This window comes from Tiliqua scincoides, chromosome 9 (assembly GCF_035046505.1).
Source record: "Tiliqua scincoides isolate rTilSci1 chromosome 9, rTilSci1.hap2, whole genome shotgun sequence".
NCBI classification, from domain to species: Eukaryota; Metazoa; Chordata; class Lepidosauria; order Squamata; family Scincidae; genus Tiliqua; species Tiliqua scincoides.
Window position 1 is genome coordinate 46,854,366 of NC_089829.1, and position 143,639 is coordinate 46,998,004.

General features: G+C 44.0%; 4 protein-coding genes across 9 annotated transcripts; 1 reads left to right on the top strand and 3 right to left on the bottom strand.

Annotated features, from left to right (window-relative positions):
* Positions 1–3,759: 3,759 nt before the first annotated feature.
* PRMT7 (protein arginine methyltransferase 7) lies at positions 3,760–45,022 on the bottom strand. 4 transcript variants are annotated; one of them, XM_066637577.1, is made up of 18 exons: positions 44,934–45,022; positions 42,795–42,962; positions 41,796–41,832; positions 38,536–38,685; positions 35,392–35,500; positions 34,547–34,659; positions 33,107–33,348; positions 31,705–31,885; positions 30,592–30,719; positions 28,383–28,521; positions 27,937–28,020; positions 25,682–25,729; positions 22,369–22,458; positions 21,047–21,208; positions 15,627–15,701; positions 13,490–13,650; positions 8,465–8,561; positions 3,760–3,987 (listed from the first exon to the last, which is right to left on the bottom strand). In XM_066637577.1, the coding sequence occupies exons 2-18, from the start codon at positions 42,887–42,889 to the stop codon at positions 3,820–3,822; spliced, it is 2,079 nt and encodes a 692-aa protein (XP_066493674.1). In that variant the 5' UTR covers positions 42,890–42,962; positions 44,934–45,022; the 3' UTR covers positions 3,760–3,819. The 4 variants fall into 4 exon arrangements, with proteins under 4 accessions (XP_066493674.1, XP_066493675.1, XP_066493673.1 ...); XM_066637578.1 differs by lacking the exon at positions 44,934–45,022 and adding an exon at positions 43,530–43,606; XM_066637576.1 differs by lacking the exons at positions 42,795–42,962; positions 44,934–45,022 and adding an exon at positions 43,530–44,041.
* A 222-nt stretch (positions 45,023–45,244) lies between these two features.
* On the top strand, positions 45,245–54,306 carry SLC7A6OS (solute carrier family 7 member 6 opposite strand). Of its 2 annotated transcripts, none has more exons than XM_066637541.1 (5): positions 45,245–45,460; positions 46,367–46,735; positions 51,978–52,181; positions 53,433–53,550; positions 53,822–54,306. In XM_066637541.1, exons 1-5 carry the CDS (start codon positions 45,287–45,289, stop codon positions 53,944–53,946), a joined length of 990 nt encoding a protein of 329 aa, XP_066493638.1. In that variant the 5' UTR covers positions 45,245–45,286; the 3' UTR covers positions 53,947–54,306. The 2 variants fall into 2 exon arrangements, with proteins under 2 accessions (XP_066493638.1, XP_066493639.1); XM_066637542.1 differs by lacking the exon at positions 45,245–45,460 and adding an exon at positions 45,504–45,626.
* A 1,606-nt stretch (positions 54,307–55,912) lies between these two features.
* On the bottom strand, positions 55,913–99,674 carry SLC7A6 (solute carrier family 7 member 6). The gene is made up of 10 exons (XM_066637090.1): positions 99,598–99,674; positions 83,358–83,926; positions 76,802–76,927; positions 73,140–73,284; positions 71,451–71,574; positions 63,172–63,275; positions 61,900–61,996; positions 61,146–61,295; positions 60,720–60,903; positions 55,913–58,330 (listed from the first exon to the last, which is right to left on the bottom strand). The coding sequence occupies exons 2-10, from the start codon at positions 83,887–83,889 to the stop codon at positions 58,239–58,241; spliced, it is 1,554 nt and encodes a 517-aa protein (XP_066493187.1). The 5' UTR covers positions 83,890–83,926; positions 99,598–99,674; the 3' UTR covers positions 55,913–58,238.
* Positions 99,675–111,737: 12,063 nt separating this feature from the next.
* Positions 111,738–140,479, bottom strand: LOC136660371 (receptor-interacting serine/threonine-protein kinase 2-like). 2 transcript variants are annotated; one of them, XM_066637504.1, is made up of 12 exons: positions 140,273–140,479; positions 130,203–130,377; positions 129,486–129,639; positions 129,003–129,158; positions 124,492–124,640; positions 120,763–120,812; positions 119,975–120,136; positions 118,849–118,934; positions 118,025–118,093; positions 115,647–115,791; positions 113,850–114,053; positions 111,738–112,974 (listed from the first exon to the last, which is right to left on the bottom strand). In XM_066637504.1, the coding sequence occupies exons 2-12, from the start codon at positions 130,352–130,354 to the stop codon at positions 112,676–112,678; spliced, it is 1,626 nt and encodes a 541-aa protein (XP_066493601.1). In that variant the 5' UTR covers positions 130,355–130,377; positions 140,273–140,479; the 3' UTR covers positions 111,738–112,675. The 2 variants fall into 2 exon arrangements, with proteins under 2 accessions (XP_066493601.1, XP_066493602.1); XM_066637505.1 differs by lacking the exon at positions 140,273–140,479 and adding an exon at positions 132,095–132,147.
* Between the last annotated feature and the right edge of the window lie 3,160 nt (positions 140,480–143,639).

Genomic DNA, 143,639 nt, shown 5'->3' on the forward strand with positions numbered 1-143,639 from the left:
ATAATATTGATAAAATCTGAAGTTGCAGATCTCTTGACTAAGGTATGCAACTTGTCCCTCAAAACGGCTACGGTGCCAGAAGATTGGAGGATAGCAAATGTCACGCCTATTTTTAAAAAGGGAAAGAGGGGGGACCCGGGAAACTATAGGCCGGTCAGCCTAACATCCATACTGGGTAAGATGGTGGAATGCCTCATCAAAGATAGGATCTCAAAACACATAGATGAACAGGCCTTGCTGAGGGAGAGTCAGCATGGCTTCTGTAAGGGTAAGTCTTGCCTCACAAACCTTACAGAATTCTTTGAAAAGGTCAATAGGCATGTGGATTTGGGAGAACCCGTGGACATTATATATCTGGACTTTCAGAAGGCGTTTGACACGGTCCCTCACCAAAGGCTACTGAAAAAACTCCACAGTCAGGGAATTAGAGGACAGGTCCTCTCGTGGATTGAGAACTGGTTGGAGGCCAGGAGGCAGAGAGTGAGTGTCAATGGGCAATTTTCACAATGGAGAGAGGTGAAAAGCGGTGTGCCCCAAGGATCTGTCCTGGGACCGGTGCTTTTCAACCTCTTCATAAATGACCTGGAGACAGGTTTGAGCAGTGAAGTGGCTCAGTTTGCAGATGACACCAAACTTTTCCGAGTGGTGAAGACCAGAAGTGATTGTGAGGAGCTCCAGAAGGATCTCTCCAGACTGGCAGAATGGGCAGCAAAATGGCAGATGCGCTTCAATGTCAGTAAGTGTAAAGTCATGCACATTGGGGCAAAAAATCACAACTTTAGATATAGGCTGATGGGTTCTGAGCAGTTTGTGACAGATCAGGAGAGAGATCTTGGGGTGGTGGTGGACAGGTCGATGAAAGTGTCGACCCAATGTGCGGCGGCAGTGAAGAAGGCCAATTCTATGCTTGGGATCATTAGGAAGGGTATTGAGAACAAAACGGCTAGTATTATAATGCCGTTGTACAAATCTATGGTAAGGCCACACCTGAATATTGTGAATATTGTGAATACTGTGTCCAGTTCTGGTTGCCGCATCTCAAAAAAGACATAGTGGAAATGGAAAAGGTGCAAAAGAGAGCGACTAAGATGATTACGGAGCTGGGGCACCTTCCTTATGAGGAAAGGCTACGGCGTTTGGGCCTAATCAGCCTAGAAAAGAGACGCCTGAGGGGGGACATGATTGAGACGTACAAAATTATGCAGGGGATGGACAGAGTGGATAGGGAGATGCTCTTTACACTCTTACATAATACCAGAACCAGAGGACATCCACTAAAATTGAGTGTTGGGTGGGTTAGGACAGACAAAAGAAAATATTTCTTTACTCAGCGTGTGGTCGGACTGTGGAACTCCTTGCCACAGGATGTGGTGCTGGCGTCTAGCCTAGACGCCTTTAAAAGGGGATTGGACAAGTTTCTGGAGGAAAAATCCATTACGGGGTACAAGCCATGATGCGTATGCGCAACCTCCTGATTTTAGAAATGGGTTGTCAGAATGCCAGATGCAAGGGAGGTCACCAGGATGAGGTCTCTTGTTATATGGTGTGCTTCCTGGGGCATTTGGTGGGCTGCTGTGAGATACAGGAAGCCGGACTAGATGGGCCTATGGCCTGATCCAGTGGGGCTGTTCTTATGTTCTTAATTTAAACATAGAATTTTTCCTCTTTTTTAGAAACCACATATACTTCCCTCTCCATGCTTCTTGTCAATTTTTTTGTCATGTAATGATTTAATTGTATTAATTTTATTAATTCAAGATTAACTGTGATGTAGTAATTTAATGTAAGTAAAAAACTGGTAGTGTGCCCTGACAATTTTAGTGCCTTGTCAGTGTGCTGTGAGCTGAAAAAGGTTGAAAATGGCTGCTCTAGAGGGTGCGATTGGAATTATAATGGTATTGGTAAAAGAATAGGCAACACAGAAGTAGTAAAAGAATAGGCAACACACAACCTCTAGTGGTTGTAAAGGGAAGTGCCAAGCGGTTGGCAAAGGAATACCCCACTGATGTTTCACCTCAGATTCAGGCTGCAGCCACAGTTACTAAAACTTGTATCTGAATTGTCACCTTTTCCTGGATGCCCAGGAACATTCTCCCCCTCTCTGTGCTGCTACGTCACTGTTTAGCTCTTGCTGAAAACAAGCCGTTCCAAAGAAAGGAAGAAAACATGCATTTTGCAAAGCCAAATCTGAAATGTCATTGTTAGGATGTTCTTAGCTCTATTCTCAGGCACGGCACATTCAAGGATGGCCACTCAAAGCCACAAGGAGCTGTCTGAGCAACTGATTTAAGGATCTTTAAGAGACATGGCTACTGTTTCTGTTAATCTATTAGTCACAATTCTTCTTACTTATCAGGGCCAGAGCAAGGTTTTGGAGAACCCCAGAGCAAAGCCCTCCATGGGCCCTCTCCAATGGCAGGTAGTCCCCAGGCCTCAGGCTCCCAGCCCAGCATATAGGGTAGCAGTGGGGAGGGAAACCTTGTTTTCTCAATGCTTCCAGTTTTTGGTTTTTAATTTCTTTTTTATTACACTGTTAAGGGCCTCAGGTCACTTAGAAAAAAAGTGAGATACCAATCTTAGATAAATACACTAAGCCCCCAAGATAGCCACCAGTTCAGTTTCAGAAATTTGTTCAGAAGTTGGAACATTCATAGACTGAAACAGTTGACTCTTGCTGGCCCAGCAATTTCCCACACTGGGGCTGTGGGTCAGGCAGGCAGGCCATTTAACTGAATACAAAGTACAACCAACGGCTGACCCAGCCATGTTTGCAGCAAAACCTTCCATGAACAAAAATTAAGCCATAAAGCAGGTCTGTGTTACCTTCAATAGCAGACAGTCAATGTCCCACCTTTCTGTTTAATACTAAGATTTTAATGTAATTACGAAGTTCAATGCTCATCAACAGGAGGTTGTGGGGGAGTATTGTGGGAACAGACTTACTGCACATGTGAAAGCACCATCATTACCCAGTTATCGTGAGTTATGGGGCAGGGAGAATAATGGATGTATCTTATATTAAAAAAGCATAGTTGAAAACTGCTCTGTAAGCAAAAATAAAAACAAATCATAAGCTTCAAAGAGTTCCACAGATATACTTCATTTTTCAGATCTGAAGTGGCAGAAACAGCCATGACCCCAGGTCCGGGTGCACACACACACACGCCAGTTCCTAAGCTCCACAGCTTCAAAGCAAACAGCATACCCCTAAGCTCTCATTGCTCTCAAATGATGTGTCTGGCAAGAGACATAAAAACATTAATCAAGCGATAGATGCAAATGCTGCATCAATAACTTGACATAAGCCACCCTAATTTAGTAATGATGGCTTGTAAAAGCAAACTTGGCTATCCTAGCAAGGGAATCAAAGAAAATATCAGGGTTCTAATACTTCTGTCCAATTTTCTCTTGTAGTGCCACATGTTAATACATCCTTTTATTTATTTCTATTTTTATGGAGCATCATTCAGTTCTTGCATTACTAAGCAATGACATACTGATTCAGTTTCATCAGTGCGATTATTTCTGCTCACAGCACTACTGCCTCAAGTTTCACGCTGCCTTGAGATTTTGTTTATACAGTATACTTATAATACTGCCTCTTTCACATGGAACTCAAAGCAGCATCCCTAGGTTTCCTCAGTAGTGCGCTGTGCAGGATCAGCTTAGCTTCGGCAAGGTGGCTGCTCTGCTCCATGCCTTCAGACCATGCCCAAGGATCCATAATAGGTTTTGTGCCCAAAACAAAGAGAACAGGACTCTCTCTCAATACATTTATTTTGCCTAGCCAAAAAAGAAAATTACTGGAAGGATGCTGTGTTAATTTATGAATTTAAAATCCATGGCAACATCTCCAGACTTTGGGCTGAAGCTTATGGTGTATGCAACAGCAGAGGGGCTGTTAGTTAGAGGTTCAGACTTGGGTTCAGTAATGGAGCTGAAAAAGTATACAGCCTGTTTGCAGTGAGGGGTCCATTGACAATAGCCCTGCAATAAAGAACCAGATGAAAGCATCAGCATCAGAAGTAAAATTGGCTTTTGAACACAAGAAAGAGCACAACAATGACCAAATCTATGCATTATGTGGAGGTCAGGGGTAAAGTTCTGGGCTGCCCACTTCAAATTGCAGGGTTGGAAACCAGATTTTAGAATGCTGCCCCATGAAAAAAAATCCCTTCATTGCATATAGTCATAAACAAGAAATAAAATAAACAAACAGAAAAAGAAAAAAACGGATCTCTGGTGATTTAAAGGCTGCAATCCTATACAAAATGCCTCAGAACCGAGTCACTGAACTCTGATGGCCTTACTGCCAAGTACAATTGCTTGGGATCTGGCTGCAACTACACAGAATGCAGAAGGGACTTGGTCCTGGCTTAACAGTAAAAAGGTGGCAGAGCAGCTTTTAAACTGATCCCTGGGGGAAGGCCGACAGGAGCCGAGGGGCATCTGGTTCGGGACTCCTCATCCCTATGGGACGAGGATGGGGCGCTTAGAGAACAGGTAAAGGCATTCCCAAGAAATTGGGAATGGTAGCGTGATGGGATGTGACAGACGGTTTGGCACAGTGAGAGGATGTGGGGACAAAGGAGCTAATAAGCAGCCCATCCTGGGGCATTCCATGTACGAATGCTTTTGTGCAAATGCCCAAAGTCTCTGAGCAAAGATGGGAGAACTGGAATGTCTGGTGACAAGGGAAAACACTGACATAGTGGGCATAACGGAAACCTGGTGGAATGGAGAGAATCAGTGGGATAACGCAATCCCGGGCTATAAACTCTACAGGAGGGACAGGCAGGGGCATGTTGGAGGTGGGGTGGCCATTTATGTTAAGGAAGGGATAGAATCCAGCAAAGTAGAGATTGAAGACGGGTCAGACTCCACCACAGAATCTCTGTGGGTTAAATTACCAGGCCCGTGGAGCGATGTAATACTGGGGGTGTACTATCGTCCTCCAGATCGGAAATTGGAAGGGGACCTTGAAATGAGGAAACAAATCAGGGAGGTGACAAGGAGGGACAGGGTTGTAATCATGGGGGACTTCAATTATCCTCATATTGACTGGGTCAATTTGTGTTCTGGTCACGAAAAGGAGACCAGATTCCTTGACATGTTAAATGACTGTGCCTTAAAGCAGCTAGTCATAGCCCACCAGAGGACAGGTGACTGGATTTAATATTGTGCGGTACGCAGGACCTGGTTAGAGATGTAAACGTTACTGAGCCATTGGGGAACAGTGATCATGCTGCCATCCGTTTTGACGTGCACGTTGGGGGAAGAATACCAGGCAAATCTCTCACAAAAACCCTTGACTTCCGACAAGCGGACTTCCCTCAAATGAGGAGGCTGGTTAGAAGGCGGTTGAAAGGGAAGGTAAAAAGAGTCCAAACTCTCCAGAGTACATGGAGGCTGCTCAAATCAACAGTAATAGAGGTCCAGCGGAAGCGTATACCACAAAGGAAGAAGGGCTCGACTAAGTCAAGAGGGTGCCCGCATGGCTAACCAGCCAAGTTAGAGAGGCTGTGAAGGGCAAGGAAGCTTCCTTCCGTAAATGGAAGTCTTGCCCTAATGAGGAGAATAAAAAGGAACATAAACTGTGGCAAAAGAAATGTAAGAAGGTGATACTGGAGGCCAAGTGAGACTATGAGGAATGCATGGCCAGCAACATTAAGGGGAATAATAAAAGCTTCTTCAAATATGTTAGAAGCAGGAAACCCGCCAGAGAAGCGGTTGGCCCTCTGGATGGTGAGAGAGGGAAAGGGGAGATAAAAGGAGACTTAGAGATGGCAGAGAAATTAAATGAGTTCTTTGCATCTGTCTTCATGGCAGAAGACCTCGGGCAGATACCGCTGCCCGAACGGTCCCTCCTGACCGACGAGTTAAGTCAGATAGAGGTTAAAAGAGAAGATGTTTCAGACCTCATTGATAAATTAAAGATCAATAAGTCACCGGGCCCTGATGGCATCCACCCAAGAGTTGTTAAGGAATTGAAGAATGAAGTTGCTGAAATCTTGACTAAAATATGCAACTTGTCTCTCAAAACAGCCACAGTACCAGAGTATTGGAGGATAGCAAATGTCATGCCGATCTTTAAAAAGGGAAAGAGGGGGAAACTATAGGCTGGTCAGCCTAACATCTAAACCGGGTAAGATGGTGGAATGCCTCAGCAAAGAATGAATCTCAAAACACATAGATGAACAAGCCTTGCGAGGGAGAATCAGCATGGCTTCTGTAAGGGTAGGTCTTGCCTCATGAACCTTTTAGAATTCTTTGAAAAGGTCAACAGGCATGTGGATGCAGGAGAACCGGTAGACATCATATATCTGGACTTTCAGAAGGCGTTCGACACGGTCCCTCACCAAAGGCTACTGAAAAAACTCCACAGGGAATTAGAGGGCAGGTCCTCTTCTGGACTGAGACCTGGTTGAAGACCAGGAAACAGAGAGTGGTGTAGTGGTGTCAACAGGCAATTTTCACAATGGAGAGAGGTGAAAAGCAATGTGCCCCAAGGATCTGTCCTGGGACCGGTGCTCTTCAACCTCTTCATAAATGACCTGGAGACAGGGGTGAGCAGTGAGGTGGCAAAGTTTGCAGACGACACCAAACTTTTCCGAGTGGTGAACACCAGAAGCGATTGTGAGGAGCTCCAGAAGGATCTCTCTAAACTGGCAGAATGGGCAGCAAAATGGCAGATGCATAAGAACATAAGAACATCCCCACTGGATCAGGCCATAGGCCCATCTAGTCCAGCTTCCTGTATCCCACAGCGGCCCACCAAATGCCCCAGGGAGCACACCAGATAACAAGAGACCTCATCCTGGTGCCCTCCCTTGCATCTGGCATTCTGACATAACCCATTTCTAAAATCAGGAGGTTGCGCATACACATCATGGCTTGTACCCCGTAATGGATTTTTCCTCCAGAAACTTGTCCAATCCCCTTTTAAAGGCGTCTAGGTTAGAAACACCATGCGTTTCAATGTAAGTAAGTGTAAAGTCATGCACATTGGGGCAAAAAATCAAAACTTCACATATAGGCTGATGGGTTCTGAGCTGTCTGTGAGAGATAAGGAGAGAGATCTTGGGGTGGTGGTGGACAGGTCGATGAAAGTGTTGACTCAATGTGCGGCGGCAGTAAAGAAGGCCAATTCTATGCTTGGGATCATTAGAAAAGGTATTGAGAACAAAACGGCTCATATTATAATGCCGTTGTACAAACTGATGGTAAGGCCACACCTGGAGTATTGTGTCCAGTTCTGGTTGCCACATCTCAAAAAGGACATAACGGAAATGGAAAAGGTGCAAAAGAGGGCAACTAAGAGGATTGCTGGGCTGGGGCATCTTCCTTATGAGGAAAGGCTACGGCGTTTGGGCCTCTTCAGCCTAGAAAAGAGGCGCTTGAGGGGGGACATGATTGAGACATACAAAATTATGCATGGGAAGGATAAAGTGGATAGAGGGATGCTCTTTACACTCTCACATAAATACCAGAACAAGGGGACATCCACTAAAATTGAGTGTTGGGAGAGTTAGGACAGACAAAAGAAAATATTTCTTTACTCAGCGTGTGGTTGGTCTGTGAAACTCCTTGCCACAGGATGTGGTGACAGCATCTGGCCTGGATGCCTTTAAAAGGGGATTGGACAAGTTTCTGGAAGAAAAATCCATTATGGGGTACAAGCCATGATGTGTATGTGCAACCTGGGTTATGTCAGAATGTCAGATGCAAGGGAGGCACCAGGATGCAGGTCTCTTGTTATCTGGTGTGCTCCCTGGGGCATTTGGTGGGCCACTATGAGATACAGGAAGTTGGACTAGATGGGCCTATGGCCCGATCCAGTGGGGCTGTTCTTATGTTAACAAAGTCTTATGCAAAGTATGTCAAAGCATAATGAACAAGTTGCTCCCTTGTTCAACACCCAAGTTGAACCCCAACTTCTAGCTTACATCTTTCTAATGAAGTTGTTCATCCCAACTAAGATGGCCCTATGATTTGATACGATTTCCTCCAAGCTTATTTTCTTTAATAATAACGGAACACTATTTGCACAGCACTTTCTGAATATGCAAAATGGTTGACATGCATTCTCTTGGCAAGGTTCCCACAACAACCCTCTAAGAATTATTAATGCCATATTGCAGACAGAAGGACTAAGTCTGAGAGGAAGTGGTTTGCCTAAGGCCATTGAGTGAGTTCATGGCAGAATCAAACCAGGGAAGTCTAAAGTCATGCAGCTCAGTTTCTTAGACATTAAGCTGCAATGGTTCCCAGTTGTAAATGACATTTTCTTTAACGTAACATCTGTTTATTGCACTGTCTTACGTAATATCAAAGCTGTTACGTCTACTCTCACGGGCCCAAACTGTCTGATAGACCTGAACAGCCTGGCTGGATATTTCTCTGCCGCAAGGTTACATTCTTCCTTTCCTTTTGAAGCACGGAGGAAACAGAACTAAGCAAATACCTTTTCATCTGAAATCTGCACAAGACCTGTGCTAACCGAGAGGCCAGGAATCAGATGATATTCCATCCACAGAACAGCACCATGACTCTTTCCCGCCCTGGAAGACAAGAGATTCAGGTATTGATTTCTTCAAACCGTGAAGACTGCCAGCCGACAAGACTGTGCATTAAGTAGTGTGCAAATTCCTTTTGAAGTATGAGTAATATTCTTCCCCGATCGGCAGTCTGGGCTGGACAGACAATAGGGAAAGAATGCTACTCTGGAACAGCCAAAAACCACAGGGTAGGGGGTGGGGGGGAGGATCAAGCCATCATTCAATAGGTGAATGCAATAGTGGAACTTCTGGCAGGGATCCAGGCAATGCATACAGGGCACATAGGACAGTAGCTGAAGTCACTCACTGAAGATATGTAGCAGGATTGAAAAGCATCCATATTGAATGTTACAGGCACAGAAAGTTGTTGACTGCAGGCTTCAGCTGTAAGCATCTGGCTTCTTACACACAACATCTTTTTTAAAAAATGTTTTAGGTTTCAGAGTTGTGTGACTAAATTTTAGAAGGTGTTGGTCAAAAACTCCAAGATGACATATTCTGGAAGAGCCTTCCAGCAGTCATGAAAACAAAAGAACAGTCAAGAGAACCTCAGCTTCTTTTCCTCTCTGTGATCAGGGTCTCCAAAGCAGCGAGGAATGCAATTTTCAAATTCTGCAAGCAGAAATCCCAATAATACATCTTGGGCAAGGTGCCCAGTTTTCAGAGGCTTTTTAATAGAAAAGACTGAATGGCATGGGAGGAAGTGGATAGATTGCGAATGCCTTGGGGCAGAGGAGGGGCAAGAAGGCAAATAGATCCTCAAAGGCAGGGAGACATGAAATGAAAGGTCACGGGAGGGATCCAAAGGAATGAGTTCTACTTCTCTAAACATGAAAGTCAACTTCTCTATCATGCTTTAAGTTACACCCTACAGCCATGAAAGCAAGTAACATGATTTTTTTCATCATTATGCTTCTTCTAGTTAGTACTTTAGAAACTAGCTATTACTAGATTATGTGTTTAATAAATAAATTAGAGCCATTTCAGGAGGGGGAATTATATCAATGGAAAGGGAGAGGAAGGTTTAATCCTTTCCTCGTCCATAGTGCTCAGTTCTAAATCTCCCTCACAACCTGAAATGTTATTTGACTGCACTTTAAATCCAATTAGGAGAAAGTTGCTGAATAAACTGTAGGCAGGGATGTAGTTAAAACTCCCCATTGCTTTCCTTAAGGAAGAACAACAAAAATGCCAGGATTCCTAACACATGCCATTAACTGCACAGGAAATGTTTGTTACTTCAAAGTTTGTATTATCAAGTTTCCACAGAAAACAGGCATTCTTCATACACTCATGGCTCAGGAGCAGGGTTTCCAGATACAATGGAGGACAGAGTGCCTATACCTTTAACCACTGCAGAGAAGAGGGAATTTTGGCAGGTGCAACTTTTAAAAACCTTCCGTGTTGAGCTGCACCTGCTAAAATTTCCTCTTCTGCGCAGTGGTTAAAGGTATAGGCCAGTGTTTCTCAAACTGTGGGTCAGGACCCACTAGGTAGGTCACCATTAATTTCAATTTTTTATTTTTAATATATTAGACTTAATGCTACCAAGGTATGTAACTGCATTTAAAGAAATGTCACAAATCTGTATGTTTAACAGGCTACTATGAAGATGCTTCTAACAATGATAGTAAATGGGACTCACTCCTGGGTACGTGTGGGTAGAATTGCAGCCCAGGATTGTTAGAAATTTTCCTGCTTGATGATGTCACTTCTGGCCGTGACATCACTTCTGGTGAGTCCTGACAGATTCTCATTCTAAAAAGTGGGTCCCAGTGCTAAAAGAGTGAGAACCACTGGTATAGGCATTCAGTCCTCCATTTTATCTGGTCACCCTGCTCAGAAGTAGCACCAGCCACATTTGATTTAAATCAAGAGGCAAGATGGGGTCAACACTGAGACTGAGAGGCAGGACAACAGTTTGAGGAACTCTGCATGGTAATGCTAACACCATCTGAGCAAAGCAGCACCTAAAACGTCTAACCATCTCATGTGTGCTTTCCAAAAGTGTGCCTATGGGCCTGCAAAAACCAGCCTGGCTACGTTCCATGAAAGTGGGAGGAACATAGGCATTGAAGCAAACGTCTGCTGTTTTGTTTTAGCTAACAGCTCTTATGGTGAAACCTGATTGCTGGCACAAGCTATATGATACTATCTCAAACATCAACATTTGATGTTTAAAAAAGAATCATTCTACAGACAAATATTGATCTTTACTGCACAGAATGTTCCAATATTTCACAGCTGGTGAAGCGATAACACCATAATTCGGTAGAGTGATAACACCATACACTGCATGCTGGACCAGAAAGAAATGATCAATCAAGAACAGATGGTTGTATTTAGAAAGAACGTCACTACAGACTGATTCAGATTCGATCGTGACAATGCAATTCATAATGTATGCCTTAACAGCCCAGTGAGCTGACACATATATGAAAAATGTTTGTTAAATACAAGCGGCAAAGATATCCTGTTCTCCAGACTCTCTTCCTTCAGCTCCAAAACTCATACCGTCACCTTGAAATAATGGAATCTATTATTGACTGTTTAATTATATATTTATATCACAACCATTCATGTACACAGTAGTTTAATTAAGAGAGAATATGGGTCCCTGCCCAAGGACCTTTCCGGGGACATAAGCTAAACAACATAGGAAGAGAAGGAGAGGGGAGGCAAAGACAGACAGGGAAGTGTTTGTCATGGGTACAGGACAGCTGTTCCCAAACTGTAATTGAAAGTTGGGACCACTATAAGGGTGCAATCCTAACCAACTGCCCAGCACTGGCATAGCTGAGCCAGTGCGTCATGTGCTGCATCCTGCAGTTGGGGGGCAACCACGAAGGCCTCCTCAAGATAAGGCAATGTTTGTTCCCTTACCTCGGAGTTGCACTGTCCTTACCTTGCTGCTGGAATGTTGGCTTAGGATTGCGCCCTCAGTATTTGACACAAGGGGAGGCAAGGGACAGCAGCAATGGCACCTCCACAATCGTGTCGCCACCGCAAAAAAGGGTTTTCACATACCTGGGGGTAGCACAGTATCTCCAGAGGGTGCAAGGTCCTGCGGCCCCCCTCTATGGATATTCCTGCGCCTCAGAACTGCTCCCTTGGACTACAAACACGTCAGAGAGCCATTCTGAGGTGTGGGGAGGCCTGCAGGGGGAGGCGCAGGCCCTCCAATCCCTCCAGAGGGCTGATGCAACCCCCAAGTACAAGAAAACCCCCTTTTTCATGGCAGCAGAATCCAAGATACTGCTACTGCTGTCACTATATGTTGACATCCCCCTTAAGGGGGTAGCAACTGGATCCAGCTGGGCTGGGGCATCGTGATGCTCAATTTAGGAACCTCTGGTATAGGGTGTAGTCATGCACCCTCTTCTGAAAACACCCTCCCTTTTTCCTGAGAGTGCCCTGCATACATCAGCCTGTCACACCCTTCATTCTGTCAAAAGCTCTGGTCATATATCAAAGGTAATCTCCTCCCTTAAATGTACAAACTAAATCCCCTACATACCTATTCTGTCCTAGAGTCTGAAGGAAGTAGGTATCTCAAAGCAGCTAGTTCATGCCTGCACAAAAGCACCACACTCTGCTTGTGCAAAAGTACTGGTGTGGCCATCTGTAAGTCAGGGAGCCAGTGTATTCCCAGGACCTGTGTTCCCATGACCTGTGTTCCCTTCAGGAAATGGCAAAGTTCTGCAGTGGCTGCAAGGGGCAGATCTGAAGTGCCCAGCTATGATGCCACCATCACTGCCAAGCTCTGGAGCACTGACAGAAGTTCCACAGGACCTCCATTGCAACTACACATCTGTTTACAGGGAACATTGTCCATTTACTGTCCAGTATCATTCAGAATCAGTACCCCTGGCCACAACCTTCCTGGATCCCTGCTGGGTTCAGCTCACACCTAGTTCTTGATCCAATCAGCTCTTCTGACTTGGAAGTGGAACATTTGAGGGTCCATTAATTGCAAACGGACCTATTAGAACTTGGGGGTTGGGGCTAGTTTCTCCAAAATGGAGGAAAAGGGATTGCTGATCAGATGGGTTACTGTGTGAGATGCTAACTAAGTGAGAAGGAATGCTGGTGCTGTCCAGCGTGGACACAGTTAATACCCTGGGAGTATTAACACAGCACTACCCTGGGGGTTCACTATAGGTATTTTACCAAGTAACACAAACAAAAATCAACAACAAAGAAGCCACAGGTCCATGACCCAAGGAGCTGACAGTATAGCATTCTCCTAGAGGAAGAAATAACTAACAGAAGAGGAATATGCACCAGACCAGGTCCACATCCATAGACTTCATGGAAGATGTGGACTTGCTGGAGGGATTAGAATGAAGAGGGAGAAGAAAGTTGGGTTGTGTAGGTTCTGGATTCAGCTCAGCTGCAGAGGGAATGGAATTGTGATGCATGAACTTGTGGGCTTGATGCTATTTTGCATTATAACCCAGCTAACAAACTTGTAAGTCTATTCTACCAATACTAGGTAATGACAGGTGGCATCTATACAGCAGAACATTTTGTAGACATCACCTTGTTGCAATCCTCTTTAACCACCTGCCCAATTGCCACTTGAATTCCTGTCTAGATGAGTGATAGCCGAGGGCCTTTATACATTTTTTGTCACGCTGTTAACAGTGGCACTTTGAGCAGCGCATGAGGTGCTGGTGAGGTCCTCAGAAGTCAGCAAGATCCTGCTGGTTGTTTGTTGTTTTTTTTAATGCCAACAATGGTGTAAAACAAAATCAGTCTTACTAACCTTATACTGCAGGTGGCAGGGGGAGGAGGTTGAGGCAGAGAGAGAATGGCAGGACTTAAAGTCAAGAGCTCCCACAGTTCCTCAGCAAATACATGACCATTTTCAGGCTCGCTGCCACAGTCCAATGAAAACAATTCACATATTTTCTCTTTAAGATGCTCACCTCTGCAGATTTAGGATCCCTTCTTTCCTGATGGTGTGCTCTGGCACAGTTTGTCGGAAGTCAAATGTCAAGACTTCCACCGGCTCAGATATTGATTTGCAAGGATATTCCCACAGTGGATGAGGTTCTGCTTCCCTTGCCTCCCTGAAGTCCAAGGAGTACTATGGAAGGAAAGAAAATGCAAGAAGCAAGGCCTTGTAACTCCTAAGTATTTATGTTATTAAGGTTCTTATGTTCATAAGTGGGACAGAGCAGACTATTACCACTGCCCTGTACAGACTCATTCTTGTTGACCCATCTCGAGTCAATGAATGAGAGGACAGATCTAAGCCCTTCTCTCTCTCTCTCTCCTCAAGGTAAGGGAATATTTGTTCCCTCACCTCGGGGCTACATTGCAGCTGCATTGGCACTGGAAAACTGAATAGGATTGGGCCCTTTCTCTGCTGTTATCACTCTGCCAAGATTCTCAGGTTGCATGCATGGTTTCAGGCTTCTGTGATTGTCAGAAAAGATTTGGTTCTCAATTAGATGGATATATTCTACCCCTTTGTAACTATGTTCAAACATGTACTCTCTTCATTGCAATTTCCGCTACAGCTTTGCAGCTGCTAACGTGACTCATTAAACTTGCCATCCCAGACGTTTCTAAGTGGTACTTTCAAATAACTACACATTTTGGCAATTAAGTTAATTGGTCCTGCGGGCTGAGGACTTGCAAGCATCCCTTAATACTATAAGAAGAATGTAGTTCAGAAGTTCTTATGAGGCAGTCATTTGGTTAACGTCATTGCGCCGTTGCTTGTCTGCTCATTTTTGCCTATTGTAAGATTTTGTTGCTGCTGCTTGTCTACTGTTTACTGATGATCTTACTAAATAGGCTCACTGTTTATGCTACAGTTGTGTCTTGTAAGACTGTACAGCCTGCGATTTCCAGTGCTTGGTTTTGTACTATTTTTCTGCAGATTATGATAGAGTTTTATGAGCATTTTAGTATTTTCATTAATTGAAGCAGGTTTTAATATTGCATATCCCTCAGATTCCCTAGGACAGAGAGGTTACTCAAATATTATTCATAACAGAATAAAATAAAGCACATGGCTTGGAAATCTCCAAATTTCTTCTAATAGCAGCTGCTTAGACTGTGGGGGCATTAAGAAAAATATAAAGTGACTGCTGGTAAGATTTTGAGCCATTTGTGCAGCCAACTGGAAGGAAAAGTAATCCAATCAAAGCTGGAATAAGAAGCTGCATCTTCTGGGTGTTTTAAGTTGGTACTATTACAGCCAAATCCAAAGCTTAAATCTAGGGAAAAGGATTCTTACAGAAATTAAACTACAGCGAGAGGTGTTTCAAAATGGTGTTAGAAGTAAGCCCATTGTAATCCTATCTTACTCACTGGAAACAAACACCGCTAACTATACCTTGCAATTGGGAGAGCATCAAATCTCGATATCAGAGCAGCCCATAGGTCAGCTTTGGCTCACTCCAATATTTACAGCCTCTCGTTTCACCTCACTGGCCAGACTCACTGGCCATTTGTCCTTGTCAGTGCCCCTTCCAGTGCTAAACGAGAGAGTGATCAGAGACTTCTACTTGTTTCCTCATTCTATGCATGGGACCCCATTTCTGACCCAGAAGACGTCTGTGAAATGAATGGATTCCCTCAGAAGCTTCTGGAGAAGCCTCTGGGGCATCCTCTCACTTCGTGCTTGGAAAGATGCCTGCACTGCCTTTAGCCTGGCCAGCACTACCCCAAGGTGAATTTGCTTAGAGAACAGCACTACACAAGTCAGAGGCATCACAGGCATCTCTTGCAGCTGGCCCCAGTACCACCACAACCCCACAGACTAAAAGGCATGCCAAAGATGCTGGTAGTACAGGAGCCTATAGGGTCTCCTTGTTTCCAGGTTCTTCAGTTGGGGGGGGAAGGCAAAGGTCACATCATGACTGAGAACAGAGAGAGGAAGTCTTGCAGTCTAGGCCCAAAGATCCAGCCCCCCACTTGAAAATTGGCCATTCCACCTACATACTACTTAATTCACATGCTAGCTAAAATAATATATCTGCCCCATTTCCTCCCCACACAGTGCTTTAGTTCCGTCAGCATTTCACAGACACATAGGGAGGGCAGTCTTGCCTTTATCATTTGGTCCATAATACGAACATCAAACTCTTCACAGAAACCACAGGGGCTGCGGATTCGCCACAAGTCCTAAAAGAGAAGCCCGGTTTGGGGGGGGGAAGCATGTTAAAATTCATTCTAACAGAGTATGTCATGATGAAACATCACTCTTATTTAAGAAACGAGAGGTGCCTTTTCAGAATTAGGCTGAAATCAGAATTCTGCAAAACCATTACAATATAGAAAAGCCCTGCTGGTTTGGACTAAAAGAGTCCCCATCTAGCCCAATATTCTGTTTCCCAGAGTTTACCGTCTGCTGCCTCTCAAAAGCAGAAGAGAGAGGCAGGTTGCTCTGCTGTCTGCTCTCCCACACCTGAGCCCGGAAGTAGCGAATTGCCATCATGACTGGCAGCCACTGATCTGTCCTCTATGGTTTTGTCCAATCTCCTTTGAAAGCCATTTAAACCCAAGGCAGTAAATGTCATGAGTTAATCAGGCACTCTGTGAGAAAGTTCTTTCTTTTGCCTGTCCTGAGCTTAATGCCAACTGGCTTCACTGTGTGACCATGAGGTTCAATATTATAAGTCACCACACCTCAAGAAGGATATTGTAGAGGTGCAAAGCAGGGCAACTATAATGATCAGAGGGTTGGAGCACTTTCCTTACAAGGTAAGGCTACAGCATTTGGGGTTTTTCAGTCTGAGAAAAAAGCAATTAAGGGCAGGACATGATTGAATCCTTGAAAATTAAGCATGGTGAAATTTTTCTTCCTCTCTCGTATTACTAGAAACAGAGGCCATCCAATGAAACTGTCTGGCAAGGATGGATACAAGATGGTACTTCTTCAGAGAGCACATAATTAGTCTTTGGTTGCCACAAGATGTGGTGGTGGCCACTAGCTTGCATGGCTTTCAAAAGGGGATCAGACTAAGTCATGGAGGACAAGTCTATCAATGGCTACTAGTTGCGTTGACCATGCACTCATTCCCAGTTCAGTGGCAGAACGTCCTTGAACACCAGCTGCAGGGAACAATGACAGAAGAGAGGCATGCCTCTCTTTCCTGCTTGTGGACTTGCCACACAGGCAGTCACTGTGAAAAACAGCATGCTGGACAAGATGAGCCTCCTTTGGCCCGATCTGGAAAGGCTTTCCTTATGTTCTAATGAGACAGCAATACCCGAGTGTGTTTTGCTTTAAAAGTAAGGAAGTATATTTGGAAAGACTAATACTGCAGAACTTTGTTCTTCCTGGGACAATAGTTCAGTTCCTTTCTAGAGAGGTGACTGTGTTAGTTTGTTGCAGCAAAAACACCCAAGAGCCTTATAACACCTAAAAGACTAAGAGCCCAATCCTGTACAACTTTCCTGCACTGGTGCAGCCGCAATGCAGCCCAAAGGTTCCCATAGCTTGATGAGGCCTCTGTGACTGCCTTCCCACCACAGGATGCAGTGTGCACCCCATTGGCATGGCTGCACCAGAACTGGAAAACTGGATAGGATTGGGCCCTAACTCAGCCTCAGCTTTTGTGGACCAATGAGTTGGACTGCAGTCCAACAAAAAGAAGACTCCTTGGAGGCCAGGAAGCAGAGAGTGGGTGTCAATGGGCAATTTTCACAATGGAGAGAGGTGAAAAGCGGTGTGCCCCAAGGATCTGTCCTGGGACCGGTGCTTTTCAACCTCTTCATAAATGACCTGGAGACAGGGTTGAGCAGTGAAGTGGCTAAGTTTGCAGACGACACCAAACTTTTCCGAGTGGTAAAGACCAGAAGTGATTGTGAGGAGCTCCAGAAGGATCTCTCCAGACTGGCAGAATGGGCAGCAAAATGGCAGATGCGCTTCAATGTCAGTAAGTGTAAAGTCATGCACATTGGGGCAAAAAATCAAAACTTTAGATATAGGCTGATGGGTTCTGAGCTGTCTGTGACAGATCAGGAGAGAGATCTTGGGGTGGTGGTGGACAGGTCGATGAAAGTGTCGACCCAATGTGCGGCGGCAGTAAAGAAGGCCAATTCTATGCTTGGGATCATTAGGAAGGGTATTGAGAACAAAACGGCTAATATTATAATGCCGTTGTACAAATCGATGGTAAGGCCACACCTGGAGTATTGTGTCCAGTTCTGGTCGCCGCATCTCAAAAAAGACATAGTGGAAATGGAAAAGGTGCAAAAGAGAGCGACTAAGATGATTATGGGGCTGGGGCACCTTCCTTATGAGGAAAGGCTACGGCGTTTGGGCCTCTTCAGCCTAGAAAAGAGACGCTTGAGGGGGGACATGATTGAGACATACAAAATTATGCAGGGGATGGACAGAGTGGATAGGGAGATGCTCTTTACACTCTCACATAATACCAGAACCAGGGGACATCCACTAAAATTGAGTGTTGGGCGGGTTAGGACAGACAAAAGAAAATATTTCTTTACTCAGCGCGTGGTCAGTCTGTGGAACTCCTTGCCACAGGATGTGGTGCTGGCGTCTAGCCTAGACGCCTTTAAAAGGGGATTGGACGAGTTTCTGGAGGAAAAATCCATTATGGGGTACAAGCCATGATGTGTATGCGCAACCTCCTGATTTTAGGAATGGGTTAAGTCAGAATGCCAGATGTAGGGGAGAGCACCAGGACGAGGTCTCTTGTTATCTGGTGTGCTCCCTGGGGCATTTGGTGGGCCGCTGTGAGATACAGGAAGCTGGACTAGATGGGCCTATGGCCTGATCCAGTGGGGCTGTTCTTATGTTCTTATGTTCTTATGTCCTCAGCAGTGCCAGTCTTGTAACGTGGACTGGCATTTGGTAGGAACTATTTGGCACATGACTGGCTGCTAACAGAACCAACTGTGAAAAAGACAATTACGCCAGTTATCTTTTGGAAAGGTGCATTTAACTCCAACTAAACACTCTGCATGTTCTTTGTCAGGCAGGATCTACAGTACTCAGTTACTCATCATAATGAAGCTGGTACCTGGAGGTCAACTAGGAGCAGCAAAATGTTCAATGCAAAAGACCATTTTGGAAGCCTGTCATAAGCCGGGGGGGGGGGGGGCTGTGCCAATCATCTAACTGTAGATAATCAATGTTACTTGCATGAAATGTGGAGGCCAAGTCTCGTCTTGACAGCTGAGCCTTCTGGCTTGCTGTAGAGACCCAGTTATGATAGCTCTGTGAATGTGCAAACACCTGGATTCAGCTCCTGAAGACAAAACTGTGACTTGGAATGGCACTGTGTTCTTCCCACCAGGAAGGCTAGAGGCATTTCTAAGGAAGGTTAAAACGACCAAGAATTTCACAGAATCTGGGAGTAGGAAGTAGAACAATTCTACCAACTAATTATTATTCACAAGCAACAAAACAATCTGTGGATGCCTGATTACATGGGGTAATTACATATTTATTAAAAATTACCACATTTCCCAATTCTGAAAACTCAGGATGAGTGGAAAACAACCCCAAATAAGCATTTGTATGTGAAGATAAACCCCTTTCAGCCTCTAAAGCAAATTCCAAGAGTAAAAAGTGTTGTCAATTACTAAATATAGAAAATTAAATGATAACCGTGGGTCCCGTCCAGGGACCTGTTGTAAACTCTGGTCATTTTACTGTACCATATCATTTTATACAACAGAATTTGTTGCCAGGAAAATTTTGATAACTCCCAGATGTTGCCTCTGTCCTCAAAACCACTGCAGTGTCCCATTCGTCCCTTTTCAACTAGGGAGAGCAATGTCACTGTGATGGACAACTGCTGGCAATGAGGGTGCGTGGTGGTTAGTACTGGCATCTGAGTTTTTAAGAAAGGGCTTTTTTGGTGATGGTGCCTAAACTGAACTTCCATCCCACAAGCACTTGTGTGGCTTTTCCAACTCCAACTAAAGCCATTTAAAAGCCATTTAAGCCATGTTATTTTGTCAGGCTGTTGGCGGGGAATGGCCAACACCTTCCTTGGTCTGTTTGCTATCTCTTTGGTTTTCACTGCTCTGTGCTCACTAGTTGCTAACTGTGATTCATGTCATTTTGCATACTGATGATTTTATACTTTATTGCAATGTCTTTATTTTGTGCCATATGGCACTTTGGAGGCCTTTCTGGTGGAATAAAAATAATATAAATAAAGCCAGAACAGGCCAGAGAGCCAGGATGGTGTGGTGGTTCAGAAGTTAGTCCTGGAAGATCCAGGTTCCAATCCCCACTCAGCCATGAAGCTTCCTGGGTGAACTTGGGAACTGTCACTCAACCTAACTTACCTCATAGGGGAGGGACAAAAGGAGAGAAGGAACTATGTACACCACCCTCAGCTCCTTGGAGGAAGGGAGGTACATGAAAATGGCTCTCTCACAGCTTTGGCTGTACAGCCGCTCAGAAACTAACCTATTGTACAGCAAAATGCTCATGCTGAAACAGATAGTATGGTGAGTGGTGAAGACCAAAAGTGATTGTGAGGAGCTCCAGAAGGATCTCTCCAGATTGGCAGAATGGGCAGCAAAATGGCAGGTGCGCTTCAATGTCAGTAAGTGTAAGGTCATGCACATTGGGGCAAAAAATCAAAACTTCACATATAGGCTGATGGGTTCTGAGCTGCCTGTGACAGATCAGGAGAGAGATCTTGGGGTGGTGGTGGACAGGTCGATGAAAGTGTCCACCCAATGTGCAGTGGCAGTGAAGAAGGCCATGCTATTCTTGGGATCATTAGGAAGGGTATTGAGAACAAAACAGGTAATATTATAATACCGTTGTACAAATTGATGGTAAGGCCACACCTGGAATATTGTGTCCAGTTCTGGTCACCACATCTCAAAAAGGACATAGTGGAAATGGAAAAGGTGCAAAAGAGAGCGACTAAGATTATTACGGGGCTGGGGCACCTTCCTTATGAGGAAAGGCTACGGCGTTTGGGCCTCTTCAGCCTAGAAAAGAGATACCTGAGAGGGGACATGATTGAGACAAACAAAATTATGCAGGGGATGGACAGACTGGATAGAGAGATGCTCTTTACATTCTCACATAACACCAGAAACAGGGGACATCCACCAAAATTGAGTGTTGGGAGAGTTAGAACAGACAAGAGAAAATATTTCTTTACTCGGCATGTGGTTGGTCTGTGGAACTCCTTGCCACAGGATGTGGTGATGGCGTCTGGCCTGGATGCCTTTAAAAAGGGGATTGGACACGTTTCTGGAGGAAAAATCCATTACGGGTTACAAGCCATGATGTGTATGTGCAACCTCCTGATTTCAGAAATGGGCTATGTCAGAATGCCAGATGCAAGGGAGGGCACCAGGATGAGGTCTCTTGTTATCTGGTGTGCTCCCTGGGGGATTTGGTGTGCTGTGAGAAACAGGAAGCTGGACTAGATAGGCCTATGACCTGATCCAGTGGGGCTGTTCTTATGTTCAGACATGCTGCTTAACACTCTCATACATACACAGACACACAGCATCTTTACCTTGAACTCCACCACCATTATGTAAAGCGAAGCGCACTGAGGCAGGATGGTTGCATCGCTTGTGAGGAAGCCTGCCACTGCTGTTCGGGCATACCAGAAATATAAGTTATGCCACGGCAGTAAGCTTGTAGAGAAAAAAGGTTCTCCAATTAAAACAGATACCTTAAGGGCAGAAAAGAAACAAGATATGAGCACGGATGCTCTCGCAATCACAGGGATCATATCTAAGCACAACTCCTTGGAGGTCAAGTCTTTCATAATGAGCGTGTGCTACCTCCAGTTTGGAGGAAGCATGCAAGTAAGATACTTGCAATATGCAAGTAAGATGAAGCTGGTTCCTGGGTGTCAACTACCAGCAGCAAAATGTTCAATGCAGAGGACTGTTTTGGAAGCCTGACATAAGCCAGGGGGCCGTACCAGTAATCTAACTGTAGATAATCGATGCTACAGGCATGAAATATCACCACACTGCACAATACTACCACCCATCACCACACTGCACAATGCTTTTCAATGGAGCCAAGTTCACACACTCAGCAGTAAGTCTTCTAGTGCCAAATGACTGAAAAAGGAAAGATCCAGGGATGTACCTGTATGTGAACCAGACCTCAGTCACCATTTATCTCATGGTTTCCATTTGGCAACAGTCAGGCATGCCAGTGCACACTTAAACAACACCGTAAGTTAGTGTACAAGAGGGAGCTATGCCTCTTCTCTCAGACAATGTGTGGGGTTGTTCAGGCAGTACCAGATGATGGCATAGTGTTATGTAGATGAGCATCCAGAAACCTGGGGCTTATATCCACCTCCACCCACAGAGCAGTCCTCCTTTCACAGAGCAATTCTCTGCTATCTTAGTCCGAGGGCACACCGTAGTTTGCCATTTTGTCCAAACTGGCAAGTTACACCTTGTTCTTGCCCAACAAAATAAGGGTGAAATCCAGGCTTTTTGATCCTGGTTTTCAAGGAATGTGAAAATCATTAGTGATCCAGATGAAAGGGCAAATTATGGTTTGCCTCATATCAGGACAGTGATAGGGAATTTCCATGCATGAGAGGAAGAGGAGGAGAAGGAATTGCTGTACAAAAACCTCAGACGGTGCCCAAACCACTCCACTCTTGTAGACAAGTCTAAAGAAGCTGTAACATGTAAATATAGAATGCAACAGTGCCAGCCAAATTTGTTGGGAAAGGAACCATCTCACATACTCTGATGACAAAGTGTAAGATGTGTTACACACTCTGTAAGATGTGTGCATGGGTGTATGCACATACATGTTTATACATGGAGAGGGATTAGGTACAAAGAGTAGCTCCTTTACCTTTCTGTTGTCCAGGTCAGAAGAAAGCAGCAATTCTGGGTGCTTCTCTATTATTTTAATTTTATCTTCTAGATGATTAGCTTCACAGATCTTTAAATTTTTTAAAGAAAAAAAGCAGTCAGGACAATGTTAAAAATCAAAACGACATCAAGAATAACAAACTGTAAATTAAAAACTTTTGTTCTTGCACAGAAAGAGATTAAAGAAAGAGGGTTCAGCTTCCAAAGAGGAAGGACACCCTTTGTTTTAGCACAACAAAAGAAAAAATATAACAAGCAAAGGAATTACTAATCCCCAAAGGACCATAAACAAGTTTAAATCGGAGATGCCCCCCAAATGGAGTACTTAAGTGGCCTGTAAGGACAATGTCTTAATTTTCAAAATGATGGTGCACATAAGCTTTCCCAGAGGAAGCAACTACTTGGTGAGGATTAACATTCTGTGATATACTTTGTGACCAGAACAAATGAATTGCAACCAGTAGCAGCCTCTACTTCTAAAACAAACCTTGTCATAAGAACAGCCCCACTGGATCAGGCCATAGGCCCATCTAGTCCAGCTTCCGGTATCTCACAGCGGCCCACCAAATGCCCCAGGGAGCACACCAGATAACAAGAGACCTCATCCTGGTGCCCTCCCCTGCATCTGGCATTCTGACATAGCCCATTTCTAAAATCAGGAGGTTGCGCATACGCATCATGGCTTGTACCCCATAATGGATTTTTCCTCCAGAAACTTGTCCAATCCCCTTTTAAAGGCATCCAGGCCAGACGCTGTCACCACATCCTGTGGCAAGGAGTTCCACAGACCAACCACACGCTGAGTAAAGAAATATTTTCTTTTGTCTGTCCTAACCCGCCCAACACTCAATTTTAGTGGATGTCCCCTGGTTCTGGTGTTATGTGAGATTGTAAAGAGCATCTCTCTATCCACTTTATCCTTCCCGTGCATAATTTTGTAAGTCTCAGTCATGTTCCCCCTCAGGCATCTCTTTCATAGGCTGAAGAGGCCCAAACGCCGTAGCCTTTCCTCATAAGGAAGGTGCCCCAGCCCAGCAATCATCTTAGTTGCTCTCTTTTGCACCTTTTCCATTTCCACCATATCCTTTTTGAGATGTGGCGACCAGAACTGGACGCATCTCTGTTCCAGAATCGTTTAAACATCCCCAGACTTTAAAAAGGGAGCTGCATTTTGCATGGAAGAGAGTAGGTTTGGTAATCCTGTACTGATGCCCACAGTTTCCAGCTGCCATTTTGCGGTATCTGCCCGAGGTCTTCTGCCGTGAAGACAGATGCAAAGAACTCATTTAATTTCTCTGCCATCTCTAAGTCTCCTTTTATCTCCCCCTTTCCCTCCCTCACCATCCAGAGGGCCAACCGCTTCTTTGGCGGGTTTCCTGCTTCTAATATTTTTGAAGAAGCTTTTATTATTCCCCTTAATGTTGCTGGCCATGCGTTCCTCATAGTCTCGCTTGGCCTCCAGTATCACCTTCTTACATTTCTTTTGCCACACAAAAGAAATGTAACTTCTCATGAGAAGAAGAAATATAACTTGTCATGAGACAAGTTAATATAACAAGATAAAAATATAAAATATAAAATAAAATATAAAAATATAAAATATAACAAGAAATATAACTTGTCATGAGAACACAAGTTATACCTTCTGCATTTATGGAAGAATGTCTCATATGACACCTGAGAGAAAACCAAGATAATGGACACAGTAGCAGGAAATAACATCCATGGGAAAGGATGAATGGAGAACTGAAGGACCACAGCTTGGGTGGTAGTAGCACCCAAATTTCCCCTCACCATGTCCAAGCTCAATGGCATGAATTCAAGTTTTGTTATTGGAAATGTCAACGCATTTGGGAAGATGGAAAGCTCACCTTCAGGGTGTTCAATGACACTATGACACTCCAGCCAAGATGTCTATTTTCAATTTTCCATCCCTTGAATTGATATATTTACAACCTACTCTGGGATCCTTCCCAGGGGAGCTGCCTTACCTTGCTATCCTTCAAACGGCAAATGACTGAGGGCCCAATCCTACCCAACTTTCCAATGCTTGCGTAGCTGCATTGCAGCCTGGAGGTAACGCAACAAATGCTCCCTTACTTTGAGGAGACCTCCCTCACTACCCTCCCACCACAGGATGCAGCACACACCCCATTGGCATGGCTACACCAGGGTTGGAAAGTTGGATAGGATTGGTCCTGAGGTTGCACTACCCTAATCAGCTCCTTACTTTTTTAAAAAGCCTGAATTCTTTGTATTCTGTAGCTGTAGTTAGGAGAGCCACTGCAGAACCAGTCAAACTTTTTTAAAAATGTAAATGTATTATTTTTGAATAAAGCACCAAGAAAATTAGTTGACTTGCAGCCCAATCCTATCCAATTTTTTAGTACCGATGCAGCCATACAGTGGGGTGTGCACTGCATCCTGTGGTGGAGAGGCAGTCAGAGGCCTCCCTCAAGGTATGGGGAACATTTGTTCCCTTACCTCGGGGCTGCATTGCGGCTGCAACAATGCTGAAAAATTGGATTGGGCCCTAAATCTACTACACTCTGGACTCATGACTCATTCTCCTTTCATTTCTCCACTTAGACTTCTAGAACAATTTTGGTAGATACCATCAATTTCCTCTCACGGACTCAACCAACATCTCTGAAACATACAGCTTGTTCAGACACACAGGGCACAGATTTCTTGGATTCAGTTTTTCAAATCTTGATACAAGAAAACCTTCTATTCAAGTAGTCTTTAAAAGAGGGTGTGCACGTTTCAATTTTCTTTTACTGACTTTCCAAAGCGAGAAAGTCAGAATAAAATCAGATGTTAACAGAGAGACACTAAAATATGAATACTTAACATTTATATAGTGCTTTACGTGCAAGCGAAATGCTTCCTGTGTATTATGTTGAGAGACTCCTAACAATAACCCTGTAAGGTGAGTGACCTTTATTATGCCCATACTACAGATGGGGAAGACCAAGACAGAGAGGAATTGGCTTGTCCAAGGTCATCTACTGAGTTTATGGCAGAGGAAAATCTGAACTGGGGAAGTCCTGAGTCACAGCTTAGTCCTTTTCAAATAATAGACCATGCATATAACATTTCAACACAGTCCTTAGCATGGTCATGCTACATGAGATTTTAGGACCTGTACACAGACATTTTTCAAATAGGTCACTGAGCCCTGATAAGAAAGCTGCAGGCTCCAGCTGGAGTTCCCTTGAATTACCATGTTTGGGTCACAGTGACCGTGACATCAATGTATATACATCATTCCAAGAGAAGTAATTACTCACTTTCTTCATGAGTGAGAAAGAAACTGCAGAGCTCTCCAGTGTAAACACCTAGACAAAGAAGAACAGACCATGCTGGTTTCATTACTCCAGATAAGTTTAGACTAGCGAGCTTGTATGGGAACTGGGAAGAGTACATCTATTGCTCCAAGCAAGGGAGCACCACACTGGTGATTCATTATGGAGACCCCTGAGGGACACTCCATTCTTGGTTGCACTCCCTTCTCAGCCTGCTGCAACACTACTGGCTTACATAAGAACAGCCCCACTGGATCAGGCCATAGGCCCATCTAGTCCAGCTTCCTGTATCTCACAGCGGCCCACCAAATGCCCCAGGGAGCACACCAGATAATAAGAGACCTCATCCTGGTGCCCTCCCTTGCATCTGGCATTCTGACATAGCCATTTCTAAGATCAGGAGGTTGCACATACATATCATGGCTTGTAACCCGTAATGGATTTTTCCTCCGAAACTTGTCCAATCCCCTTTTTAAAGGCGTCCAGGCCAGACGCCATCACCACATCCTGCGGCAAGGAGTTCCACAGACCAACCACACGCTGAGTAGAAGTCTGTGGTCCTGCTCCACTGTACAAGGAACCAAAAAAGGTCTAAAAGCAGGACTGGCTATGTCAGATGTATTCCCCCACACAGGGTGGTGTACACCAAGCACCTGTTTGTCACAAGGTCACCAACCCGGCCTGCCCCTCTACGAGCCTCTGAGAAGAAAGGGTAATGAAAGTCTCACTGTCAGTCAACTACATCACAAAATGAAAAACATTATGTAACAGCACAATCCCACGCACGTCTATTCAGAAGTAAACTCCCCAAAGTTCAACGGGACTTGCTCCTGGTTAACTGTGTATAGGACTGCAGCCTGACATTAGCAGGGCTCATGCAAGACCAAGCAGCTGAGGTGGTGCACCAAATACCACCACCCCTTAGTCATGTTTCTTCTGCCTCTCCCTGGATTTGAAAAGGAAGAAGGGAAAAGAGCAGAGGAGTGTGTAGAGTAGAGATGCTCCAATCCACCACGCTTCTTCTCTTTCCTCTGTACTGTTGTTCCTTTTCAAATTCAAGAAGAAGGAAGAGGAGTGGTACAACTGGGTACTCAGATGGAGACAGGCACCTCCTGCTAATCCACCCCAATGCAGCCAGATCTCCTCCACAGGACACATGATAGAACAATTAAGTTCATAAAATGTCAAGAGTCCGTATCAACATATAGAAAAATTCATGATTTTTACCTAGAATTTGGCAGAAACCATGTTATTAATCAGTTTCAACCAGTAAAGAACCTAAACCATTATAATAGACTGATATAATGTCTTTAGTACACACGTCACCTTCCAGAGTAACAGGGCCTGGCCTTAAGAAACTTACAAACTAAACTGCAGGAACAGGGCAAAAGACAAAAGTAATATGAGAGAGGCAACACAAAGAATGAATGCAGTTATCAAAGCTCATGCTTCATTAGTATTGGGAATGAAGACTAAGGGTTAAGCCCAAAGCATCACAGAATGAAGAGGAATTATATTATTATTATTATTATTATTATTATTATTATTATTATTATTAATAATAATAATAATAATAATAATAATAATAATAATAATAATAATAATAATAATAATAATAATAATGCAGGTATTTATATACCGCCTTTCTTGGTCTTTATTCAAGACTTTATTCAAGGCAGTTTACATAGGCAGGCTATTTAAATTCTCATAGGGATTTTTACAATTGAAAGAAGGTTCTATCTTTCAAGAACCACAACGTTCAGATGTTTCTTTCTGATCTGGTTTCACATTCTGGCCTCCATCCTCCCACGCTCAGAGCAGATGGAATCACTCGGCTCAGCTTGTCAGCTGCTGCAAGGTCGCACGGTGCCGGTGGCCTCGAACTGGCGACCTTGTGGATGTTATCTTCAGGCAAATGGAGGCTCTACCCTCTAGACCATATCTCCTGCCCTGAATTTGAGAAATTTTTTTCTCCTGACTTGGAGAAAAAACACACCACATAAGGCAAGATGGCACCATGTATGTTGTCCTAGGTGTAAGAGACAGCAGGGGAACAGGAGAGTTGCAGAAGGCTATGGGTGCCGCTTGGGTAGCCTACACAATGACCTTAAAGAAAGCACTAAAAATAAACACAAGGAAATCAAAAGGAAGATCTGGACAAAAGAATGGAATGAACAGCACATGTTGAACACAATACACATTTTAAGGACAGAACAAAAGAGGAGGAAAGAGCCTCGCACCTTTTCTGCTCCAAGATGATGAGCCAGTAGAGGAAGGAGGCTGCCATCACTGACACTCAGGCAAACACTGTTCCGCTCCAGCACCTTCAGGAGAAAGAGACAAGCTGTCAGCAGTTTCCTTCTTTCCAGATGCGAAAGGCTCAGTGGCAAAGGGCTGCAGCACTGTGCTTGTTTAAAACGATGGTGTGTTAAGGTTGCCTGGACGCTGTCTACAATCCCAGTGTTTCAAACGGAGTTCACGACCTTTTAAAGACATGAACCTGTTTTACATCAGATTAGTAAGTTTCTTTGAGAGGAATCCAGAAAACATTTGTCATGTCCAATTTCAGCACATACATCCTTTGTGGGGGAGGGGGGATACCAGGGCATACGCAAGTGCACAAGTACAAATGTGTAAAGAGAACAAGGTAGAATGACGCACACTGGATTTAGGAAAGCTCACTCACTTTATTCAGAGCTCGTACATATTGGGCTGTTCGGTTCTGATCATTGAGTTCTCCAAACCGTGGCCTGTTCCACAGTAGGTGGGCCTGACAGCAACACATTGGCCTCTCAATCCGTATGTTGGTGTTGGCATTCTCTTTTCTTTAAAAAAACACACACACACACAAAAACTTACACACATTTGGAGGAACAAAGCTAACTCAGGGCCCAATCCACCCAGTGCACACCAGCTCACCGCCAGTTGCTGCAAACATGCCGTAAGGTAAGTTTGTGAACCCTTACTGTGGGTTGGGTCAGCTCCGGCACTGGGCCTACATTTTGCCACCTGGTGGTCACCTGGCAGTAGCCCAGATGACCTGGCAGTGGAGAGCTGAGTGGGGGGAGGCAGGGAAGTGGCATTCCGGGGCGGGAAGGAGGCACAGCAGGAGAGAGCAAGGAGGGAGGGGTTGGGACCGGTGCAGCGGAGGGGATCCTGAGTCCTGTGTGGGATGACACGGTTCAACATGGGACTCTGATTTTGCAGCAGCTTCAGAGCTGCCATAGAATTGAGTAGCCCCATTGTGGGGCAGCTTCTCTTACCTGGGGGAGCCACTGGTGGCTGCCTGGTTGCGCACTAGATACCGTGGCAGCCATTTTGGCACCGCGGCAGCCCTGTATGCTAGGCAGTTCAGGATTGGTCTGCCTGTCGTGCGCATGACCCAAACCATCCCTCACCTTACATAGAACAATTAAGGGACAACCATGCCCGTCATGCCTTATGCACTACAACGAATAAATCAATTATTACCTCAACATTCTGTCTGAATTGTTCATGTGCCATTGATGAAACAGCACATTCAAGTCAGGGTGGAGGGGAGTAATCCAGCAGGGTAGATGGAGGAGGCCGCCCCAGTTCTTTAATGGCAGGACATGGAAGCAGCCAGGCAGCTCTACACCCATGGAAGGAGCAATGCCAAAGGGTCAGGAAAGACCATTCATCCTTCCCTATGTTCAGCTGTCTGACCCAGGCAATGAAAGCCAGGAAAAAGCAAAAGCTATAGCCCTAGCCTGCCATTTTCCCAGACACAAAAAAAAGATGAAGGCATCTCTTAACCTGCTGCATACACACAGGCTCCTGATTTGCAGGAGATTGAGCCCAATCCTATCCAACTTTCCAGTGCTGATGCAGCCGTAATGCAGTCCCAGGGTAAAGGAGCAAACATTCTGTTACCCTGAGAAGGCCTCTGTGACTGCACCCACTGCAGGATGCAGCGCATGCCCCGTTGGCATAACTGCACCGGCACTGGAAAGCAGAACAGGATTGAGTCCTAAGCATCAGCTTGTTACTTGCAAATCATAATGTGTGTCCTGGGGCCACCTTCAGAGAACCAGGATGTCACATGTAAGTAATTCATCTAAAAGTAGCCACAGAAGCTCTTGGCACAAACTTGTAGGAATATATCTAGTTACCCATGTGGGGCTTCTGGTTCATAATAAGATAACCTTGACAGACTACAACAGGGAGCCCCCTTTCCATCTTGCAGGTTGCTCCAGAGTTTAAAGACCCAACACTACGTGAACAGGCCAACTGCAGGAATTCTTCTCAAGCAGTTGTCACCTGGCCAGATTTGGAGCGAGGGTTAGGTAGTGAAGACTCTGACACACAGGCCCTGCCCACTTTATGGTTTCCAACAGCTCTGTGGGATGAACCCACTGAAGAGAAGTTCCCACAATGTTTCTACAACATTCACGTTCTTTTCTTTAGAACATTCCAAAGCAATGCAAATGCCACTGTCCTCAAAGCAAGAGACAAGCAGTTCTGAGAAGCATAAGTTGGTTATGAGGCAGACCTGAGTTCAACCCTGTAGCAAACCTTGCAGTTACTCCAGCAATTACTGTCTCAGTTTTAAAGCTACTTATTTTCCATTCATCTATCCCTTGGGAAATTTAAACCATTCTATAAAGCAGAGAACACAAAAACACATCTACTGAACCTGGGGTGCTCTAGTTCAGTACCATCAGTTCTGCCTGGCACTGGTTCTCCAGGAATTTCCTCAGCCCTACCTGGACACAGACATATACAAAATCATTCACTGATTCAGTACTCTGAAATTTCAGGAAACTGCCAAGATTTAGTTACACAGTCCTAAAATAATGACCTTCCCCAATTTATAGCTCAGTGAGAAAGGTACCCCAGTCTGCCACTCTTTTTCCCTTCACATCTTTACTTACCTGCCTTTTTGGAGTTTATACCACACTGAATAGTCATCATGAAAGGCAGTCAGACCCACACTTTGGCCCTGGAAAACAGGCTCCTCATTTGAAAGGAAATACACGCACTGCATCCAATGATCTCTCCACTGGAAAAGTTCAAAATGGGGGGGGGGGGGAGAGTCAATAAGAATAAAGGCAAAGTAATTGTTGGGTGCTTCAGTAGTGATGTGGAAGGAAGAGAGTATGGATAAGGGGAGCAAGCCAATGCACGACAGTAGAAGCTATGTGAACTAGCATCCATGAGGAACGGGGGTTGCCACTGAAACAAGTATGCCAGTTAACAAAGCTTTTACTTACTAATCCCTCTACCCCATACCATCCTTCCTGGCTTAACAGACAGGACTCTGTGATTTCACTCTGCACGCCTTTACAAAGGCCCTCTATGAACAGTTACACTCTACTTCCTAAGCAGGGCCCTTGCAAGGAAGTGAAAAGGGCCCATTCCTAGAGGGCCCATGAGAATGGAAGAAGGACAGAGTAGCATTTCAGAGGGAGGACTCCCTCCGTGGTAAGCCTCCTGACTGAGTGCGTCAGTTAAATAAGCTCACACTGCTATTCATTTCTGAGCAGTGTCACAAAACAGGAGGTCAGTTTGACAACTAGATTGTAAAGTGACAAATGCAAGGGAGTGGCACCAGGGTGCAGGTCACTTGTTGTCTTGTGTGCTCCCTGAGACAACTGGTGGGTCACTGTGAGATACAGGAAGATGGACTAGATGGGCCTTTGGCCTAATCCAGCAGGACTGTTCCTATGTTCTTAGTGTTTATCTTGAACTAGCAAAATGGCATGCGTTTGCGTGTGTGCATCTAGCAAGAGCTTCTGGGGGATGAAATGCCTCTCTTGTATTCAGTGCACAAACATGCTGAAACTTCCTACCAAAACCTTGTCACGGAGGGCCAAGCTAATTCGTGCCAGAGCTGGAGGCCTACCAGCATAAAAATGACTTACTTCCAAAGACTAATTAAGACCGATTCCAAAGACTATTAATCTGGCACGCAAGGTTTTCAAACTCCTTTAGCATTCGTAAGGTTAACTGGAGGCAAGAGAATTTACAAAAGACTGGTACGTTACCGGGATATCCTCAGAGGAGGCCAGGACCCAGTATGGAGCCATCGAGCATTTTACAGACCCAGCAGGGTCCATGTCCATATCCCACCAGGAGAGGACCACTTGAGCCCTGCCTGACTTCACGGGTTCCAGCTGCACCCTGTGGGAGGCTGAAGCTCTGCTAACTGGTTTACTGAAGTCTACACTGTGGAAAACAACGAAGGGAAAGTCAACTCATTCTACCAGCGAAACCCCCATCTGCACCTTGCCTTCCCCATCCTTCCACTCCCATATCTCATCACATCCCTGCCTGTGACCATCAGCCCAAGTCACTCAACAGTAACCTTCTCCATCAAAAGACTTACCCTTTCCCCTCGCTGCCCTGACGCCTGGAACTACCTCACAGAACACGGTCACAATGCCACCTCCCTGATTTCCTTCAAATTGCTCTTTAAAATCCTCCTTTACCACAAAGCTTTTGGTCCAACTCCTGAACTCCCCATACTCTGCTGTAACAACACCCAAGGTTTGTTGGGGAATAACAACACTGAGTAGTGGTTATTAGTTGAATATCTGGTTCTTTAAAATTGAAATTCCCTTTAATGGTCTTTTTAAAGGGTGTGTCCCCTTGCTGATTCCTCCTTATGTATATATAGCTTCTTGTTTGCTGACTTTAGTAGAACAGGAGAGTGTATTTGAATCTCTGTTTTAACTATTGTTTTATCATACTTGCATGCATCCAGGGGCAGCTTTTTAGGGCTCCTGGTCTTCTAGTTTTAAGAACCTTGATGTGAGAAATGTTTGTATAACTCTGCATCAGATTGTAAGTAAACTGCCTTTGGTCTTAACTTTTGTTTCTGAGTTTTTGTGCCTTGTTTGCAAGCAGCCTGGGTAGAAGACTTTAAGAGTTTTTGCCTGAACCAATAAGGCTGCGCAGATGAAATTATTGCACATTCTTCTCCAGTTTATCCCTGTTCTCATTTTCCTTCTCTTCCTCCTGTAAGCTCCTTGGGACAAGGACTGTTGTCTAATTCTTGGTTAAATGGCCATGTGCACAGATATATGCTAGATACATAAATAAATAAATGATGAAATAACATTCTTTTAATCAGGTTTTCAAGCAATACTAAACAAATATTAAGAAACCAAAACCACAAACACCCACCACAACTGCAAACAACAGAGTTGATAAACATGTCAATGGCACTGAGCAGTTTCTCTCACATGAACAATCAAAATAGATCCATTGCAGTTGTGCCTCACAAGGAGTTTCATTAAGCACGGTTGTTGTCATCACTCAGACATCAGGTAACTGGAACCAAAAGCAATCAGCGAACAAGTGCCCTTTGATCCTAAGCTCAACAGGTTGCTCTGAAATACACTTACAATATTGAGAATATGTAGACAACTAAGGCTTAGCACTCACCTAAACATTGTGACCACATCACTGAGAGCTGTAAAGTCACTCAAGGGCACCTGATTCAGTTGAATATCATAGACTGCAGGAGCACCAGGGCAGTTTTCCATTTCTGGGAGGGAGGCAATAATCTTCTCACCATCTTCTGCTTGGACATGGATGGGAAACAGCTTGTTCCAGGACCACATTCTTTTGGACTCCACTAACTGGGCATACACTGTTGCCCTGTGAGGCACTGCCTCACACCCCTCCTGATCGTTTAAAGAAAGTAAGCACAGTTCATTGAAAGCCTATTGAGAAAAGCAAGTTGTGAAATGTCATCTTACCAAAACAAAACCTAAGGGCCAAACAAAGAACTGGGATTCAGCAACTAAATGTGAGGGCCCCGCTTCCAGGGTTTTGGTAGATCAGCCTAATCCTTTGCATATTTCTCAGAAATACCAACTGTGATCAAATGAAGTTTACTCCCCAAGTAAATGGGGTACAGGATCCTTAATATGCCTGGTTACCTTGGATAACATGATGATTTCAGAAAGCATGACAACTTTCTCAAAACCCCTATTTTTTTAAAGCCATATACAGTGGTGCCTCGCATAACGAAATTAATCCGTTCCGCGAAACCTTTCGTTATGCGAATTTTTCGTTTTGCGAATCGCGTTTTCCCATAGGAATGCATTGAAATTTAATTAATGCGTTCCTATGGGCAAAAAAGGCCAAAACGAAGTCAAATTTGGTTTACAAAGTGTTTATTACATGCTCTTTAAAGGCATACATACTGTACAGAGGATTTCTAAAATTTGAAGCATACACGAAATTTTTAATTTTTTAAAAAATTCGTTATGCGAAGCACGGACCTAAAAAGTTTTTGTTATGTGAAGCATGGACCTAAAAAGTTTTCGTTATGCGAAGCACGGCCAGAAACTTTCGTTATGCGAGTTACCAAACTCAATCGAAAAACTCTTTCGTTATGCGAGTTTTTCGGTGCGCAGTGTATATGCGAGTTTATGCGAGGCACCACTGTACAAACAATGCAGTTACATATATATTTTCCCCAAACATTTATATTCTGCTTTTCTATCTAATTCTTTAGATACCCAAAGTGGTTATCAAATCAATTAAAAATTCAATCATACATAGCTTTTTAAAAAGTAAGGCACCAACCGAATAAATTAGGGAGTCAGAGTGTGAGCTGAACATATGCTAAAGCTGCCATGGACTGCTTAGGTACATCCAACCCAGTGGTTCTCCATGCCTTCCAAAAAGGTATGTCCTGGCATTTACAACCTGATTTTTTTCGCTGGCATGTCAAAGATCGTACCCGGAAGCATCTGCTTACAAAGCATCTATCTATCGCAAAGCAGTGGTACCTCCCGCTGGAGGATTTCTAGTTACCAAAGCCAACAGCAACACAGAAGTGTAATGGTCACTTCAGCTACAGTTTTCTCTTACCTGTACAAGGTATTGGTGGGCATGCTCATAAGATGGCAACGCTCCTTCTCCTATCAATTCGGTATCGAACAGCTCCGTTATCAAGATGTTTGCACGACACTCCATGTCTCCATCTAAAAAAGCATAATGCAATACAAACTGAAGCAGTCTCCTGATGTGATCTCTAGAGCCATTTCAGGCTTACTCCGTTTTATTTCCTCTGTATTTAATTTGGAAAGGGAGCTCCAGAGCTGTGCAGCCTTGCTCATTGTTTCAAGTTACACTAGAGAGTTTTAAACTTGAGTGCATCATCATCCCCTGAAGAACGGTGAATTGCTCTCACACACGCACTCCAAAACGTATATTTATTGTGTTTCAATTATTATTTTTTGCTATTTTTCTGAAATTGGACTGAATGTTTAATGAGCACTTCTGAGAGACTTAATGGGTCCTCAGCCACTGGTTTGGGACCTGTGGTGGGTCAAATCTGTGGGTTCCAAATCAGCGGACAAAAATGACCCACCTGTATAAGGAAAAAGAAGAACTTCAAAAAAACAATATTAAATCTCAGCATTGAAAAAATACGTTTGCTTCATAAAATTGAAAAACATCAAAACACTTCAAGAAAAAAAATCAATGGGAAGGCTGCTGCTGTTTCACCTCAATCAGAAGACTAACTTGTGGAGTAGTCTTCTAAGTTTTCGTCCACAACCAAGAGGTTCACAGCACAACAAAATCCAAATATGATGCAACACTGTGCATTTTTAAGTAGGGTGACAGACACAGAGCAGATACAACCCCATCAAAGAACAGGCTAGGCATTCTTTTTTCATGCAACAGAAGACAGCAGCCTGTGTTCCTCTCACCAGGTCCCACAGTGACTTCAGTGGAGTGTTTGTTGATGATCTTTATCTTCTCACTAAAGCCGTTTTTCTCCACAATCTTCACAGCTGCATCAGCCATAGGCTTGAAGACCTTCAATCAAAATAATACTTTGCATTTAGGAGGTGGACTGCAACTGTCTGCATTTCACGTATGTTAGCGCACCAGTTCTAACGACCTGGTAAAGGAAGTTAGGAGGAATATTAAAATGTGGCAGGTGAAGGACTGAAACTGTACCTTAGGTGGGGCCAACCAGTAATGATTGTGGTGAAATTATGCTAAGTCAGGATATTCCTGGAATTTAACATTGAAGGTGTTGTGTTAGGAGAGACACGGTTTGATTTCCGGGTCTTTGAAAAAAGTTTAACAGAAAACCAAGCAGAGGAAAATTCAACTGGAACATGATCACAAGAACAATGAGAGCGTGGGTTCAGCCCTTTTCCCCTGTGTTGTTTTCCAGATAACTGCACTCTTCTCCAAAGCTACTGTTTGCTCCATGCAGAAAAGCATACAGGTACCCAGGGCAGGAGGTCTGGTCTAGAGGGTAGAGCCTCTGTTTGCCTGAAGATAACATCCGCAGGTTGCCAGTTCAAGGCCACCGGCACCGTGCGACCTTGAAGCAGGTGACAAGCTGAGCCGAGTTATTCCATCTGCTCTGAGCGTGGGAAGATAGAGGCCAGAATGTGAAACCAGATCAGAAAGAAACATCTGAATTGTTGTGGTTCTTGAAAGATAGAACCTTCTTTCAATTATAAAAATCCCTACGGGGATTTAAATAGCCTGCCTATGTAAACCGCCTTGAATAAAGTCTGAGGAGAAAACTGACAACCAAGAAAGGCGGTATATAAATACCTGTATTATTATTATTATTACCCAACAGTTAGTGCCCACCTCCAAGCCAGACAATATCACCAAAACAGATTTTGTACTTTTTGACCCAAAATAGCACTCAAGGATGTTTCCACAGCAAAAGAAAGATCACCCCCAGTCCCAAAGAGGCTCACAATCCAAGAAAAAAACACAAAAGGGACAACAGTCACTTAGAGAAATTCTATGAAGGACAGCCGCTCTTCTCCTGCTCAATGCAAGAGAAATGCCAGTTTGCAAGATGTCTTTTGGCCCAGTTCACATTAGTACAGAGTGTTACTGGACAATACTTACCATGTGGCACATAGTTAAGTGGGTCTGTGGCCACTTAACCCAATCAAATGAGGGATCATTTGGGAAGTACTGGGGAGTAAATGTGGCTTTTCCCAGAGGTGGTAACTGCCACATTTATATCAAGAGTTCCCATCTGGGCTTATCTGCCTGCATGGAAAAAAAAAATCTGTACTGCTTAGTGTCTTGCTTTAAGCACAAGACTCATAAAACTTTGCTTTGGCCTGAACAGCTAGAATGAATTCAGCACCTAATAACTTCGCCAAAGCATTCAACTCTGGAAAAGACAAGTTAGAAACCTAATGTTGCATTTTCAGAGGCACAAATGAAGTTTCTTCCGCCCCCAGTGACACACAAAGCTTCTGGTCACATTAAAATTTGTACTTAATTAAAGCACGAAACTTGGCAAAACAAGCCTGTCTTCCCCATCCAAAGCCATCAGAAACACATTGTTTCCTGCCAAAACGAAAATGCAAAACTAAAAGCCGAATTAAAAACAACCCAGATGGCTGCAGACCACCAGTGGCCAAGAAGTCTGCTTTCAGTAGCTTAATATAAATACCGAGGGGGGGGGGGGAAGAACTATGAGCAAATTAGAACGGAAGTAACTAATCCTCTGAGCACTACCAGAGTAAGCCAATCTTGAATATTAACAGACTTTCATAAGAAATCCAGACACAGGCCTTTTCTGATAGAACACACTAATTGAGACCTGACCTACAAAAGCAACAGAATGGTAGAATAGACATGGGAAAGGGAGGATATACCTTTTAAAAAATAAATTGTGAATTGGGACTTCCTATTTGAATATGCCCCAAACTCACTGACGGCGCAATCCTAACCTTAACATGTGCTGGTGCAGGTCCCCTGCGCAGGATCCCACATGTCACAAATGTGCATGTTTGAAACAGATTCGAGAGCAGGTTGCACTGGTACAAGGACATGTCCCAGCCTGCCACCACCAGAGGCTGTCACTGCGCCAGCCAAGCAAGGCAGGTCTGTGCTGGGTAATGTAGGGGGTGGGAGAGGCGGAAGAGTGTTCCAAGGGTGGGGGCATTTTTGGGTGGGGAGAGTGGAACAGGGACGGATTGGGCCCAAGAAGGGAGTAGGAGTGGCAGTGCACACCATATCCTAACCCATGGCCCCTGCCCAGCAGCCTTACTCTGGCTGCTCGGATTTGTGCCAGCTAAACAGCCCCCTCACCCCAAAGTGACCTCCAGCAGCCTCCCAACCTGCACTGAATACAGTGCAGGCCATGCAGCCTAGCTGTACCAGCGCAGGTTACACCTGGGTTGCCTGTGGTCTCAGTCTTCCCCATTTGCAGTATGGAGCTATACTTACATAGGGGATCATATATGTTGAAACACTTTGCTCATTCAGACAAACAAGCTAAAAAATGTTTATTACCATAAATGCTTATTTCTTGGACTACGTTGAAAGCTTCTTATCTGGTACCACTTTCTGAATGGGTGGCATTGCAGGCCACATTTATACAAATGAAAGAGATTCCCCCGCTACTTCTTCAGTCAGATTTGTGGACCACAACACCACAGAAACACTAAGTCTTGTGCTTTCAGAAGCCTGAAATCTCTGTTTGACAAGTTATCCAAACATCTCAGCACTAAAAACAATGAAATGAGACATCTGCAAAGGCCTTTCCAAGGGATGTAGTATGCAGAACTGACTGCAATCCCTGGAGAAAAATCTCACAAACACTGCTCTTTACTGTGACTAACAAATAAAGAGGATAAACGCTAAGTATTAATGTACCAACATGTATTTCAGGAACAAAGCAAAACCATTTGGAAAACATAATCTCTTGACACCAGACAAGTTTTAGAAGCAGTTATACAGATATATGGAACAGAAAATATTGGCTCCAATCACATTATTGCGAACAAACAGGTTTTCGAGACACCCCTCCACACGACTGATGGAGGCCTGCATATGAGTAACGGCATGATGCTCACCTCAACAGCATAGCAGAAATCTGCACCTGCTGTAGCTGCCATCATGGACAAGAGTCCTGTGCCTGTCCCAATGTCAAGGACGACTGCTCTCTCCCCTCTTTCTTTCACTCTGCCCACTGCAGCACGAATACCCTCAAAGTACTTTGCATTCTGTTAAAGACAGCCAAATGTCAGTTACTTTCAGCACATATCTTCATTTCATTCAACTGTGAGTAGGTTTGACCTGGAATCTGCATGCCACTTCTGTGTCTTTACATTACAATCAACAACAAGGGATTAAAAGGAATTATTTTTCCAAGGAATAATTAATTGATTTGCAGCTCTGGAGAAAACTGTCTGCAGTACACAGGCTCTTCTCAGAAACCTGGGGGACAGAGTCAAGGTTCCCAGGCTTGGAAAGAACATGTATGGCACATATACGAACATTTTAAAAAAGGATAAAACCAAGTATCTTTTTTACAAGAATTGCAAAATGGATGCAATGTCAAAAGTTTCCAGTATAGCTGATATTTTTCTTTCACATTTTTCCTACCTTTATAAAGAGTTTTCTAAATTTCTCATTCCAAATAAAAACCTTAAACCTTCCAATATTATCACCAGATATAGCAACAGAAGCTTGAGAGGCCTTCTCTTAAGTGGAATGGCTAGTTCTCGTACAGGATTAATGCAGGTTTCTAGCTGTGAAATTCACTGAGAATTTCTCACTGACAAGAGATTTTTCCCCCTTAAATAAAAAGACATTTGGGAGTATGAAGGCCACAGACAGATGGACGTAGTTCCCTGCAGGAGACAGTGGTGATTAACAGGCCTTTCTGACCTTCCCACATCTTTAAAAATGCCACCTTCTTAAAAATTGAATGAGAGGAAATCATTACAAAAGTGTCTCAAAACCAACGAGACGCTACACATCTTTCAGATTTGACAGGACTGACTTTTGAAACAGTTTAATTAAAAAAAAAAAACCAACACCAGGGGCTACCATGAAGAACATTTCATCTTGCCATCTGAACGGGAATTTTATAGTAGAAGAAGAAAGAAGACAACAGGTGACGTGAGTGTCCTAGAAGCCCTTGACAACCAGATGGAAGGCTGTTCTCAGAAGGCTAATAATCAGAACTCACTTATTACCAGACAAGATCTAACTGACAGCGTGAGCCTATGCGTGCCTGCTCAGAAGCCCCACTTACTCCCATGTATGTGTGAATAGAATTGCAACCTGAATCATCTAACCAGGTGTTCATAGACTCATTGGTCCCTGCCAGCAGCAAGTAGCCTGTTTCCAACAAAAAAAACTCTGCTCATGAAAGAGAAGCTACCTTTCATTTCCTCCCCTTGTGGAGGAAAAGGCATCACCATTGCTTCCTGTAAGAAGCTAACCAGAAGGAACGAAACCAGGTCTTGCCTTTCTTCCCTATGAAGGAAAGGAATACACGTCTTCTAGGTCAGTTTTTGCAGGCGTGCCAGGTGTTCTCAGGAAAATTCAGCTTGCAGAGATGATCAATCTCTTTTCCTCTATGAAGCATGGAACCTGCAGGTTTTTTGGAGAAAGCATCACTGTGCCTCACTCCTGTCTCAAAACTCAATGGAAGAGGAAAACTTAAAGAATTTACAAGTATTTGCCCTTGTTCTGGGCTTTTGTGGAAGATGCAGTCAGCACTCCATTGCTGCCTTCTGCAAAAAGCCTAAGGCAGGGCTTTTCAAACTGGGGCGTCATGACGCCCCAGCCTGTGAGCCCTAGCCTCTGCCCCCTTAAGGGGCGGGGGCAGCCTGGAGGCAGGGAGGAGCCTGCCCAAGGGGGCTGAAGGGGCTAGCGGAGGCGGGACGCAATCACTCCACATTTACTTTCACTGTTGCGGGAAGCCCTGCTGCAGGTTTCCGCTGGGCTCCCCGCAGCCTGGGGAGGCTGCAGGAGGCTTGGGTAAGTGCACCCAAGCTCCTGCAGCCCCCCTGGGTGGCGTGATCCTGGGGAATGCGCCACTGCCTTTCCCTGCCCCTGCTGTCTCCCCCCCGCCCATGCAAGTACTTAGTGGCTCTCAAACTCTCCCAGAGAGTTTGAGAACCACTGGCCTAATGGGAAGGAAAAGGGGCAGATAGAGAGAAGTGGAGGGTGCAATCCTATTGAATTTGCCAGCGCCAATGCAGCTGCAATGCAGTCCCATTATAAGGGAATACATACTTCCTTATCTTGAGAAGGCCTCTATGACAGGATGCAGTGCATGCCCCGTTGGCATGCTGCATCAGCACTGAAATGTTGGACAGGATTGGGCCGTGAGTAAGGAAGGAACATGGCTTTAACTCTGCGCATGTCACTCAAAGAAGGAAAAGGACACTGGCAATGAGGAGTAATGGGTTTATCTATTAAGGCAAGCTCAAAGTTGTGGATTTCTGAAACTAACGAAGTATAGTGAGTTAAAATCATGGAGTTTCAACTTCCCAACTTGTGGGAAGGGATCCACAAGTTCATCCAGTCCAACCCCTCCGACTGTAGGAGGAAATCCTTCTAGAGCATCTCCAATAGATTGGCTGTTGAGACTCTGCTTGGAGATCTCCAGTAAGAGAGAATCCACCATCTCCCTTGGCAATCTGTTCTACAGCCGAACTGCCCTGACTGCCAAGAATTCCTTCCTGAAATTCATTCATTCTTCCAAATTTAGTAGCAAGACTATACCTCATTCTACTAACATCAAATTCAAACAACATTAGTCTTCATTCAAAATACAGTCCTGAAGTGCGGGAAGAGTCTGACAAGAGTCTAGCCTCCAAATGTAAAAAATGTTCCCCAACTATCAATAGATAACCTAAATCCAAGGTTTAACAATGAACCTTGAAAAGTCAGTCTCAAAGCTTTGATTTTTATATTTCCAACCACCATTGAATGTTTCTCTTTAAGATAGAGCAAAATTGAAAAACAGCTTATGCAAATAGAAAAAGCCTCATTTTCAGATTTGTGGAGTCAAAAAGATTGAAAGAGCTGACAAGATGGAACAGTGCAAGGTAGATTACAATAGCGCCACCGAGGATGGCCAAAAACAAGTCTTAAAATACACACAAACGGAAACCCCATCACTTTTTCATCACACACAAAATTAAATGTTTTGTTATTTCCACATTGATTCTGCTCCCATCAAAATGTCCAGATGGTAGAACAGGAAAAGACTGTAAAACTAATAGAGATGCACATAGTCTACGAAATCATAGGGTAGAAATGAATGAAGTCAAACACCATCCTCAATGTGTTTTTTTTAAAAGTAAATACTCACTCTGTCTTTGTCATTCAGCATGTCTGCGTAACATGACCTATAAATAAAGTTCAAGTTATGGATCAATAACAGGTTGAGAAAGTTGATCAAAGATGATCGGCATTCAAGAGTACAAAACACATACCTAGATGCTATTATTTGAGTATTTAGCTGGACAACGAGGGCACAGCTCATGAACCAAAAGCTACCCTGCAGAAGCTAAGCTGGTTTAAGTCTTGTCAACTAGGAATCCCACACACCCTTTGAGCTCTATGATAAAAAGCAAGACGTAAATATAACAAATTTTAAAAGAACAATCGGCAGGAGCTATGCAAGCAGGGACACAAAGTTTGATCTCCAAGAGTTGTTCTGGCAGCTGACCCTTTTAAAAGCTGCGTCACTATTATTCTATAAGCTTTCTGTTCTTCAAGTCTAATGGGAGTTTCAAAAGTGGTTGGCCCCCAAGACCAAATACATGCAAGAACAGCTGTAGCCTAACTATAGTTGCAAAAATAGGTATTCTGGGATGTTTATCAAGGCTAATGGTAGGAAGGCAAGCACCTCTTTAATGAAGTACAAGCTTTCACAGAAAAAGAAGTGAAGCACTAATCAGAACTTCAAATAAAGTGTGGACAGCACCAGCTATTTACATGTGGACACATCAGGCACAACCTTGGGAGTTTACAACAAACCCTATGCATCTCTATTCAGGAGTAAGCTCCATTTAGTTCAATGGAACTCACTCCCAGGCAAGTCAGTATAGGATAGCAGTTTTAAGGAAGGGTGCACTGTAATTCAATAAGCTTCTTATTGAATGAGACAAGTACAAAAGATTAAGGTTGGTAGAGGCACGTTGGGATGTTGGGACAAAAGAGGCAATGAACCCTTTAAAAGGCTCTCGGAAGGCAGAGGGAGCCCATTCTGTCATTAAACTTTGTCTTAACTTGCCATCAAGCTTCATTTTCAATGCATGGCTATTGTAGTAAGTGGAATGAAAGAAAGCACCATCTCCCACAACACCTTGCAATTTCCTGATGATAGTCATAGTTCTCATCTTCTTCCAGCCACTCCACAGACCCTGTGGTTGGATTGGCTCGGCCACAGAAAACTTTCATGATGTCTTATTTTCGTTACTGCCCAGAAACCTTTACTCAGACAATCTCCAGTTTTTGACTTATGATCAGAAACCTACAATAACAAAAGCACACAATATGTTATTGCTTAGAACAGGGGTGTCAAACTCATTTCATACCGAGGGCTGAATTACATTCAAGGTGCCTGCTGAGGGTCGAAAGTGATGTCATTAGGCAGGAAGTGATGTCATTAAACAGGTCATAACTGAAAATAAGCACTTTTTTCTCATTTAGGAGCTCATTCACTGCAAATGACAGAAGAGAAAATACACAAATCTTGATCATATTTCAAGATAGCCCAATTTTCTCAGCACTGCTCAGCAGCTGAGAGTCAGAGGATTGGACAAAAAGCTTCTGCGGGCCACATTCAGCCCCCGGGCCTTATGTTTGACACCCCTGGCTTAGAACATGACAAATGCGTCTCCAAAGCAGCTGCTAAAAATGTTCAGACTTGGATGGTGTTGCCATAAGAACTGGTCAGAAGTCATCATAGAGCATGCACACATTTTGACAGTTGCATGCAGTATGCACACGTGCTCTGAGCACAGCAACCTGACTGCTGAATCCAGGAGGAGAAACTTGCACAAGCTCTCAGACAATGACACTCAATCTATTTACATACTTGATGGGTTTTTTGTTTGGAGGGGGGCTCATTTTTCCTGAGTCCTTGTGAGTAGTAGAGAAGGAACTCTGCACATGCTCATGGGCACACTGGCTTAGTTCAATTATGTTTTTTGAAGGGTAATTGAACGCTTTCCACATGCGCTGCCTCTGACGCAACTTCGGCATCACCTGGCAGGATAAAGTTCCAAACAACACAGTCCTGGAACAAGCTGGAATCCCTAGCACGTATGCACTGCTGTACTTGTCGTAAGAGGCAACTAAACAGCCACCAGGTAGATGGGACTTGTCAGCCTGGGAAGGCAGTTCATCTGAGAGAAGGAAAACTCTGATCCCAAACCTCCACTGCCTTGTGGCTACATCAAGTTGTGGAAAAGGCTTCAGGAGTCAACCTCGAGGCAAAATCCGGAGCCAGAGTCCCTGAGGCAGTTCGTGGCTGAACACAGTCACGTTCTGGCAACTTCTGCGACGCCGCTGTAACCAACCGTATTGGCCTCTGCCTTTCCATTGGACCATTTCAGCGACGTGGAGAGGGGGGATTTGCTGCATGGGTAACAGCCTATCCTCCATACCTACTTTACCCAGGCTTCGTGCACGGGAGAGGATACTTTGTTCCAGAACACTATTCAGAGCGCAATACCATAGTCTTCCGAGACTGAAGGATGCCAACAAAACATGCACTGCTGAAACAGAGACGCCTGCGTTGGCTCGGTCATGTTGTGAGAATGGATGATGGCCGGATCCCAAAGGATCTCCTCTATGGAGAACTCGTGCAAGGAAAGCGCCCTACAGGTAGACCACAGCTGCGATACAAGGACATCTGCAAGAGGGATCTGAAGGCCTTAGGAGTGGACCTCAACAAGTGGGAAACCCTGGCCTCTGAGCGGCCCGCTTGGAGGCAGGCTGTGCAGCATGGCCTTTCCCAGTTTGAAGAGACACTTGGCCAACAGTCTGAGGCAAAGAGGCAAAGAAGGAAGGCCCATAGCCAGGGAGACAGACCAGGGACAGACTGCACTTGCTCCCGGCGTGGAAGGGATTGTCACTCCCGAATCGGCCTTTTCAGCCACACTAGACGCTGTTCCAGGGGGTGGGGAAGGAACTCTACACATGCTCAGAGGAACCCTCATTTTTCCAACGAGTCCTTGAGAGGGGTAGAAAAGAAACTCCACACATGCTCAGAGGCACTCTAGTTTCCTATGCGTCCTTGGGAGGAGAGAAGGAACTCCACACATGCTCAGAGACACCCTCATTTTTCCTAGGAGTCCTTGGGAGGAGTGGGGAAGGCACTCTGCACACGCTCAGAGGCACTCAACTCCAGAACCTGTCTGTCTGCCTGCCCTTTCGCGCCCCTCTCTGCGCCGCTCGCCCGCCCCAGCCCGCTTCTCGCCTGTCAATCCGCGCTCACCTCACGGGACAGGAGGCGCCATCTTCCCGAGATGCAACGCGCGACCTCGCAGACCTCTAGACGTTTCCCTCTAACGTTTCCCTCGCAGACCCCTAGAGACGTCGCACGTGCCACGCTATACGTCACTTCCGGTGTGCGGCGGGTTCCTCCATATGCAGGGAGGGGAAACAGTGACGAAGCCCCGCCCCTTTCGCCGAGCAGCGCAAAGAGCCCGACGTCGTGTTGAAAAGCGATCCGACTGTTCCTCCTTCTCGGTGATGTCATCCGGAGGCCGCCAATCCAAAGTGAGGGGCGGAGCTTGCGACACGCCGTCCCGGCGTCCTTTGCGGGCACCGCGGCCTGTTGCGGTTACCATGGAGCGCGCGGCGGTGCTGCGCGTGAAGCGGAAGCGCGGGGGCCCCGTGCCGGCTGGAGCGCTGGTGCTGGCCTGCAAGCGGCCCCGGACCGAGCCGGAGCCCGCCGCCAGCGCCGGCGAGGGCGGGGTGGAGAGGACGCTCTTCAGGCTCGCGGCTACCGTCGTCTCCGAGGTGGGGGCCTCGCCGAGGCCTCCTCCGCTCTGAAGGGCCTCGCGGGCCGACAGGGATGATGCGTGGTTGCCGTAGCAACAGGGCGGGGTGCGGTGGGGGAAGGCAGCTGAGGCACAGCCCCCTCCTCCCCAGGGCGGGCCAAGAAGGAGCCTCCTCACCAGGGCAGGTGAGGCAGAGCCCCCCACCAGAGTCCGTCAACCCGCACACTCAGCCTCTCTGCCTCCCCCAGGAAGGGGTGAACAGGTGACTGCGGGTGGCACGCAAGAGGCTGGCAGGGAGCGGGTCATGGCAGACGCAGCACAGCAGTCCTTGGAGGGGGAGGAAGCTGGAGGGAGTGCAGGTCTCGTGTGCTGTTGGAACGCAGTGGAGAGTTCCATGTCTGTGATGTCACCATAGACTGCCAACTGAACCTGAGCCAAGGGCCGGTGGAGCCTCCCTGCTGGCTTTAGTGGCCGGGCCTCTTCACGTGGGGGGCCAAGGATGGAGGCACCGCCTCTTTCTGGACACCTTTCAGTATATCTGCCTCCTATTCTTCTCAGATCTTATTTATTATTATCTCCCAAACCAGCATGTAACGGCATGTGGTGCGCCACGGACATTTGGGGAGAGTCGCTTATTAGCAGAGCCATTGGGAGATGTAGGCCGCCCACTGGCCGTGCGCTGTGCCTTGTCAAATGTCAAAAAACGGATGGCGTGCTTTGATCATTTGAGCACCTTGTCAGTATGCCTTGAGATGAAAAGGGAGTAAATCACTGCCCTGCATGTCTCTCTTTTGCGTTGTTTAGTCTGCACAGCAGCGAGGATCTCAGCAACCGTAGACATACTTGTGTGTGGCTGTGTTTAGTTTTAGAGACGAAACTTCTAAGGAATGAATTGAACTCAGAACCTTTTTTGCTTTTCTTTCAGGATGAGCCTGTCCAAAAGTATGTTCAAGAAGCAATTACCAAAGACAAAGCAGCTCAGTCACTGCGACCTTCTCTAGGAAGCGCCCAGAGGGTGATTCAGGGCCTTCGCACTTCCAAGCAGGCCACCAGGCAGGAAAGCCGTTACCGCCTGGTTGCCAGTCACCGTCCAAATTTCACTGATGGAGAAAATGTTCTGGATGCAAAGGGGGTAGAGTCGAAAGAACAAGGCAAATTGGCCTCTGGAGCAGAAAAAGACACTTCCCAGGAAGGAAGCCATGATACGTTGGACTGTCGTGGAGAATTTCAGTTGCTTGATATTGTACAAGAGGACATAGAGAAAGACGCTGATATGCCGGCTGCATGCTTGCAGGTTGGTAATGAGCCATGAGCAGTCAGTTTATGATAATGTAATGAACTGATTGTTCCAGAACCACCTTTCAGAGTGCGATACCATAGTCTTTCGAGACTGAAGGTTGCCAACACAGGAATCAACTGATAGCAGTCACAGAAAAACAGTTAATTTCAGACCTCACACCAAATTGAAAATTAAGCTAATCGTAGTTTAGTAGACAAGTCCTGGCTTGAAATTCCAAATATACAGGTGATTTAGAATGGCCAGTCTGCTAAACATTCCATCTCTAGGGACAACCGGCCCAGCCGGTAAAGTTTGTCAGTTCAGACTTCTGTGCCAAATTATAATTTTCCAAACTATAATATCAAATTTAAAATTATTTTTGTCAATTATGATATTAATCCAAATCATGCTTTCTTTACTGTGTTATGTCATACTGTAAAGGCTTGGTTCTTAGATTTGCAATGCGCTGTATAAGTCGGAGGCATTCGGACATTGATGGTAGTGTACCATCACTGCCCTGAATGGCTCTGAGGGGCAGGGGCCATTTACCATGCCGCCCCACCCCTCAAGCTCCACTTCTGTCAACAGGAAACACTAAAAAGGTTTTTTAAGTGTTCTGGCTGCTGGATAGCAACTTGAAAACACTGTGAGCCCATAGACTTACGGCACTCAATTTAAGCCTTCTGCCCAATGTTGCATATACTCAACAGGGACCAAATGTGTACAGCTGTGGGCTGGGCAGAAATGGGTTAAGGAAGAAACTCACCATGTGGTAAGCTTTTAAATTACTAAATGGGTGCGTGAGGGTGTTTCCCTGTATCTGTGGATAAGTGAAACTGCAGATATGGGGCCCCCCTGTACTGATCTCTCATCACCATTTCCTTCTCCTGAAATTTTCAGGATGAGCAGCATTTTAGAAGCAGCAGATTTTGACTACTTTTTTATTTCTTGCTGCTTGAATTACTTTCATTAAGTCCCATTAACTAGTGCATGGGAAGGAAGCAATCCATTGAAACCAAGGACTGCACATTGGGGCAAAAAATCAAAACTTTAGATATAGGCTGATGGGTTCTGAGCTGTCTGTGACAGATCAGGAGAGAGATCTTGGGGTGGTGGTGGACAGGTCGATGAAAGTGTCGACCCAATGTGCGGCGGCAGTGAAGAAGGCCAATTCTATGCTTGGGATCATTAGGAAGGGTATTGAGAACAAAACGGCTAGTATTATAATGCCGTTGTACAAATCTATGGTAAGGCCACACCTGGAGTATTGTGTCCAGTTCTGGTCGCCGCATCTCAAAAAAGACATAGTGGAAATGGAAAAGGTGCAAAAGAGAGCGACTAAGATGATTACAGGGCTGGGGCACCTTCCTTATAAGGAAAGGCTACAGCGTTTGAGCTTTTTCAGCCTAGAAAAGAGACGCCTGAGGGGGGACATGATTGAGACATACAAAATTATGCAGGGGATGGACAGAGTGGATAGGGAGATGCTTTTTACACTCTCGCATAACACCAGAACCAGGGGACATCCACTAAAATTGAGTGTTGGGAGAGTTAGAACAGACAAGAGAAAATATTTCTTTACTCAGTGTGTGGTTGGTCTGTGGAACTCCTTGCCACAGGATGTGGTGATGGCATCTGGCCTGGACGCCTTTAAAAGGGGATTGGACAAGTTTCTGGAGGAAAAATCCATTACGGGGTGAAAGCCATGATGTGTATGCGCAACCTCCTGATTTTAGAAATGGGCTATGTCAGAATGCCAGATGCAAGGGAGGGCACCAGGATGAGGTCTCTTGTTATCTGGTGTGCTCCCTGGGGCATTTGGTGGGCTGCTGTGAGATACAGGAAGCTGGACTAGATGGGCCTGTGGCCTGAACCAGTGGGGCTGTTCTTATGTTGTTAAGTATTCTAATTCTCCATGGCCTTTTTCAATCACTGGGGCTTATGTGACTTATTGTACACATATATTGTAAATAAACAACCTGCCTTCAGGTGATCAGGCAGGGAAGTCTTTTGTAAACTGGTTGAAATTTTCTCTTGTTGTGACTGGGTATTCACAAGCCCTGGCTGAGCCAATTATTTGTAATGAAACTTGCAGAAAACATTTCAGTTTCATCTGAGATTTGGTGACCTGAGTGAAGAAGGAAGATAGTCAATTTTAAATTTGCTGGCTTGAATCCAGAGGTGCCCCTCTGTGAGCAAAAAATGTCTCCTGCTCAAAGCAGGACTCTGACTTTGTTCAGCTCTTTTCAAAACCTTCTTATAGTGCACTTGAGTTGCTATCCTAATGTCTGTTTCTGCCTTATTAAGCTCCATGTTTGTATTGTAATGTTACCCCTTATGCACTGCGGCTTTCTATTAGTCGAACAGCAGAAGGTCATTTTCTCCTTCCACTCACTGTTCTGGCACATGAGGAGCTGGAAGTTCAGACAAAATACATGACACTCTGATGATTTAGTTTAATACTTCATGTGAGTTATGAACTTTGACCCTTGATCACCACTGGATACCAGCAGGTGGCAGTATTTGTGTGTATTTCTGATGACATGGGTTGTGGGCCAGGAAAGCTTGTGTTGCAAAAAACCTCCAAGTCTAAATATGGAAAACAATGTGTTTTGCTATTTTGAACTGCAGCAGGGCCTCTGAGAGGAATTTTATCAGGGGGTACGAAGTTTCTTTTGGGCCCCTTTGCAAAGGAGGAGGAGTGAAACAGAGCAGGCAAGGGTGGTGATAGGTGAGCCAAATGGGGGCAGGGAGGGGAGGAGAGGGTGGAGACAGCTGGAAAAGTCTTTGGAGCCTAGGTCTACCTACCCATGTGGCATCGGCAGCTAGATACAGTAATACCAAACACTCCTAAGTCTCTCTAAAATCTTTCAAATATAGAAAATCATGCAGAAAATTAGCATCGTATTTAGGCTCACACTAGAATGAAAAGTGTCCTGTGTGCACCAAAACTTGCTTCTACAGCAGCTGTAGTCTTGCAGCTGTGTCCCTGAGCTCCTATACAGTCCTTCATGGTAAACAGATCCACAGGCTAAAGAGCTACTGTAGCAGTCCAGTTTCCTCCCAGATTTGACATTGTGTTAAGGAGTGTCATGTATGCATTCCTTGGCCCAGCATATATGGCTTGCCAGTAGCTGCAGCCACATGCTCATGGTATTATCCCCAGCATCTTGTGATGGCAACAAGTCTGAGTAGATAGGAAAATGCCAGCCTCCAGGAAATTTCTGGGTCCCCTCCTTTGGCTCCTGGGCCCCCTTTTTGACCCTGGGCCCGGGTACAAATTACCCCCCTCTCACAGGCCCTGAACTGCAGGTTAGAAAAAAGAGCCTTTTGGCATATCTAGACGCAACAATTTATTACAACGTAAGTTTTCTTGGCTCAGAGCCCATATCAGATATACACAAATAGGAAGGGTGACATTGAGTTGTGATTTAACTCTGGACTCGCAGCTGCTCCTGGATTCCCAGGTGGCGGCTGTGGCTTGGGGGGCCTTCACTCAGCTTCGGCTGGTGTGCCAGCTGCATCCGTACTTGGATCGTGCAGACCTGGCCACGGTGATCCATGCTACGGTGACATCGAGGTTAGATTATTGTAACGCGCTTTATGTGGGGCTGCCCCTGAAGATGGTTCGGAAACTGCAATTAGTGCAGAATGCGGCGGCCCGTGTGGTCACTGGAGCTAGGCGGTTTGACTCTGTCAGTCCGCTTCTCCGGGGGCTACATTGGCTGCCCATTCGTTTCCGGGCCCATTCAAGATGCTGGTTTTGACCTTTAAAGCCCTATACTGCTCTGGGCCAGGCTATCTTAGAGATCGCCTACTCCCGTACAATCCGGCTCGTCCTCTCAGGTCATCAGAGAAGGCCTTTTTACAAGTGCCGCCGCCTAAGGAGGTACGTAGGGCGGCAGCAAGAAATAGGGCCTTCTCAGTAGTGGCACCAACGTTGTGGAACTCCCTTCCCCTTGTCTTGAGAATGGCTCCCTCTCTGGAGACTTTTCAGCGAGGCCTGAAGACCTTGTTGTTTAATCAAGCCTTCTGACTTCATGGCCTTTTTAACATCTTTTATACATCTTTTAGTTGCTTTTTACAGGCTTGATTCCTCTAAGTACTGCTGTTTTGTGCTCTTTTATTCTGACTTTTATCTGACTACTGTTTTTATGGGTTCTGCTAATGTGTTTTTTAATGTGTTTTTATCTGTTTGTGAAATTATGTTTTAATCTGTTTTATATGTTGTTAGCCGCCCTGGGTCCCTTTGGGGAGAAGGGTGGGATAGAAATAAAGTTTTATTATTATTATTATTATTATTATTATTATTATTATTATTATTATTATTTAAGGACCCCATGTTATCCAATTTTCCAGGGCCAATGCAGCTGCAAGGTAGCCCCAAGGTAAGGGAACAAATGTTCCCTTTCCTTGAGGACGCTTCCATGACCGCCCCCTTAGCACAGGATGCAGCTCACACCCTGTTGGCATTTCTGCATAGGTGCTGGAAAGTTGGTTAGGACTGGGCCCTAAGAAAATTAGCCCTGACTAAGCACCATTGAAATCAATGAGACAAATCCATCACAACCACTTTGATTTGTATTCTTTTCAATGCAACTTAGGGCACAATCCTAACCAGGTCTACTCAGAAGCAAGTCCTATTTTGTTCAGTGGGGCTTACTCTCAGGAAAGTGTGGTTAGGATTGCAGCCTTAATCACAACTGACTATCTTAACAACTTGCTGTAAGCAGTGGAGCCTAAAAGACAGTGAAATGCAAGAGGTACAGTTTGTCACTCTGTACCTCTTGCATACTTTCTGTTTACAAATACTTTTCATGGTGACTTGAAATATAACCCAAATGATCAAGTACCCTGGATACCTTTTACTTGTCATCTTAATGTCTCTATCATCAAAAAATAACAAGTTAGTACTCTTATGATGAAAAAAGTTAAAGTTCATCTCTTGACTTAATTGTTAGTTTTCATTGACAAGATTAACTTTTTGGCAAGAAGGAACCTACTGGTTGGTTAGGTCAAAAGATATTTGTAAAGAAGTAAAAGTTATTTTTTACATCTGTTTTCAAACAAGCTTCATTTTTTTTTCCTTACCTTGTTTGTTCCTGTTTACTGAGAGTAAATCAGAGATTTAAATTTTTGCGTTAGTTTGCTGGTATCTCATGCAAACTTGGTAGAAGGGTTTTAAATTAGTAATTTTGAAAGTTTTTCTTTGTCATAATACATGGAATCCATGACATTTCTTGTTTAATCCAAACAGAAATCTGATGATCCGGACGTAATTCTCTGCAATGCTGTAGAAATGATTCGTCAACATTTAACAGTAACTGACAGTAACAAAGAAGCAGAGCACAGTGCAGAGGAAGAGAGTTATGTCTATGATATCTATTACATGGAAACGGCATCCCCAGGATGGCTTGAGAATATACTCTCTGTACAACCCTATGCACAGGACTGTGAACTGGTGAGCAAATGGAAAGTGATGCCAAATTGGGGGCAGTGAAAAAGCTGCTATGTGCTTGTACTTGATCAAAAACAGTTGCTCTGCATCCTACCTCATGGTGAGGTTCAGTTGCCAAAAAAAGGGGTGGGGCATTCTCAGTAGTGACACCCAACTATATTGGCCATTAGGCACTTTCAAACATCCAGTGAAAAACCACTTATTTCAGCTGGTGTTTGGCTAATTGTATTTGTGCAGTGTTTTACGGACTTCAATTTTGTCGTTGTTTTATATCTTTAGTGATTTTATTTATTATCATTGTAAGCCACTTTGGTGGCTCCTTCGGCAGCAGGGCAGCAGTGTGGAAGTCTGTCATTGGCTTCAAATTAAGACTGCAATACTTGCCTAGGAAGAAACCTCAGTGAACACATTTCACACTTCAGAGGAAACATGCATAGTATGTGCTGTCCATGTATCTTTTCCTTACTAAGCACAGCAAATTCAACTAAGGATAATTATAATTAGTCTTTGCCTACCTACTTATTTGCCATCCTTGCTGTGTTTGTTCATTTATATAACGTAAATCTAGTCCACATCTTTAACCTCACTAAGGTACATAGATTAACTTACATTGTCGAGTACAATAATAAACACACAGTCAACACACCACCAAATAATCAGTAACACAGGATTAAAGCTTTAGGGCAGTCAAAAGAAAAGTTCAGTAAGCAGCACTGAGAGAAGCATAGTAAAATGCACATGGTTTTGACATCATTGGAACGTATTCAGAGAGATGGCAGAGTTTCCCTGCACAAGGAGTTCCAAAATCTGGAAAGAGTTATAGAAATGGCCTGACTACATATACCAAAACCTGCATCTCATTAGGGGACATGCATTGTCCCCTATTCTTGACCTGATCATGCAGACAAGTTCACGATCCTTCAGATACTTGGGTCCCAAACTCTGTAGGGCTTTAAAAGGAGGGACCTGGAACCCTATTAAGAGCCAGGGCCATTGAGAAATGCTAGTTTTGTACAAGCATAAGACAGGCAGCAGCTTTCCAGCAGCAGCTTCATTGCTGCATTTTGTACCAATTGGAACCTTTTTCACTATGACTTTATTGCAGCCTGTGTAGAGCTAAACAAGTCTAAGAGACCTGAATAGATATAGAACCTATCATTTTTATCATACTTATTTGCAATAGCTAGTTTCTCGGTTAATAGACTGCTTTAGTAGCTCTCCCCTCTGAAAATGCATTTGGCTGTTACCGTGCAGGTGAATGAAGATTTCATCTCTGAAGAAATATATGAAGATGAGGATGATGAGAACAATGAGAATAACTGGCGCAACGACTATCCAGACGAAGAGGAGTTTCTTCCTGAGGAAGATGATGGTAAGATGCAAGTTGGCGCTGTCACGTTAGCATTAACAAATGTCACCCCTTAGCTAGGCCCAGATCTAGCCCACCAAATCTTTACCCCAAAGAAAGTAGCCATGGGCCAGGAGGAAGAACAAACTTGATCGACTGAATATGTAGTTATAAGTTGTCTGTCACTTCTCCTTTATGCTGGAAATCAGTGATCCCAGTGCCAAGAGTAATTGCTGTCATAATTAGGAAACAGATCTTTCATGGGCAGTTCTGAATTTATATTTGTTTCTTCTAGAATCAGAGAATGGGAGCTTCAGTGATGAAGACAGTGGCTATATAAGGAGAACGTGGGACAAATACCAATCTGATGTTCTACAGGAGTTTGACTATGATGGCTTCCAAGAGCTAGATTCTGAGTAGTGTATTGAAGCTTTAGAGCCTAGAAGATGTGTTCTGTGATTGTTTACTATGGCCTTAAAGTTCATGGCATCATACCACTGAGGTTATTTTTGCTGTGTGGGGTATGTCTTGCTTATGGAAGTAGGCACAATGCTGCTGAGTCTCAAGAGGAAGTGGAAGTCTTTAAGAAACAGGTGGAGGCCCTGAGCAACTGTTTGCAAAGCCTGCTTCTGCTGTGCATAGCTCTTCCACTTTGGACTAAAATGAGAACATTTTTTTGTACAGTGTTGATTTTTTACTGTCTCTGTGCACTTTAGTATTAAGGATTGCCACATATGCAGTTCTTGAACTTGGATAAATAAAAAGTAGTACTTCACAAGATTTCCCCCCCCCCCTTATCTGGCTCTTGGTTTTTGATATTTTATGCAGTTGGATTGTTGTTAGGGTGACCCTTTCAGAAATCCACCTTACCTGTTTTGGACTATATGGAGTAACTGGTAGCCTTCATGGAATTTTGTGATGTGTTTCTCTCTCTCCTGGTAGCAGCAGTTTAAAGGTGAGGGGGAAGCAGATAGGGATATCAAATTTGCTTTGCAAATGGAAGGCCCCAGGTTCAGTCCCTTACACCTTCAGGCAAGGGGCAAGACCTTCTGTCACAATTCTAGAGAATCCTGGCCAATCACTGTAGACAATATTAAGCTAGAAAGAAGGCAGCTGCATCTGAAAGAGCTGCTACTATGCAATTACTATATCTGCATTGTCCCATGTTTCACCTGTGAAACAAGAGTAGCCACCAGCCAACCCTAGGGATGAGCCACATGGGCCACCTTAACCCTTTTCTGCTTGGCCCACAAGTGTACACATTTGGCCCCTGTTGCAGATATGCACTGTTGAGCAAAAATGGTTTAAGGACTTGTTCCCAGAATAGCAGGTGGGGGGTTCTCTTACATAGCACTTGACAGTAAGATGAGTGGTCCGGTTAACTAGCTCCTTTCTTAGTGAATTAGGCCAGACCAGCCAGGCTAAGCAGTAAAAAAAGTAGTTTTAAGATTGAAGACAAAAAGGGGTAGAATAAAAAAGGTTAGGGCACTTCCTAGAAATCATGGAAAGGCAAGAGAAGAAGTGGATGACTGGGCAAGGTTAGATGAAAGCCAAAGCAAATCACTAGTGTGGATAAACATGCAGAAGTTGAATCCAGTAGGAAAGCAGTACAGAGAGAACTGCTCAGTGCAGTCTATCTGCCCTTACTTGCATGGTGAAGTTGCACTTGACAGCACTGTTGCTGTCCTTTTTATAGGCCTCAGTGATTGAAATACAGTGTCACTACTACCCCCTACCAGCTGGTATTTCTTTTCCAGTTTACTACTCGTATGTGTGTGAGATACAGCTGGTGTGGGTACTTAAGACTAAACAGTCATTCCTACATAGTGGATGTTTCATTTTTTCGCACCAGACACAAAGTTCCTGAACACATTGAAGTTGTATTAAAAAAGTAGCCATTCTTACACTCAGATACATCAAGAGCTATCCAAAGTAGCCCTTGATCACAAAATAGTTTATTTTAACAGTGGAGTGCAATCTAGAGCAGTGGTTCTCAGACTTTTAGCACTAGGGCCCACTTTTTAGATGAGAATCTGTCAGGACCCTCCAGAAGTGATGTCATGACCAGAAATGACATCATCAAGCAGGAAAATTTCAACAATCGAAGGCTGCAATCCTTCCCACTTACCCAAGAATAAGTTCCATTTGCTATCATTGTGAAAAGCATATACGTAGTAGCCTATTAAAAGTACAGATCTGTAACATTTCCCCAAATGCAGTAGCATACCATGGTAGAAACAAGTCTAATATGTTAAAATGAATGGGGAACCACCTAGGGGGTCCCGACGCACAGTTTAAGAAACACTGATCTAGAGGGAAGTACACAAACATGAATGCCACTATTACAAACAGAAGAGGAAATAGTTTGAGGATTTTATTCCCACAAGTCACCTTTTTATTGTCCTTCAAATGATAATGGCCAGTTTACATTAGAACAGAATCAACACATATCCACAAGTGACAGTTGTGGCACACAACAAGAGGTATTCTGCTTATGGAATCCATTGTCTCATTTCCACCTATTCTAGAATTGGTAGAAATATTTTTAAATGAGGATCAGTTAAATAAGTTGGGAATATAAACAAAATAAGACTTTACCTTTCCATAGTTTAAAAAAACCACCACCAGAGTGATGTTGAGAGAGAGTAATCTGATTATAAATCCATTTTCCACAACCAGAATAGTGTAAAAACCAGACACAACACCCTGTAGGACAGAATAGTTCAAGCCTTATTATACAACTGCATGTCCTTGTGACTGAGCAAGGAATGGGATATTTTAATTTAGTCCCCAAGCATCAACCTTGGAGCTGCCCTCTTGCAGGGCTGTGCACTGCCATGTTTAAACATATCTAGCGAACCACGACAAGTCTTGGGATAAACCTATTCGAAACAAGTATATACTCACAGGGCTAACTCAGCTACTCTTGTAAACAGTGACTATAAACCATGCATGGAAAGAGAAGCCTCTTATACATTAAACCCTTTGGTTTTTGCCTCAACACAAACATTTTTATGAACACTAAGAAACTGCTGTCAGTTTGATTGGCTCCACATATGAAGGCAGCAGGAAAAGGGACATCCTTTTCTTCCCAGGATGACCCATTACCTCCTTAAAGATAATCTGACTTCAGAATAAGGACAAGATGGCACAGATGACAAGGGGTGTGTCAGCTTCTCGGACCACAATGTTATTTCCCTAGACTGGCAGCATCAGTGACAACAGTCAAAAGAGCCTGGCCCCACTGCTTCAGTGACCATAGTATTTCTCAGCAGACAGAACTGTTGCCGCCACCATAACCTGAGGGAGGCACGGGGAAACTTATGCTCTAAAGTTATCGCTTGCACTTCTTCACATGAACAAAGCTTCCATTTTTATTAAACAGGTTATTCAAAATTCAACTTTTGCACTGAAGCAGAAACTGGCTAATTGTGATTTGGGTAGCTCAGATTGAACCAACAAAATAATGCATGCACATTGACTTGGTTTGAAGTGAATACTTGAAAATGCTGATAGTCTCAGAACAGACATTGGCCAACCAGCTGAACATATATTCCCAACTGTTAAAATCTAATTTTAAGGGCTTTATACAGCAAAGCTGTTTTGCAGTCCCACGACTGGAATTAGCAGATTTTTGTAAGTGGGTACATAAGCTGGAGCCGTTAAGTATGTTTCCCATTCAGATCTTATGTACATTAAAACCTTTTCCCAATTTAGCTTCCCCAAGATGCACTATGCAAGTGAGGAAAATATTTGAATCTCTTGATATCTTTGAGAAAACTACAGTTTTCTAACACCAGTCCAATAGCAGTCACTTAAAGCTGAACTGAGAGTGGCAGCAGTGATGAATTCTATTTTCCAAGAAATATAGGTCTATTTCTTCTGTGTTTCCAGCCAACCAAGCAGTGAGAGGCTTTGCTTTGGTTCCATAATTATGTTTAATTTTTCAAATTGAAAACAGATTAACATTAATTGTGCCTCATCCAAACAATTCAGAATTACTTACAAGAGATGCAGAATGTGAAGCAGAAGAAAAACAATTTCTCCATGTAGAAAACATACCAAGAAAAGGGTTAGGGTAGAACCCTAGATTTATTCTAGAAGTTGAGTTTGGGGTTTTTTGTTTTTGTTTTTTTAACAGTCCACACACAAGGAGGCCTGCACACGAGAATTCCCCCTGCCAGGTCTTCAGGTGGATTACATTGCCACCCAGCGTACTATGCGTAGAGAAGAAGTGACTTCATTCCTATAGCTGAAAAGGCAGTAGAGTCTTCAAGCCAAAATCAACTTTGTCACAGACATCAGTCCATAAAGGTTCCAGATAATGTACTTCACATGAATGACTGAGGTTGGAGGACTTGTTTTCTTTTAAACTCAAGTATCTTGAAAATTGTAAAAAAATTGGTTGCCACCTACTTTACTGAAGTCAGTTTAACTTGATTTTGCGATCCCTGATGAAGACACTTGGTTTCATTTCCTAGAAACATTCCTGATTTTTAGATGAGAATCATGATGAATTCTATGCCTGAGAAGGCTGGCTTTTCAAACACAGTTTAACACACATACAAAACCAACACCAGACCCCTAGATCATGACACAGTATGATCTGTCCAGAATTCCAGTTTACTAAGAATACCAAACTCCAGTGCCACTTTCTGCGTGACCACTGTCTCTTGGGCAGCCAGTTCACCTGGTTAGTCAATTTTTCCTCTTTACTTAGACTTGGTCTCAAGTTTTCCTTCAAAAGTATCCATTTCTGTCAGAACACAGTAGCAAATAAGTTGAGTGGCTCGAGTGACAGCACCTGCAAAAGAGGTACAACAAAATTACAAAGCAACCACTGAAGTAACACCAGTCCAATAGCAGCCACTTAACAAAGCTGAACTGAGAGTGGCAACAATGATGAAATCTATTTTCCAAGAAATACAGGTCTATTTCTTCTGTGTTTCCAGCCAACCAAGCAGTGAGAGACTTTGCTTTGGTTCCATAATTATGTTGTTTAATTTTTGAAATTGAAATTGAAAACAGATTAATATTAACTGTGCCTCATCCAAACAATTCAGAATTACATACAAGAGATGCAGAATGTGAAGCAGAAGAAAAATTTCTCCATACAGAAAACATACCAAGAAAAGGGTTAGGGTAGAACCCTAGATTTATTCTAGAAGTTGAGTTTGGGATTTTGTTTTTGTTTTTTTACAGTCTACACATAAGGAGGCCTGTACATGAGAATTCCCCCTGCCAGGTCTTCAGGTGTATTACATCAGTAGCCAGAGTCCATCTCCTTGGAGAGACCAGTTGTTGCACTGGTTCTCATCCACCGAGATCAGGGGTGCCCAAACCCTGGCATGGGCGCCATTTACAGCCCTCAGGGACCCCCAATCTAACTCATGAGAGCCCCCAGTCTCCAATGAGCCTCTGGCCCTTGGAGACTTGCTGGAAACTGCACTGATGCAACCGCTCTCAGCAGGAGAGCGACTCAGCAGGAGGGTGACTGTTCAACCTCTCACGTGAGCTGCGGGCCAAGGGCTTGCTCCACTGCCTGCTGTTTCTGTGATGCAGCAGCGAAGGAAAGGCCAGCCTTGCTTTGTGCAAGGCCTTTTATAGGTCTTGAGCTATTGCAAGACTTTCATATATATGTTACATCTCTAATATATTCATTTATGTAAATTTATTCAAATTTAAAACAAAAATTAATTTTCCCTGGCCCCCGACACTGTGTCAGAGAGATGATGTGGCCCTCCTGCCAAAAAGTTTGGGCATCCCTGACCTAGATGCTCATCCTGCCCCCTTAAGCAGAGGTCCTCTCCCTGTCCTGGCTGGCCTGTATCTATGCTGTCCAAGGCTCTAGCACAAGGATATCAAACATAAGGCCTGGGGGCCGGATGTGGCCTGCGGAAGCTTTTTATCTGGTCCTCAGGCTGTCATCTGCTGAACAGTGCTGAGGTGTTACTTCTGAAAGGGCAGCCCACAAAGAAAAAGTGCTTATTTTTTGTTGTTATTGGCATCCTTCAGTCTCGGAAGACTATGGTGTGACACTCTGAATGGTGGTTCTGGAACAGAGTGTCCTCTCCAGTGCGCGAAGCCTGGGTAAAGTAGGTATGGAGGATATGCTGTTACCCATGCAGCAAATCCCCCCTCTCCACGTCACTGAAATGATCCAATGGAAAGGCAGAGGCCAATACGGTTGGTTCCAGTGGCGTCGCAGGAGTTGCCAGAATGTGACTGTGTTCAGCCATGAACTGCCTCAGGGACTCCGGCTCTGGATTTTGCCTCGAGGTTGACTCCTGAAGCCTTTTCCATAACTGGATGTAGCCACAAGGCAGTGGAGGTTTGGGATCAGAGTTTTCCTTCTCTCAGATGAGCTGCCTTCCCAGGCTGACGAGTCCCATCTACCCGGTGGCTGTTTAGTCGCCTCTTACGACAAGTACAGCCAAACTGAGGGCCTATTCTTATCCCCAGCCCCCAGGGGCTTATTTTTTGTTATGACCTGTTTAATGACATCATTTCCTGCCTAATGACATCACTTCCAGCCCTCAGCAACCATCATTAATGCTATTTGCCCCTCGATATAAAACGAGTTTGACACCCCTGCTCTAGCACATTTATCAATGCAGAGTGAAGTCTGTCTTCACCATGAATTACTTCTACTTTTCTGCCCGCAATTCCTTCTTTCTCTGATACTTAGACATTCTGTTTTACTTTTCCCACTCCAGCCTAGCTCGCCTGACGTCTCCTTTCCTACTTTCTCTTCAGAACCAATACCAGTCCTCTAGCCCCACTCAGCCTCTCAATCCCAGGATCTCAACTCCCCAGATCAGCCAACACCGATCCAGTGGTGCCCCAACATTATGTTATCATCAGGCCCTTCAAACTGTGAGTGATGCAGATGTCCTCAGCCACAGCACAGGTGGCAGAGGCCAAAAGCTGACTTCATACACAGCTATATCAGAACACCAGCCATACTTATTACACAATTTTACCTCTTTGGCAAAATACTATGTCAGAAATGCCCCTACAACGCATTCATGTTTACTGCATAGATTCATAAAGGAAAAAATGCAACTATGCTTCTTACCTTTTCAGGAATAGCCATCACCTGGCTAATATGTCATCTAGAATGATTCTATTTTTCCCTCATTAACTGAAGAATTTGAAAACAAAAAGACACACCCAACAGAATCTTCTCTTACCTAAAACTGTACTGACAAAGGGAGGTCTTCTGGAAGCAGGCAAGTAGACTCCCATGAAGTAAACTGGAATCCCAGAGAGTGCAATGCTGATGCCAATCAAGGAATTAATGGTATCGCCATAGAGTGGCACAACCACCAGAAATACTGAGCACATACAGAAGACTATGGGGAAAAAGAGGCTCAGCTGTAAGAGGAAATACATACACCGAATAAGTAATGTGAATGGCAAATCAAATTCAAAATCAAGCTTCTCATGGTCACTAAGCTTCAATTTTCCTATACCCAAAGCACTTCTGATAGATTTAGAAAGATGAACACCTTCACAGGTGATGGCTCCAATAATTGCAGCAGAGACCTGAAGTGAAACATTTCTAAACTGCACTGAACCTATATAAAATGAGAAGATGAATAGGTTACAGTTCTCACCTTGAGAGGTCTGCGCCGATCTGGTTCCTTCCAACGGAGGTAGAGCTGACCAGCAATTGATAGCCCCACAAAAAACCAATAGCTGAAGCTGAAGTAGTTAATAAGCTGGAAGACATCTTCTACAGTCAAGTAAATGAGACTCATAGTACACTGTTGAGAAAGATGTATGCCATGGAAAACTTAGTGAAGACACTTTTGTTACCGGTACTACTTACTCCTTTTTACTAAAGTAGCCTCTTCTGGGATGGAAATGAACTAGAGAGGATCTACTTTCCTACATCATAATGTGATCCTTCAATCTGACTGAGAGCAGTGGTACTGCCAGAAATAGCTTGCAAACAACACTTCCACTGGCTATTTCACAATTGCAAGCTATTCATCACCTGGAAGTCTGAAGGCCAAATTTCTCATAGAAGCATTTGCCATTTGAATTGATACTTCAATTTGTATGGAATTTGAATTGTTATTTCATATCAAAGGGTTAAACACACAAGAGGTTATTGAAGTTTATAAAATTTTATCTTTTGCTTACAGGGTGAATTACAAATGTAAGTGCTACCAGTTCTGCCTTCACATGAAGGGTAGTGGAGAAGGCAGCATGTTTATATTTCATCCAATATTTACAAAGTGCAAAAGGCATAACTCAACGGTGTTCCGCAGCCGCCATAAAATAGGTTTTGTGGTGTGGAACATTTACAGGTAGAAATATAGATTTTTTTTTTCTTCAAGAGAAAGCGCACAGCAGTTTACTTACATTGAAGAGAAGTGCTGGCACTGGTGTAAATCTACCTATGTGGATCATAGACAAGAGGTCAGGAAGATGACCTTCCCGGGATCCTACAAAGAATAGCCTGGAAAGAAAAGTTATGGATTGTACAGTTAAATTATGCTCATTTTGAAGATTTTTACTTTATGCAACAGACATGGCTGAACTTGTCTGACCAGAAGTAATATAGTCCATTGGCGTAGCTATGCCATCTGGCACCTGGGGGCACAAAACTTTTAATATACCCCCCCACCTCAGAAGGCCTTAGAAAGGCATTTCCAGTTTTTGCCCAAAACTGAAAGTGCCTTTTTAAGGCCTCCAGCCAGTCTTCTTCCTTAGGGTTGGGAAGGCCGTGCACTGACTACCCAGGCCTCAGAAGGTCTTCAAAAGGCACCCCCCAGGCATGGCATCTGGGGCAATTGACTCCCTGGCTCCCCTTAACTATGCCATCAATATATTCAGTCCATGAGGATTATAAGTTTCTGCACATCTTTGAAGATATCTTGCATCATGGAATCTGACATCATTTACCTTATTGTAATTATATTGTAAATATATGGGTAGCCAAATGATGTACAAGACTTCATTAAGCCTTTGCTTTGTTGGATGAGGGGATAATTTCATGGAAAGGTTTACTGTAAGCCTGGAAACCAAATAGATCTTCCTTCCCAAAAAGGAAAGGGCCGTAAATCTATTTTCTGGACATAGTGCTGTCTTCTCGGTTCTTCCATCAAACACCCGCTCTCTCCTCCCTTGTTTTCTAAAATTCTATGCAAAATAGTTTTGAAGAATCCAAATGCCCCAACACTGAGCTTTTGAACTTCCATTAAAAAAGGAACCTGTACAGAGTAGATAGCGAGCTTAATGTGCGCAGAAGGATAGGTATAAATCCTGTTTCAGCAAGTGAGGGGAAAAACAGTGGACTCACGGTGACCTCAAAACTGTGTGGAGTTTTGGATCCAAACTAGTTCATGACAATCTGTGCACAGTAAGTTCGTTTCTTGAATAAATCTGTTGAAACACCAAATGTGTAAGTTGTGTGCAACTGTTAGCTCTGCCTTCTGGTTTAATTTTGTTAGTTGGGTTTGCTGCTATTGGTTTTATTTTAATTTTTAGATGTATGTCGTCTTGGAAAAAGGAGAGATATAAATGTTTTAGAAAAAAACATGCAAGTTACAGTGAGCACAGAATTTTAATTCCCTCTACCCCACCTCGGGCAGACATGCAGCCTGGTTAAGATAAAAATGATAATTACATTACCTAGATGATGCTAAAATAGAAGCATTGAGTCCCCCAAAACAAGAGAAGGCAACAGCGATTGGAACCGTCCAGCTGAATATACCAAACACCTGCTCAGCAAATGTCTAATTAAAGAAGGAACAAAGGGGAAGAAAATAAAAATGCACTGAATGTGAATTCAAGCACAAAGAAAGATGTCACTGTGAAATGCCAGCATTCAAGAAGCAGGCAGATCAGTAATATCAAGGAAAACTTGATAAACACCACTAGCCAGTGATGGCTCTTGAGTTCAGCTCCAGTCAAACTGAATTTCAGAAATCAGTTCAGTTTTGAATTACTGTCCATTGAGCAAAGCTGGCATCAACTAGATTGCTAAATGGATATCATTTCTCTGTTTTGCACAGACAACAGACGGAGTCATCAATTACACTAGTATAATAAAGCAGGACTGGCTCCAAGAGCAACACAGACAGTAAATAGCTTCTGTAAAGAAAATCAGATATTTAAAAAACATGTTCAACATAAAAGATGCATCAACAAGATTAAAGGCCTTTTCTAGAACACACCCTGCTCCAAATAATTTTAAAAATACCAATTGGTACCCATTTCCTGCCTGTTAGGTCAACGATGTCTCCAATAGTGCTGTTTCATGAAGCACTCGACTTTTGAGAAAGTTATCTCCCATGCTACCTGAGGTATTGCTGTAGATCAGCGGTTTTCAACTGCTGGGCCAGAGGAGGCAGACAGCAGCTGTGCAGGAGAAGCGGCTGCTTTGAGCCTCGCGCAGCAGCACACGTAAAATGAGCAGCCAGCGAAGGGGCTCATTGCAACTGCTTTGCGTCTCATGCTTTAAGAAGCAGCCAGAAGCAGCCACTTCCTGCTCACGCCTGCTGCCGAATGGCTGTTGCCTGCCGCACGCACGCTGACTGGGCAGCCAGAGAAGCCTGGAGGAGCTCTGTGCAGGTGGGAGCTGTGGAATGAGTGTGAGGAAGCCAGAAGGCATCAGGCAGGCAAATCGGTACAAAGGGAGCAAAGCATGAGTCTGTCAAGGCCACCAACTGAAGGACTGGCTGGTTGAAAAGGGTCCTTGAGAGAGCCTTTTCCTTGCCACAGATTGCCTGCAACTCTCCCTGTGTTGCAAGTAAGGGCATTGGGCCACAATCCTATGCACATTTACCTAGGAGTAAGCCCCAGTGACTATGGTGACTATAGTGTGGGTGAGTGCGTAGAGTGAGATTGTTGGAATTGTAGTATATATATTTATGCTTGAATCTCAAAGGTGCATAAATTTTGTTGTGCTGTAGCACAATGACACAGACGCTGTGTCAGACCCTTTTCAGCCACACTAGACGCTGTGCCAGAACCACCATCCAGAGCGCGATACCATAGTCTTTCGAGACTGAAGGTTGCCAAGGTTTAAGCACAATGACAATAAAGTTACTATTACTACTATAATGGGGCTTACTTCTGAGTAGACATACACAGGATCAAGCTCTTGGTTGCACTCCCTCGAATATATGAGCAGCAATTAACACTTCCCTCTTCTTTTCTCCCCTACCCCCATGTCATAATCATAGTTAATACCTCTCACTGTCCCTTCCCTCACTCGTCCCCACCTTCCAAAGTTCAGAATCAGTTGCCTCGCATTCTCTCTCCCCACCACACCATTTGAATCCTGCACTTGATTCAATCATGTCTCCTCATGCTACTTACCCCACATTTCTCCAGTATGTGCTCAGTCTGACCGCTCTTTGCCAACACTTTCTGGCACTTCGGATAGCAATTCAAACACCCTACTTCAAAATATTTTTCCTCCTTTCCAAAAATCCCATATACTTCCCTCTCCAAGCTTCTTTTGAATTTAATTGTCATGTAATAATTCCATTGTATTAATTATAGCAATTAAAAATTAATTGAAATGTAGTAATTTAAGTAAAAAACTGGCAGTGTGCCTTGACAATTTTAATGCCTTGTCAGTGTGCTGTGAGCTGTAAAAGGTTGAAAATGGCTGCTGTAGATGAACAAGTCAGTACTGAGATACATAGTTTCATCAGACCAGGGGTTTTCAAAGTATGGACCAGGAAAACTTGGCGCTCAAGATGATGGATGCAAAAGATTATTGGTGCAATGGACTATTCTACCTCAGTAATTGAAGAAGCCAAGTCAGACGTGCATTGGCCAGCCCATTTAACAAAAAAAAAAAAAAAAAAAAGCTGAAAACTACTGGATCAACACCCTATAATCTAGACCAGGGGTGTCAAACATAAGGCCCAGGGGCCGGATGCAGCCCGCGGAAGCATTTTATCTGGCCCTCAGGCTCTCAGCTACTGAGCCATTCTGAGGTGCTACTGCTGAAAGGGCAGCCCACTTGAAAACTGAGCTCTCCCATATCTTGAATATGATCAAGATATGTATATTTTCTCTTCTGACATTAGCTACAAATGAGTTCCCAAGTGAGAAAAAGTGCTTATTTTTGGTTATGACCTGTTCAATGACATCACTTCCTGCCTAATGACATCACTTCCGGCCCTCAGCAGGTATCATGAATGCTATTCGGCCCTCTGTATGAAATGAGTTTGACACCCCTGATCTAGACTTTGACTTGACAATTCAAGGAGTGCAACGTCTCCTGAACCACAGGCAGAACATGGTAAAAATGGAATAAACTGAGTAATAAAAGATTCTAATTAAGGCTAAGGCCCCCATAATGCTCCCAATTAGGACAACTAATTCACAAATAAGTGCATATATCTATGAATTTCAGCTCAGCAGCACTCTTAACCAGGGGTCTCCAAACCCTTGTCCGGAGGCCAGATGCGGCCGTGACAAGCCTCTATCTGGCCCGCAGCCAGCCTCTTGTCCCCTGAAAGCCTCTGGCCCACTCAACTGTACATGACCAGAGCTATGCTCTGGTTGTGTCTGGAGGGTATTCTGAGGGCCAGCGAGGTTGAATGATAAACTCATTCATTCATTTATTCACTCATGTAAGTTCCATCTCTAATTTATTTATTTAAATTTTATATTTAAATTTTTTTTCCTGCCCTCAACACCGTGCCAGATATTTGATACGGCCCTCTGGTCAAGAAGTTTGGAGACCCCTGCTCTAAACTGACAGATATTAATGAAATCTGAACGAAGAGGCAAGATGTGAGGGGCTTCTGACTTCATTTTTGAGCCTGGAGTACTTATATTTGGGGATGCTATTAACAGTATTTAATAGATTCTTAAATCTATCCTAGATTAATCTCAGGAGAATAAAACAACACTGTGGCACTTTATGAAAGTTACCATATTTTAAAGACATAACCTGAATTACTCTTTGTACCTCTAAATGATAAAGGTTTCTTGGCAAATTCTGACCTAGATCCTTAGCATGAGTTTAATTTGTTTTCGAAACTACCTTACATCTTTAAGTGCTCCATAGTAGCCTGTTTTCTGCAGCAGGAGTAGCAAGATTTCGCATGAGACATACATACAAAATAGATCAAAACACATCTGATGTTGGTGTAGTGCAGTGGCTAAGATTATATGTTGTCAGGAATTCACTTGGCTTCAACCATTTATTTAAACGATTTCTACCCCACCTTTCCTTTGCTAAAAGCAACGTCCAAGGCAGTTTGCAATGTATCGATTAAAAAATAAATAAATAAAAATACAATAGAGAAAAAAAGAAAATACAACAATAGAAAAAGGAAATACAATGGGGGAAAACACCAATTGGAGGAGGGCAAAAATACTCAAAGAACTGCTATAGAGGCACAGGGGGCAGAAATCCCAAAAGCAAAACGAAACAAAAATGTTTTAAGCCCTTGCCAAAATGCCACGAGGAAGGGGGTAGATCTTAATTCCCCCAATAGGGAGTTCCATAACTGTGGCGCCACTACTGAGAAGGCTTGCCCCTGTGCCACCATCCCCCTAACTTGGGAGAAAGGCGGCACCTGTAGGAAAGCCCCCTCAGATGAGCTAAGAAGGCAGGCCAGAATATATGGGAGAAGGCAGTCCCTCAGATAACCTGGTCCCAAACCATGAAGGGCTTTAAAGGTCAAAACCAGCACCTTGAATTGGGCCTGGAAACGAATGGGCAGCCAATGCAGTCACCGAAGCAGTGGCTCGAAAGAATCAAATCACCCAGCTCCAGTAACCACTCTGGCCATCACATTCTGCACTAGTTGCAGCTTCTGAACTGTCTTCAAGGGCAGCCCCACATAGAACGCATTACACTAATTCAATCTTGAAGCCACTACAGTATGGAACACTGTGGTCAGGACTGATCGACTCAAGTACAGTTGCAGCTGGCGCACCAGCCAGAGCTGAGCAAACGCACCCCTGGCCACTGCTGTTCACCTGGCTCTCCAGTGAAAGCTGTGAATCCAGGAGCACACCTGCTCCTGCCAGGGGAATGCAACCCCATTCAGAGCAGGCAGATGGCTCAGTACCTGCATCAACGATTCCCTGACCAAAAGGAGTTCTGTCATTTCTGTATTCAGTCTCAACCAATTGGCCCTCATCCAGACCCAAACTGCCTCCAGAAAACACTCCAGGACTTCCACAGCCTCCCTGGAATAAGATAGTAAGGAGTTGGGTGTCATCAGCATATTGGTGACACTGCATTCCAAATCCCTGGATGATCTCCCCCAGTGGTTTCATGTAGATGTTAAAAATTTAATTCATTTTATTTAATTCACTATGGCTAATATCTAAATTTATTATCTAAACAAGTTAAGAAAGTTTAATTGTGGTTGTGGCCAGCAAACCAGAATTAGAAACTATGGCAAGATGGTTTGCAAAGCATAGTTAGGCCCAACGCCTGAATTAATATTTGCATACTTATATCCATTGGTCCACCAGTACAGACTGCTGCATGATATAAGTAGGAGTTGCTTGTGCTCCAAGAGGACAAAAAACAACAGTAGGCAAGCAATTCTAAATCCTGGTTGTACATCTGGGAGCTTCCAAACTCTCAGCCTCATTTCTGTATCTGCTTTATGAGGATGATAATGCTGATTGATCCACCTTGGAGAGCTGCAGCAAGGATTACTGAGATAATTCAGTACTATGTATGCGTTTTGAACCCTTTTTCTTCCCTGCCAAAATCAAATACCCTGCATCTTATCCATAAGAATGGACATTTTGATATGCTAAAAAAAAAACTGCAAACACAAAATGACTTTTGTTTCAAACTAGATGCATGAACACAAGTCACACAAAATGGCAAAGTAATGGTTCATCCTAAGAGGACAAAAGGTGTCTTGGGACAATGCATATTTCAAACAAATGGTCTTTTTTTAGGGAAGACAGAAATTGCAGTGTTTGACCATACAACTATGGTCAAATAACACCCTTCTAACTCATCCCAACTCTCAGATCTCATACCAAATCTCAGCATCTCTTCTCTTCAGCGTTCCCACCTCCTATCTTCATTCTCTGCTCAGTAAGTTGCACTCAGTGCTGAAGTTGAAACTATGCACACTGATCTCTCCCCCTTCCTCTCATTTCTAGTGCTCCCTCTTTCTACATCTCCCTCAATCCTCCCTTGCCTTTATCCCCAAGTGTGTCCCCTTCAATATAGTATTCTATTACCTCTCTTCTCTGTCTCATCAACCTCTCTATCCCCTTCTGGCTCACTCCTTGCCATATCCAAACATACCACTGCTTCCTCTGCTCTCAAAAACTCATACCTTGACTCAGTCTCATTCAACACTCAGTTTCCCCTCTGCACTTTACCTCCTTTAACTCTTAGAATATGCTACTTATTCCTGCAGTATTGTCTTCCTCTCCTGCAACTTTTCATATTCTCTGAACTAGCTTCTGCTCTCAGCACTATATAGAAGCTGCCCTTACCAAGATCATCAACTATCACCACACTCGAAACTAAGATTGCTGGGCTGGGGCACCTTCCTTATGAGGAAAGGCTACGGTATTTGGGCCTCTTCAGCCTCGAAAAGAGATGCCTGAGGGGGGACATGATCGAGACATACAAAATTATGCATGGGAAGGATAAAGTGGATAGAGAGATGCTCTTTATACTCTCACATAACACCAGAACCAGGGGACATCTACTAAAATTGAGTGTTGGGAGGGTTAGGACAGACAAAAGAAAATATTTCTTTACTCAGTGTGTGGTTGGCCTGTGGAACACCTTGCCACAGGATGTGGTGACAGTATCTGGCCTGGATGCCTTTAAAAGGGGATTCGACAAGCTTCTGGAGGAAAAATCCATTACGGATTATAAGCCATGATGCGTATGTGCAACCTCCTGATTTTAGAAATGGGCTATGTCAGATGCAAGGGAGGGCACCAGGATGCAGGTCTCTTGTTATCAGGTGTGCTCCCTGGGGCATTTGGTGGGCCGCTGAGAGATACAGGAAGCTGGACTAGATGGGCCTATGCCCTGATGCAGTGCGGCTGTTCTTATGTTCACTTCCAAATCCAGAGATCTCTTCTCAGGCTTCATCTGCCTTGATCTCTCTGCTGTCTTTGATTGCTCTCTATTGCTTGACATCCTTTTTGCCCAACATCTCTTAATCTGTTCACTTGGTTCTCTTCCTACCCATCTAATTTCTCTTTCCCTAATTCCATGTGGGAAGCCTCTTCCTCCACTTTCCTTCTTTCCATTAGGGTCCATCAGGCTTCTGTTCTAGCCCCTCTCCTATTTTCTCTACACACTGTCCTTGGATGACCTCATCACATTAAGTACCACCTGTACACCAACAAACTTTCTTCCTCCCTCTAATGCCATAACTCCAAGTGCCTCTCTGATATTTCTGCTTGGATGTGTCAGTGCTGACAACAAAAACCTCTTTCACACACTTTAAATGTGTGGGCAAGGAAGAAACAAAAAACCGTTGCTTAACCATTGCTTAATCCAATGCTTGGAGCTAAGGTGGAGTCACCTAATAAAGGCAGAGAATGGAAGATGCTATCTCTCATTTCCTGCCTTGTTAAGAAAAATGCCTGTATGGAGGTTGTGGGAATTAGCAGTTAAACTGACATTTCAGTTGAAGATCAGCATTGTGACAATAATCTTGCAGCCCTAGTTCAGCCACTGTCTATTGTCCCATGTCTCAGGTATGGTGTCACGAGGTTGAACTCTTTACTTCTGAAAAAGCAAAAGTGCAGGTGCTTTAGATAGTGGTGTCCTCCCTTTAAGAGAATAACTAGCAGCAGTAATCCCGATTACCATCGGGATTGCACGCAACTCCCTCTTGCTCAATGTAAATTCTGCTCTCCCAAATGGAGTGTTCAGAATCAACAATTTGAAAGAAACCAGCCTTATGAAGGAATGAAATAATTGTGCAACAAATAATATGTGGCAATGAAGTTTCCATCCAGTCCAAAACAAGGAATCACATGTTGGTATTTGTTTTTTTTCCTGAACTGAAACATAGGTGTTGTGCAAATGAACACACAAGTAGAATCTTGCTCTCAAATACCATCCAGAGCCAACGGACTTATTCAGCTTGAAACTGCTAAAGAGACGAAGATACAGTAACTCTTAATATTTATTAATTTTGAAACATTTACAGTCTGTCTTTCCTAACCCAAAGGGAAAGCTCAAAAACTCACAATATTAAGATAATTTAGAGCATAATCCAGAGATTGTGCTGGGCCAGCGTAAGTCCCTTACGCCAGCCTGGGAGTGTTGCAAGCGTGCTGCAAGGCACATCTGCACCTCCTTCTGAGTCAGCCGGACCTGTGCACAGATGTATGCTGGCCTACAGAGGCGAGATTTGGCCTCCGCACCAACATGGACAAGTAAGTTTGCACCGGCCATGTCGGGCTGGTGCAGGGGTTGGAGGGAGAGCGGAACGGAGGCGTTCTGGAGTGGGGGGAGGGTGGGAGGCAGGTCGGCCTGTAGGTAGGCCATGGCTAATTTGCTTATTTACAATTTTCGGTGTCCATGAGGGGGTCCAAAAATGGATCTCTCGCAAATACTTAGGCCCCACAGTTTAACTCCCCCCCCCCAATTATTCTGTTATGCAGTAGAGTTATGTTTTGGAGAGTATCAAATTCAGCTATCCTAGAAAGAAAACTTCTACAATAAGAGAAAGCTGACCTTCAAGTGCACATGCTTTAACCTGCCGGAATTTTGAGAAGTGGGGTTTTGTTTCTTCAGGATCTATGTGCAAGAAGAGCCCAATGCAACTTAATAGCTTGGACTCTCAATTTTTTGAGCTTGAATGGCCCTGAACTACATGAATGGCCCTGAATCAGATTAAAGTAGGCCACACAACTTAGAATGGAAGAAAAAGAATAGCTGACACACACACTCTGGAAGATATAGCAGTTATCAGACTTACCACCGCCACTGCATCACTAGAAAGTACAGCATTAATATCCAGTACTGTATAGTACGCTACATTGGTCAAGATGTAGATAACTGTCACAATTGGCATAGAAACTGCAATTGCTAGTGGCAGGTTCCTGGTTGAACAAAAAGAACAACAACAACTTATAGGTAGTAATTACTAGTCCCTCCTTTCTCCTGACAAACATGTCTGAAATCTGGCATATCAGCTATTTGCAATTACATTTAGACCAATTTAAACACAAACCAATTTAAGACATATGCTTCATTAAAACAAGTTAGTTATCCGAGCCTAAGCCACCTCCAAGCTGGACACAGAGTGAAATCCACTCTACCTGAGGTGGCCCATGAAAAGCATTCAGAAACTTCAGGTGGTTCAAAATACAGCAGCCAGTCTGTTAATCAGGGCTGCTTTATATCAGGGATGTGCCCAAATATTAAGCTTGAGTTACGAGTTGAGTTGCGAGTCACTAACCTCATAATACAACACAACTCATAGCACATGCCCATTGCAACTTGACTTGAAAAAATTTCAAGTCCTTCAAGTCGCAAGTCTGAGTCATTTTGAGACATGAGTTACAAGTACTTAACCAGATATGCACAGAAAAAGGCAGGCAGTGGTGGGGTGTGTAAGTAAGCAGTAACACACACAACGCACACTAAAGAGACAGGGACTCAAGTTCAGACTCTTTTTTTTAAGTCATTGGCACCGAGTCTGCCTCTGTGACATCCACAACTCGAGTTGTTAAAAAGAGCTGCTTTGTGCAACTCGAGTGCCCATGCCTGGATTATATCACCGAATTCTTTGTGAACTGCATTGGCTATTAATTTTTTTCTTGGTCCATTGCAATGTGCTGATTATGACCTTTAAAGTCCTAGATGGTTTGGGATCTGGACACCTTAAGATCACCTTAGATAGAATGAGACTTGCAGGGTGGAAATAATGCATGTCCCAAGTATTTTTTCCTCCCCTTGGACAATTTCTCACATATTAAAGGCTCTGAAGTTATATAACATAGTTGAGTTATATAACTGTTTATGTTGAGTTCTGTTTATGCTGAGTTATACTACAGCATAAATAGAAACCTCTGGCAACACTTTTGTGCACAACACAGTGGCACAGTTAAGGTAACTGGCACCCAGGGCATAAAGCATGACTGCGCATGATAATCGTGACTTGGAGTCACAAAGATGTAGTCACTGAAGATAACAACCAGAGATGTCAATTCTGCAAGCAGAAAATACACGTATTTGCTGCATCTGGCTTTCCTAACAGATCTCTCTGCAGCTCCATAATCCTCCTCATTAAGAACATAAGAACCGTCTGCTAGATCAGGCCAAAGGCCCATCTAGTCCAGCTTCCTGTATCTCACAGCGGCCCACCAAATGCCTCAGGGAGCACACAAGAGACCTGCATCTTGGTGCCCTCCCCTGCATCTGGCATTCTGAGGTAACCCACTTCTAAAATCAGGAGGTTGCACATACACATCATGGCTTGTAACCCATGTGTTCCCAGTCAGATTATTATTATATTATGTTCAGAGTTGTTAATGTCAGTATAAAATATTTCTTCCACTACTATCAAGTTTCCTGTCAGCTCAGGACAAACTTTTCAAGACAGATCTCCATGCGATACTTGAAAATTAAATTTCAAGTAGTAACAGCCTTAAGAAATGTTTACCTTTCTGGGTTTTTTATTTCTTCTGTTACAAAATTGAGGGTATCCCAACCTGAGTAGGAGAACAAGGCAGAGTAAAGTGCAAGAGAAATGCCCCCAAGGTTCCAAGATGATCCCTCAAAGGAGTTCTGAAAGTGTTGTGAGTGTCCTGTGTGTAAAGGAAAGACAGAAAGAGTAAGTACAATGTTGCCAGTGCTAGTTAGAACTCCCTGACATGTTACTATTTTACTTGAAAGGACATTTTTTATATGGAAGAACATTTAAAGAACGGCATTTCCCAACTGCATTGGCACAGTCCATTCTACCACCTCAGCATACTGCTCATCTCAATATGCTGGAAGTACAAATCATACCTCATATACTCTCCCTTCTGCCTGCCATTCAGAGCAAAGAAAGTAAATTCAGTCAGTACAAACTCTGCTAAAGAAGCTCAATTCAATACACAGCCAACTGGGAAGCAGCCATGGCTCTCACTGCAGACTATCCACATTAGAAATTCAAAGTGCAGCTAGCATAAGACTGACTCAGAGCCTTGGCATTACGACTTCCAATCAAATAATCCTAAAAGGCATGATGCGTTCACTGTAAAATGCCTGTACTCGTGGCTCTTCAGGCCACAAAAGTTACTCCAAGACTCAGGTACTTAGGGTTATGTTAGAGTTTTGTGTAGTTACACCAGTCTAGAGAAGTGTTTCTCAACCAGTCATACTGGTATCAACAGTAGTACTTGAGGTGGTTAGTGGAACACCTGCCACCTGGCAGTGAGACCAGGAACATGATGCAACGAACAGCAGTAGACTTGGTGGGCAGAGCTCCAAAGCATGCTTTTCCATGCTCGAAAAGGCACTCCCGAACACCTGGAGCTTCTTACTGGTGTTTGTCATGTTGCATCTGGCCTCCCAACCCAGAAGTAACTGGCAATGACATCATCGCCAGGTGGTATTTTGACTAGGTGGACCACATGAAGTGATACAGCAGAAGACAAACACTGAGAAACACTGGCCTAGAGCATTTAGCCAGAATGTGTATTTTTTTTTTTTTAATCAGAAACCCAAAGAAGAAAGGAACAACCAACACAGGCAATTTAGGAAAGAAAACAGCACAGAAACAGATCTGAAAGCATTCTGGTAATGTGCTTTTTTCAATCAACAACAACAACAGTATTTATATACCGCTTTTCAACAAAAAGTTCACAAAGCGGTTTACAGAGAAAATCAAATATCTAATGGCTCCCTGTCCCAAAAGGGCTCACAATCTAAAAAGATGCAACACCAGCAGACAGCCACTAGAAAAGACACTGCTGGGGTGAGGTGGGCTAGTTACTCTCCCCCTGCTAAATAAAAGAGGAGCACCCACTTGAAAAAGTGCCTCTTAACCAGTTAGCAGGGGTTTTCAACGATGCTGAAAAAGATACATTACTAAATTATAGTGTTCGTATGCACTTGTATGCAATTCATTCTGCAGCCAGCCTTAAAATATATATTACCATTGCGGCTAAAGGATTTTCACAAATGTCACTGTGCAGCCAACAGGTTATGAGACTATAGAATACTATTTTTAAAAGTGATCCAAGGAACCATCTCTAATGGAGAAACCCTTCTTAAAAAAAAAGAATGACACAACAGTTATCTAGAAACTGGTACTAGATTGCCATGAGAGCATACTACTGTAATTCTGTTCGAAAGTAAATTTTTCGAAGTTTGTTTTATTTGTCCTTAAACACAAAATCAATTTAAATAAGTATCACGGAGTGTCTCAGTTGGAAATCAATGCCACATTTAAGATTATCATGACAAATCCCATTATCTTCTCTCACCATTTTCACCCACTGGGAAGATGGCAGAGCAGACAAGTTAGAACAGAGAAGGTTAGGGTATTAAAAGCAAAATTCATGTTTTCAAAAGAGACACACCGTGTTATTGCATGATTATTCTGCACAAGCACAATGGGTCAAGAGAGAGCATGGCACACAGCCCATTTTAAATACAGAAGGTACAAATGACATAAACACATTTCCAGCATAGTGGAAATGCAGGCTTCCTATTTTCTCAAGTCAGCACATTAAGAAAGCTTCCAACATAAACAGGAATAAAAGCTTTTTTTAAAAAAAAAAAGAGGGAAAAAGCCCCTGATAACCTACAATAGGTGAGATACTATAGTTGCAAAAAAACCCAAATCAGTAAAGCCCAGCTGTCTAAAAGTGAACAATAGACAAGAAAAAACATGATTTGAAGAGGAAGACGCAAAGCGGTCTTTGCTTTTACTGAAACAATGCCAATTCCTATCTGCACAAAGAATCAGTCACATGGGCTGTTTTTAAATGGCCTCTATATGCTTAGCTCCCAGATCAACCTATTGTTAAAATTTATGGAAATACAGGGTGCTGTTTATGTCCATAACAGATCTAAAACTTAGTTTATTGGAAAAAAATTCCAATGAGGCTTACAAGGCATTGACCGCGATACAAAAAGCTATATATATGTGCAGTCAGTGTTCTCTGAAGGAGTTCCCATGGCTGAAGAGCCAAAACATTGTTCAGTTTAAAGAGCACAAGTCAATGACCAAGAGGGCTGCTGTACAACAAAGTGTAACAGAAAGTTCAACTTCCGATAGGCGTCTCACACACAAGAACAGCTGCGCTGGATTGCAGACATTTTGGCAAGGACACAGTGCCACTTTGTAGGATTAGAAATGCAGATGCGATGAGGTGCAAGCTCATGCACAACCACCAACACCACATCTACCCAACACAGAGGACCAACACCTACAATGAACGTATCAGGTTCAGGAGTACGTCCAATGTACTCATTCAGTCATATGTCTACAGATGAGAGGTGTGGATCCACACCTCTCCATGCCTATCATATCCCAACATTTTTCATTTATTTGCCATGTAAAAATTTTGTGAACTTTTGTTGAAAAGCAGTATACAAGTACTCCTAATTAAAAAAATTATATGTAAAACTGCACAAAATGCAACATCGGGAGTACCCATATCCTTTTCCATGCAACTGCAATTTGTTACTGAAGTGCACATTTAGAAATTGCTTCTCCCACAAGATTTCCCTGCCACAGATTGCAGCTGCATTTTTATACACAGATTGTTGGGTTTTTAAGTTGGAAGTTTTTCCCTGGATAAGTATCACACATTGTTTTGTGCTCAGGTTTGTGTTAACCACCAACTTAGTGCAGGTTCCCAGTTCTACTTTCATTTCTACTGAAGAGGCATGAAGATGCAAGTTCTATTTTTATAAACAAAAGTTGGCCCAATAAACTGTGTTACTGTGCCTATTTTAATCTAGAGCAGCCATTTTCAACCACTGTGCAGTGGCACACTGATGTGTCGCGAGTGGTCCACAGGTGTGCAACAGGAATTTGGGGGAAGGTCATTTATTAATAGGGCCAATGGGAGATGTGAGCCCTCACTGGCAGCATGGTGTGCCTTATCAATTGTCAAAAACCTGGTGGTGTGCCTTGACCATTTTAGTGCCATGTCAGTGCACTGTGAGACATAAAAGGTTGCAAATCACTGAGCTAGAGTGTACCTAGTTTTGGGGGAGGGACAACTGTTGTGGATGCTTCTTCGTGAACAAACAAACAAGTGTTCCTCTATATTTTTTTCCTGATTAATACAAACCTCTGTAAATTGAGCTATTAAATCTTACCCTGGCATAGTTTAACAATTCCTGTTACGATGATGACAATAAGGGCAATGACTTTGGCATAGGTGAATGCATCCTGCACCCTTGTTCCCCATTTAACATAGGCACAATTTATAAACGTTAGAAGACCTAGGAGACAAAAAAAGGGAAGCAAGGAGGACATTAGAATGTGTTCTTTTTATCAAGCACTGGCCTGAAACTCTGTTCCATGCCAGAGTTAACATATCAAAACTAGGTATTAGTGCAAACATGCTTAGCAGGCTGGGTAAAGCAGAACTTTAGTGTTTAAAGGAGCTCTTAATCAGTAGTCTTGTTTGGAATTGTCAAGTGGCTTAACTACAAAATTCAGAAACACAAGACACTCACTTTTTACAGAGTGGGTCAGGATGGCATGAAAATATTTTTGGGCCAGAGTCCAATTTTCCTCCAATTTAGAATATCATCTTGTAATCGGCACACTTCCAAGCAACAGAAGGTTGGCAAACAAGATTTAATTGAGAATTTTCTTACTGAAAATATGAAGAGCCAATGAGGAACTCCTTTATTCGAACACCATCATGTTAATTATTTTACTTCCTTTGATCAGATCTGAAGGTTAGGTTAATTTAAGGACATTCAAAAATATTTTGGCACATTCTTGCACTAGAAATAGTGAACTGTCATATGTAAACCCATGTTGAAAAGTTCTCAATCATATGTTATTTTGAAAGTACAACAGCTCTAAACAGTTACCTGCATGGTAAGTTCCAAAAAGCACATTCATTTGTTATGAGAAAGGATAATTAGAAGTGACGTTAGTGAACAAACTTCTCATCAAGTCCCTCCTGCAGGAACAGCTGAGATGCTCAGCTCTTTAAAATGCTCAAATAATCCCACACAAAAATTATGCTTTACATAATGTGTACAAAAGAATCCCAGAGACAAATCTCTTACAACCATATCATCAATACATGGTAAGGTGGTAAGCAAACCATGACTGGAAGATTGGGAATAGATTCTGGTTTTGTGGGCTCTATCCACCCTCCTAAGCTGTTTCCCACTTCCATTTCAAAGTTTAACTAAGTCTAATTTGTCATGAGGTACAAATTGGGTCAACTATGTTAGTATTAGCCACTAACCAGGGTTGTAAACAAATTTCAAACCATAGTTTAGAGCAGCAATATTCAACTAGTATGCCATGGCACACTGGTGTGCTGTGAACAGTCTGCAGATGTGCTGCGGGAGTCTGGGGGAGGATCATTTATTAGTAAGACCACTGGGGATGCGAGCTCCAGGCCAGCAGTGTGGTGTGCCTTGTCAATTGTCCCAAAACTTATGGTGTGCTTTGACAATTTTAGCATCTTGTCAGTGTGCCATGATGGAAAAGGTTAAAAATGGTTCATTTAGCAAGTAGCAATAACTAGTTTGCCAAATTAATGTCATGACAAACTATGGTATGGCTAAAGAAACCAGAGAACAGAGTAGAGAATCTATACAGAACAGAGGATGGAGTGTGCAAGATCAAGTTCCTAATCCACCCATCTATGCTTTGGAGGTCTGCCTGAACTGAAGCATTAGGGTAGGCATTTAATGATGGTAACAGTTAATTGTGGCAAGAAGATTCAGAAACAAGAGGAAGAACTATTTCTTCTTGGAAAGACTTTTTCTTTTTAAATAAACACATTCCCTACATAAAAGCACACACATTTGCTACTCATCACAAAAATGAATAGAAACAGATTAATGAATGCTTTTAACTGCAAGCCAGAGGGCATTTGATGGTAGGATGAGAAAGTATCTGGATAAATAGCCGCCTTGGGTGCCCTTCGGGGAGAAAGGCAGAAAACAAATCCAATAAATAAATAAATCTGGACATTTTTCTCCTACCCAAATGTAAGCATTGTTTTATGATCAGCTCCCTTGCTGAAAATGGTTAGGTGTATGAAAAGCATGGACTGATTTTTCCAGATGAAATAAGTACAGTTTTAGAAATCTAGATTCAAATCTCCACCTCTGTTTAAATCCAAATCCCCCACAACACAGCTGTATAATTATTCTGAAGATGCTTGCCATGCAATGATCATGAGACTGAGGGGATGGGAAAGAGGAGACAACCAACTACAGTGGGCTATGGGGGATCTGTTCGAGGATCCATCCAACCCTCCGTGAATACCAAATTACATGGATAATGAAATCTGTGGGGGGCATGGGGTTGCAATTACTCAACTAGAGGCTGTACCCAGTCTTCTGGAGGTCGCAAGCGGCCTCCTGGACGCAACGGGAATGCGCTTCAGCTTTGCACCAGCAACTTCTGATCATGTCCAGAAGTGTTCTGAGGCATAGGCAGGCCTTCCAGTTGCATTTGGGAGGCCTTCTAGCCATGGACTCAGCATCTACAGCTACTTAAATCCACAGATGCCGAGCCTGCGAATAAGGATGGCCCACAGTATCTGTAAATAGCCCTTCATGGTGAATTCCACATTTGAATGTCAAAAAAATTCAATATTGCAAATGCTTAAGTGTATAGGCAATATTTTTGCTTTTTCTTTTTATCCATCTGAATGCCATAGTGTTCTATATTTTTAGAAAGAGAATGCAGTGAAAACATTGCAATACTCAATACTTTTGAACTGCTTCCTAACCCAAATGTGCATTTAAAAAATGGAGAGCTCCCTCCTTTTCCAGAAGGCTCAACATACTTCAGTTGAGTGGGTGGAGCTTGACTAAAGAGGGTGCAACCATTTATACCTCACCTCTGAGCAACTCCCAAAACAGCTTACAACTGAAACCCATACATGGTACATCCCTGCATGGCAGAATCAAGCCTTACAACTTCATGGGTTGCTGGAAGTTGTAAGGGGCCATTCCAAGTAAAATGTCCAAAGGCTACTTAATGTGTTACCATAACCCAGAAGCACAAGTAGTTTCTGCTAAGCCAGGGCTTTCTGACAAGCCAATCTAGACATACAGGGAGTATCTTATGACAACACCATAAGTTCTTATGATATGACTAAGTAAACTAACTTAGTATGATATGACTAAGTAAGTATGATGTAATCTTTCAGCCTCAGTATTCATTTAATGGCTGATAAGCAAGTTCGCATCCACAACCATCTTGACCTCTGGTCTGAGGAGTTATGTAGATCAAGACAGAGTGTGCCCTGAAATGAAAACTATTTGATGCTCTGAAAAGAAACACATGGCCAACGTATGCAGCAATGACTTGATATTCTGACCCAATCACTTTTATCCACAAATGCTGGAAGGGGAAGTCTTTACCATTTGTTGTGAGCAGAAAATGACAGAGCTGACTACACCAGTTATTCTGGTTTAATTCAATCAAATTTCTTGAACCTGTGGTTTTTTCTAAATAAAATTGTAGTTTTATTATATTTTTCAGAAACAGGATAGGCTTTTCCCCAGACTTCAGCTCCACAAAAGGACACAATTTTAGCTAAATTTACTTACAGGTTGAGACTAATTATTCACTTGGGTTCCCTTCCAAGCACTCATGTTGATGGCAAAAAACGCACTATAGCAAATCAATTTAAAAAACAGAGTTTCTTTGCTCCAGTGATTTAAAAATAGCCTTGCTATTTTTAGATAAAATATCTAAGATAAGAGTCATTAAGAAGAGAATCCATTACTCAGTCGTCCTCCAAGAGCTTACAAAGGCAAAGTGACTCAGCCCCTCCCTTCACCAATGCAAAATGATCACCTCTCTTTCACATGCTCAGGGGAAAGAGAAGGATTGATGGATTGTCAGCCAGTTGCCCCCTCTCTGATTAAGGAGGCTATTGTTAGAGGACTGCTCAGTTTTTTAAACTGATTTTAAAGGGGTGCATTTTCCCCTTCACCAGGGATCAGCACATTCCTTCTCATTTGCAGGGGACATTAGTGTTGAGTCAAATCTGTGTATAAAAAAATCCGTGTATAAATAGGCTGGACCTGTAATTATATACAGCGTACTGATAGGAACAACAGCATCTGACAGGAATAAAGGAGCAGCAAAACTCTCACTTGACTGAAAGGGCCAATTTCCTGCAAAATTAAGAGCTGGAATGAGTCTAGGGCCTTTCTTCATCAATGGGTGGAACCACTGCATCAATTAATGGCATCATCATAAAAACCGTCAACATCAAGGAAGTGGTTGCTGGTACAATATCTGTCTCTCTCTGGTGTCCTAGCTTTCTTCTCTGGAGTCCTCTGCTTTGATTGCACCAAGGAACCTGCTCGCTCATTCCCTTGTAACTTAGTTTTGAGACTGCTATGTGACAAGACTGAGCTTAACCCTTTCTCCCTGGACTTCCTATAGGAATTTTTGGTGGTCTTTATTAGATCCAATTTAAAACAAAAAAACTAATATTGCACATGGCTTATATTGCACATGGCTTTCTAGGTGAATGGTTAATTTTTTTACTGTTCACAGATGATTTATCCCTGTGCTGTATTTTAAATTATACATGCTGTTTACATTTTTCCCTGTACTACATTTCAAGAATGTTATACTTGCTGTTTCTATATTTTTAGACAGTTTTAATATTTTATTTTTATTATTCTTGGCTGATAGCTTACTCAAGGTCTCCATTTGCGTTGAAAGGTAGTTTAAGAAAACAGAAAAATTAAATAACTGTCTATTAATTTTAAAAAATTTTATTTAAAAATGCAGATCAAAATCCCTTCAAAGGGAATTCAGAAATAAAATAACCTGTTATCAATAATGAGTTACAGGTGTCTGGCACATATTTTTAAAATTCAGATTGTAGTGTTCTGGCACACATTCATTTTTAAAATTCAGATTGTAGTGTTTATCCACTATATTAAGTCTGGCTTAGAAACAGAATTTAATACAGGCATATTAAACCCTGCATCATAAAACTATCCGATGATCATCTACTAAACTCTGAACCTAAAAGATACTTTTCTATCTAAGAGAGAACAACAGAGAACAATATCAGGCTTAGAAGGTTAACAGACCAATCCTATCCCCTGCCAGCCCATTATTATTATTATTAACAGTATTTATATACCGCTTTTCAACTAAAAGTTCACAAAGCGGTTTACAGAGAAAAATCAAATAACTAAATGGCTCCCTGTCCCAAAAGGGCTCACAATCTAAAAAGATGCCAAGGAATACCAGCAGACAGCTACTAGAACAGACAGCCCATAACACACAGCAATGCTGATGGAGCACACACTGCATGCTATGGTGAGGAAGGGAGCCAGATGGTCCTGCAGAGGTACATAAAAACCTTTTTTCATCTTTTTTACCTACCTGGCCTCCAATGGGTCTCCCCAGACCTATCCCAGCTATTTAGCTGGCACACATCCGAGCAGCCTCAAGGGGAATGTTGAGTGGGTAAAAGGGGGACAGGATCTTGATGTGCACCACTGCCACCAATATCTTCCTCCCCACCCCTCTCAAACTGGGCCACTCCCTGGTCCAATCCTCCCCATCACCATCTTACCTGCTCCAGCACAGGCTGGGTGAGCCATTGACTCACGTGGAGCCTCAAGCCATTTGTACTGGTGGACCCAAAGCATAAGACATCCACCTGCAAAAGCCACACCTGGACTTATGGTCATGGATAGGACTGGGGTCCAAGTGCTATAAAATGACACAGAAATTGTATATTGTATTTATTCATGGAGGGCTTCCTTCCTAATTCAGGTACAGTTGGCCCTTCTCACCCATGGTTTTGACTCAATGCTGATGGACTCTATAGATGAGAAGGGCTCTGCCAATTTTTTAAAAAAGCAACCCTTTAAATCACAGTTTAAACACCACTTTTCTTAGCATTGTAGAGCCACAGAGTGGCAGGCAGGAAGTCTCAGGCAATTAGAACAAGTATTTCCGTGTCACACCGAGGTCACAACCCATTCCCTTGGCCCTTGATCAGCCCTGAATGCAATGCAGAAGTGTTTAAACAATTCCACGTTGCATTATTTAGCACACCAGAGCTAAGGGAGGGAGTTGCTTTCCTCAGCACAGCCTGAAAATAGCAGTTCTAATCACCTGCCTGCTGCTCTGCTATGGTAAGAAAGGTGGTTTTTAAATTGTTATTTAAAGGGATGCTTTTTTCATGGATTTCGCTATCTGCAGTTTTCAGCATCTGTGGAGGTTCCAGGAATGGAACCCCTGCAGATGCCAAGGACCAACCTGTACTAATAGCTACCACATGTGCTAAAATCTAGGAATTACCATTCTATTTCTCACCAGCAATATCCAACAGATCCATATTAATGACCTCATCCTTCTATTTTATCCCCTCAATGACCTGACCTTGGCAATGTGTTCAGTTGCACGTTTGTAAGCAAGTCTCATTTTGTTCAATGGGACATACTTTCAAAATAAGCCTTAGCCTTCATAGTAGTGATCTTGTCATAGCAAAAAAAAAAAAAAGCAAAAGGAGCATGGTTTTCTCTCAACCACTCACATGTTTTGGAGCAGCTACATATTTAACTATAGCTATTGTACTATCCTTCCAAGAGATATCCAAGGGGATCCATCTTGCCTACATTAAGGTGGTAGCTTCAGGCCTGCCCAAAGGTCAGACACTTGTTTTCACAAAATACTTACATATGCAAGCAGCTGCAATAAGACGACAAGCAAGGTAAGGAGGCTGACATGAAGGGAAGACTGGCTGCACTATGTAATTGGCAAAAGTTATTGCAATAATTGCCTGACTAGTTGGCTCAATGATCAGCAGCGAAGTCCACAGGCGTATAAAGGCAATGAAGCTTCCAAAGGCCTCCAAGATATACGCATAACTGGCTCCTGACTTGGTTATTGTGGTTCCAAGTTCAGCATAGCAGAGTGCTCCGAACACGGAAAAAATTCCCCCAATTGCCCAAATTAGTAGCGATAATCCATAAGAGGCACTGTAGATGAGTACACCTTTGGGGGAAACAAAGATACCCGAACCAATCATGTTTCCTACTATTAAGCAGATCCCATTAACAAGAGAGATTTCTTTTTTCAGCTGCATTGTTCCTTGGTTCCCTTCATTTGTCTGCGTGCTGCCACTTTGATCAGTTTTGTCTGCTTCCTTAATGGGATCATACTCAGTCAGTAAATTGAGAGACGGGAAATCTTCCCTCTCTTCCATCATGATATCTGCATGTATCCACTGCAATGCCAATCCCAACCTGTAATGAAAGAGGAAGGCAGAATTAAAAATTGTCAGTAGACTTACAACATGCACGTTTGCTGGTGTAAAAAGCAATATACAACCAACCATGTGACTGCAGGAGTAGCATCTACATCTCACTGAAATATTTACTACACTGCTACTGATACTTCTTGCATCATCCAGTCCTGAATTTGAGCCCTTTAGAGCAATGGAAGTGTCCGAATGGGAGGGAGAGAAGGAAAAAAAGATGTTTCTTCTCCCACAAACTCTGAATAGTGCTGCAAAGCATCTATACCAGACTGTTTGGGCCCCTGAAAATGAGCACCCCTCTTGGGAACCAGGGATACACTGCAATATTTTGCCAAGTATCCCTGCTTGTTTCTTGCTAATTTGATTTTTATAATCACCAAGGTTAAAGTTAATGTACTTACTTGACATTAATGTCTCTCCCATCCCTTCTTAGGCTTCAACTTTGAGAAGTGCTCATTGCTCAGCAGCAAAGTTCATGGCCTGCATACAGAAGGCCCCAGACTCAATTCCTGCAATTTCTAGATAGAAGATAGCAAGTTGCAAGGCTGGGAAAGAACCTTGCCTGAGGACCTGGAGAGCTGCTGCCAGAGCAGACAATACTGATTTAGATTAAGTGCATCTATTCAGTTTCAGTTTCAATTTATTTGCTCAAAACCATAGGTCGTCGCAATACATCAAAAGAAAAACAACAACAAAATATATAACAATAACCAATAAAAACACACATCCTTAAGATTTATGGAGTTTTGCACGGATCTTTTTTGCGGCTTTGGCAAACTTTGCTACTTGATAGGTGATAGTAACATCTGTACCCACAAGCAAACTGCATAGCTGAGCAGGCAAGGGTCTATCACGCAATAATCTAAGTATATCAGCAAGAAATTGATTCCTAGGATGGTCATACAAGGGACAACTAAATAAATAGTGAAAGATATCATCAATAACCCCTAGTCCACATAAACAAACTCTTTGATAAAAGGGGGTATTATTATATTTCCCCTCCAACCAGGCCGATGGCATACATTGAAAGCGAAGGGCCGTAAATGCTTTACGTATCGGAGCAGCAGTTAAATTTATAAAATAATTTTCCAAACCAAAAGATGTTTTATAAACATGAAACCAAAATGCAGATGACATTTGGGAAATAATACATAAATCCATCCTCTTAGAATAAAGGCTAATTTTTTCTTTGAGCAACTTCTTGATTTCATTAGTAATAATAGGAAGGGACTCTACATTGAGTCCATATTCACCCATTATAGGTCTAACCGAATTTGCCCAAGACTCTTGTGCAGGATTTTGAATTTGTTCTAAAAAACATTTCTTTGGAAGGCGGGAGTCATTCATGGAGTTCAATTTTAACCAATACCTAATGAGTGCAATATGACAGCTAGCTTCAACTGAAATCAATCCTACTTCAGCTCTTAAATATACAATTGGCGTTGCACGGGGAACAGATAAAAGAGATCGTATAAAAAAAATTCTGGGCCAATTCCAAAATAGGGGACTTTGTATATTCCCAGACCTCAGCCCCATAGGTTATTTGAGGAATTATTTTTTTGGCAAACACCTCAACAGCTGGAGCAACTAAACTTCCCCCGTGAACTCTAGTAAATCGAAGTAAAGATTGAGTAGACTGAGTCGCCTTCAAATTAACTGCATTAAAATGGTACTTCCATGAGAGTTGAGCACTAAAATGGAGACCAAGAGAACTAAAAGCACCAAGCTGTTCTATAGGTTTTCCATCAAGGTTCCATCTATGAGTTTTTCTGTTCCTCCCAAAAACTAGTAGTTGGCAACCTTCAGTCTCGAAAGACTATGGTATCGCGCTCTGAAAGGTGGTTCTGGAACAGTGTCTAGTGTGACTGAAAAGGCCAATTCGGGAGTGACAATCCCTTCCACACTGGGAGCAAGTGCAGTCTGTCCCTGGCCTGTCTCCCTGGCTATGGGCCTTCCTTCTTTGCCTCTTAGCCTCAGACTGTTGGCCAAGTGTCTCTTCAAACTGGGAAAGGCCACGTTGCACAGCCTGCCTCCAAGCGGGCCGCTCAGAGGCCAGGGTTTCCCACTTGTTGAGGTCCACTCCTAAGGCCTTCAGATACCTCTTGCAGATGTCCTTGTATCGCAGCTGTGGTCTACCTGTAGGGTGCTTTCCTTGCACGAGTTCTCCATAGAGGAGATAAATAGAGGAGATACATAGAGGAGATACAACTTTAGTTTTGGCATAATTAATAGCCAAATATTCTCTTGTGCAAAACTTACTCAATTTGAGCAAAAGCCTCCGCATACCCACAAGAGTGGTAGAAATCATTGCAATATCATCAGCATATAAAAGAATTGAGAGCTTAACATCCCAAATTGAAGGTGGAAAAAAATCTGGGCCACTCAATTCCTGTACAATATCATTAATATAAAAGTTAAAAAGAAAGGGAGCCAACAGGCATCCCTGCCGAACTCCTCTGTCTACAGGAATTGCCTCAGAAAGCAACCCATTCGCTCCTGATCTGACTCTAAGACTGGTATTTGAATGAAGCATCTGAATTAAAAACAACAATCTTCTATCAATATTAGTCGCAGCCAATTTTTGCCACAAATGGTCTCTATTAATAAGATCAAAGGCCATGCTAAAATCCACAAAAGTGACATAAATCTTCTTTTTACCCAACTGGGAGTATTTTTGAATCAAATGGTGGAGTACAAAGCATTGGTCTATAGTGGATTTCCCCTTTTGAAACCCAGCCTGTTCTTCTGCAATTATTGAATTCTCTGCAGCCCAATGCTCTAGTTTACTCAATAAATATTTAGAATACAATTTAGAAATTATACTAAGAAGACTAATAGGCCTAAAATTCTTTGGGTCAGCCTTAGAGCCTTTTTTATGGATAGGGACAATAACACTAACTTGCCACCCCTGTGGTATTTTCCCGGACTGATTTATATAAGTAAACAACTTAGCAAGAACTACGCTCCACCAATTAATGTTTGACTTAAACAATTCACTGGGAAGCATATCCTCTCCTGGTGCTTTGTTATTTGGCAGGGAGATAATCAGATTTTTTACTTCGTCCAAGGTGACTGAATCCCACTCAGGGAAGGATGAAAAAAGGTGATAATTTAAACCCAAAGACAAACGTGGGGTATTCCCATAGGAGGAGGAACTGAAGAGCGATGTAAAATGGGTACGCCATTGTGTAGAAGTTATTTGATTATCTAGGGCTCCAGAATATCTCTTCATTCCCCTTGACACTAATGTCCAGAACCTGGCCGAATCTCTTTCCAGAGCTGCCAAACCAAGCTCTAGCCAAGTTTTCCTTATATACGCTTCCTTTTTCATCTGTATCAAATTTTTATACTCTCTTCGCAGTTGGACATAAGAATAAAAATTTTCCCGTGAATCCTCTTGTCTCAATCTCCTTATTGCTCCAGCCAAGATACGTTTTTGGGCAGCACATTGAGTATCAAACCATCCACCATAAGACTGAATTTCTGTATGAACAGGCTTAGAAGTGACTACAAAAGGTTTAATTTCTTGAACAATTTTTCCAAAAGCTTCCAAGGGATCTGGAGAAAAAAGAACTTGACCTCTTAAAGATAATAATCTAGGGGACAATAAAACAGAAGTTATTTTTTCTTGTAGATTTCCGGTCCAACGCAGCCTTCTCTCTCCCTGCACTACTAAGTTTTCTTCAAATAGTTTCTTTTCCGAGACTTTACTAATAGGCAGGGAGAGAAATAACTGTATTGGCATATGATCACTTTCAGGTCTAATAAGTACCTTAAAACTTTTAAAATGGGATAACATCGAGTGAGAAACTATCATATAATCTATCACACTTTTACCCCTTGGCCCAAAAAACGTATACAAGCCCAAATCTGGATCTAAATCTGTTCCATTACAAATATAAAGTTGATATTTGTAAATAAGACTAAAAAGAAGGTGTCCAGCTCTGTTTATCCCCGAATCCCTTGAAATCCTAGTGGGAAGATGTTAGATCTTCAGCTGAAAGGCCCAATTTTGCACCCATAACATAATTGTTTTCCCCTATTCTGGAGTTCAAGTCTCCTGCCAACAAAATTAAAGGATCATTATGCTGGTCAAACAAATTGGAGAAAACCAAATCTAATTCAGAAAATAATAAATTACCATCACACCTTAAGATCTCTGGAGGGCAATACATATTCAACAAGAAAAGATTAAAACCTACAGGCCAAGAAGCCTGTAAAGTTAAAATTTTGGATATAGTGCCCATATTCAACTCTGCAAAAGTTGGATTTCCATCAACTGAAATTAAAGTAGCCAAGCCCCCCCTTGGTCGTCCTCTTGATTCCGATTTTGCAGCAGGGTGGAAACATATTGCAAACCCAGGGAGCGAAGGGAAGGCGGATGAGGAAACCCAGGTTTCTTGGAGAAAAATCATTTCAAAGTGAGAGCAAAAGTCTTTAAAATCTTTCTCTGACAATTTAGAGCACCAACCAGCAATATTCCATGAAATGACTCTAATGGAGGATCTATAAGAATATGGAGGGGAAGACAGTCAATGCTGATCATTCCTTTCTGTAACCTCGCATGTATGAGAAGCCAAACTTATTTCAGTAAGCTTAGAATCTTGCTTCTTACTATTTATCAATAGCTCCTTCCAGAGCATTCCCACTTTCTGCGCGGTCTTTCGTTGTTCCTGATGAGGTAGAGCTCTGAATGCCTCCAGTGCCTCCCTAGTCAGCTTGTCCTCATCCACATCCGGTTGCGGCAACAGGTCCATAAGCTGGAAGCTTGTATCACAGCTGCAAGAACCAGGTTTTACAGGTGACCTCATTGTTTGTAAGGAGTCATAGGACAGATCTTGGGAGGCTTTATCAAAGATTGAAGGCTCTTCAGGAGCTGGGCAAAGACCTTAAGGAGTGTTCCTTAGTGTATTCTTTGTCCGCCCCCTCAGTTGCAGGCTGTGGCTTATATGGTGAGAGAAGCAAGTCCGGGGCAAGGAGAGCTGTTATATTATCAAAGTGAGGATCTGGTGCCAGCAGCAGTCCTGGACGATTAGTTGTTATCTCTGTTTCTCCCACTTTGGATATTAAAGGAAGACTGGGGCTCCCCTGCAGCTCTCCAAAGCATATTTCCTTTGCCATAGAATCTTGGACCATATTAGCAACTTCTATAACAGAGTTTGACAGCTTTTTGGAAGGTGGGCTCAGACCTATAGAGATATCAGACTCCATCAGCTCACTCACCTCACTTATCATCTCAGATACCAGATCTTTTCCTTCATGCCCGCGATTAGGTTGTCTGCTTTGTTCCAAGAGACTATCTAGTCTTATCTTCAGATCCACCAATTCATCTTGCCCATGCACCTTCTCAATAGCTTGTCTTGCAGGAGAAATACCATGGCGATCTGGATTACGTGTTATTGGCATATCTGGCAAATTCCCAGATATGAAGTTAACACCAGCACTTTTAGCTTTTTTCCTGATTAATGTTCTGGTGCCTAGCTCTTTAAAGACACGCTGAGGGAGGATATCAAATCTTCTGAGCCACTGTGCTGAGTGAAATAACCGCAGAGGCACACTTGCTGAGCCGAAATCAAGAAAAAGTCTTTTGTACGTTAACTGGGAGGGTAAAAAATGAAAATGCTTTATGTCCGAAGGGACAACCTGGAGGTTCAAAAGTTGGGAGAGGGACAAAAGTATTGTTTCTTTAGATTTCCAAAGGTGGGCATCTCTTCTGGGGAAGTGGATTAATATCTGGTTATTTTGGAATATTTGCTGCACTTTCCTTTGTTCTTCATGTTGTGCTCTGCTACAGCCTGTTGTCTCTGATATGGAGGAGAATGATTTAATGGCGTCCCCGGCAGCGTTAATTACCGGCGATTGGAACCTGGCAGCCTTCAAAGTTAGCTGAGCTGGATTCTGAATTAAGGCTTCTAATTGCCCTTCTATTTTGTTTAGGTGACCTAATATCACTAGCAGTGTCTCTGCAGATATAAAGCAGATATCTCCCAATTGTTGAAAAGTACAACCAGAGGCAGGCTGCTTTATCTGGACGCCATTAGACTTTTGCTTCTGTTTGGGGGAAGATTGTTTTCCAGCTCTTCCAGTTTTCCCCCTCACTTCAGTTGGACACAAATTGATATTTGGAACCCCTATTACTGAGTCATCTATAAGTTCCACAGGTTCAGTTGCCAGGGCAGTGAGACTGTTGTTTATACTCACAGCACACACAGGTCCAGTGGGGGTGGAGGAGGGGAAGAAGCTTTCCATTCTCAGTTGTTTCTTTTTTCTCTTCTTCTTCAAATTTCCCCCTTCTGGGCGATCGAGGCATTCTGTGCACGGGCTTTTCCTTAGTCTTTTCCTCCCTTTGCCAGGTGTTTGGATCTTTTTGGTCATGTTTACTGTTCAATTAATCCTAACCTTGAGCAGGAGATACTGCCGCTGCTCAAGGGAGTCCAGTGCATCTATTAAAAATGTTAGATAATCAAATATTCACTCTGCTTTTTGAAATATCATATATCAAAACAGCTTCAGATGCTCAGCTATTGGAACTTCACAAAAAAGGCCACTTTATGCACGACTTCTTCCTACATCAAAATTATCTCAGTGTAGAAAAATGCAAATTGGCCCAGTTAGGGGGCATGCTAATTGAGGTCACATTATGAAAGCACAGAATAAAAGGACAGGCCAAAGCCCAACTCTGATGCAGATATGCATCTTAGATCATCCTACAACAATGAAGGAAGAGAAACTCAATTATTTTAGGAATTCCCTTTTGCATTTCTGAGTACTTTCCACCAAGATTTGCTCTTATGCAATCTCTTTTCATTTCAAAGCAAGTTGAATATTCAGGTCAAGAATACCCAGCTTGGTGTTTGGAGCATTCCAGGCATCCACTGGTGAAAACATCAATTAGGCCAAGTAACTACACTCATTTCCACAGATTAATGCCCTGTCCTTCACAAAACCAGACATTTCAGCTTGTTGCCACAACTTAGGTTAATTATTGCATATTAGCTTAGTCCACTTGAAACTTCAACACTTTTTAGGTTTTATGAATTTTTAAGTCATTTTAAAAACAGAAACACACATTACCTGAATACATGCATGTTGAGAGATAGTGTAGCATAATGGCTAAGATTACAATCCTATACAGGATATGTTTCCTGGGAGTGAACTCCACTGAACACAGTGGGGTTTACTTCTGAGTAGACATGTCTAGGATTGTGCTGGAAGATACTGAGATGCAAATCAGGACTTCCACAGTTCAAACCTTGCTTATGTCAGGAACTCTCTAGGTGGTCTACTACACCTTTCAAGATTAGCACACCTTCGGGAGAGTTTCTTCCCCCAATGAACTGTTACTTTGCAGTTATTTAGTAAGTATGGAATCTGACACAAATAAAACATCAAAACATTGTACACAAAGCTATTTACCAGACCAGACCATGTTTAGGACATCTTTTCTCCTCCCTCATTATTTAATGGCCATTCTATAATTCAGGCCTTTTTCAAGAAACACCCCACTCCCTTAAGTGTGTGAACAGGTCATAACAAGAAGCTCCTCTAACGGCTAGCAATAGCTTTTGGAAACATGTGGAACTAAGAAAACAGGTTTTAAAAAGGAATGACGGCTCACTGGCACTAGGTGTCTCAACAAGCTGTAAAGTACGTTTGTCATCTTGCCTGTGCTGGATCCAAAGCTGCGGCCACTGGTGCTGGCAAGACCAGCACTGAGCAGCACAGGGCCGGGGCAGAACAGAGGCAGGGAGGAGGTGTTTCCAGGTTGGGGGAAGAGCAGAATGGAGGCAGATCAGGCCCAGGAGGGGGTAGGGTGAGCAGAGGAGGCCTACACCATATCCTAACCCCCTTTCCGGGCCTGGAAACCCTACACAGGGCTTCTCAGACTTGCACCAGCTAGCACAGATCCCAATAGCCTCATTGGGCAGGCTGGAACAGGACATGGGGTAAGGGAACAAATGTAAGGAACAAATGTTCCCTTACCCTGAGGAGACCTCCAGCCTGCTCAATTTCAGTGCTGAATATGGCATGAAACGTGAACCTGCTACGCCTGTGCTACATATGATTGGGCTGCCCAACAAATACAAATGCTTTCACTGATAAACTTGTAAACCATTATTTCAACAACACTAATTCATGAGATACTAAAAAGCAATTATCTGCAATTACCCCTTTACTTTAACATATTCCTCTGTAATTCAAATAAACTTGCCCCCTGCTAAGGGCTCCTTGTTGTTGTCACTTCAAATAGCTCACCATGAATTCTCACAGTACATTCCCAAGAGCTCTAAGATGTGTTGCCAGATATAAAGATTTAAACAGAGATATCAATATCTTTTATTGCAATACCAAAGCATGGGAACAATAGATAAGAGCAAGTTCCCTATTTAATGCAAGGAAGCTTGGCAGCATATCAGTGTGGTAAACATCTCTGATTTCCTCCTTTTTATTTTTTTTGCCTCCGTTTCCCTCTTTTTGGACTTTTCAACCCCCACCTGAGACTTTGGTGATGCCTCAGCCTCATATAAAGCTCCTGAGACATACTGTTACAGTTCACCTGGTCCGGAGACTCTATATTCGGCACCACTGCTGGGAAGACACAGATAAATAGGTCACTTCAGGGACTGCCCACCTTCATAGTTCAACTTTTTGCCCAGATAAATAGATTGTGCTTCTGGGACTGGCATGAAGCAGCTGGCTCGGCATCCTGGCCTGACCAGGTGGTCTTAAATCATTCAGTTGGACAAACCTGTGATATGAGTTCTCAGCTTTTTAAAGAACACGCACAAGGATGCTTGTGGTGTTGCTAGGTCCAAAGCTGGATGATAGGACTACTTTAGCAGAGGCCATACCCACCCAGCTTGTGCCATAGGTCAGAACCTGAAATTGCATGAGTAAACCAGGACAGCAACAGCATTCAGTGAAATGCATCAAGGGTTAGGGTTGATGCCAACCTTTCTCAACCACTCCCACCATTATTTTTTAAATACATGCTATGTTTTGAACACTTTACAATACACACATACATTCTTTGTACTGCTCTATTACTTAGAAGCAAATATGGGGTCAAAGACTGGGCTGGGGCACCTCCCTTACGAGGAAAGCCTACAGCATTTGGGACACTTCACTCTGGAACAGGGGTGCCCAAACCCCGACCCAGGGGCCACATGCGGCCCTCGGGGTCTCCCAATCTGGCCCGCAGGAAGTTCCCAGTTTCCAATGAGCCTCTGGCCCTCTGAAGACTTACTGGAGCCCACACTGGCCTGACGCAACTGCTCTCAGTGTGAGGGTGACTTTTGACCTCTTGCGTGAGCTGAACAATATATTCATTTATGTAAATTTCTGTAAATTTATTCAAATTGGAAATGTAAATTAATTTTTTCCCCTGCCCCCGACACAGTGTTAGAGAGATGATGTGGCCCTCCTGCCAAAAATTTTGGACACGCCTAGTCTAGAAAAAAGGCGCCTGAAAGGAACATGATTAAGACATACAAAATTATTCAGGGGATGGATAGAGTGATGTTCTTTTCTTCTCACATAACACCAGTACCAGGGGACATCCACTAAAATTGTGTGTTGGGAGAATTAGAACAGACAAAAAAAGTTTACCTAGCATGTCATTAGTCTGTGGAACTTCTTACCATAGTATGTGGTGATGGCATCTGGCCTAGATGCTCTGAAAAGGGGACTGGACAAATTTCTGGAGGAAAAGTCCATCACAGGTTACAAGCCATGATGGGTATGTGCAACCTCCTGATTTTAAAAGTCAGTTACCTCAGAATGCCAGAGGCAAGGGAGGGCATCAGGATGCAGATCTCTTTTTGTCCTGTGCGCTCCCTGAGGCATCTGGTGGGCCACTGTGAGATATAGGAGGCTGGACTAGATTGGCCTATGGCCTGATCCAGCAGGGTTCTTCATATGTTAAATAGCTTTGAGTTTGAACGCCTTGTACTGCTTGGGTTTTGAACAAGTTCCTTAACTCCATCTAATACCACAACTCTGTGCATCAGTCATATGCCCCTGGGAAGTTTATAAACAGTGCAAGAGAACAACAACCTCTCTACGGTATAGCCCCAGCACTTGGCATTCAGAGATGAATTGCCTTGAAAGAGTACATTTTAGCTATCAAGGCTTATAGGAGGGCATGCCACACTTTTGAGTTCTAATCCATCAGCTGAAATTCAGTATGTTGTAAAGCAATGTTTATTCTTTTACATTCGAATAAAAACCTACATGGCTTACACTTAGAACATGTTGCATCATATCTGATCAAACTGGTTTTGACTTTGTTAAATGTAATACTATTGGCAAATAAATGCAACAATATTACTTGGCAAATTTGGGGGGGGGGCAGCAGCACACCTGGAGGGTTGTGGAAAGGGAGGGGGAAGGGATGAATTTGCTGGGGGAGGGGAAGACTTTGTTTTGTGTGTATCTGCTAACTGCAAATTGATGCAAACTGAGACCCAGAGACTGGCTGCTATCCTAACCTCACTTTCCTGGCTGTAATGCCCATTGAACACAATAGGACTTACTTCTGAGTAGACCTAGGTAGGATTGTGCCTTTTGTCTTACAATAGCAGCCAACAGAGTACCCCCACCCCCCAAAAAAGGAGGCAGGAGGAAAAAGGGGGATGACTGAAAAGGAATGGGTATTTTTATTTTTTAATCAAGTTTTGGAGACAAAGCCATCAAGAGTAGTGCTTTTTTTTTTTTAAGGGGGAGGAAAAAGAAAGGTGAGGTTAACCTGACACAGACCTCAAGCCTATGTAAGTCTACTCAGAAGTAAGTCCCATTTGAGTCAATGGGGCTTACTCCCAGGAAAGTGTGGAAAGGATTGCAGCCACACCCAGCAAAATTACAACTCACCCCCAAAGTAGATGGGGCATGCTTACACACATACACCCCAACATGCAGATGTCACCCCTATTCCCCCCAGGCAAGATGGAGGAATGCAGGCTGGGGCATTTGGACACCCCCCCCCCAACTAGGAGCAGGCTAGCTCCCTCCTTCCCAGGAAGGAAAGCGCTGAGCTGCTTGTACTTACTCTTCCCTCCCAGTTTGAAGCCTGCCAGAAGCCAGCCTTCGCTCACACCTCCCCCCACCATGTTTCATACTCCCTGCCCTGCCTGCCCACCCCATGATGCCCCACCCACCTCATTCACTGTTGCAGAAAAGCGGCAAATCAGTAGGCAGCATGTGCAGCTGAGCAGCTATGGCCACCTCTCTCCCCAGGTGCCTCACCATGCCCCTGGCGGCTAGCCACGCCTCACTAGGGAGGCGGGACGCACAGTTTGAATACCTCAGCTCTAGTTGACTAGTTTGTTGTGCCTCTGAAGTTGCTTGGCTTTGGTTCAAGGTCCCTCTGATAGCCCTTGTCCTTTGGCTTCTCTGAAATGTAGTGGGACTGCTCCACAACTTCAGTAAGTTTTGGCAAGTGCTGTGTGGACAGCCTCTTCTTGCCATATGTCTATGAAAGTTCTCAACTCCTCTGCAACCCATGAAAGATTCCTCCTATGGAGAAGAAGTCCCTCATTGCTGACAAGAATAGCTGGAAAAGTAAGAATACTGTACCACTTTCCTCCATAATTAGTCAATTCAAAAATGATTCACCAAAATTTGAGCTAGATCTACTGTTCTATCTTTTCCTCCTACTTACCTAAAATGGGGGCGGATGGTTGCCTTGTAAAGCTGAACACAAGGAATAGACAAACTGTAGCAAAAGAAAGTTCCACTGGGAGTCAATCTAGGATAACATCTCATCTTCTCCCAAAACTCACTGATACCAGAAACCACATGAGTTTTCCTATCATACATTCAAAACTTGCATGGAAGATTCAGAACTCATAGAATAAAGGGGGGAAAAGCACTTGGTTTTACTGAGGGAATGTCTCACAGATAAGGATGTCTCACAGATAAGGGATCTGCATCCCAAAACACTAATGTCCACTTCCGCATGGGTTTTTGCACATTTGTTCTGGGCCTCAGGTGCACTTCCAGTACTACACACTAAGGGTGACACCACACAACATTACAAGCACCATCACATTCCCCCTTTCTGCCCTTCAAAAAAGGACATGTTCCAAGAGACATCCTCTCCAATATCAAAGTCTGAGAATTGTGTTCCATAATTATCAGTTATGCTTTAAATTTACATGAACAGATACAGTACAGATATAAAATGCCTGATCTCTAACCATAGTTAATAAATTGGTAAGGCACTGTGGGATTGTACACTCCCTTCTTGCTTCTCATACCAGATGAACTTCATCTGACAGCCCTCACTGTGGTTAAAGGTACAGCTGCATGCATCATAATCACGGTTCTCTCTTGCAAAGGGTTTTTCAAGCCAGCTCACTGGTCATAGGTTAACCATGGTCAAAGTCAATGGAGATCTAAACTTTAGGCATGGTTAAAGCTATCAGATTAACGTACAAATGCAATGAGAGCACACAAACCTTCAGTCCCCAATAATCCTTACTATAGTAAGTGACCAGGAATATTATAGCCACACTAAGTTGTGCCTTCTATATTTTCACCCAAGAACAGTGCTTCTCAACGAGGGGTATGGGTACCACCAGCAGCATTTGAGGTGGTGTCTGGTGGTACTTGTGGGACCCTCAGACCACTGCTGCCCAGTAGTTAGACCAGGAGCGGAACATAACAAACAGTGGTAGAAGGCTCTAAAGCATGTTTTTTTGTGCTCGAAAGAGCCCTCCAGTCCACTAAGTCTTAGTGGTGTTTGTTGTGTTGCGTCTAGCCTCCCAAACCAGAAGTAACTAGTGATGAGGTCATTGCCAATTATTTCCGCTGGTACACGGTACTTAGGTGGACTGTGTGAACTGGTACTGCAAAGGACAAGCATTGAGAAACACTGCCATAGGCCCATCTAGTTCAGTTTCCTGTATCTCACAGCAGCCCACCAGGGAGCACATAAGACAAGAGACCTGCATCCTGCTGCCCTTTCTTACATCTGACATAGCCCATTTCTAAAATCAGGAGGTTGCACATACACATCATGGCTTGTAACCGGTAATGGATTTTTCCTCCAGAAACCTGTCCAATTCCCTTTTAAAGCCACCCAGGCCAGATGCTGTCACCACATCCTGTGGTAAGGAGTTCCACAGACCAACCACACACTGAGTAAAGACATATTTTCTTTCGTCTGTCTTGACTCTCCCAACACTCAATTTTAGTGGATGTCCCCTGGTTCTCCCTGGGACTATCAACTGGATAAAACTCCTGGATAGAGACAAAGATATTAGAGCAATTTTGGTCTTAATGCTTGAGACCAACTGCTGATTGAACCTCAAATTTGCATGCAATCTTTTGCATGCAAAGATTAACTTGCATGCAAAAAAAAAAAGAGAAAGACATTGAGCAAACAGTGACTATGATGAGGAACATCAGTCCTTGTTATTTTCAGCAGCAGACTGAGTGCAGAGGGGAATAAAATCAAACTTGGGGCCTGAGGACAAACTTGTCAGCAGGAATGCACTGTCATGGTAAAGAAGCAAATATCACATCCCAAACAGCCACCAATTCCACCACCCCAGTTCAGGCAGTTTTTTGCTGCTACTTAAAAATACCTCTAATGCAACTTCCTGGAGGAATGTCTTGCACTAGTTCCAAGTTTTACAGAAGAGTATCAATAATCCAAACATTTTTTCAAAACTAGATTTCCAGGAAGGCAAACTGATTGGGCAACAGGATCTTTTCCTTCTGTTTCAAAGCTCATTATCATCTCTGCTGATATTATGAAGTGAGTTCAGGAAAAATAAGGAAGGGGATGGGAATACAAAGTATCAGCAGGAAAGTATGGATGAGGGATAGGCAATAAAGAGATACAGAGGCGAGTATTTCTTTTTTCAAACTTCACTGCAAAGGAATACAGGGAACCCATACTTTAGGAAAACTGTGACTCCTATAAAACTAGTTTATGCTAGTTTAGTTAAGTCAGATAAGCAGCATGTATCTATACCTAGAAGCCAACTAACAACCACAACAGTAGAACTCTGATGGAATTATGCTGGGTGAAAATGGGAAGGTTGAATGCATCCCCCCAAAAAGACACAGGCATTGACAGAATGACACAACAGCAAGGATAAGAAAGGAAAGCTAATGACCCAGCCACTCAGCACTGCTCACAAACAACAGAGAACGCTCTAGCATAGGTTTGTGAGGGTCTGCTGGGTTCTCCCTCACTGACAGTATGAACACAAGCAGGCTTACTCAGAAGTAACTCTTTCCAATGGTACATGCTCCGACTTGGGCTGCAAGTTCTTGAAAACAACCTACTTAAGGCCAGTACAATACAATGTGCAGGAAACTAGTTTTCTACTTTGAGATGGGAGGAGGAGGGGTGGCCAGCCAAGATGCCTTCACAACACACACTTCACCTGCCAGCAAGTTCATTTGCCACAGATGCTGCTTCAGGGGTAGTCACAGAAAAGAGCTTCTCTTCATCTCTTATTCTCATGGGGAGCACAGATAAGGGGAAATTCTTCTCAGGGCAGGGCCAGCCCAAACAAATAGGCACTTTGCCTGGACTGGCAGAATGCTGGAGACTTCAGGTTAATGGGAAACAATCTCCACAGCACCTGCAAACATTAGACCTCTTGAGAAGACAGGGCCCAAGATGGAGTGGTAATTGGGTGTATTTCCCCAGGTTTTCTCCAATGACAGCCTCTTTTCACTCCCTTTCATAAAACCGAATGGAGCAGTGTTCCTCCGCAAGTACAGAGTGGAGGGTAAGGGTGATATGAATGGAGGGGGGAATCCCTCAAAGGAACATACACCACAAGGTCTACTCATTTATTATATTGTACACATACAGTTGATTGGCATGCATGTAGTCATTCACACTACTACCCTCTTCTGGTGCTGCACCTAGACCCAGGGGGAGTGGGAGCACGTCTGCCAGCCAGGTCCCTCTGTTTGATGCACTCAGAGCCAACACCCCCTGCTGTCCCCACATGCAGTGCTTTCCTGCAGAGGCAAACTCTAAACCCAGGGGAGCAGCTCCCCACATTCTGGAAGCCTGTCCACTGCCACATCAGGGGCAGAATGGGCACTTCAGATGTGTCGGAGCAGCCCTTGTGCACACGTGATCTCACAGTGCGCTCCTTCTCGCAGCCAAAACCAACCCTATAGGGTTGTTGGGAGGTGAGCGGGGGGGACGGGAGACGGGACAGTAGTCCCGCTGCTGCCGCGTGAAGGTGAGGTGAGGCAGAGCCTCCCCACTAGAGTCCTTTCAAAAGGCGCTTTGGTTGGCCTCACACGGCCACAGCGGCGCTTTCCAAAAGACTCCGGCGGGGAGGCGCTGCCTCACCTGCCTCCCCGCCCACCGCACGGGAGTGCAGGCTCCCAGACCAGCGCTGGCCCAGGACCACAGCGGGCGGCCGGAGAGCACAGGCGGAAGAGGAAGCGTGGAGGAGTGGGCCACTCCAGCCCCTGCACTCCGCCTTCCACCGGGGACTGAGGGAGGCACCATCTTGGGGGGCCGCACTGAGGTCCTGTGCAGTGCTGAGGCGACCGGCTGTGAACCCCTCCCTCGAGGCGCCCCCCGGCAGCCTCCTCTGAGCAGGAAGGTCTCCTTCGGCCGGCCGGCCGGCCAGCCAGCCAGCCAGCCAGCCAGCAGCCCCCCCCCCGGCTCACCTCCCCTCCCCTGCCGGCCAGGCCGGGCTCCTCAGGACGCGCCACTGCTACGGCGTTGGGATGGGATGCTCAGCCCGGTCCGCACACTCCGACGACTCCTTCCTCTCCTCAGTGAAGGAGGCGGCTCCGCCCCCAAGCGCTCACTTGGGCCCGCCCACGCCACGCCTGGCGCCGCCCCTTCTGCGGACTCCTCAGCGACCTGAGGCGGGAACAGGCAAAGTCGAGCTCGTGTGGCCCCGCCCCTTCCCCTCCTCGCTCCCTCAGTGCCCTAAGGCGGGAACTCGGACAGGCAAGCTCGCTTGGCCACGCCCCCTCTTTTGGCCCCGCCCCTTCTGCGGGCTCTCCCCCTCCCCCACCTCGCTCCCTCAGCACCCTGAGGCGGGAACATGCTGAGGCGCGTCTTCGCTGAGGGAGCAGCGGCCAAAGCCTGGCCCGGCTTGACCTGATGACCGCGCCCTGCCTGTGGGGAACAAGGAGCAGCGCCCCTCCTGCACGGACTTCCTGCCCTCAGTGGTGGGGCTCTCTCCCGAGTAGGAGCCGCCCCAGTGGGGCTGCAGCCCCAACCACGGGTCCCTGGGAGTGAGCCCCGTGGACTCTGTCTGAGTAGACACGCGCAGCACTGGCTCCAGTCAGGCTCCAGGTCTGGCAGCCCTGCCTGCCGCTTCCCTGTCCTGCTCCCAGTCCTGGTCCTTTCAACCACGTGTGGTGGGCAGGGAGGCAGGTGAGGCAGAGCCTCTCCGCTGCGCATGGGTTGAGTGTGCTTGAGTGCCTCACACGGCGGCAGAAGGACTTCATTGAGGAGGCTCTGCCTCACCTCAAAAGCAGTGGCACTTTCTGAACAGTGGGGAGGCTCTGCCTCACCCGCCTCCCCACTCGCTGCACATCCATGCTTTCAATTTGAGTCAAACATTAAACCTGAGGTGACTAAGTTCTGCCTGCCAAACTTGGGCAATGGCTGCTGATCTGTCAGGCGCCTCATGCTACAGAATCAAGCCAGCACTGCTCCTAAGCCAGAGGTGTCAAACCCGTTTCACACAGAAGGCCAAAGCTGGCATTCCTGTTGCCTGCTGAGGGCCCAAGTGATGTCATTAAGCAGAGGAAGGCCAGAAATAAGTCTTCACACAGAAACGCATTAACTGCAAACAACAAAAGAAAATATGCAAACCTTGTTCATATTTTCAGGATATGAGAGAGCCCAATTATAAAAGGGACTGGATAAAATGCTTCTGGGGGGTACACTTGGCCCACAGGCTTTATGGTTGACACCTATCAAAGCCCTTGAACACGACATGGACTGAAATCCAGGACCTTCTGCCTGCCAACACTCAGCAGTGGTTCCCTCATCATAAACTGCTTCCTTGTTGTTGGCAACCTTCAGTCTCGAAAGACTATGGTATCACACTCTGAAAGGTGGTTCTGGAACAGCGTCTAGTGTGGCTGAAAAGGCCAATACGGGAGTGACAATCCCTTCCACAGTGGGAGCAAGTGCAGTCTGTCCCTGACCTGTCTCCCTGGCTATGGGCCTTCCTTCTTTGCCTCTTAGCTTCAGACTGTTGGCCAAGTGTCTCTTCAAACTGGGAAAGGCTATGCTGCACAGCCTGCCTCCAAGCGGGCCGCTCAGAGGCCAGGGTTTCCCACTTGTTGAGGTCCACTCCTAAGGCCTTCAGATCCCTCTTGCAGATGTCCTTGTATCGCAGCTGTGGTCTACCTGTAGGGCACTTTCCTTGCACGAGTTCTCCATAGAGGAGATCCTTTGGGATCCGGCCATCATCCATTCTCACGACATGACCAAGCCAACGCAGGCGTCTCTGTTTCAGTAGTGCATACATGCTAGGGATTCCAGCACGTTCCAGGACTGTGTTGTTTGGAACTTTGTCCTGCCAGGTGATGCCAAGAATGCGCCGGAGGCAGCGCATGTGGAAAGCGTTCAGTTTCCTCTCCTGTTGTGAGCAAAGAGTCCATGACTCGCTGCAGTACAGAAGTGTACTCAGGACGCAAGCTCTGTAGACCTGGATCTTGGTATGTTCCGTCAGCTTCTTGTTGGACCGGACTCTCTTTGTGGTCTGCTTTACCACAGATGTGGTAGCTGCTTTACCGGTGCGTTTGCTTAGCTCGGTATCGAGAGAAAGAGTGTCGGAGATCGTTGAGCCAAGGTACACAAAGTCATGGACAACCTCCAGTTCATGTGCAGAGATTGTAATGCAGGGAGGTGAGTCCACATCCTGAACCATGACCTGTGTTTTCTTCAGGCTAATCGTCAGTCCAAAATCTTGGCAGGCCTTGCTAAAACGATCCATGAGCTGCTGGAGATCTTTGGCAGAGTGGGTAGTGACAGCTGCATCGTCGGCAAAGAGGAAGTCACACAGACATTTCAGCTGGACTTTGGACTTTGCTCTCAGTCTGGAGAGGTTGAAGAGATTTCCATCTGATCTGATCTGGAGATAGATGCCTTCTGTTGCAGTTCCAAAGGCATGCTTCAGCAGAACAGCGAAGAAAATCCCAAACAAGGTTGGTGCAAGAACACAGTCCTGCTTCACGCCGCTTCCATAAACCATGAATCCATGAACTGCTTCATGAACCATAAACCATGAATCCATGAACCATGAATCCATGAAACCGTGAGTGCAGCTAGCTCAGGAGTGTCAACATTGACTTGCCGTGGCTTTCAGGCAGGGGTCTTTCCCAACCCTATCCAAAGCTGCTGCCAGAATTGAACCTGGAACTTTCTTCATAAAGAGCAAGTGCTCTGCCGCTGAGTGGTGGCCCTTCTCATTAAGGTATGACTCATCTTCCTTCCCATCCCCCAGTACAGCAATAGTATAGCTGGGCTGGCTGGTGCCAGGGACCAGGTGATGTGATGATGCCCCCCCCCCCACTGCATCACACACATCCCACGTGTGCCTGCCCTGTCACCCCTCCCCTACGCATGTGTAGCCCTGGCCCCAGAAACAGTGCCATTTGGAGCCATATGGGAACAAGGGTGGGCGGGAAGACCTGTGTGCCTCAGGTAAGAGCTGTCACTCCCCAAGCAGAGAAGGCAGAAAACCACTACTCTGCCATTTGGGGGCAATGAATCATGCCTGCCCCGGCTTAGCTGCACCACTGCAGCACACACAATAAGCCATGGGGAGTACTTGGAATTAAGTTCCACTGACCACTCAATTCCATGCTTGTTTACTCAGCAGTAACCCCCCTGTGGTTCTAAAGGTTACTTTGTCCCTTGTAACTCAACAAATTTGGGTAGGGCAACCTATGGTCATTTGTCATGAAGGCTATGCAGTAATTTCAGGATCGGTAACTGTGTACCTCTGAATACCAGTTGCAGTGGAGAGAGAAGCAGAAGAGAGAATAAAAGAGAGAGTACAAGAAAAGCCCTGCTGGATCAGGTAATCTAGTCCAGCATTTTGTTTTCCACTGTAGCCCACCAGCTGCCTCTGGGAAGTCCACAAGCAGATAAGAAAGGCTGACTTCTCTCCTGCCAAAGGTCACCTGCAGCTGGTATTCAGAGGCAGGCTTCTGTTGAACCTGCAGGTAGCACACAGGCACCATGACTAGTAGCCACAGTTAAACTTTTATGAATTCATCCAGTCGCCTTTGAAAGCCATCCAAGCCCGTGACCCTTACTATATTTTGTGACAACAAATTCCATAGTCTAATTATGTCTACATTAAATCTCCCACCAATCATCTCAAGGACCCCTGTTCTCATATTTTATTTATTTGGCAATTTCTATACCACCTTTCCCTAGGTAAACAAAACCCAATGCTCAAGACAATTTACAACATAAAAAACAAAAAACATACATCATAAAAATGATATTAGAATATAAGAACATGAGGAAAACCTGGCTGGATCAGGCCAAAAGCCCTTCTAGTCCAGCCTCCTGTATCTCACAGTGGCCCACAGTGGCCCCAGGGAACACATAAGACAACAAGAGACCTGCACCCTGGTGCCCTCCCTTACATCTGGCAATATTCAAAACCACAATAATTTAAAAATAGCACCTAAAATATAAAGGCATGAGACTAACAGCAAGCAAGAACTCCTGTAAGCCCCCATATCCCCAACTATCAACTCACTCCCACCACCAAAAACCATTTGAAATAAAAAAAGTTTTCAAACCCCTTCAAGTCTCAGATAATATTGTGAGAAAGGGAGAAAATTATATCTTAATCCTCTATCTCCATGCCATGCATAATTTCATATATCTCATTGCCCAATCCTAACCTACACTGGCACAGCTAGGGCGAGTGGCTTGAGTTGTATCCAACACTGGTTTAAAGGAGGCTGGAGGAGTAAGGAGATATTTTTCCCCTAAATCCAGGGCGACCTGGAGTCTGTTTAACCTCCCCCCCCCCCATTACAAAATCTTGAGGACCTAGGGCCCAATCCTATCCAACTTTCCAGGACCAGTGCAGCTGCAATGGAGCCCCAAGGTCAGGGAACAGATGTTCCCATACTTTGAGGAGGCCTCTGTGACTGCTTCCCAAAACAGGAAGCAGTGCATACCCTATTGGTATAGCAGCACCGGCACTGGAAAATTGTTTAGGATTGATTCCCTAGTTGGGAAGGAAAATAGCAGAATAGAGGAAAGGAAATTGGTCTGTTTGAGCCAGTTGGGCAGTACAGTTGGGAAGATGCAAAATTTTATTGCAGATTGCTTTTGTTATTTTTGTGACATCAATGTACATGCAGCTTCACATAGATTCAGAGCCAGTTCCCCATCCTGAGGTGCGTATTGCCAGAAGGAAAACAACAAAGATATTTATCTTTAACCTGAAATCTCTTGGTTTCCTTGCTTGAACCACAATCAAAGTACCAAACACAAGAAGTGGTAACCATTTCCTTTTCATACTGGTATAGTGTTTGCTGTCAAAATTAATGTCAGCCTAATTCCTTTTGCAGGTTCAAGCAATCCCATATCAATTATTGGAGCTTCAGGTATGTCAATTATTTTATTATTATTGCTGTTGATTACACCGCTTGCGCCCTGCCAATAGCAGACTTCCCAAATGCAACATTTTGTAATGTGCAACTTCTGAAAAAGCATCCTGTATGCTACTGTACCATATGTATTCCTGTGAGGCATTACATACCAGTATAGCTGCACCGTTATCTCTTTCTGTGTAGTTATCTATTGACAACAAAACAAACCTAGAGGGATTACTGAGTTGATCTGCAGCTTCTGACACCCTACTTCCAGGAGAGCCAGCAAGAACTGGAAAGAAACCTCACAGAACTACAGCCCTGGGTAGTAATAATTAAAGCAAATGGAAACAAGAGAATGGTGGCATTTAAAATGCATATTAATATGACAGCAACAAGGCTGTAGTACTTCAGATTCAGATTCATAGTGAAGAAGGGAAACTATCAAAAAAAGGATCAACGGGACAACTGAAGAAAAATAAGAGCTAATGAAAACTAAATGTAATCAGTAAAACAAAATAAAATGAAATTTATAACTTCTTGCTTCTTTAAGCAACTTTTGGGCAATCCTTGTAAGGCCAGTTTACTTTAGAGGCAGAGCAACAGAAGCTCTTCTGATTTGTAGCAGAAATTCTAACACTTAAGTTCTTCTGAAATGTAACAATACATTTAAAAGTGCCACAAGATTCTTAATTGTTTTTGCTACAACAGTCTAAGGACACAATCCTATCCAACTTTCCTGTGCCGATGCACTGCATGTCCCATTGGCAGTAAGGGGGTAGTCATGGAGGCTGGGACATTTATTCCCTTACCTTGGGGCTGCATTGCAGCTGCATTGGCACTGGAAAGTAGGATAGGATTGGGTCCAAACAGGGCAAGAAGGTTAAAAAATAAAAAATAAGTTTAAAAAATGTTTTTAAATGTGCATGTTAAGTGGGCACTGTGAAGATGAAGCAGCAAGTTCAGAAACAATTTTCAAAATTGTACCAGCTGTGCTGGTCAGCATAGCTGTGATAAAAGAGATGCATCTCCATCCTTTAGCTGTTGTGTTTTTTTATTTCCTTCTTTCCTTTCAAATAGCAGCTGCTGGAGAAAGGACCAATTAGGACCATGGTATGAGTGTGTGGGTGTTAATCACCCTCCATGCCATTTCTTGACTAAGATCTCCCCCGGTTATTTGCCCATGGTTTGTGCATACGGTCAGACCTCGGTATCTGGGGGGAAACCTGTGGATAAGCAAATCCATGGGTTGATCCGATATAACCTCTGAACATAACTGGAGATGTGTGTTTGTATTTTTTTTTTTTTTTGGCTAGATACAAGGGAGGGCACCAAAATACAAGTATCTTGTTGTCTTGTGTGCTCCCTGTGTGCTTCCTTTTGGTGGGCCCGCTGTGAGATTCAGGAAGCTAAACTGGATGGGCCTTGGGCCTGATCCAGTGGTATTCTTCTTATGTTCTTATGTTATGCTTGTTATGTGTGGAATACAGAGGGGAGCGACTAGAAAGTTGTAGATGGGCAGTGCAGGTTGGCATTAGAGAACCATGGATAGCTCTAAGGTAACAAGTTGCTGTAACAAGGATCTGAGGTATACAGAGGCCTTAAATCAGTTGTTTCCAACCTTTAAGAGACCGTGGACTACTGAGGCAAAAATTTGAATTGTTATGGACCACATGCAGCACCCCACCCCCACACACAAAATACATTTAAATTTGTAATGCAGGCAGCCCTCATTATCCACATGGGTTCTGTTCCCAGAACCCCAATAGATAAGGAAAATCATAGGTATTCGAAACCCGAAATTTTCACACACACACCCCAAACCTGACCAGAGCTGAGCCGATCAGAGTTTTTTCTCCTTTAATCAATTCTGGGCTTCATCTCGAAGCCCAAAGAGGCTGCAGGCAGATGTGCATTGCCTCTGTGGGCTTCAGAAAAGCCTCCAGATGTGAGAGGAGCACAGTTTCCCTCACCTCCAGAGGCTCCAGGTTGGCCTGCATCATGGGTTTGGGGACCCACGGATGAAGAAATCGGTGGATAACACAGGCTGCCTGTAATTAGAAAATATTTATTAGAGATTTATTATTTATAGAGAAGATTTGTGGTTTGCTGCTTTTGCTGCCAGCTGCAGGCAGTCCATTCTCTGCCCTCTCTGGTGGAAGTGATCAAATGCTATTTTTTCCTGAGACCTTGCAAACCACTTCTCAGGGTCTCACAGACCACCTGTGGTTCCCAGAACAAGGGTTGGGAACCAGTACCTTAGATACTTCCACACTTCTGCTTCCTACCCATACTCCACTCCATCTTCCTGCCTGGAGAATGGAGACCTTAAAGGGACAGGCTTCTGTCCTGGAGCCGTGCACTTCTTCTTTTTATTAGATTTCAACAGGTCTGTTTCTGTCCTTCATATGCAGGCACTGGGGAGTGCAAGATTTCTGGCATGGGACAAGTCATTACTTTAGGGAGTTTGCTAGGCTCTAGAGGCTCTTGTTCTGGGCCCAGAAGAATCTCTAACCTGCAGGAATGGGGAGCAAAATGGCAGGTGTATTTCAATGTAAGTTGGTGTAAAGTAATGCACATTAGGGCATCAGAAATAAAACTTTTATATATACACTGATAGGCTCTGTGAAGTCCATCACAGATTACAAGCTATGACGACTATATGGAACCTCCAGGTTATACAGGAAGGCTGTTTCTGAATGCCAGGGGCAAGGGAGAGGCAACAGGATACTGGGATCTTGTTGTCTTCTGTTCTCCCAGAGGTGTCTGGTGGGCCACTGTGAAATACAGGAAGCTGAACTAGATGGGTCGATCTGGCAAGGTTCTTCTTATGTCCTTATGTGGTTTAGACTCTAACTCACTGTTAAAGCATGAGTAGTTCTAGTGCTGAAGCTTTGAAGGAGCTTGCCTTTTGCGAATGAAATGTGCCCTTCTGGCATCACCCAAAGTCAGTGAGCAGTGGAAGCAGGAGTTCTGGGCATCATGTCTCAGTGTAGGCTGGTGCTCTCTTCCAGTCCAAGGAGATTGTCCTTCTCCACCTCAGCCCAGGTGCCAAATGGCCAGGGTCTGCAACAACGAAAAGGGAGCCCAGTGTGGAATGAGACATAGGAGGAGGGGAGAGTGAGGATTTTCATTTGGGGGGACTGAATCGGCTGGGAATGTGAGGGGGAAGCAGCAGGCAATGGGGCAACCAGGACATTTGGTGGTGACATGTGATGTAATAATGTCATCATGTCACTGCTCCAGGTTACATCAAGCCTAGCAATGCCTCTGTTTCCCCTAAATCTTTGCTAGCAACTGCCAAGTTATACTAGAGACATATTTGAAATCCTCTCCGTATAGGTTAAACTACAAAAGAATTGTTATGCATCTTGAAAAGCTGGGAACCAAGAAAGCTGGGAACCAAGAGTTATCTTTGTAGGAGTGCTCTGCCTAATGGACTTTGCTCATCTCCATTACTTAGCAAGTTCTGTCAGGTTCAGAAGATAATGTGGTTCCTCCATGCTTTGAATAACACAAGGTTAATCCTATTGCATCATTATTTTTTCCTCTCAAACTATCTGAGAAGCTTTACAAAGATAAAAAGAATACGAATGTCCTCTTTGGTAGACCTTGATGTGTAGGTCACATGTCAGGATTTTGCTGTACATACATGACCTAGAAGTGCCAATTGGCTGCAGTTTCACAGTGCATATATGTTGAACCCCATCTGTGATAGCAATGTGTGCAGTCTTCATAACCTGAGAAGTTTCACCTTGATGGTAGCAGATAGGTTAAAGTTTGGCAGTAGAATGATGAATGGTGTCTAATTGCCCTGAAAGAAATTAGAATAATAAAACTGGAATGATATATTTGAGGAATAGATGCACATTTTGCAAATCTATTCTGCTACATAATATGCTCTAGTGATGTCTTACAGGCAAAGCTGCAATGCACTAGTAGAGCACCCCCTGCCTACTAGTAGGATGGCCAACTTTTCCTTTGGCACACAGAAATTTAGTGACTCAGAACCCGATCCTGTGGTCCATGCCGCACCTCTGTGGCGTGGACCACAGTCGCAAACGTGCCATAAGGCACATTTGCGGGGCTTACCGCCAGACTCCTGCCGGAGCTGGCTCAGCACCAGCTGGTGCTGAGCCAGCGCGCGGCGGTTGCCTGGGTTCCACAGCCCGCCGGTCTCCGTGACCTCTGGGCTGCGGAACGGGAGATGGGGGCATGGGGGAGGCGTTCCAGGAGGGGGGAGGCTTGGCTGGGGGCGTGGGGGAGGGGTGTCAGGGGCAGGGGAGAGGTGGATCCAAGGAGCCAAGCTCCACAGGATCCAAGGCACTCGGGTAGGGCTGCGCGTCCTACACGAGTGCCTTCACCAAACAGTTGTTGCTAAAGTGAGTAGTCCCATTGCGGGACTGCTTCCCTTACTCGGGGGAAGGGGACTGTTGTAAACTCCAGAGGTTTGGGGTGCTCAGAGTTCTTGGTTCTCGAATCCTAGAGCCCTCAAGGACCCCTGTTCAGTAGTACTGCCACCACCCTGTTTGTGCCAGTGTCTCAGTCCAGGGACACTGAGACCCTCTAGGCTTAATCCTATCCCTTGGAGGCCCTGAGCACTTTCTTTAATTAAAGCCTCAGTCCTCAAGTTACTAGTCCTCAATGAGTATTTGGTAGCTTGCTGAATGGCTAGGCAGGATTCTGAACCTTTGTCCCCAACAGACAATGAAACAACTTAATAAAAGGATTTTTACTTCATTAAGTACAGAGGGTTACATAAAGTTACAAAAGGCAGCAAATACTAGAGGCATAAAACATCTAAGAAACATATCAGCATTAAAATAACAAAGCTATCTCTATTATTCCCTAACTCTCACCTGGGTCAGCTTTCTTTTGTAGATCTTTCAGCCCCAGGTTACCTCTGAGGCCACATGGCCCTGGTGGACCAGGCTCTCCACCTGCAGGATGTTGCACCCACAACCTTTTCCACCAAAGACCCAGACACACCCCTTGGGCTTTGTTCTTATACTTTTCAGGCTAACAGGATGGAGGTGACTCTGTACTTATTTAAACTGTCCAATCAGAAGCTCTCGGGGACAGAAACTTCCCGAAGTGGGGCTGGATGCTAGCCCTCTTAGTTCTCCCCCTCCCCACTGGAGATCCACAGCTGCATTCCATCCTTGATGAGTGCCTTTCTGTCTGCATAGGTGCTACATTATTACCTTCCATTGAGTTGTTAATTTCATTGGCTGTTGTTACTCACACCCTTGCAGCTAGGAACTGCAAGCCACTTCTCTGTTCCTGGTTAGTTTGGTTCAGGCTCTACATGCTACTAGGCCTAAACTGTACATATTCACGACAGGGACGAACGTCCCCTTCTCCTGAGGAGCCTCCCGTGGTAGCACGGGAGGCACTGGATCCGGCGGGAGCCTTCCGTGGAGCCGCCGGGTCCCGCAGCTCCAGGCAGCTCAGGATTGGACTGTGCAGCTTTTCCTGATGAAGTGCAAAATGTCCCAGTGCTAGGTAGTTATCAAATGTAAATCAGTCTGACTCTGAACAAAACATTGATTTATTCTATATATATCTCACCTTCCTTCTTCCACATAATTTTAAGGTGGCACATGGTGTCAGTTTCCCATCCAGGCACTGATCAGGCATAGATCTGCTTAGCTGCAGCAAAACCGCTGTATTATTATGCCTTCAACCTATGCTCCAGAACTTGGGAAAAGTTTCAGATCTGGACTCTTCACTCTGGACATTTCACTCATACCAACTAATATGTAAACAGTTCTACTATCTCCACTGAATTGAATTGGGCAGTTCATGTGTATAGAGACATGTACTGAAGACTGAACAATACAAACAAAACTGGGAAATGTCTGCAAAAACAAGGAAAAGAGACCCCATTTTTCTGTTGTTGCTGGTGGGTCCATGGAATTAAGTACAGTATTTACTCATGCTACAATTTAAATCCTTATAGGACAAAATATTATTTCATTGCAGGCTGGTAGTGCACAAACTCTTGATTTCCCATGTGAACTTCATCCGCAATCTGCTGTCTCTAAATTTCTGACACTGTGGTTTTCTAAGCTTCACCTTAAGAGGGCTTTCACCTTTTCCCAAATGCTCTTATTAACACATGGTTATTGAAAAAATGCAAGGGCATCCTTTTCTAAACCACTGTATATACAGTATTCAGTGTTGAAATGTGTTATAGAGATCTTTACAAGGAAAGCTTGTGCATTGTTTGCCAGAATCTCTACTAAAAGGACAAGCGTTTTTGTTTTATTTTGTTGAAAAACTTATCTGAAAATTCTCTTAGAAGCAGGTTTGGTGAAATTTGAAAGTGCTGAAGGATTTCATAATGAAACAAGGCAATTTGGGCAAGGGAGAAATTCTTGAAAAATTTATTGTAAATGTTTGCGGGGGCAGCTTACCCCTTTGTGGTGGTTACACTTGGTGTCTTCATTTGTATAGCTTACGGCAAGCCTCTGCTTGCTGGTCATTCAGACAGCAATTCTGGAAAAAAATGGCAGCTGCCACTAAGTTGAGTTTCTCAGGCCAGCCCTTAAATTGTAAACTTCCCCATTTATGCCAGATAAGATATTTAGGTACTTGTCTCTCCATGACAAATGCTGAAAATGGGAAGAGTTTCTCCCTATACAGTATATGAATCTTGGAATATTTCACAGTTTCAGTTAGTGGAGAAACTCCCCTAGTTCAGCATTTGTTGCTGAAAACAAATGTTTTTAATGCAGCGGACAGGGTTAAGCATGAGAGTCATCACCGCACTCTAAAGAAGCCTTCAGGAAAAGTCCATTAAAAGTTACAAGCCATGATGTTTATGCATAACCTCATGATTTTAGAAGTGGGTTACCTCAGCATGCCAGATGTAAGGAATGGCACCAGAATGCAGGTCTCTTGTTGTCTGGTGTGTTCCCTGAGGCATTTGGTGAGCCACTGTGAGATACAGGAAGCTGGACTAGATTAGCCTATGGCTTGATTCAGCGGGGCTGTTTTTATGTGTTCATCTCCACACAAAGACAGATTCTGCCCTGAATAGGGGTAATATGGTGGAGAAGATGGGAGCTGTGTTTCAGATTATCTCTAGTTTTTATCCTTAAAATACGGGTTAAACTAAACTATTTTTATGTAATTATGTTGCATTTTGCCATAAAATTAAATTAAAAAACTAAAGTATTGAAAAGAAAAAAAGCAACTATATTAAGTAGTATTTTTATATACACTTTTATTCAATTCTGTCACAATTCTTGTCATTAATTGTGTACTTCGTTTATATGTTCACATAGATTTGTTAAGGCCTATGTCCAAACTATTTATATTTATATATTTTTAACAAGTGAAAATTTCTGGCACAATCTCACACACAACGTCCCCATTTTTATATTTCATACATGGTGCAAACCAGTCACATAACAATTCAGAGAAGTTTCCCATGTTGCACATTTGAGTATTGGGCCATTGCACACAGCCAAAGTAATGCCCACTACTCATTTCAGTGGATACTGTGTACCCGCTTTCTGCATAAATAAATTTTCTGCACTGAATTTACAGTGCCTAAATTGCAAGCAACAGTAGCAGTAATTTGCTAATGAAAAATGACTACATGCCTCAACTGATTGCTTGGAAATTCTCCTGAAAGTTTAGCAATTAACATTTCATTTTAAATGGAGTTCCTACTGTGGTGACACAGCTCACTCGTGTTGCTCTTAAAGTCTGCTCACCGCAAAGGCCTTTTCTTGCTGCTTCACTGGGGCAACCCTGCCCTAAAATGACTTTTCCTTCCGATCTGCCAAGTCCTGGCAATTCCCTCTTCTCAAACAAGGGTGTCACAATCTGTTCACTTCAAGTAAGAACAAGGAAGTTAAGAGCCAACACTTGACTTCAACTTTATCACAATTCCAACAGACGTCCAACTCAGTGACTGCTATTATTAAAAGGGCTCTGGTGTTACTGCTGCAGACTGAGGCAATTTGATCTTTAAATCCAACTCTTGTGTCATCTTTAAAAGGACCAAAAATCAGAAGCAGAAGCTGTGCTGGACTCTCATCCATGAGAGTTGGTAATGAAAGCACATGAATCAATGCCATTGCAGATTACCAGTTAACAGAGACACTTTTCTTTTAAAAAAATGCTGTGATAAATGGCCTTAATTCACTGCATTTTCTGGTATCCCTTGTGCCAAAGGACTGTGTTTGTTGGCAGACAGAACGGCTACCACAGTCTGGGCAGCCTCTTCCCCAAGTTCAAGGCAAGTGTCCAGCAAAGCACGTGCCCGGCTTGTCAAGGTAGGGAATGAAGTGATAGTTTCATAGTCCATCCTGGATAATAGCCTTTGGGAACGCAAGATATCCAAGAGATTGTTCAGGCGCCCTTCTGTCATACGGCCCAAGATGGTTGCTCGTGAGTAAGTTAAGATGGCACAGCAGCGCTCTTTGAAGTAAGGACCTGGAGCAAAGAGGATGACAATAAATACTTTTATTTTTCCTATTTCCATAAAACGCTGCCCACATTTATAGTTGGGGATATATAGTTGGGTTACAGCCATCCCCACTAAAATATAGTTGGGTGACAGTATGCATACAACTTTCACTCCTAACCAATGCTGCTTTACTCCCTGTATTTCCCTATAAGAAATGGGATGGCTGTCCTGCAGCATTTGGAGAGTTGTTGCAGCCCCAGTAGGTAGTACAAAGTTGGATCCTAGATGGATCCTAGATAGAGTCATGATTGCATTCTGTGCTATTTTAATAAAACCCAACATTTTGAATGCAGGAACCTACCCTCTACCAAGGCAGTTAACCCCTAATTAAAGTCAGTGGGTAAGAATGAAACAGTTTAAACTGGCAAAACCACCACAACAGCTACTTGTCACAGCTAACACAAGTGCTTTTTTGGTCCTCCATTTATACTCCCAGGAGAGTTTGAGCTGAAGGAAAGTAGGCTTAGGAATTCACACTGGATATGAACAGAGACCTCAGGGACCTCCTCTGTATAGTTGCATCCCCATCCATTGAACAATATTCTTCTACACAATGTCACACTTTTACATTTAATTGGATGAATTGACAACTCTGTCTCATTTAAAAATAACACTATGAAGTTGAAATGTACATACCCCTAATATCTAGCAAAGCACAGAAAGGTTAAGCTGAAGTTCCTTGCCCAATGCAGAGCTATGCCCCAATGCCCTCTGCAACCTGGCACCTGCACTGCTAATGTTGCTGCCTCTTTAGAAATGGCTGACATTTTAAGTGGATTCTCAAAAGCTGGATTCAGGTTTTCCTCTTCCCCAAAACATCCTTACACTTTTTAAATCTCACCTGTTAATGTGTGGTCAGGCCAAATACTGAGAAAGTTGCTGCAGGATGTGTTGTGATTAGGTCCATGGACTAATGGTTGAGTCACCTTCTGCTGCCCACCTTCTGATCCTCTATAATTTGGAATGGTGCCTTTCCTGCTTTGACTTGGAGTGGTGGTTATAGAATTCAGAGGATTTGATCCTTTGCTGCCACCAAATGGAGGTCCTGCAGAGTGGAGTTCAAAAAATGAAATTTTAGCAAAGCATTCCCAGGCTATTTCTATCATATGTGCTGTGGGGAAAAAAAATCCTCAAATGTTTCAAAATAAGATGCCTATTAATTGGACAAACTCTAGAGAGGTTTTATGGGTACAGCTTGTTCCTTTTACAGTTTTACAAAGATGTAGTACTTGTGGCCAAGCACCTTTCTGCATATGCTTTAAAAACACACAAAATGTCAAATGGCTCTAAGATCACCTTCAAGCCTAGGGTTGTTTGTTCAGATTTGCTTCAAATCCTGTTGCCATTTTAGTATTCTATTTAGAAAAATATGGCAGAGGGACAAGCTAGTTAGATAGCCACATCTAGAATTTGGCTGCATACCTAGATTTTGATTGGATTTACCTCTGCTGACAAGTCTTTTTCCTCAGATCCCCAAAGCCAAGTAAAGAGAAGCAGACAGAGGTTGGTCAACCAGAGGAAAGATGTTGCATTTGAAACTCATCCTTTTGTTTATAGCTAAGTGAGATAAATATTTTCTGGCTGCCTACCTGGCCTATTATCTTAACTCATTTTATAAAATCTGTCTAACTGCAGAGGCAGAAGATGTGCACCCTGCAGTATAATCTCCAACTACACAATCCTGTAGAATGCGTGCCAGCTCACCACCAGCACACACTGTTGCAGATGTGCCATAATGCACCTCTGCGACTGTTAGTACCAGCCCAGCATGACCCTGCGTTGGGCCAGCATCAGTCAGAGGCTGGCAGACCTCCACCCAGCACTCCATTAGAAGCACCATGCAGCGGAGAGATAAGTGGAGGCATGGAGAAGGTATTCTGGGGTGGGGGAAGTGGGAGAAAGGTGTGCTGGGGAGGGAGTGGGGTGGAAGAGCCTTGCGGCCCGACACAAGGTGTATTTACACTGTGTCAGCTAAATAGCCAGTGCAGAGCTGAGTAGCCCCATTGTGGGGCTACTTTTCTTACCCGAGGAGCTGCCAGCAGCTGCCTGGTGCACTCAGGATGCAGCAGCAGCTATTTTTGGCACTGCTGCAGCCTTTTGCACTGGGCAGCTTGGGATTGGGCTGTAATTCCCCCAATTGTACCACCAGAGAGCAGCCATGCACTGGGCTCAGTGGTGGAATTGTTCCTGAAACAATTAGTTCTCACCAGCAAATGCCCTCTCCTTCATTAATGCTTTGAGGCAAAGGGAGAACTGGACATTCTATATTTGCCCTGTAATATGTCATTCCAAACTAAAAGGAGTCCACAGTGTATGTTGTGTTATGGAAAGCAATTGCCATAAAGTCATGTGGCTAGGCTCCTTTTCTAGGGAGGAATGACTTACAGTGCACAACTATGGTGATGTTTGTGCATCCAAAATGTTAGCATTCTAAAGATGCAGAAGACGTATCAGTGTGACATAACAGAGACAATTCAAAAAATAAAAACAATTACTTTGAAGTCTCTCGTGAAGACTTCTTGGGCACAATTGGGCATGTGCAAAAAAAAGAGTGAACTGTGGCAAGTACATGAACAAAATGATATTAAGTTGTCAGGCATTCAAGTTTGGAAATCACCAATGTAAAGGATTGCACTACCTCTTTCAGATGCTGTGTTGTCAGGAATATTCTCAGCAAGCATCTTTTGTTTAACATCCTTCTCTGGCTCACCTGCAGCACTAGTCAAGCTCTGTGCTTTTAGCGTAACTGTCTTGTTGGGCTTGTAGTTCTGAGGACAGATTACCTACAATAAAGATAAATGATCATTTCAAATATTAATCAAAGTGTACTGTAATATTCAGGGCACTGTACAAATTGAAACAGCACAATAATTATGCTTCCACTGATAGTACAAACATCAGAATGATATTTGAAGATCAGAACAGAATGTATCCCATATTTGATATTTCCAGGTAAAACACTGCCTGTGATAATTTCTTGCAAATAAAATATACATTCCTTTTAATATTTGATGACATATTTCTTTCTTTAAACACTCAAATATTTGAAAATGCCCAGGAAGACCCCTGATGCAATTCACTCCTTATCTCTTCTGCTCAAGTTCCATTGAAGGGAAGGGAGAGAGAGGCATAACTGCACCATTCAGTTTTAAGGGATTGTGCAAGAACTTCCTGGTTAACTGACACACATGCATACACACACTGCACCCTTAGAATGAAGAAAACTTATGCTAAATAGCAGTGTCTCAATAGTAATACTATAGACTACCTTCTCTATCAACACTAACATGAACATGGAAGCTAACTCCTGCAAAACTGAAAAAATGATCCTAGTATTGACAAATTCTTTAATCCAAAATGGCAAATTTTATTTACATGCTGGTTATTGTTTTTATAATATTTAAATACCACTTTTCAACAAAGTTCACAATGCAGTTTGGATAGTGAAAGAAAATAGTTCCTGTCCCAAAAGGGATCACCATCTTAAAAAGTCAAAAGGGAGATATGAGGAAATGATCACTGGAAAAGATTCTCTGCTGGATTGAAGAGAGACAGTTGCTTCCCTCTCTTAAATATAAAAGGACCATCCCTTAAAAGGTGCCTCTTTGCAAAGTGAGCACATGGCATTTCAATAACAAAATCAAGATGTTCTAGGGAAAACATGCTAAATTATTACTAAATTATTACTATTACTATTATTACTAAATTATTATTTAGTTTAATACTTTAATAATTACTAAATTATTAAAGTATTAATAATAAACTATTATTATTTATTACTATTATTACTAAATTATTAAGTCACTGCCCATTTCATCCATTCAATATACTCTGGGCTGCTGGGGAAACCGGCAAGTATGTATTGCTGGGGTTGTGGCAACATTTAGGCACCTCATGTATATGTATGCAATGTGCACGACCCTTTTCTCTTGAGAAGACATTGCAAATTTGTTTGCCTTTTGTTAAAACCCATTTCCAGCCCACAGGTGTACACGTTTGATCCCTGTTTTGTATATGCAATGTTGGGCAGAAATGCTTAATTAAATTAGTAATGGCAACCACTGGAAATCCAAGGACAGTTCCCAAACCTGCCCAAATGGCCCCACATTGGTTGTGGTCAGAGATCATGAATACTTATGTTCTTATGTACTTGCACCCTCCACAGACACGCATAATGGGGTTATGCAAGCTGCAGTTGAATACATTTGCACAATCTTCTTCCATTTCTCAAAAGGAAAGGGTCATGCACATTGTATACATATACATGAGGTGCCTAAATGTTGCCACAACCCCAGCAATACATGTACAAAAGTTAGAACAAGCCCTTAAAAAATTATCCTTTTATTAAGGATTAATTTGGAATAATTTAAAATTAACTAATATCTTATTTTAAGCAAGACGGAGCTGCTTATTATGAATATGTACTACTGAGAAACATTTTTATTTCCATCTTCATTGCAATATATATATCCAGGTATTTCTATCATGCTTTTCTGCCTCCAATGAGGTGTGTGCGTGCGCGCACACACGCACCCACCCCAATGTTTCCTCATTTGGTCAGAAAGATGCCTCATTTGGTCAGAAAGATGCCTTATATTAAAACAGGCTATTGGTCTATCTAGGTCAGTATTGTCAACACAGATTGGCAGCAGCTCTGCAGGTTTTCCCTCCTGCTTTTCCTCTTTGTATTTGAAAATTAAGAAACGGGTTATAAAATTATTTTTGCATTCTGACACAATAAGATTCAGGTCAGAGGCAGCCCACTTCCTCAAGATCCTGTGAAGTATGTGGAACATCAATGAATTGATCCCTATTTCATCTGTTTTGCACTAAAGCCAATGCAAGCCTCACATTCTTATAGTGAGGTACCTGAAGACAAGCAACCAGAAAAAGTGCACAAGTGCAATTCATTTCATGGATACAACAATAACATTCTTAAGAGGGAAGCAATCTTTGTCTTAAGTGAGAGCAGGCCTTGGTGCTTCAAAAGATTATGAGCAAACTGAATCTGCTTACCTCCAAATTCTGCATATCTGTCTTCAAAGTATGATCAACAGGGCCTTTGGCAGCAGCTATTGCACAGTCCTGAAAAAGACAAGCACAGTATTAAGAAAAGCACACTTCACCTTGCACTCCTTTACAGGACAATAAAATTAAAGCGAGACTAGCCAAACATGACTCTTATGAGAACCTACAGAATCTCCAATAGCATTCATTACAGCTGGATGCAGAAAGCTTCTTTAAGTAGTGGAAGGTTGAGGAGATTTACAAAGTTGTAACAGCAAAGAGTGTGCATAGCCCCAGGTCTGCTATTGAAAACAACCATGTCCCTTTTAAGTTAGAAAATTCCAGGCAAAGTCTTCTCTTCTGGGGTGTGGGAAAGCTTGCTGTGTCTCATTGGACTGTCATGCACAGGCATGATCTGGTCAGTGGGCCAATGTCTTGCCCCTGCCCCACTGAAGCCTTTCTATCCTCTATTGATGTGCACTCAGACCTGTGCCCATTTCAGCAGGCCACTTCCTGGATCAGGTTAAGTCTAACCCCAGAAAAAATACGTCTTGGTTTGTATTGAAGTATCTGCTAGCTGTATCCCATTCTGCACTTGAGTCATCTTTTCAGTAGTATGAAATGTTCTTCTGCAAGCTTCTAAACACATGGAAGGCACCTTCATGTCACAGCATGGAAATTTTCACATTGCTTTGTGAAAGTTTAAAAAAAACAAAAACTGTTGTACAACTCTAGTAAATAATCATAGCATTTTCAACCAATTTTTTGTGACTTTGAAGGAGATCAAAGGTAAGACACTGTAGGCACCAAAACACTAATCGGGTACAACTCACCTTTGCATGAATCAGACCGTATATTGCATCAGAAATCATCTCCTTCCTAAATGTGCCAAGAATGTCTTGCAGCAGCTCTGTGCATTCTGGAGAAGGAAAAATACACCAACAATGTTTACTTATGTATTTATTTGATCATAGCACAGAATTTTTCAATAGATAGTGTTCATTTCTCTTGCCACATCTGACCATTTAGCATCTAAGGCCCCCTTAACATATATCACCCACAAGGGTATTGTTGCCACCAATAGCTTATCAGGGGAGCAGCTGTACCTGAGGCATACAGCACCTGCTCTGTATGTAGAAGTTTCCAAGTTCAATCCCTGGCATCTCCTAGTAGAGCTGGGAAAGACCCATGTGCAAAACCTTGGAGAACCATTGCCAGTCAGTGTAGATGATTCTGAACTACATATGCCAAGGATCAGATTTGGTATAAAGCAGCTTCCTATGTACCATGTTTACATTCGGTGCAAGCAGTGAAGTTTCTGATGTGTTGTTTGCATAGTCAAAAATGAACCATGTGAGTAGAAGGACCTTTTCCATGTACACAGGCCAGTGTGGGAGCACATAAAGGGGGTCTGAAATGTGATGGAGATGCATCGTTATTGCATTTTATTGAATAGTGCCTAACTGATTACTTACCTCAACTAGAAACATTTTATGGATGAGTCCTAAGACTCAAAAAAGCATGTGAAGTGGTATAGCACAGAAACAGATTTACTAGCTCAGGAACATAAGAAGCTGCCTTCTACCAAGGCAGACCATTAGTCCATCTCGCTCATATTGTCAGCAGTGACTAGGATTCACTCTCTAAGATTTCAGACAAGGGTCTTCCTCAGCCCTATTTGAAGTTACTGAACTTAGGACCTTTTTTATACATGTGCCCCACCACTGAGTTAGAGCCCTGAACTAGTAAGAGTTAGGCCTAAATGACCACATCCAGAACAATCTTCTTCAGATCTGATTACATGAGGAGGACTGTTTGGTTGAGGTGCTCCTTCAAATTCACAAAGATGATGCTTCATTGTATTTTGTCCTTCTCCAAAGAGTTGCATTTCTTTTCAAATTTGATATATGAAAGGGCATCCAAAGATTGTTTCAGAGGTGAGCACTTTATAAATGTTACCTTCAGCATGTGGCCGGTAACCAGGTTCTTGATGCCAGCAAAGGATGGTGAGCTGTAGAAGCTTGTTTCGATAAGGCAGACTGTTGGGTATATATTCTGGTTCAATCCCAGGCCGCATCCCGCTGCAGACTCCCATCACAGCTTTCAGCAAAGTCTTAGCGCCTGCAGAAGAAAAAGAAAAATATCTCTTTACAGCAGTCACAGCAGGGCTTTTGTCAAACTATCATCTGTAGTGGCACATTAGGGGTGCAATCCTAACCCCTTATGTCAGTGCTTTCCAGCACTGACATAAGGGAAATGCAGCTCTGAGGTAAGGGAACAAACATTCCCTTACTTTGAGGAGGACTCTGTGAGTGACACCCAACTGCAGGATGCAGCACGTCCCATTGACACCGCTATGCCAGTGCTGGAAAATAAGGGGTTAGGATTGCACCCTTAGTGACTTCTGTAGATGATCAAAAGAACATGCTCATGGCCACATAAAACTGAAATCAACAGCAATTTTATTATTTTCCATCCAGATTCTTCAATTGTTGGTAGCAGGCATGAGTTACTTGTAGATGCATCAGATAACACTATGGATAATGCTTATGCAGAGGTCTGACTCAGTCTGGCAACTTCCTTTATTTCTAAAATGTTCCTTTGTATGATAGGCATAAGGAAAAATATGCAGCAGAAAGAACCAAGTCAGAGAGGAGGGTGTTAAACACAGAATTCTCATGGACACAAACTATGTTAGGGGGAAACTGAGGGAAAAGACAACACAAACTTTGAACACAGATGCCTACCTTTCAGTGGCGTCTGTCTGCTTAGGATTTCCCAACACACCATTCCGAAACTAGGCACAAACATACAGAGAAAAGCATGTATTATTCCGGAATCCATGTTCTCTCAACTCATAATTTCAAAAACATCTAAAAAAATCCACAATCCACAGCAATGGATGAACTCTTTGGCTCAATTCAAAATTGGTTCAGCAATTATAAATGTTATTATATAACCCTATATGGTGATTTTTAAAAGCTCCAGAAAATGGTGGGCAAACCTAGAGAAGCCCCAGAGCCCTGGGGAAAAGGAAACACTGCAGGTCTATATGAAAGCTTCATATGAAGTAGACACTGCATAATCTCATTTTAAGCAATGGAAAAACTTGTCAGGGAAAGGACATTTCATTTGTAATGATCAAACATTTGTGTCCTGTTGGAAAGATTTCCAGATTCTTTTTACTGAAGCAATGCCAAACAGTCACAGACCTTTAAAAAGGGTTTGGAGGCTTTATTTCTACAATAGTAAGTGAATTACACAATTACACAAGCCAATTGATTCAGGTTGGATACAAATGCTCACCCCAGTTTCCCATCTTTTTTCTCAAAGAACCACACCTAGAAAATCATATTAAATAACGTGGAATAAACAAGTTACCCATGTGACACTGTATGTCACTTCCACCTCCTTATTGGGCCTATTATGACACGTTTGGTGCATGGTCCCAGCTCTAATTAGGTGGTCATTCTGCCCTGCATCCCAAAATATTCCTGGCCCACAACTTTGGTTATCCTGAAGGTTTCCTGAGCGCTCTGGGGGATTTTCCAACTGCCAAGACTGGCCCTGGTTGACCTCTGGAATGGGGAAATGACCAGGGCAGTGGATGAGATTGCTCTGGAGCAACCTCTGCCACGTCACAGACTCGGAGCGGCTCCTTGGTTCACTGAGGAACTGCGAATGATGAAGCGGCAGGGCAGGCGTCTAGAGCGACGGTGGCAGAAAACTTGTGATTAATCCAATCAGACATGGAGTAGAGCTCATTACAGAGCCTACTCCATGGCGGTGGTAGCAGCGAAGAGATCTTCTCTGCTACCATTGCGTCTGCTGAGAACCGTCTGGCAGAGCTGTTCCATGTGGTACAGGGCCTCCTCCATCAGGCCCCTCCAGGAGACCAGGAGGAACACACAGTATCTCTCCTTTCCTCCAGACTCCAGGGTGGCGGTTGAAGTCCTGGAGCGCTGTCTGGAGGCAGTGAGGATCTGGATGGGGGCTAACAAGCTGAAATTAAATCCAGATAAGACAGAGGCTCTCCTGGTTCGGAAACCCTCAATGCAGGTGCTGGAGTATCGGCTTGCACTGAATGGGGTTGCACTCCGCCGGAAGGAGCAAGTCCGCAGCTTGGGGGTCCACCAGGACTTGCAGCTGCTCCTGGATTCCCAGGTGGTGGCTGTGGCTAGGGGGGCCTTTGCTCAGCTTCGGCTGGTGCGCCAGCTGCGGCTGTACTTGGATCGTGCAGACCTGACCACGGTGATCCATGCTACGGTGACATCGAGGTTAGATTACTGTAACTATGTGGGGCTGCCCTTGAAGACAATTCGGAAACTGCAACTAGTGCAGAATGCGGCGGCCCGCATGGTTACTGGAGGTAGGCGGTTTGACTCTGTCAGTCCGCTTCTCCAGCGGCTGCACTGCCCATTCGTTTCTGGGCCCAATTCAAGGTGCTAGTTTTGACCTTTAAAGCCCTATACTGCTTTGGGCCAGGGTATCTTAGAGATCGCCTACTCCCATACAATCCAGCTCGTCCTGTTAGGTCATCAGAGAAGGCCTTTCTACAAGTGCTGCCGCCTAGGGAGGTACATGGGGCGGAGGCAAGAAATAGGGCCTTCTCAGTAGTGGCAGCAACGCTATGGAATTCCCTTCCCCTTGACTTAAGAGCGGCTCCCTCTCTTGTAACTTTCCGGCGAGGCCTGAAGACCCTTCTGTTTAGACAAGCCTTCTGAGTTCCTGGCCTTTTAAACATCTTTTTAACATCTCTTAACATTTTTTAACATCTGCTCACAGGCCTGATCCTTTTCTAATTTCCTGCTCTATGCTCTTTCCTGATTAGTTTTTATCTGACTACTGTTTTTATGATATGTTATGTTTTTATCTGCTTTTAAATCATGTTTTTAACTTGTTTTAACCTTGTTTTGTAAGCCGCCTTGAGTCCCTTCGGGGAGAAAGGCGGGGTAAAAATAAAGTATAATAATAATAATTATAATTATACAAGATCCTGGAATTTCCCTTTGGGAAAGTTATGATCTACATGTTCTGCCAATCATTTCTTTAGGTCACTTTGACATAATGACCCTCCTATCCTGTTTTTGAGAGGAACAACAGTCATTCTCTTGCCTCCAATTTCAGTTATTTTTCTCAAACTAGAGAAGATAAGTTAACCCTCTAAAATCTCTATCAGTCCCAAACCAGATAATTATAAACTTCAGTTACATGACTACTATAGTAATCAAGTAGTATTTCTCCTCCTGGACAATATTTTTATTCTGACTGGGTTGGAGACATGACTCTTCCAAAGCAGTGGGTCAGATCAGATCCCTCTAGTTTAGGACTTCTTCCATTTTGTAAAAATGGGTCTCTGCAGTCAAGAAAAAAAAGCAGGTTGACTCTTCCCATGTTAACAGTCCTCAGAAACAAAGACAAAATGTGATAGAAAGAATAAATTCAGTAGATCTAGATTCATCTTTATCCAGAGGAAGAAATATGCACCAAAACTTGGGAAAGGATGCCAAACCACTTCTTAAAAGTGAATAGGTTCTTCAATGTGTACTTTCACAAATATTTAATACTGAGAAATTATATCATGATATATTATGCAAAACACTGCTGTGATCTGCAAACTAATCCACAGGGGTTGCTACATTTGAGCTGATCTAGTTCTATAGAAGAAAATGAAAACTGGATTGATTTTTCATTTCAAAATTCTGTCTTACTTGTTACTTGAAGTAGCTTTAAAAATATAAACTGACAGCCCAAGCAATGAAGTCCTAAAAGCCAGTTGTAAAACCGCAGACAGGAAAACTACAGACACAAATCAGCCTCAACAGCAAAACTGACCCAGTGTTTGGATATGTTGATGTGACTTCCAAAGACCTGAAGAAACAAGAAGGCCTTGCATTTTTAAAGAGAGCTGAGCAAGAACAAATACACACAGCCATCTTTCTTTAAAACTTAGTTTACTTAATTTGAACTAGTATCTGTAAACATTTGTGCTATATTAGGGACAGTTAGTGAGTGGATTTGCAGACATACCTTCGGGGATCAGAATAATAAACCAACCTTGGTCAGATAGTCAGATTCTAAAAAGTCACCATCGGCTAGTGTGAAGAATGAGCAAGTACTCAGATGCTATGAAGTCATAAATGGGGGGAGGGGTTGAGATATGAACGTACTTCCAGTAGGATCCCCTCAAAAGAAAGATTGAAAGGAGTCTACTGCTTTTCCAGAATGAACATGAGAAAAAAATGCAATTAATTTGGTCTACCCAGAAGACATGGAGAGAAGACAGCTCAGTGAGAGAGCAAGTGCTATGCACGCTAAGGTTCCAGATCCAGATTCAATCCATCTCAGATAGCAGAGCTGAGAAAGCCCTGCTGGCAGCTAGGGCTCAATGGATCTGTTGTCTGACTTAGTACAAGGCAGTTTCATATTCAGGCAGAGTAGCAGCTGAGATTCGGATTTCCAAAAGAAAAACTCACCTGTAAATGTCGCCTTCTCTTGAGAAACTGCCTCCTTGGAGTATTTCAGGGGAGAGATAAAGCAAATCCCAGCAACTTCTGTTGTTACAGCTCTGCAGGACAGATTGTAGTTGCTGCCTTCTCCAGGTGGTCAGTCCATAATCTGATATCTGCAAGAAGGAAGAAAATGCACCATAAGAAATTAGATATGTGACAAAGATATGTGGCCTCTGAGCGGTCCGCTTGGAGGCAGGCTGTGCAGCATGGCCTTTCCCAGTTTGAAGAGACACTTGGCCAGCAGTCTGAGGCAAAGAGGCAAAGAAGGAAGGCCCATAGCCAGGTAGACAGACCAGGGACAGACTGCACTTGCTCCCGGTGTGGAAGGAATTGTCACTCCCGGATTGGCCTTTTCAGCCACACTAGACGCTGTTCCAGAACCACCTTTCAGAGCGTGATACCATAGTCTTTCGAGACTGAAGGTTGCCAATACAATGTGACAATGTACACAATAAATTAGTGTATTGTATTGGCAACCTTCAGTCTCGAAAGACTATGGTATCGCGCTCTGAAAGGTGGTTCTGGCACAGCGTCTAGTGTGGCTGAAAAGGCCAATCCGGGAGTGACAATCCCTTCCACACCGGGAGCAAGTGCAGTCTGTCCCTGGTCTGTCTCCCTGGCTATGGGCCTTCCTTCTTTGCCTCTTAGCCTCAGACTGTTGGCAAAGTGTCTCTTCAAACTGGGAAAGGCCATGCTGCACAGCCTGCCTCCAAGCGGGCCGCTCAGAGGCCAGGGTTTCCCACTTGTTGAGGTCCATCCCTAAGGCCTTCAGATCCCTCTTGCAGATGTCCTTGTATCGCAGCTGTGGTCTACCTGTAGGGCGCTTTCCTTGCACGAGTTCTCCATAGAGGAGATCCTTTGGGATCCGGCCATCATCCATTCTCACGACATGACCAAGCCAACGCAGGCGTCTCTGTTTCAGCAGTGCATACATGCTAGGGATTCCAGCACGTTCCAGGACTGTGTTGTTTGGAACTTTGTCCTGCCAGGTGATGCCGAGGATGCGTCGGAGGCAGCGCATGTGGAAAGCGCTCAGTTTCCTCTCCTGTTGTGAGCGAAGAGTCCATGACTCGCTGCAGTACAGAAGTGTACTCAGGACGCAAGCTCTGTAGACCTGGATCTTGGTATGTTCCGTCAGCTTCTTGTTGGACCAGACTCTCTTTGTGAGTCTGGAAAATGTGGTAGCTGCTTTACCGATGCGCTTGTTTAGCTCGGTATCGAGAGAATGTGTGTCGGAGATCGTTGAGCCAAGGTACACAAAGTCATGGACAACCTCCAGTTCATGCTCAGAGATTGTAATGCAGGGAGGTGAGTCCACATCCTGAACCATGACCTGTGTTTTCTTCAGGCTGATTGTCAGTCCAAAATCTTGGCAGGCCTTGCTAAAACAATCCATGAGCTGCTGGAGATCTTTGGCAGAGTGGGTAGTGACAGCTGCATCGTCGGCAAAGAGGAAGTCACGCAGACATTTCAGCTGGACTTTGGATTTTGCTCTCAGTCTGGAGAGGTTGAAGAGCTTTCCGTCTGATCTGGTCCGGAGATAGATGCCTTCTGTTGCAGTTCCAAAGGCCTGCTTCAGCAGGACAGCGAAGAAAATCCCAAACAAGGTTGGTGCAAGAACACAGCCCTGCTTCACTCCGCTTCGGATGTCAAAAGGGTCTGATGTGGAGCCATCGAAGACAACAGTGCCCTTCATGTCCTTGTGGAAAGATCTGATGATGCTGAGGAGCCTGGGTGGACATCCAATCTTGGGGAGAATCTTGAAGAGGCCATCTCTGCTGACCAGGTCGAAAGCCTTCGTGAGATCTATGAAGGCTATAAAGAGTGGCTGTCGTTGTTCCCTGCATTTCTCCTGCAGTTGTCTAAGGGAGAATACCATATCAGTGGTGGACCTGTTGGCTCGGAATCCACACTGCGATTCTGGATAGACGCTCTCTGCAAGTACCTGGAGCCTCTTTAGTACAACTCGGGCAAACAGCTTTCCTACGACGCTAAGGAGAGAGATGCCGCGGTAGTTGTTGCAGTCACCCCTGTCACCTTTGTTCTTGTACAGCGTGATGATGTTTGCATCCCTCATGTCTTGAGGTACTCCACCTTCTCTCCAGCAGAGACAGAGGATTTCATGCAGCTCAGTGACTATGATCTCTTTGCAGCATTTTAGGACTTCAGCAGGGATGCTGTCTTTTCCAGGTGCCTTGCCAAAGGCAAGGGAGTCCAGGGCCACGTGAAGTTCTTCTAGGGTTGGTTCACTGTCAAGCTCTTCCAGCACAGGCAGGCACTCAATGTTGTTCAGTGCTTCTTCGGTGACTACATTTTCTCTGGAATATAGCTCAGAGTAGTGCTGCACCCAGCGTTCCATCTGCTGCGCCCGATCCTGGATGACCTCGCCTGTGGCAGACTTCAGAGGGGCAATTTTCTTCTGTGTTGGACCTAGGGCCTGCTTGATACCATCATACATCCCCTTGATGTTGCCCGTGTCAGCTGCTATCTGTATCTCGGAACAGAGCTGGAGCCAGTAGTCGTTAGCACATCTCCTGGCAGTCTGTTGGACTTTGCTGCGAGCAGTTCGGAGGACCTGCAGGTTGCGCTCACTGGGACAGGCCTTGTATGCTGCTTGAGCTCTCCTCTTTTCCTCAATGACTGGTGTCAACTCCTCAGAGTGGGCTTCAAACCAGTCTGCCGCCTTGTTGGTCTTCTTGCCGAATATGGACAAGGCGGTGTTGTAAACGGTATTCTTGAAATGTTCCCATCTGTTGGATGCATTTGCGTCAGCCGGGCCTGGAAGAGATTCCTCAAGCGCTTGTGCAAATTCCTCCACTTTTCTCTGATCCCGGGTCTTGCTGGTATCAATGCGAGGTCTTCCTTCCTTTTTTGTGTGATACAGTCGCTTTGTTTGCAGTTTCACTCTGCTGCACACCAGGGAGTGGTCAGTGTCGCAGGCAGCACCATGATAACTGCGTGTGATCTTGATGCTGGGAAGGCTGGAGCGTCTGGTGAGGATCAGGTCGAGCTGGTGCCAGTGCTTTGATCTTGGATGTCTCCAAGAGACTCTATGTTGGGGCTTTGTGTTGAAGAATGTGTTGCTGACACAGAGACCGTGATGACAGCAAAACTCTAGCAGGCGTTGGCCATTTTCGTTCATCCTCCCAGTGCCAAACTGACCTAAGCAAGTGGGCCATGAACTGTTATCAGCACCAACTCTAGCATTGAAATCGCCGAGGATGAACAATGGCTCTTTTACAGGGATTTTCTTGACAGTGGTGGCCAGGTCATCATAGAATTTGTCTTTGGCTTCTGCTGGAGACGACAGAGTCGGTGCATAAGCACTGATGAGAGTGATAGGTCCTGCTGATGACTGGAGCTGCAGGGACAAAATTCTTTCACTTCCCACAGTAGGTGGGATGATGGATTTCAGCAGGGTATTTCTGACCGCAAAGCCAACGCCATGTTCCCTGGTTTCGTTTGGTGGTTTTCCCTGCCAGAAAAATGAGAAATTTCTCTCCTTGACAGATCCGGAATCTGGCAGCCTAGTCTCTTGAAGGGCGACGATGTCCATCTGCAGTCTGCTCAGCTCCATGTCGATGACAGCTGTTTTGCGTGCGTCGTCTATTTCTTGCAGGTCATCAGAGAAGCCAGGTGTCATTGTCCTAACGTTCCAGGTGCCCAGCTTTAGGGCAGTAGTTTTCTGTTTTCTGTTGCATGGTGCAGAGTTGTCGATCCGCTTGTCGGTTTTCACCCTAAACCCCACGCACCCCATGAGGTTAACGGACCGTGGCGAGGCAACACCTTACTGGCTGGGGACTGCCCAGCTTAAGGCGGGCGGTAGCTGCCCAATGAGATGCAATGATCTCTCCCACCGTCGGAAGCAGCCCCTGGCGTCATGCTCTACGCCAATCGAGCAAAGACTTATAACCGGTAAACTGCTGCTTCCCGTGTTGTGCCGACGCCGTATGGCGAAGTTGGAGTGTCCTCTCCAGTGCGCGAAGCCTGGGTAAAGAAGGTATGGATGATAGGCTGTTACCCATGCAGCAAATCCCCCCTCTCCACGTCGCTGGAATGGTCCAATGGAAAGGCAGAAGCCAATACGGTTGGTTCCAGCGGCGTCGCAGGAGTTGCCAGAACGTGACTGTGTTCAGCCATGAACTGCCTAAGGGACTCCGGCTCCTGATTTTGCCTCGAGGTTGACTCCTGAAGCCTTTTCCAGAACTGGATGTAGCCACAAGGCAGTGGAGGTTTGAGGTCAGAGTTTCCTTCTCTTAGATGAGCTGCCTTCCTAGGCTGACGAGTCCCATCTACCCGGTGGCTGTTTAGTCGCCTCTTACGACAAGTACAGCCAAACTGAGGGCCTATTCTTAGCCCCCAGCCCCCAGGGGTCACAATAAATTACACAATAAATTACACTGCTATTAAATACATACTTTATATCAGAGGCAAATGAAGGGAAAGGTAATGCTTAAACTAGAATCTGTAAATACCTTTGCTCTGTATTCTAGATCAAGGAGGATGTTGGAAGGTTTCAGTCTGTGGTGTAGGATGGGAGGTTCCAAATGATGTAAATAACGTAGGCCCTCTGCTACATCTGACAAGATCCTTATACACAGAGGAAAAGGCAGTTCTGGGTAGAGTTCATGCTGAAAAAAGGAACAACAAGAACATCTGTCTCACTTTAACCCAGTTCTATACTGCTTGAGTATTCTACCTTGCCTTATCCCAAAATCTTGGGTGAATTACAAAAATATCTAAAACAAAACCACATTGATGATTTTAATCTTGATGATTAAAAAATCATCAAGAATAATACCCCACAAAGGCAATATTCCCATTGGAAAAGTTTTTCCCACTCCTCCATCCCTCAATTGAATAAGTTTACTCCTTCACCCCATACACAAGACAATCCAAATCTTTATCAGAAAGTCAATAAAGAATCCAAAAAGAAAACAGATCAATTGTGTATATACCTCATGAATGAGTGCATGCAGAGATCCATTGTGCATCCATTCAGTGACCACCCCGAAGAGTCCTTGTAATTGGCAGATGCCAATAGGTGATAAGAGCCTTACAGACTGAATGCACTGGGTGTCAGCAACTTCTTGAAGCAGCATCTTCAAATCTCTGCAAATTTTAAGGATGACAGTTACTGATTCTGCAATGATTCTCATTTCATTGGAAATAAAGAAGTTAAATTGTTATTGGGATGTGACCTATTATGATCCCTGCCACTATCACATATTTGAGGTCAGAGAGGCCCTTCAGAGAAGAGGTGTGTTCTACCATTGGACTATTGCATGATTTTTGCACACAAAAGGACTCAGAATCAATCCCTGGCACCTCCAGATAAGGCTAGGAAAGGCCCCGATCTGAAACACAACAGTTTCACTCAGTAGGAGTTTCATAAGATTTTTTTTATTATTAGTAGGCTCCTTGTTGCAATGAAAAAAAATTTGTGACAAGGTTCTGGTTCTGGTGGGTCTCCTATATAACTCCTAAATGTTATACCACTACATATCTACTCATACCACAGCCTAATAATGATATTTTGTATATATTTGCCACCAACCAGTGTTGAACATTGTGCTCTTGGGCAACTCTCATTCATTTCAAGTTCAACCAAACTTAGGCTGAAGTTACCATCATTTACTGACCCTATCCAGGTAACAAGCATGCAGGAAATTCACCTCTCTGTTGCATTCTTGGTAGTCAGTAGCTTCAGGGAAACATCTTTATTCTGAAGAGCATGGAAGGCTTTGAGACCAAAACCATATCTTGTCCTAGTCAGGGCAACACTCTCCAGATCCTTCTGAAAAAGGATGGGCACGATGCGGGACATTTTGCAAAGTGTACTGTGGAGAACTGAAAGAGGAGGGAGAGGTTAATCACTACCACCAGCAGGCTACTCAGCAGTACAATGAACCCTGCATCCTTCTCAGGTTGCAACCATCCTACACCAAAGTCCCCTTGTTACTCTTCTGACCCACACAGACATACTATCCCCAATCTTTTAACCATAGGTCTTGCACATAGTGCCTTCCACATGAATTTGCTCTTCTTTCAGTGGTTTGCTTGGTATAACTATATTACATCTGCACTGATGCCAATCAAATTCCCTGGAAACTAGTGTTTGCAAACCAATTTCACATGCTAGTTATGAGGACAACCCTAGTTAGTGTTAATTCAGACCATAATTGACACTTGTAATATCAAGCAAAAGCAAACCATAGAAGGAATGGAGACTATCCATGGGAAGGAGGAAGGAGTGTTAAAACCCGCAGCACATTGTTTCTGATCTCACCATGGTCATGAGACCATTCTGTCAGTAGCATTAGAAAGGTATGGATTACTTTGTAACAGTTTTAATGGTTTTATTTTGCTTTTTATTCAGATTTTTTTGTATGTTTTATTTCTATATTGTACACTGTTTGAGTACCAGAAAAGCAGTATATAAATCTTTTAAATAAATAAATAAAATAATAAGGTGTGTGTGTGGCAAAGCCAAAATGATATGAGAACCATTTGCATCTGTTATGTATCACGGGGGGGGGGGGAGAACCTGGGGAGAGTGGAACACATAATAAAAATGCCAAGAAGAGACCATGCCTACCCAGCATAGTGCTACACAAGCAATCAGTGTTGTTGGCATCCCTGTGCAATGCCCTGCATTGATCTTTCACCCCCTGTCTGCCCAGTTGGGTGGGCCTTCTTAAGGGCATGGGCCTGATGCCACCTCTCTTAGTAACGTATAATGAGGTGGACTTCAAAGCATCAGGTTCTCCTCCTGCATGTTTAGCATGTTATTTTTGGCATACATTAGGTACTTTATCTGTGCTTATTTATTTTTTCCTAAATTGAAGCTGCAGGGAATGCCAATTTGAAATGGACTGTGGTAACAGGAAAGGCATTCCCAACTGCCTCTCCACCCCACAGCTGCTCCTGTTTGCCCCAGGAGGAAAGCTGTCATTAACACCAATGGCAGTTTACCTCCCAAGAAAAGAACATTCATATGGGAAGATGGGGATGCAAGTTGGATTGAAATTATAAATTCCCTGCCCCTCCATGGTTCTAAGGCAGACCCTCTACTGCTGTAACTGCTATTTAGAACTCCAAGGACCAATTATCTTTTAAAGATAATATGTAATTTGTCCCCAAGTGACACATTTAATGTTCCTCTGTAGGTTAAACAAGAAGAGAATAAAGCAGCAGCTGTAAGTGAATTTTGGGTGGAGCAGTGTCAGCAGAGAAGGGAGGCTGCTGAATCATTTCCCTCAGAATCTCCATCTTTTTCCCATGAGGGAGAAAAGCAGCTGAGGTGTGTGTGATAGGTCAAATGACTGAAAGGGAAAGAGAAGTAGCCACTCCCTCTACTGCTGATGTTAGATTCAAGATTCCAGTCTCCCATTTCTGCTTTTCATTAAAAAAGGCATTGGTGAATGTTACATGCATGACTGAGGGTCATGTGTAGTTTGAACCCTCACTGATGTAATATGAATTTCCAGTATTGCTGAAGCAGCTGAAGATGTTCTGCAGAAGCATGTTGACCAAGAGTGCCATCTCTTGCTCATTAGATACATACCATTATTTGTGTCCGCAGCTTGGGGATCCACCTGGACTCGCAGCTGCTCCTGGATTCCCAGGTGGTGGCTGTGGCTAGGGGGGCCTAGCTCAGCTTTGGCTGGTGCGCCAGCTGTGGCCGTACTTGGATCGTGCAGACCTGGCCACGGTGATCCATGCTACGGTGACATCGAGGTTAGATTATTGTAACGCACTTTATGTGGGGCTGCCCCTGAAGATGGTTCGGAAACTGCAATTAGTGCAGAATGTGGCAGCCTGTGTGGTCACTGGAGCTAGGCGGTTTGACTCTGTCAGTCCACTTCTCCGGGGGCTACATTGGCTGCCCATTCGTTTCCGGGCCCAATTCAAGGTGCTGGTTTTGACCTTTAAAGCCCTATACTGATTTAGGCCAGGGTATCTTAGAGATCGCCTACTCCCGTACAATCCGGCTCGTCCTCTCAGGTCATCAGAGAAGGCCTTTTTACAAGTGCCGCCGCCTAAGGAGGTATGTGGGGCGGCGGCAAGAAACAGGGCCTTCTCAGTAGTGGCACCAACGTTATGGAACTCCCTTCCCCTTGACTTGAGAATGGCTCCCTGTCTTGAGACTTTTCGGCGAGACCTGAAGTCCCTGCTGTTTAAACAAGCCTTCTGACTTCATGGCCTTTTAAACATCTTTTATACATCTTTTAGTTGTTTTTTTTACAGGCCTGATTCCTCTATGAACTGCTATTTTATGCTCTTTTTTATTCTGACATTTATCTGACTGCTGTTTTTATGGTTTCTGTTAATGTGTTTTTAATATGTTTTTATCTGTTTTTAATATGTTGTAAGCCGCCCTGGGTCCCTTTAGGGAGAAGGATAGAAATAAAGGATAGAAATAAAGTTGTTTATTATTATTATTATTATTATTATTATTATTATTATTATTATGTCAAACCCAGTTAGAGACCAAGAAGAATCATCACTTGCTACAGACTGGGAACACAGAGTTGGATGTGTGAATCAGAGCTACAGTGACATTTGCATGTTGCATGCTAAGGGTTTACAAATGCCCACACAGCACTGCCAGCAATGAGTAAGAGATGGTATCAAAACATGCAAAAGAGGCAAGTCTAAAAATAGAGACTTGAGTGCCATTATGTGCACCACCAACGTAATAGGTTCATCTGGAGCAATGAAAGGGAAAACAAGAAACCAAGACGCTTTCCTGCTATAGAAGGAAACACTTCTATAAGTTGCTAGAGGATTGAGTCCAATGCAGTCTAAGTAGAATTCCTCCCCAGGGACATTGCCGAGGAGGGTAGGAAAAGCAGGTGGAAACTGACAACTTTATTTTGAAAAAAAATCTGTGGTTTTTAAGCTGTATTCATGGGAACTCCAGAGCTCCCTAAAAGCTGTGTTGGCATTCAACAGTGAGAAGAGATCAGTAGTGGCAGGCAAGCAAATTTCACTGAAAGTGCCCACCACAGCAAAGTTCAGCTCCAGGACAGTATGTTCTAGGGTGCACTGCACACAGGGCCAGCCCATCCATGAGTTGCTTCAAGTAGCAGTTAGATGGTTGTGAGGAGTCTCTGTCTGCCTACCCACCAGTTTCTGGCTCTTCACATATTTGAAAAAGAAGAGGGGAATGGATAAGGCCATTTAGTTGTCATGCGTTTACACTTCCCATGTGTATAGCGAGGATGACATACTGACACTGCTCTTCCTGCAGTTTAAACCATTTCTGCCCAATGTTGCATATATGCAACAGGGACCAAATGTATGCACCTGTGGGCTGGGCAAAAATGGGTTAAGAGCATTGTGGTCTGAGCTCTGCCATTGCATACATTTACACAGCCTTAAAAACCAATTCTCAACTAAGTTGGAGCCTCCAGGTGCTACTGTCTGACAAAGACTGATTCCAGACGGGTTAGTTCAGGGGATTGATTCCAGAGCCATGTTAGTTCAGGGGACATTTATTAAAATTGAGTATTGGGAGAGTTGGGACAGACAAAAGAAACATTTTCTTTACCTAGTTTGTAATTAGTCTGTGGAACTCCTTGCCACAGGAAGTGGTGATGGCATTTTGCCTAGATGCCTTTAAGAGGGGATTGGACAAATTTCTGGAGGAAAAGTCCATCACGGGTGACAAGTCATGATAGGTATGCGTAAGCTCCTGTTTTTAGAAGTAGACTACCTTGGAATGCCAGATGCAGGAAAGGGCACTAGGAACCAGGTTGTGTCTTGCTGTCTGTTGTGCTCCCTGAAGCATTTGGTGGGCCACTGTGAGATACAGGAAGCTGGACTAAAAGGGCCTTTGGCCTGATCCAGTGGGGTTCTTATGGTAGTCTGTTTGCACCAAAAACAACAAAGAGCTTTGTGGCACTTTAAGATTAACATATTTTTCAGAGGCAGAAGCTTTTGTGGACTAGTGCTTTGAGACATATGTTAAACAGAAAAGGACTGTGATCACTAAAATGAACACTGCATCTAATGATTCTGAACACTGAAGTAGGGATTTTTTTTTAAATGAATCAACATAACCACCTGTGATTTTGAGAATCTAATCAGACTCATATAGTCCTGGATAAACTGCATTTGATTCATTATATTGCAAACTGTTAAAAGAGCACAGTTCTCCTTGTTTTAGTGAAACCTAACAATGCTGCTGAAATATTTTGTTTACTAGTATATGTCTCTTTGGACGCATGAAACTGCCTCATTCCATGTCATGTCCAGCTAGATCAGAATTCTCTACAACAGGGGTGTCCAAAGTTTTTGGCAGGAGGGCCACATTGTCTCTCTGACACTGTGTAGGGGGTTCGGGGGGGAAACTAATTTACATTTAAAATTTGAATAAGTTTACATAAATGAATATATCAAAGATGGAACTTATGTGAATGAATGAAGGTCTTGCAATAGCTCAATAAAAGGCCTTGCACAAAGCAAGGCTGGCCTTTCCTTTGCTGCTGCTACTGCATCACAGATGTGAAACAACAAGCAGTGGAGGGAAATCTCTTCCACAGCTCACGTGAGACGTCAAACAGTTGCCCTCACGCTGAGAGCAGTTGCGTTGGGCCAGTGTGGGCTCCAACAAATCTCCAGAGGGCCAGAGGCTCATTGGAGACTGGGGGCTCCCTGAGGGCCACATTGAGAGGCCTTGAGGGCCGCAAGTGGCCCCAGGGCCGGGGTTTGGGCACCCCTGCTCTACAATGACCAGCAGTGGCTTCTCAGGATTTCAGACAGGGGTCTTTCCACTCCTCCACTTTGCCAGGGGTTAAACTTGGGCCCTTCTGCATTTAAAAGAATGTGCTTTGACTACTGACCTATCACCCTCCCTTGAAGGCTATCCACAGCAAGGCTTCTTGGAGTGCGCTGAACCAGGCACAAGAGACAGAGTAGATAAGTGGGATGAAGTGAGCATATCACCAACAAAGCAACCAACTCTAAACCATATTTCTAAGCACTATACCAAGGCTGGGGCAGTGGATAACCTTCCAATAGTTTCTCGTCCATGTTAAGACCATTACAAAATAAAAGCCAAGTTTATTCTAGTTAGCCCCTGCTAACTGAGTAAGAGGCACTTTTTAAGTGGGTGCTCTTCTTTTATTTAGCAGGGGGAGAGTAACTGGCCCTCCTCATCCCAGCATTGTCTTTTCTAGTGGCTATCTGCTGGTGTTCTTTTGCATCTTTTTAGATTGTGAGCCCTTTTGGGACAGGGAACCATTCGTTGTTTGATTTTCTCCATAAACTGTTTTGTGAACTTTCCGTTGAAAAGCAGTATATAAATACTGATAATGATGATGATAATACTCTTAGCATGAGAGATCCAAGAGCAGAGCCAGAACTGGAGAACTGAATGGGGATTGAAAGATGACACAAGGAGCAAGAGAGGCTGGGCATTCCATGAGTGGGTACAGCAAGTGCAGTTTAGACAACTAGCAGGCACAATTTTCAATATGAAAGCATGAAAGAGAATCAAAACCAGCTAAAAGTGGGAAAATGGAAACTGCTGTTCTTTGCTGGGCCTGAAAAGGGGCTCCTAAATCCTGACTACATAAAGTTCCAGATGGCCTCACTAGAACAGCCTTGAAACCCCCTGGCAGGTGAGGACTCTTATCAGGAACCCCTTTTTGTAATGTGAAGACCATGGTAAAAATGTAGAATCCAACATAACATAAGGACATAAGAACAGCCCCACTGGATCAGGCGATAGGCCCATCTAGTCCAGCTTCCTGTATCTCACAGCGGCCCACCAAATGCCCCAGGGAGCACACCAGATAACAAGAGACCTCATCTTGGTGCCCTCCCTTGCATCTGGCATTCTGACATAACCCATTTCTAAAATCAGGAGGTTGCGCATACACATCATGGCTTGTACCCCATAATGGATTTTTCCTCCAGAAACTTGTCCAATCCCCTTTTAAAGGCGTCTAGGCTAGACGCCAGCACCACATCCTGTGGCAAGGAGTTCCACAGACCGACCACACGCTGAGTAAAGAAATATTTTCTTTTGTCTGTCCTAACCCGCCCAACACTCAATTTTAGTGGATGTCCCCTGGTTCTGGTATTATGTGAGAGTGTAAAGAGCATCTCCCTATCCACTCTGTCCATCCCCTGCATAATTTTGTATGTCTCAATCATGTCCCCCCTCAGGCGTCTCTTTTCTAGGCTGAAGAGGCCCAAACGCCGTAGCCTTTCCTCATAAGGAAGGTGCCCCAGCCCCGTAATCATCTTAGTCGCTCTCTTTTGCACCTTTTCCATTTCCACTATGTCTTTTTTGAGATGCGGCGACCAGAACTGGACACAATACTCCAGGTGTGGCCTTACCATAGATTTGTACAACGGCATTATAATACTAGCCGTTTTGTTCTCAGTACCCTTCCTAATGATCCCAAGCATAGAATTGGCCTTCTTCACTGCCGCCGCACATTGGGTTGACACTTTCATCGACCTGTCCACCACCACCCCAAGATCTCTCTCCTGATCTGTCACAGACAGCTCAGAACCCATCAGCCTATATGTGAAGTTTTGATTTTTTGCCCCAATGTGCATGACTTTACACTTACTGACATTGAAGCGCATCTGCCATTTTGCTGCCCACTCTGCCAGTCTGGAGAGATCCTTCTGGAGCTCCTCACAATCACTTCTGGTCTTCACCACTCGGAAAAGTTTGGTGTCGTCCGCAAACTTACCCACTTCACTGCTCAACCCTGTCTCCAGGTCATTTATGAAGAGGTTGAAAAGCACCGGTCCCAGGACAGATCCTTGGGGCACACCGCTTTTCACCTCTCTCCATTGTGAAAATTGCCCATTGACACCCACTCTCTGCTTCCTGGCCTCCAACCAGTTCTCAATCTGAGAATCTGAGGCAAGACTTACCCTTACAGAAGCCATGCTGACTCTCCCTCAGCAAGGCCTGTTCGTCTATGTGTTTTGAGATCCTATCTTTGATGAGGCATTCCACCATCTTACCCGGTATGGATGTTAGGCTGACCAGCCTATAGTTTCCCGGGTCTCCCCTCTTTCCCTTTTTAAAAATAGGCGTGACATTTGCTATCCTCCAATCTTCTGGCACCGTGGCTGTTTTGAGGGACAAGTTGCATACCTTAGTCAAGAGATCTGCAACTTCATTCTTCAATTCCTTAATAACTCTTGGGTGGATGCCATCAGGGCCCGGTGACTTATTGATCTTTAATTTATCAATGAGGTCTGAAACATCTTCTCTGAAACACAATCCAGTGTGTCTTTTCCAGGCACAAAGGAGGGTTAGCCTCTAATGTGTTGGAAGCACCCTGGGGGCTAATGGGTCAAAGCAGGAGTGTGCCAGAGAGAGAGAGAGAGAGTGTTCTTCCCCTTGTCCAATCTGAGGCATTTAAACTCAGGCCCCTTTCCCAGTGCTGGTGAGTTTGCTCCCAGTTGTGGCCACAACTTGTTAAATAAAACACATTTTCCTGAGGGTGTAGTGGTTTATCATTCAACCTTATCCCCCCCAAGCTCTTTGTAAGGCATTAGTTTAATGCAGTGGTTCTCAAACTTTGAGGGAGCTTTACTCCCTCAGTAAATTCTTGTGTGGGAGGGGCTAGGGCAGCGACTCGATCCCCAGGATGGGGGGGGTGCTTGTGACATTTTATGAAGAAAGGGCTGCAGCAGGCTGCAAGAGGTGCGGGGAGCCCTGTGCAGCCACCTGCAGTCCTCCCCCGAGGCTTGGAACGTTCTGTAATAGCAGGTGGAAAGCACCCCCTGCAAAACAGAAGTGCTTTGTGCCTGCTTTCTCTGAATGTTCCAAGACTTGGGGAATGCTGGGGAGGGCTGCGCAGGGCTCCCCACACCTCCTGTAGCCCGCTGCAGCCCTGTCTTCATAAAGTAAGTCACAAGCACCCCCTTCACCCCCCCATATGGGCGAGATCCTGGGGGTTGCTTCCTTGCCTCTCCCCTTCCCCCACCCCTAAAAGGGACGGGGAACCTAAAAGGGACGGGGAACCCTTACATGAACTGGTGGGTCGCGACCCACCAGTTTGAGAATCACTGGTATAATGCATTGGTTCTCAAACTGGGTCCAGGACCCACCAGTGGGTCCTGACCCAATTTTTGACAGTTCACGAAATTGACAGGGCAGATTAAGGTATGTGCATCAAGAGTTAAACAAGCCGTTATTGGGGGAAGCACACCTGCCCAATCACCATTATAGCCATATCCCTTGGAATTTATAAACCTGGCAGCAGCCTCTAGGGCAGTGATTTTCAACCTTTTTCATCTCAGGGCACACTGACAAGGTGCTAAAATTGTCAAGGCACACCATCGGTTTTTTGGACCATTGACAAGGCACACCATGCTGTTGGTGGGGGGCTCACATCCCCAATGACCCTACTAATAAATGACCCTCCCCCAAACTCCCGTGGCACACCTGCAGACCACTCGCGGCACATCAGTGTGCCATGACACAGTGGTTGAAAATGGCTGCTCTAGGGCATCTAAAATTTTGAGAACCACTGGTTAATGAATTGCATATGAAAGATTTCTAGCTGAGTACTGAAGAGCAGAAGGGTGAGACATTTTCATCTGTCTAAGCAGATAAAAATCACAACACATCCACAAAATTTAGTAGGGCATTCTAACTGTGATGAGTGGAAACAGAGATGCAAGTGAAAATCTTGATCTATCTCAAAATGGAAATGGTCAAACCGAAACTACTGAAAGAGAAACCAACAGCAACCCTGGTGTCATGAATGATTTGAAACATATACCCAAACTGGCCCTAGACCTCCAACCCCACCCTTGACCAGAGACAGTTTAGGAAACTGAAAAGGACACACCTTTTCACCTCCTGCCTATTTGGAAAAACACAATTTGCTCCTGCCAAACGTAAATGGTGTCACCAAGATATGCAGCTTGTGTAAATCATACTGCTGGTCTTCACAGAGAACAGCAGACAATCCAATTCTGCTACCTGCGCATGCCGAGTCATGACAGTACCATATGCGGCCAATGACAAGTTGGATTAATGATGAAATTTAATCAATCCCTAAAAGAGATTTCAGCAGCCACAATTTCAATAGCTTTGCCTTTGTAGAATTCTAACTTCCAGTCCCTATAATGTTTGCTGCCGTTAAAATCCAGTCAAAAGTGACAAGACAGGAAAAAGCAGCTTTGATTTTACCCCTTTCAGAAGGACTTTCTGCCTCTTTTGAAAAGGGGAGCACATGAATGATGCTATCAACTTCCAGAGGGTTAGCCGTGTTACTTGTTGCTTTTGCTGCAACAGAGGAGTCAAACAATGCTGAGCTTTGAGGTGCTACATGGCTTCCTGTAGCATCTTCATAAGAGGCACATGTTTACAAAGCGCTTCCCCATCCTCCTGAGCAACCATCACACTTATTCTAGTTGCTTTCTTTTTCCTCAATATCTACACCTGAAAAGAAGAAGGTCATGAGCGCTTGCAAAGTAAATAAAACAAAACAGCTTTGCAGATAGCTTTGCATCTCGTTCTGTGGGATGATCTCTGCTGCAACAGCCCTACCATTACAACAGCCTTACCATTACAAGGCAAACCACCACACAGAAAGAGGACAGAGCCCTATGGAAGAAACCCAACATGTTACTTTTATAAACAATTTCAAACAGCTTGGTATGGTTGATCTGACTTTCAAACCATTTTCTGCTGTACTTAATAAGTGAAGGAGGGGGGAGAGAATACTTGCAAGAATGTACTGAAACTTACCTCCAAAAATGCGCAACAGAACACACTGAAGACGGCTACTGAGCCTAAGTGCGACAGCTCTGTTGTGGAGTGCTGGGGAGCTGTGTAGCAACAGTCTTGAACAATGCTGATTATGAGTCAGCCTCTGTCAAGCTCCTCCCTCGCTGGCTGCTGACTTAAACCCAAAATTCCCCCTGGTGTCCATGTTATAGCTGTAACTCTTTCCATGACTGCAGATGGTTTCATTTTTCTTAAGAACATAAGAACAGCCACACTGGATCAGGCCAAAGGCCCATCTAGTCCAGCTTCCTGTATCTCACAGCAGCCCACCAAATGCCCCAGGGAGCACACCAGATAGTAAGATTCTTCCTTCTTAGCAGCCTGCAAGACATACTAAATTAAGGTTTGCATAGTACACAAGCAAAGAAAAAGCACATTTTCAGTAGTTCAAATGAAATGATCAAAGTTGCATGTTATTTGTGACATATTACCAACTGGAGCATGTCATGTGCTGGACATAATATCCCCAGCGTAATAGCAGGGTTAAACCTTTATTATGAAAAAGCCACATGTGTAGTGCCCAAGCTTTTCAATTCCTCAGAACTTTTCTTCAGGCTGGATTTTAAGCAAAAAGGAATAGAAAAGAAAAAGTAGAAGAGGGAAGAGAAAAAAAAAGAGTTCCAGGGAATAATGATCTGAGCTCAGTTACCATTCCTAGGGGGCATCTTTTTCTCTTTCCCTTCAGTTTTTTTTTCTTTGCTTTAACTTCCAGCATGAAGACACATTCTGGGAGGCTTGGAAGTGTGGTCCTACATAGAAACTGTCTTACTGTGACTTTTGGATTTTTCTTAATGAATCAACATGACCGACAGCAGCTTTTAAATATTCCCAAAATACGTTATTTGAGTGGAGAGACATTCCCTGAGGTTCAGGGCTTGATCAGAGTTTGTTTTGCTGTCCCATGCAAAATATAATTGTGCTGAATTCACTCTATCTTGCTATGTGTAGGGTGGGGGAAACACTTTTCTCACTTAGGGGATTCCTAGTTGCAGTTCCTTGCCCTGCTACTCCTTTAGGGCCCAATCCTATCCAATTTTCCAGTGCCAGTGCAGCTGTGCGAATGGGGCATGCACTCAGTGGCGTCACTAGGGTCACGTCACCCAGTGCGGGATGCCAGCACGTCACCGCCCCATGCAGTGGGTGGTTCAACACCCCAAGTGGTGGGCTTGGTGATGTACGATCACTCCGCCCCCACTGGTTTTTGGCTGTACCTTTTGATAGAACAAAGATAGAACACATTCTGCATGAAATGATGCATTGGTTGATATATAACATGATGGTATTATTCCTCCAAACTGTGATTTTAGTGATTTTGGACTCTAGTGGTGTCACACACACACACACACACCCCGTTAATTTACTAATACCTTATTGCAGCAGTTCTCAAACTTTTAGCACTGGGACCCACTTTTTAGAATGACAATCTGTGCAAGATCCACCAGAAGTGATGTCATGGTGGAAGTGACATCATCAGGCAAATTAAAATAAATAAGTATAAATAATTAAAGTAAAACAAATAATTAAATAAGCAGAAGCCAGCCCTGTTCCACGAAGTGAATTTCCTCAGTAGCCTGCCTGCAATAACACCCCCTTCCCCCTCCAGAACCAGTAAGGTTTTCAGCCCTGCCCAGTTCAATTTAATAATAAGCAGCGCATCCTGGGGCATTCCGTGTATAAATGCTTTTATGCGAATGCCCGAAGTCTACGAGCAAAGGTGGGAGAACTGGAATGTCTGGTGACAAGGGAAAATATTGACACCAGAGGACAGGTGACTCTGGATTTAATATTGTGCGGTACGCAGGACCTGGTTAGAGATGTAAACGTTACTGAGCCATTGGGGAACAGTGATCATGCTGCGATCCGTTTTGACGTGCACGTTGGGGGAAGAATACCAGGCAAATCTCTAACAAAAACCCTTGACTTCCGACGGGCGGACTTCCCTCAAATGAGGAGGCTGGTTAGAAGGAGGTTGAAAGGGAGGGTAAAAAGAGTCCAATTTCTCCAGAATGCATGGAGGCTGCTTAAAACAACAGTAACAGAGGCCCAGCAGAGGTGTATACTGCAAAGAAAGAAGGGTTCCACTAAATCCAGGAGGGTGCCCGCATGGCTAACCAGCCAAGTTAGAGAGGCTGTGAAGGGCAAGGAAGCTTCCTTCCGTAAATGGAAGTCTTGCCCTAATGAGGAGAATAAAAAGGAACATAAACTGTGGCAAAAGAAATGTAAGAAGGTGATACTGGAGGCCAAGAGAGACTATGAGGAACGCATGGACGGCAACATTAAGGGGAATAATAAAAGCTTCTTCAAATATGTTAGAAGCAGGAAACCCGCCAGAGAAGCGGTTGGCCCTCTGGATGGTGAGGGAGGGAAAGGGGAGATAAAAGGAGACTTAGAGATGGCAGAGAAATTAAATGAGTTCTTTGCATCTGTCTTCACGGCAGAAGACCTCGGGCAGATACCGCTGCCCGAACGGCCCCTCCTAACCGAGGAGTTAAGTCAGATAGAGGTTAAAAGAGAAGATGTTTCAGACCTCATTGATAAATTAAAGATCAATAAGTCACCGGGCCCTGATGGCATCCACCCAAGGGTTATTAAGGAATTGAAGAATGAAGTTGCAGATCTCTTGACTAAGGTATGCAACTTGTCCCTCAAAACGGCCATGGTGCCAGAAGATTGGAGGATAGCAAATGTCACGCCTATTTTTAAAAAGGGAATGAGGGGGGACCCGGGAAACTATAGGCCGGTCAGCCTAACATCCATACCGGGTAAGATGGTGGAATGCCTCATCAAAGATAGGATCTCAAAACACATAGACGAACAGGCCTTGCTGAGGGAGAGTCAGCATGGCTTCTGTAAGGGTAAGTCTTGCCTCACAAACCTTACAGAATTCTTTGAAAAGGTCAACAGGCATGTGGATGCGGGAGAACCCGTGGACATTATATATCTGGACTTTCAGAAGGCGTTTGACACGGTCCCTCACCAAAGGCTACTGAAAAAACTCCACAGTCAGGGAATTAGAGGACAGGTCTTCTCATGGATTGAGAACTGGTTGGAGGCCAGGAAGCAGAGAGTGGGTGTCAATGGGCAATTTTCACAATGGGGAGAGGTGAAAAGCGGCGTGCCCCAAGGATCTGTCCTGGGACCGGTGCTTTTCAACCTCTTCATAAATGACCTGGAGACAGGGTTGAGCAGTGAAGTGGCTAAGTTTGCAGATGACACCAAACTTTTCTGAGTGGTGAAGACCAGAAGTGATTGTGAGGAGCTCCAGAAGGATCTCTCCAGACTGGCAGAATGGGCAGCAAAATGGCAGATGCGCTTCAATGTCACTAAG

Coding starts and splice junctions, on each gene's coding strand:
- LOC136660371 (XM_066637504.1), bottom strand. CDS start 130,354: ATGTCCCGCATCGTGCCCATCCTTTTTCAGAAGGATCTGGAGAGTGTT. Junction 124,641..129,002: donor ATCTAGAATACAGAGCAAAG/GTATTTACAGAT, acceptor TCCTTCTTGCAG/ATATCAGATTATGGACTGAC. Junction 118,935..119,974: donor TTACCGGCCACATGCTGAAG/GTAACATTTATA, acceptor TTCCTTCTCCAG/AATGCACAGAGCTGCTGCAA.
- PRMT7 (XM_066637576.1), bottom strand. CDS start 43,696: ATGCCGAAGTTGCGTCAGAGGCAGCGCATGTGGAAAGCGTTCAATTAC. Junction 15,702..21,046: donor TAATGGTGGTGGAGTTCAAG/GTAAAGATGCTG, acceptor CTTCTCTTTTAG/GACTTGTGGCGAATCCGCAG. Junction 13,651..15,626: donor TTATGGACCAAATGATAAAG/GCAAGACTGCCC, acceptor TTCCTTCCATAG/TACTCCTTGGACTTCAGGGA.
- SLC7A6OS (XM_066637541.1), top strand. CDS start 45,287: ATGGAGCGCGCGGCGGTGCTGCGCGTGAAGCGGAAGCGCGGGGGCCCC. Junction 46,736..51,977: donor TGCCGGCTGCATGCTTGCAG/GTTGGTAATGAG, acceptor TAATCCAAACAG/AAATCTGATGATCCGGACGT. Junction 52,182..53,432: donor ATGCACAGGACTGTGAACTG/GTGAGCAAATGG, acceptor GTTACCGTGCAG/GTGAATGAAGATTTCATCTC.
- SLC7A6 (XM_066637090.1), bottom strand. CDS start 83,889: ATGATGGAAGAGAGGGAAGATTTCCCGTCTCTCAATTTACTGACTGAG. Junction 76,928..83,357: donor TATTGCAGCTGCTTGCATAT/GTAAGTATTTTG, acceptor TTTGTCTCCTAG/GTCTTCTAACGTTTATAAAT. Junction 73,285..76,801: donor AATTGTTAAACTATGCCAGG/GTAAGATTTAAT, acceptor CTTTACACACAG/GACACTCACAACACTTTCAG.